The following is a 112,270-nucleotide window of genomic DNA, read 5'->3' as shown; positions in this document are numbered from 1 at the left end:
CTCCCATCGCGTGTCGCGGTTCGATACTGACATACGTTAAAAAAAAGTTAGCGCAGCTTGCGCTAAGTCGCGCAAGGCTGGGTCACGGCACAGATAGTTGGCACCTGGCTGGTCCTGGCTTGGCTAGGCTTTCACCCTCTAATCTCTCTCTTTCCCACCCTTTGCTATACTCTACTATACATGGCTATATGCTTGCTCTCACCAAGAATTTCCCTCTTTCTCTATCTTTATTTATCTTTCTTTCCCTCTCTTCCTTTCTTTCTCCCTGTACCCGTTCTCTCGCCCATTCGAGTTATTGCATCGCACGCCGGAGGAAAGGGCGCACGTGTACTGGGACCGAAGCTGAAGACGACAACGAAGAAGAGATCGCCTGCCAGTTCATGATGATAATTTTCTATCTGCGACGCACGGCCAACCTCGAGCATAACATCTCTGATGTAAAAATGAAAAAGAAAAAGCGAATGGTTTTCGCCTTTCAGTCGTCTTAAGCGAATGCATAAGCGACTGTGTGAGCTTTTCCTTTGTGTGTGTGTGGTTTACGATGAAAAAATAGGTTATGGTGTTTTAGTCAAGTCAGAAACCGAGCTAGCCGTAAATAACCATTCACAGCCAACACGTACAAGGCACCTGGACGTACAAATTAAAAAAAAAGAAGGAAACAGTCTACGGCCGACCTTAACTTAAAAAATACACCTGTACAGCTACCAACAGCCATCCGGATCTCATGAGATCTTGGTAACAACATTTATAACGATTAAATTGACATATTCAAGCCGTCTCGCCCAAGTCCTCCCGAATTTTTTGTATTTTGTATGTGGACGTGTGAACAGGCACACGTACAACCACATGCATGAATATACATAAAAAGAGGCCGAACCCCCCCCCCCCCCCCCCTCCCGGAAAAATTTCTGGCTACACCCCTGAATAATACAAGTAGCTTTAGCATAGTCCGTGTTTGAATGACAATGCAGCGCTGTGTCCTCCCTTTGTGTGCGTCATTGTAGGATTGTAAACCAACCACGACTGCCCTGCGGGCAAAAGATCGTTTTATACTCGTTGAGGAATGATGCACCGCCGCTAATAAATAGGCGATTTAGGGGTGGCGTGCACAGGCGACGCCGGTGCTGCAGAGCGCAAAACTTCGTTGAATTGATTTCAAAAATGAGCCTGGGTCCGCGGACCAACTTCGTTCAAATGAAATATTTAGATGTGAAGCATCTTATGGCGGAGTTCAATCCGGTGGTGGTGGTGGTGCTGGTGGTGTGCGGCCTGACCACCCTTACTGCGCATGCGCAAACCCTCTCCCCTCCCCTCTCCCTGTCCCCCTCTCCACATCAACTCTCCCCTCCCCTCCTACTCTCCTTTCCCCCTCTCCCCTTTCCCCCTCTCCACTCCACCTCTAGAACGCGGGCTCTACATGCCCAAACACTGCTTCGCATCGCCTCATGGTCCCCTTTAGCGGGAGGTGGTGTGATTTTCGCTATTCAGAAATTCGTTTAACTGAAAGATTTTTGCATACAATGCATAAGAAATCCGCTTGGGATTTACTAAAAGTTCCTTATTCTGAAATATTCGTTAAACCGAAGTTCGTACGAAGTTCCCTGTATAGACCTTTCGCGTCCATGTTCCTGGATATAACTATAGCGCTTTCCCAGCTACTTGATTTACGGCGTACATTCCCGAGCGAGGCAGCACCGGTCCTTTAGCCATGCAACCTCCGCCGGGCCCATTCGAATGTGACGGATCAAGTATTGAAGCTGATGTCAGAGACACCGGGTCGTCAAGGTGGCGCGCACCTTCATCCTCCAGACTTGCTCAAGCAATGGAGGGAGAAGGGGGTTCGCCCTTCTCTTGCCGGGCCGCAAAACTTGGCAGCCCTAATCATGGACGCCGGCAGGATTTTGCCTTGGGGAGTGCAAACTCGTTCTGCATCGCGGTGGAGGAGGATGGGGGGGGGGGGGGGGGGGGGGGAGTGCGGCTTAGCGGGGGAAGGGGCCAAGTGCCCCTTTTGCACACCCATGCCGAAGCCCGTGGTCCCAATCATAGCCGTGGGGACTGTATGCCAAATGTATTTTGTAGACTCCTAGTGCACTGTAGGAATGAATCATGCACTTACAAATTTCGACCAAGGCAATGACCATTTCATTTACATTCTGCTTCTCCCTCACTGCACAATTAGCTTGTCATGGAAAGTAAGAACGACGGAAGGTTCAGCTAGGTGGTAAAAAAGGATAGGCATACAGACACGGGCACATGAGAAGAGACCAGGATGACACAAACGCCTACTGTCAACTCGTAGTCGATCCTCAGCGTTTGCATTGTCTTATTCTGTGTTCTTGTATCCTCAGTGGCACGCCTACCTTTTTCTGTCATGACATCAAAATTCACCCCCTCCCCCTTCCCTCCCGCTCCCCCATCCACCCCCTCCCCTACCCTTTATGGGCCGATGAGCAATCTAAGCCTCTGGTAGATTTTATCCCAGTAAACACGACTTTCACCAAGTGTATGTGCGCATGAAAGGCTGCCGTCGAACTTTTCGTTCACTCCGATGCCCAGCGCAGTGACGACTGAGTTGGGAACACTTAATAAAAAAAAAAAGCCGGGGTCGGTATTCACTGAAGCCAAACATATTCCAGCATAACGAATTCCCGGATGCCGTCGCCCGTCCGGGTATGCAAACAGGTGCCGGGTCACCGCGTGTTTAGACTGCCTTTTAAAAGCCATCAAAATTTGTCGCCGCTGCAAAAGCGAAACTGTCAAAAGCGCGAACACAGCGGCGGAAAGGGAAGGAGAACCTTTGACCGGGAAACGCGCGCTCCAAAGAGTTGATGGGATGAAGGGTGAGGAGTTGATGGGGCAGAGTGCTGCTCTTGGGGGATCCAACTGCGTCGTCGCGGGAACACGTGGCGTGACGTCGCGCGGGGCTTTGAATCGATCGATCGCATGGAGTGATGGAGTCAGTGACTGAGCGGCGGAGTACGGGGAGGAGGAGGTCACAGGTGCGGCGTTCAGGACACCCCCGGATGAAGCCCCTGGTTATTTTGACTGAGCCATTTTTCGATTCGCACTGAGATTATTAGATGTGTATAGCGGTTTTACCGGGTTGGCTTTGGCCGGCGCATCATGCTTGTTTCGTTTGCACCGTTGTCACGGGACTCGGCTTGCAACGGAACGCATTGCCAAAGAGAGGATACAATTTAGGAGGGGGCGCTCGCTCGGGACCGGGTTAGCGACTGCAGCGCGCCAAGCGGTCGGTGACGGCGGCGGCCCCCAAGCGGCGAGGGAAGGGATTCATAGGGGAAACAGACGGCGCTCGCTCTCTCCGTTTTTTTTTACGGATTTTTTTTTACCCCACCGGTTTCGGAGTTGGTGTGGGGGGTTTCGGTTAGGCCTAGAGGGCCGCGCGTCATGCCCGACGTCGGCGGCGAGCCACGATGCGCCGCTCGGTCGTCGTTGTCGCCGCGCCGCTAGCGCTGACGCCGAGCGCCGCGCGGGCGCCGCGCTGCCTCCATGAAGCGGCAAAACGTGCGCACGCTCTCGCTGATCGTGTGCACCTTCACGTATCTGCTCGTCGGCGCGGCCATCTTCGACGCACTCGAGTCGGACCACGAGGGCAAGCAGCATGGTGCGCTGACGTACATCGAGGACATGCTGGTGCGCAAGTACAACATCAGCGCCGACGACCGCAAGATCTGGCAGACGGTGGTCATCAAGATGGTGCCCCACAGAGCGGGCACGCAGTGGAAGTTCACCGGGGCCTTCTACTTCGCCACCACGGTGCTCACCACCATCGGTGAGTCCTTGAACCCCGGGTGCGTGTGTGTGTGGGATGCAGGGCCGGAACGCGTGGGCGCATTTCGCCGGTCGGTGCTCGGTACGCCGTGTAGTGTCTTTGGGCGTTTTTGCAGGTGTGCCTGCTAGTTGTTTGCAGGTGTGTGCGTCTTTTTACGTGCGGAGACGGGAATACGAAGGAAATCGCGTTGAAATGGATCTGTTGCAGGGAACGTGATTGACAGGAGCACATTGCGCCTCTTCCATTCATTGCGCTTTTGCGCAATGAATGGAAGAGGCGCAATGTGGCAGCCTTCGCTGTGTGCCGACAATACTCTCTGAATTAAACGCTTGAACCGGCGTCTGTGAAGTGCATTCGTCCACATCGAGTGCACCGAATGCCGCTGATGAGTTCTTAATTTGCATAACTCTGCGTTCAGTCTTACAGCTTTGGCGGTCACTTCGTGCGCAGCATTTGAACAACAGAACACTTCGTAACGACAGTACTGATAAATTTCGCATTGCTGATTTATCGTTTCTAAGCCATACTTCATCTATTCTCAATCGGCGCTCTTCGCAAAAGCCTTCGAAAGTGTGGTTTACTGTCGCCCTGTATGCTGTACACTGTTCGACCATTTTGATTCAACAACTAGTTCGAACGCAGTAGTCCGAATCGTCGCACGAATTGACACTTGTCGTTGTACTACCATCCAAGTTTTCTTTACGTGAAACATGGCCGAATTCGGCAAGCGTTGCTTTTTTTGTCCGTAAACGTATGTTTAACATTATGCGTCAACCTTCGCTAATAACATGCCCTTCCGCATCACAATTTGTTGCGATTTGTTAAGACAATTAAATTTTTTTTTTCTGTGCGTGAATGCAAGCCCAGTCAAACATTTGCTGGAATTTCAGCATTATTCATACCAAACAGCCCATATAAATCGAATTTACTGTAATTTGTGAAAATAATAATAATAATTGCTGGGGGTCAACGTCCCAAAATCACGATATAATTACGAGGGCCGCCGTAGTGGAATGCTTCGGTAATTTCGACCACCTGGGGTTCTTTGATGTGCCTCAAGCGTTTTTGCCTCCATCGAAAATGCGGCCGCCGCGGTAAGTATCCGATCCCACGACCTTTGGGTCAGCAGTTGAGCACCATAATCACTAGACCACATTGGCGGATACCGTAATTATTTAGGCGACGCCGCAACTCAATTAAACAAGTCCTAAACGGCAGCCGGAAATCTTTACGTTTTCCCTCAGCTGTGACAATGCTCCCTTTGCTATATCTTCCATTCGCTGGGCACTTCGGGAAAATGCGGCCCTCGAAGGTGCGCCGGTCGCATGCGTGTTTGTATGCGCCGTTTTCCAATAACTGATGCTATCTCGATTGTGGGCTCGCCGGCGATCAGCCGCTTCTGATGTGGAAACCGGATCCTTTTGGCGAGGCCACTTGTCATTTCACGCTGCCTCGTTTCGTTGTTGCCGGGATACGAACTCATGACCGTCGTTGTTGGCTGTAGCAACTGAAGTATTGCTCTTCTATGCACGTGGATGAAGGTCCAATTCTCGGCATGGAGGAAGCTGTTAGGAGAGCGAAGTGCGCAGTGCGAGAGAAAAAGAAACAAAGAAAGAAAGAGAAATCTAGGTACGTCAGGCACGCACACGCGAAGTTTCGCTAGCCCCCATTTTCGCGATATGACAACAAGTCCTGAATATTTTATATCAATCCAAAATCCTCATTCGTGGCACGGTTCACATGTAGTAACTTTTCTGTAACATGTAGTAAATTTTCTTAACTCACCACGTTTTCCGACAATCCCCCGAAGTGGGTTGAGTTGAGTTTATCTATCACATACAGTTCTACAGTAAGTGGTTGGGACAGGGAAAAAAATGCTGCATGAAAACAGCTTGACAATGCCCCACGTCCCAGATTCACTGCGGCAAAACACGACGGCAAAAGCTAAGTAAATTTAAGCACAATTCAATCCAACAATGCACATGCTGTACATTGAAAATAAGTTCTACAAAAAGGAAATGTTATTGTAGAAATATTTAACAAAGCATATTTAAAATAGAACAATTAGAGAGAATACGTACATTTTCACAAGTAATTTTGAAATCATTTAGAGTATTTGGCAAACAATGACACAGTGCCTCAAAACCGTAGTTAGGGAGGGGCCTCGGAACATACCAATGTTCAGAGTGTCGGTTTAGGCGCATAGAAGGATTTGGTTGCAGATTAGCTACTCTGCGTATATGACCGCGACTTTTATTGGTATCAGACCCGAAGGGGATTAATAAGGAGTATTCGTAGAGCATGTCTAATTTGATTATATTATATTTATCGAAGGTTTGGGAAGTGTGGGCGTTAAAAGGAAGTTGTAAAAGGTGTGTTTCATTGATAGAGGAAAACAACGACACTATCATAACCATTATCATGATTATCATTAGCATCGCATAGCAGGCTGTGCCAGTCATCTGGGGCCGTATTAATCCCACCGTAACATTGCTTTCGGGGTGCGCTGATTTGGAGATTATGGCTAAGACCACTGTGCTATGCCAATTTTGGCTAAGAGTGGCTTTCGCAAAGTCATTTTCGCTTCGTATAGGGACGGCCGACAACGCTCATGGCGACGTCTGCGGTATCGAGGAGACCTTGCAGCGTATCTTCCGCGACTGTCCTCGCTACGCTGTGCGCAGACGATCACTCGCAATCGCTCTCGCCAGACCGATGTCGTTAGCGACTGTCCTCCAAAGTAATCCTGAAAAGACAACGAGAAAATAAATCGACCATGTCATTGCTAAAATTTGACTTGCACTAAAAGAGACTTGCACGTGCGGCTGTAGACTCGTAATGATGCCGCATACCGCACAAGACTGCCGCTCTGTTCTGTGACGTCGTGCGTGTTTGCGTGCTCCCCCTCTCTGCCTTTTTTAGTCTCCCCCGTCCCTTTCTCCTGTGCATGGTAGCATACCGGTTCTGCTAAACTGGTTAACATCCCTGATTTTCCTCACTCTCTTGTTTTCATTCCTTTGAACCCGAATACAACGATGCGTGTTATACGTGCTTTCTATATAACGAAGTTTCAGTGCTGCTCCGGAGGAGGACCGAGGCGATGAATGGAAACTTGTGCTGGGGCTTGCGGTCATAAGGTTGAGTTGCACACGGTTTTGCTAATTGTTGTCCTATATTACGACGGTGCGTTGGACTTGCATGTCTTTCGGTTTAACGCGTGACCTTCGGGCGCTCTGAAGAAGACTTCTTCACCGGCGCAGCGTCCTGCCGCGGTCGCCGGATATCAGGTTCAAGAAAATTGTTGCTTTTTCTGGGTCAGGGAAATTAGTTTATTCTACGACCGTATTATTCGAATATTCTTCCGGAATTTCTACTGCAAGAGAGAGGGCTTTCGCGACCATATCTTTGCTTAGAAGGTCGAATTTCAATTTAACGATGTTTCGATATAACGACGTATATGGCCAATTTTGCTGACTTCATTTTGTTAAGGTTTAACTGTAATCACTTTGTTATGTAATTGGCGTTCGCGCTATTTTAAGCAACGATGAGCAATGTCTGCGCCGTGATGAAAGCCCAGTCGTCAGGGGCGTAGCCAAGGGGGGGGGAGGGGGGTTGGGGGGTTCAACCCCCCCTACGAAATTTTTTTCAGTTTTGCTTGCGTATATAGGCACGCACACCTACAAACGCACGCACGAACATACATAAAGAACGGTTGAACCCCCCCCCCCCGAAACAAATTTCTGGCTACGCCCCTGCCAGTCGTAACTTTCTTTTGTTTAATGCGAAGCAATTTTTAGCGAACCACAGGCACTTACAGCCTATCTATCTATCTATCTATCTATCTATCTATCTATCTATCTATCTATCTATCTATCTATCTATCTATCTATCTATCTATCTATCTATCTATCTATCTATCTATCTATCTATCTATCTATCTATCTATCTATCTATCTATCTATCTATCTATCTATCCGCGGCTTACGTCTGGGTGTTCTCGTGATCACCTCCTTAGCTTTTGCTGTAGACCAAAATTGACATGGGATTGTAAGAAAGGCTGACGAATAGGACTGTCTGGTCATGACATGAATAACGTAAAAATCCTGTCACGTACGTCGTCAAACCCTTTTCTCCAGGCACGTGTGGCACATACCCGTAATTCCACTGGCCGCGGTATGCGGGTATGCGCCACAGGGGATTGACAGCTTATAGCTACCCAAGAATGGCGAGAACAGACATTCATAAATTAAAAAGAGCGTTGAGAAAAACCGACATCGGCAGCGTTGACCCGACGAATGCAAAGGATCAAAGTCAAGATTGCAGCAAGAATCGAACCCAAGCATTCTGCGTGGCAGTCAGGTATTCCACCGCAGATCCACGCCAGGTCTTGAAACTGCTTTGTAAAAAGACTCTATAAAGGTTTAATGTCGGTGCAACGCCAAATATGGTTGCAATGCTGGCTATCTATTTTTATAACGAAGCGAAGCAACAAACATTACATATGTGCTCCTATGATACAGGGGTCATGTTGGGTTAACGTCAATTGTGGTTCCAGAGCTGGCGCCCCTTTTATAGCAGTCTAATGAATATTACATTTGTATTCCTATTGTATTTCTATTCCAAGCTATATTAAAGTGTTTCTCGACCTCTGAGAAATACGCTAACGAAAGTTACCTATCATATTCACATCATCGCACCGTAAAGTGCACTTCGTTTCGATAATATTGACGTCTGCGCTCTAACGTGAGTGCTGACGTGGCGTCAGATCATAAGTTGCCCTTTAAACGCCAGTGTAGTCGACGTGCCTGGTAAGCCCACAATGTGCACACAACTACTACACTTACAAAAACACGTCGGTCCATCCCATAACACTTGGCTCACAGCCAAAAAATGCAGCATCGACAACTACTCGCTGACTGCTTCGCATGAAACCGATTCTCATAAGGCGTGCGACCTGCTGAATGTTTTTGCACCCACCATACGTTTACTGCTTTCCTCCAAGTTCATTGCGTCCATTTCGTAGACGTTACCCTGGAAATGGGGACGGAATGGAACTGTAAAAATCTTGCAAACGTCGAGCCGAACTCGTTCTGAGTGCTAACTTTTTTGAGATGCGAGCGAAACAAAACACCTTTTTCCACAGATTCGAGCTCTGTCAGCTTTCGTCGCGAGCTGCTCGTATTTCACTCTACCCGCGACGTTAATCCTTGAAGCCAGTCGAAACGATGGAAAGCTTCGACGGCTGGAATATACTTGCTAGTTTTTGTATTACCGTCATACGCCCGAACAGCAGGCAAATATTGGGTGAGACATTGCACAGATTGTAGAGCGTGCCTCTGATGTTCTCCTGTGCATTATGTTCTTGTTTAGGCGAAAGCCTTAGATGCCTCATCAAACGCGAGAAATTACCATCGGCGTCGGCGGCGTCCACACCAGTCATGCAAAAAATCATCATCACGCGATGACGTCAACATATGACGTCATCAGGACGTAGCTGATAGCTAAAATTTGTGACGTCACATCATAACGTCAGCCCATGACATAGTTGCTTGGTCAAAGATGGCCGATGACAGAGGCATTGCAGAACCAGGTGAGAAGCGGTAAGCTTACCACGCCTCCGATCTTGGAGGCATTGCAAATCCACGTTAGGTGCAAAAAACTTTCGCAGGGTGGCGGGGGAGGATCAGTGCGACGACTGAGAAGGAAACATCCAACGCTAATGTCGTTCTCGTGAAGTGACTGGCGTAGTTCTAAACTCTGCGCTACATGCAGCTCCACTACTGTGAAACCTGCGGAAGTGCAAAGCACAGGCACCCAGCGATTCCCGTTCGTAGAGATCCCACTGCTACGTTTACCAAACCGTCGATGACGTCAATGTTTGGGGTAAGCATGTAGCGTTTCCTCTGCACGAGTAGAACCTTGTTAGGGAGATTCGCAAACTCGTCGTGCGACATGCGCTCTGTCTTTTGCTGTGCTTTATCGACTTCCCGCTTGTTATGGCAGTTGAGATACGTGTCGTCTAAAGCGAGTTCCGTCAGGTTGGTTCCCCCTTCAGATGTAGCGACGAAGGCGCCGGAGGAGCGCCGGTGGGAGGAGCTATCGCACGCTTTGCGAGGCGGTGGTTAAGTCGTGCACGGCGCGGGTGTCAGCCGCATGTTTCCGGTGCGTTTTTAGTAATTTTAGGTTAACTGTTGCGATTTCTTCGTGGTTATTTTGTTAATTATATTATTTTAGACTTTGTTAGTTGATCTTAACACGGTTTTTAGCGTTGCTAGCCCTGTATTAGGCCTGTACTGATTACTTGATTTTGAGCGTGATCACGCCACATGAGATCTACGGACGGACGACAAGCCAGGCCCCTAAAGTTCTACGCACATAAAAGATGATGACTTTCGCCTTCGAACTGTCTTCGGCGAATGCATAAGGGACCCTGTCAGTTTTTCTAAGCCCCATTATCACTAATGTTATATGACGCTCCTTAAAGGGAGATAAAGAGTTGGCAGCATGTTACACTGTGTATCACTTGAATGCGAAAGCCTGCTGGACACTTGGTAACGCATTAAGGTATACAATCGGGGACATAAGGCATAACGAGCCGCAGTGTAAGAGACGCGCAATAAATTACGTTGATGTTCTCAGTCGTTTCCAATATTCATCCCCCTCCACTGAAGCTTTTTGCACCTCACGAGGTGTTTCACTGGGATCGACCCACCTTTCACCGATCGGCGATGCCAATTGATGTCGTCGTCATGTGACGTCATGTAGTCACGTAGTCATGTGTGACGGCATGATGGCGTATGGCGCCATCATGCCGTCACAAATTTGGCTACCTGTGACGTCGTAATATAATGTTGTCGCTCGCAAAAGGTCACGTGGATTTCTAAACGGGTCACTGCGGGACCTTGCAACTCTCGCGAGGTCTCGCTCGAACCTCGCGGACGGGAGCACCAACACAAACTTCAGATGAAATCCCTTAAGAAGAACGGTTGTAGTGAAAGTCGTTTAAAGCAGGGAGGCTGAAGCATTGTCGTTCTTTGCAATTTATTGCAAGTTCTTTTAGTACTGTACATGAAATACGCAACAGTAGTTCGAGCCATAGCCTTAGGCTGGTAGGGGATCTAAATTAAATTATGTAACTACAAGAACAAATTGTGGTTATGTGCAATGGTTACATACGAGGTCAACTTGGATGAAACTAGGAGAAAGAAAAAAAAGGAAAGAGTGAATAAATAATAAGTAACAGATAAAGAAAAACAGCATAGTCATGATAACAGTTACCACATCATACAGCGCAGACTTAATTGTGTGTGATTTTATTACGTCTTTCTAAGAGTGAACATCCAACAGCACCCAGAACTAACCAGCATTGGAAGCTGCTAGCCAATATTAGACAACAGGGTGCCAAATTTACCCAGCAGTAGCCGACCCAGTTAGAGTTAGCCAACGTAGCCATTTCTAATACCATGCGAGTAAGTACAGCACATGTCGCTGCATGTATGTCAATTTTGTTAAGCCATGCATGAATATTCTGATATCTCAGTTAAGAATGCACTTGCTGTGGCATCTTGTCATTTATGCCATTCATATGATGATACGTATGATGTACTATTCATGTCATGACATGACATTCATATACGTCATGCCTGCACATTGCGGTGTGTGCGTGTTTGGGGAAACGTCTGCGATGCCTTCACAACATACGCATCACGTCATTTACGTCACTCAAATCGGGACGTAGATGATATGCATGCCGCGCCGTTCATGTCACGTTATGGATCTTTGCCATACACGTGTGTCTAGACCGTAACATTTTTATATATGCCGCATAAATGACATGGTTAATAATATGACCACGACGGCGTCATGATGTAGATAGATAGATAGATAGATAGATAGATAGATAGATAGATAGATAGATAGATAGATAGATAGATAGATAGATAGATAGATAGATAGATAGACAGACAGACAGACAGACAGACAGACAGACAGACAGACAGACAGACAGACAGACAGACAGACAGACAGACAGACAGACAGATAGATAGATAGATAGATAGATAGATAGATAGATAGATAGATAGATAGATAGATAGATAGATAGATAGATAGATAGATAGATAGATAGATAGATAGATAGATAGATATTATCAAAGTGTCTGGTTCGCAAAGAAATGCCTAAGTCCGCATTTATGTGTAGCGCTAGAATGTTTCAATTACTTCGCGACCTTCTTATTTCGGCGTGTTATAGGGCAAAATTTAATATGTCACAACAAAATTTAATATGCCACATCGTGCTGCTCGGTTGAACACAGCCTGCATCGTCATGGTTTGTAAAGGACGGAAAAAGAAAACGTAGATATTTAGGACTACGGTTAAACAAAATAGGAGAAGTTCGTGCGACTACCTTGGTCATAGAAAAGCAGGGCATTGTTGCCGAGAAAAGACCTAAAATATTTGTGCAGTAACGTCTCTCAGGCGTAAAACATTAGAAACCAGGCTTCTTGGGCAGCCCACAAAAAATTTTTCTCGTAGCCTGCGTTGAGAGTACTATGAAGTTGATTCGGGTGAATGATGCTATACCGCATCGAAATGCCGAAGGCCGCGGCAACTTGTTCCGTTCATCGGGGCCACGGCTTGCACGCTACAGCGTACCTCAATGCGAAGAAGATAAAGGGGCGCGAGAAAGAAAAGACAGATTGTTCGCGGGGACCGGGACGGACGAGTGAAGACGTGGTGCCGTCGATACAATCGATCCCGCATCAAAGGATTCCCGGGGTGCATAGCTTTTGCTGTGGGGCCTCCGCGGTCTTTGAAAAGCTGCCACCGCATGGAAGGTAACGAATTGCAGTGCAGCGGATGACCCTGCCTCACTGATAGAAAAACCGACGTATACATACGCCATACCCGACCCTCTGGTCGGAACAATGCCGCGATAACAATGCCGTGAAATGCCAGGGGGCCACAAGAGCGAAGTTCGGCCTCCGCGGAGTACGCTAGTCTGAACTATCGGTAAGCGAAGATCGACGTCCGTGTAACCGAAGGTAAAGAAGGTATTCTGAAGTTCGTAGTGTGCTTGCTAAGCATGTTATTTCTGGTGCTATGCTTCAAACGTGAAGAAAGGATAGAAGAGAAAGGGTAGCGCCGACTACTATCAAATGTTCATTGACGTACTTGGGTGGAAAACGAAGTAAACTTTCAAGCATGCGCAGTGGGGTCGAAGCGTGTTTGGCAAGCATGGACATCAACTACAGGAGCAAGTTCGTAGACTGTATTTCGAGGCATCTGACGTTTTTCTTTTCTGTTTTCCTCTTCTTTCTGTCCGCGTCCCTTACCACTGTGTAGGGTAGCATATATCAGGCGTAGTCTGATTGAGCTCCATCCCTTTTGACTTCCACTTCTTTTTATCTCCCTTTCTCAAAGATCGTGGGCCTCACGTGTTGTCCCCTTCCAAACGCCAGCCCCCGGGACTTCATGTAGTCGAAACATAATGGCTTTCAAGTTTTGAAAGGAACACTGAATTGCCTCTCAGGTTCTTGATGGAAAACAGATTTGGCAGGTAGAAAACGGAGCCGCGAGCGTTTCAGCGAATTTTTTGTATTGTCGTGCGATCCGCGAGCAGCTCACCAGCGCAGCGAGAGGTCGACCTCTCATAAATCTGAGGCCTAATACAGGCGATGAGCCAGCCGCGAGCGGCTATACTCTGGCGACATGGAGTATGTTAAGGCAAAAGCCTAAGATGCCTCATCAAACGCGAAAAAACGCGAAAAGCCACCGTAAGCGGCGGCGGTCGCTTTGACACCAACGATGCACGAAAGCGAACGATGCAAAAAGTCACGTGATCACAGATGACGTCACTACATGATATCGTTGCTTGGTCAAAGGTCGGCTGTTTCCAGAGGCAGTGGAACACCACGTGATGTGCACAAAGCTTCAGGGGAGGAGAAGGAGGATCAGTACGACCGACACAGAAGAAGATGGCTGTCGCCTTCGAGTTGTCTTAGGCGACTGCGTAAGGGGCCGGGTCACTTTTGAAATGAAATGAAGTCTTATTCCTCTCTGCGTAAATATTCACTCATAATATTCAATACCATTAGCCTGTAGCTGGCAATAAAGCTTGCATCAGTTCAGAAAGAAACAAAATAACGCTACATACGATGTGGACAAAGGAAGAGGGCTAGAGGACGCACGATGCGGTATATTCACGACTCATTTATTTCTAGAAGGAGCATGCTTTTATGCACAAAGCACGATGTTGCGTGCGCACCCCGTGATGCAGTGTGCCAACCGCGTCGTGCGTCGAGTCTAAACACATGCTCCTTCTAGAAATAAATGAGTCGTGAATATACCGCATCGTATGCCCTGTAGCGCTTTTTCTTTGTCCGCGTCGTATGTAGCGTTGAAATTTTCGCCATGCATAGCCAACTCGCTCGACTTGCCACATTGACTGCGAGGCCCCCAAAGTGACTCGGTGATTACGGCGCCCGATTACTGACCCGAAAGACGCGGGTTCGATCCCGGCCGCGACGGTCACATTTTGATGGAGGCGAAATTCTACAGAGGCCTATGTACGTACTGTGCGATTTAAGGGCACGGTTAAGAAACCCGGGTGGTCTAGATTACCCGGAGCTCTCCATTACGGCATCTCTCATAGCCTGGGTTAGTTTGGGACCTCATAAAACTAACCTAAGCAAACTTTGACTGGATCAGTGCGCTTCTTTCTAGTGTTACTGTGTACTGATAAGCACGATACGCCCATCCCTCCAAGGAATGGCAACCCCATCAGCTGGAAGCGCACTGCAAGCTCTGGATACCTCGGAGCCAGTCCTTGCAAGCGTGCATTAACATGATGCACTGCAGTCGACCTAATCCCAGACAGTCGAAGTCGAACCGTACTCTCTAACAGTTCGCAGTTTGTGAGCTGTGAACGCTGCTGTGTGCGCGCGTATCAGTTGTTCTCTCTTTCTTTCTTCTTTTCCTCTCATTCCCCCTCCCACCGTGTATAACCGGGTGTACGCCGTGAAACAAACCGAGTTAACCTGGTTTATCCTCCCTCTTTCTCTCTAAAGCGAAGCTTTTCTGGGCTACCGACTGCAGATACGGCTTGGGTCTGTCGGTCGGCCGTCGCTCTCTCTCCGAGTAGAAGCTCCCTCAGCGAGAGGAGAGAAATAAAGAAGCGTCCGGTACTAGGATTCGAACGTAAGGGCATCCACTCAGCCAGCCCGACGCTCTATCCGCTTCCACCTCCGTACTTCAGCCGCCACTTCGAAGACGCACATGTAGAGGACGCGCGTTCACGAGTAACCATTTCGGTGGCGTAGCGCAGTTGCTCTACAGAATGACGTCTTGTAGGCTTATCGGTGCTTGCTGTTCATTATAATAGTATGTGTTGTTCGTCTCCGGGTGTCTCTGCTCTACATTATGACGATCGCAATTAGTCGTCGAGCTCCAAGCGATCGTGCCTGCTCGCGCGATAGAAAGCTTCCCGGTAGGACGCCATTTCCCTCGCCGCGAATGGTTCATTATTCATTAATCACTCGCCCTGTTTATAGACCAATTGCCCTAAACGAGACGTAATACGTGAGGCATGGGCTGCAGCTACGGTGATAAATAAATTCACGGATGAGATTGGTTTTCAGCACAGTGTGATAGGGGCATACCGCGTAGTTTTCCAATATTAGTGAAATCTCATGACCTCAGTAGGCGCGCTTATTAACTTCTCTGTCGTGCATTTGCGCCGTGAAACCACAGTCGAAGCATAAATATCCCGACTGCAACAAATACAGGTCTTCTTCCAGAGCGCGAATGAATGAATACGGAAAAGAGGGAGCGTGAAGCGACTCTAGAGGGTAGAGGGAGATGACGTATGCGTGATCGACGCCCGGCTGGTCAAAGTACGCATTTACGGCCGGAGCCATGCAGCCCTCCTTCGGGCACCCTCCATGCGCATTTCGCGCAACGGAGACGGCCGGCTCGTTTCATCTCCGCTGGAGCCGCATTCGCCTACAGCGCTCGCGCGCTTCCACTTGCACAGAAAACACGACGCGGGGGGCGTTGTTATCGATTCGGACTTTATACGGAACATGACGGCAACGGCAGAAATGAGCCTCGAGCGTGCATATAGTTGCGGTCGCATTGGTCAAATGAAATCATGTGAGGACAGTGAAGAAACAGCGCTTACAACAAGAAAATGCCAGAAACAAGGAACGACTCCATGCGAACTCACCTAATTGAAGAACTGCGCGTGAGGTGATAAGCATAGACTAAAAAATGCGTGCACTTATGCAAACGATCAATGAGGCTCATACTACTCTAGGTATCGATTTTCACAATCTTGCTGTTCTACATTCGATGAGCTCCCGATTTGTTCATCCCCCCCCCCTCCATTCGCCGGGTTGCGCGCGCTTCATGCATTTCTCGCGCATGCCATTCACGACATCGATTTAGTCATGACGTCGCTGAAGGCTGGCGTACACATACAGCCGAACATGGCACAATGCATGGCCGTGGATTGTTTTCTGCGCCAGTTTTGGGGGAATCGCCGTCCTCACTGCGACGATCATTAATGCGCCGCCCTGTCGAGCCCACGTACACTGATTAGTGCCATTTCGAGCGCTGTTATCTTTCTACACATTCAAAATATGTGCCAACTAGGCGCCATTATTCCGTCTATTCCGTGTGGAGAAACTTTTCCCCCTCATTCTCTCCCCTTAACCCATCTGCCAGTTCAGAGTAGACAGAAATTGGGTAAATACCACTACTCACCACTGGTCTATTAAAAATGAAGAAGAAAACTATCGTCATCAAACGGGTATGTGCCACTGTATGGCCTATGCGAAAACTATTGTCATCATAAATGGGGATGTGCCACAGAAATTGGGTAAATCGCACTACACACTACTTCCACTAAAAAGGAAGAAGGCAACAGTTAGCCCAGCAACGGCTTCGAAGCAACGGCGGCAAGCGGAAGACCCAGAGTACGTACAAGGAGAGAATACCAGGGAACGGGAAAGGCAACGGTGGCTGCGAGAAGGCCCCGGAGCGATGGAAGGTCTACGCCAACGACGACGTGCAGGTAGATCTATAAGAGGTGCGAACGCTTGGTTTCAGCGCGAGGTTCTGTTTCTGGAGTTTGGACATCCGTGTCGTGTGTGTGACTGTCTGTGGTTTAACTCGAACCGCTCTGCGCTGAGAATCAACGCAGAAACGACCTGGCATCACCTAGCTAAAGCCTATAGCAACGACAGAGAAGCAACGTAGAAATAAGCCTCATCAGCTAGCTAAGGCCTAGGAACAACCTAGAAACAAACCAGATTGTAGTCTTCAAAATCGTCCAGTTTCGCTGTTTCAATCCTTGCGCGGCCTAGTGCAAGCTTTGCCTGCTTTTTAAATGCGAAGCATTTCTTAGCGAGCCTCAGGCACTTTGGGCGTTTCTATCTACGTATCTATCTAGCCACCTACGTCTGGACGCTCTCCTGGTCGTTTCCAGAACTTGTAATATACCAAAATTGGCACAGCAGGGGATCAGTGTATGACGAACACGATACAGTGGTCATGACATGAAAACGCAAAATACCTGTCGCGTACGTCATGAAACCCTTTCTCTCGGTCACGTGTAGCACATACCCGCATACCAGAGTTCATGTTATGCGGGTATGTGCCACAGGTGATACAAAGCCTCAACCAACACAGTAACCGCGAACACACACATTGACACGCAAGGAAAGTGATAATAATAATAATTGTTAGGGTTTTGTGGCCCAAAACCATGATATGATTATGAGAGACGCCGTAGCGAAGGGCTCCGGAAATTTTTGACCGTCTGGTATTCTTTACGTGCACCGAGATCGCACAGTACACGGGCATCTAGCATTTTGCCTCCATCGATATGCGACCACCGCGGCCGGGATCGAACCGACGACCTTCGGGTCAGCAGCCGAGCACCGTAACCGCTACACCACCGCGGCGAACGCAAGAAAAGCGAGGAAGCTGAAGACATAAGACCCCTGGAAGACGCTCAACTACCATGCACTCGTTGACGTGGTCCGCAACGTGGACCACGTTGATCACGCAAAAACCGGGGTCAATGTTTCCTACAATAAATCTGCCGAGAGAACCAGGCCTCTCATCATTACCGGTGACTTCAACATTGATTTATCAAGACCCAACAACGCCTGGACTGCGTGAAAGACGGCTTGAATGTGTACAGGGCATCAAGAAACCTCACTGCCACTTACAGGACAGGAGGCATCATAGATCATTTCATCGTAAGAGGCATCCAGGATTTTCACCAGCTGTGCTATTGGCCGCGAGATCGAGCGGAGTCGCCGCCTAGCGGCTTCTGGCTGAACCGCGCCTAGTGTGGATTGCTCTATGCGTCGTCTGCTAGACCCGTTGTGTTTGCATGTGCGCGTACGTCATGCAGATCACCAAAGAGCGGTTTGTTCCATTGCGTAAGTGCAACTTCAACCGCTCGTACGTATGTCTAACACGATGTAAAGAAGCATTTGGTCTTGATCGGCTGTATGTGTACTGTAATAAGATCAGAGAATGCATTTGTCGAGAGTGCTGCGTGTGGTCGTCATATACCCTCCGTTCACGAGAGTCATATATCAGTGTAGGTGCCTCTCTGTGGTTCAAGCGTATTGCAAAGTGCACGGCGTTGCCCTAAAGATGAGAAATATTAAATCTCATGTGAATATATATCCTTTTAGCGGCGCGGTGGTAAAAAAAAAAGGCTCGCATCTGCTTGAGCGTTGTGGTTAGGTGTTTATACGTTACGCGACGAGCTTTAGTTGTGTACGGTCCTGGTCTCACTAGAGAGAAATATTTCTGTTAGGTCACGTCTGACATTTCGGTACTTAAATTGTCCCCTAAAAAAACAGAAAATGAAATTACACGGAAATCGTAAAACTGAGCTGCCTTGCGCAATTTTAACTTGTGGCGAAATTTATACAAAAACACCCGTGAACTTAGATAAAGGTGCGCGTTAAAGAGCGCTGATGGTCAATATTAATTCAAACGGCGTAGTTTACATTTATGTAGTAGTAATTTCACGCGAAGGCACATCTTCTTTTCTTTACATTATCTTGAGCGTTTGTGTTGCGTTGTTTAGATTGACGGAAGGCAGCGGACATTATTCGTTTGAAAAAACGTACTTTGGTCCCATGAAATAACCGGATCTTTGTTCCATTACTGTCGTGCAAGTAATCAATCGAAGAAATTTCCGTGCTGTAAAGTTGCCTTTGTGTACCGTTACTGGAATAATAACACGCGTGTGCGTGTTAAACGTCTCCGTAGCGCTAAAGCGCTTTCAGCCACGTAGCTTTTCTCAGTAAAACTATAAACTGTCGTACATTTCATGGAGAATTGAATAAGAAATGCGAATGAATATTTGAGCACGCAGTGCACAAAGTGCTATTTCAACTCATCGTGCAGGAATACGGGCTTTCTTTTTGTTGAGGGGCATCCGAATGAACAAGAAGTAAATAGTTATATCAGTCGCGCTATGCAACAGTGCGTAGTAGGTGGAACACAAGCTAAACATGTACAAATAAAACAACAAGAAAACGTCACCCATTGCGAAAACGCCGACTGTCGCCGAAGGCGCGCAACCCGTTCGCTACAAGTAATTGTAACGTTTGGCGCGCTTCGTGCATTAATTCGGGAATGAAGAGCGCATATATTACCACAAAGCTGCAGTCAACGCATTTTGTTTGCCGGAAATCGGGTCACAATGCTCACAACGAAGCGCTGTTGTGCACGTTTGTATACGCGCCGACAACCGCCTATCCACACTAGCGCGGCGACGGTACTGCCACCTGTAGCCCGATCTCGCGGCGAATACCTCGCACTTCACTACACTAAGACCCCTCGTAGCCGCGACCACGACGGATTCGATTAACAAGTCCGGTCCAGCTGCTGGTGCTCACTGATCACGGTGATGATGACCTTGTTCAAGAACTGTCAAGGACCTCTTCTACACATACGCACAGTTCGTAAAACGTCCGTGGCTTCTCCGTCAAAACGGACAAGCATAACGACTCTAACGCAACTGTAACAACTGCAACTGTGACTGTAGCGTACGTGCAGTGCGCCTGCCACTCGGCTGTGTGTATATCCAGGGGAACTTTCCTGAATGAAGCTTAGTTGCGAGTAACGCCTGTCCTGTTCATATGTGTTTCTTCTTTGTGCTGTTCGGATTCGCGCTATCCAGTTATGAAGAATATAAGCACTACATAGCAGCTTACCGAGTCCGGTGTTGGTAACGCCGATGTTGCTGTTGGCATCGTTACGCAACTTTAAACGACTTGTTATATAATTCATATGCGACTCTTCAACATATGAGTGTGTGTATACCACTTGCACATTTCTCTAGCGTCATTCCGTAAAGTTTCGCTCAATGTGAAAAATTACGCCACGGTCACCATTCCACGCATGCTTGGGATCTGCCGAATTTTTATTTAAGTCCGCAATTAGTTAGTTAGTTCTTTAGTTAGTTAGTTAGTTAGTTAGTTAGTTAGTTAGTTAGTTAGTTAGTTAGTTAGTTAGTTAGTTAGTTAGTTAGTTAGTTAGTTAGTTAGTTAGTTAGTTACAGTATGTCTGTGTCGTCTACAAACATTATCGCGGCGTAGACAGCTTGAGAACGGTGTGTTCAATAGTTAGCTTGGCAAAGCTGTCTGTCATTCATTTGTTTTTTTTTTTCTTGTCGGTTTCTCCACTCTCTTTGTTCCTAACCAAAAGCAGCGACACTTCGCGTGAAGCTGGAGGTTGAACACCAGTCTGCATAAAATCTCGTTCGCGGTGCAAGGATTTCGAATTATGCCCATAGCGAGGGTTTCTTTCTTTTTTTTTTCTCGGTAAACGACGAAAGAACATTTCACGCGAAGCGACTAATCGACTTATCGGCGACGGACTAGTCCATACGCCTTATTTTGTTTGTTTCTTTTTTTTTCTTTTTTGACACGCACGCAGCATTTCTCTCGCTTCTTCACCTTCCTTCCTACACGTTTTTCAATCAATCGCCCGCACAACACCGGGTTGCCCAATACCGGGCGGCGCAACCCAGAGAGTCTTGAGTACAGCGTTAATATATCCGGGTAGGGGCAACTCAGCGAAGCGAGATGTCGCGACCGGGCAACGATTTTTCTTCTTTTTCATCTCGATACTTATAACGCCGTCAGCGTGTGTGTGCGTCCGCGCGTGACAGCTGTACTCCCGGCGCTGCTACTGGCATCCCTTGTACGTACCGTATCTACTCGTGTAACTGCCGCATGTTCTTTAAGGCGAAAGCCTTAGATGCCTCATCAAACGCGAAGATTGACCGTCGGTGTCGGCGGCGTCCGGCAGCGTAGGCGTCAACACAAGTGACGCAAAAAATCGTCACATGAGAGAGAGAGAGCAACATTATTGAGGTCCGTTACAGGAGGATCAATACAAGAACTGAGAAGAAAAGGAAGAACCTGTTCAGAAGTTAAGAATGCGGCTAATGCACGGGTAATCTTGACACACACACACACACACACACACACACACACACACACACACACACACACACACACACACACACACACACACACACACACACACACACACACACACACACACACACACACACACACACACACACACACACACACACACACACACACACACATCTATATATGTATATTTTTTTGTGGAAGATGGGGGGAGGGGATCTTCATTAACAAAGTTCTGGACATGGTTTTTACGCGGGTGCGGCTATTTACGCGGGTATATGCGGTAGATACTGCATGGCGGCTTCACCGCATTGCACGAGTGCATTGCGCAGGTGTCTTCGCCGTCGCGGGGCAATATCGAACGTCCGGCTTGATTTGCTCGCTGTTTTTTGCTCAACGACATCGGCTCGAAGGAAGATGTTGCAACGGAGTGGGGAGGGCCAGAGGCGTGGCTTGTCACAGTTGTCGCCTGTCGCGCGCCGGTTGAACGATTGCCCGGGAGAGCTGGGCATCGTTAGAGCGACGACGAAGACGTGTTACCGACTTCCCCCTTCCATGTCACCCTTCACACCCACTGCGTCTTTCAACGAAAGCTCCTCGAACCGACTTACACTTTCCCTCACACTGACCGCTTACTACGATTCCTTGTCTGTTTCGTCGTCACCTCGCAGCAGAGTTCTCTTTCGACGATGTACTACGTAATACCTATGTGGCCGACGTCATCAATAGCCGCTAGACGTAGTACAACTGCTCATACCGTGGCGTGTTACAGATAGCGTGGCGCGTTACCGGCCATCAAGAAGTGCGCTGAGGCACGCGTACCGCGAACACCAAGCTTACACTTTTCTCAGTTTTTCTTATCTTTTTTTTGTGCCCTTAATGCGCGTTGAGTGCACAAAACCGCAAACAGGGCAGAAGAGAAGTGAAGTTGGTTTGTCAGTACTTACTTCGTATTCGTTTATGAAACACGTGAAGGGCACAAAAACGATTAGGCAAACGAGAGGTGAGGATAACGTTGGTTTGTTTATAGGGGCCTGAGTTGTCGCAGTGAAGTGCATATTTGATTGATTGATTGATTGATTGATTGATTGATTGATTTTAGCGCCTCGAAGCTAATCGTCGGTTACGAGAGATACAATAATGGAGAGGTCTCCTGATGAGTTCTTAACGGAGTTCGTAACGTGTGCTCAGAAAACGAGTGCACAAGCATTCTTGTATTGCGCCCCTCCATCATGACGCAGCCGGGATCGAATCCTCTTTCTGCTTACGGTATCTATCTATCTATCTATCTATCTATCTATCTATCTATCTATCTATCTATCTATCTATCTATCTATCTATCTATCTATCTATCTATCTATCTATCTATCTATCTATCTATCTATCTATCTATCTATCTATCTATCTATCTATCTATCTATCTATCTATCTATCTATCTATCTATCTATCTATCTATCTATCTATCTATCTATCTATCTATCTATCTATCTATCTATCTATCTATCTATCTATCTATCTGTCTGTCTGTCTGTCTGTCTGTCTGCCTGCCTGCCTGCAGGCACTATCTATCTATCTATCTATCTATCTATCTATCTATCTATCTATCTATCTATCTATCTATCTATCTATCTATCTATCTATCTATCTATCTATCTATCTATCTATCTATCTATCTATCTATCTATCTATCTATCTATCTATCTATCTATCTATCTATCTATCTATCTATCTATCTATCTATCTATTTCTTTGTCAAGAAATGTCCGCGAGTATAGCGCGTATGTGCCACAGAAATTGGGCAAGAAGCACTACTCACCACACTCACCTAGTGGTTCGTCTTTTTGCGCTGGTGACTCTATCTTACTCACCACATGCTGCGCTAAAAACGAGAAAGCGAACACACGGGCAGCAAACCGCGATGAAGATCTATGGACAGACGTAACCAATAGTAGAGAAAGACTTTGATGGACGGTTGGTATTAAACCAACGATGAACACCGGGGCCGCACGTTTCAACTTCGGAGGTTGCCCATCTGTACGGAGTGCTGGGGCGGTTGATTTTCATTTCTTTCTGCGCAGTGACAAATCTACCCGCATTTCGCAGCGCCTGGTCTTGCCCTTCGACCACGGGCTGCGGCGGAGTAACGACAATAAAATTAGGTTAATTAAAGTGGATTACGCGGTCGTTGCTAAAACGGGAAAAAGGAGTTTGTCTGTCGAGGGCTAGTGAAAAGTCATCTATACGAATTAGGACCAGACAAGCAACTTTTCTGATATTACCCTCGTTCCTTACTGGCAGTCGCGTTTGTCCCAAGAAGCAGTAAAAAGTCCTTCGTTGTAGTAAAATTACCTTTTCCATCGAATCAGCATGTTTTTTTATACTGTTCCCCTGGCCGTAGTTCCTTCCAGCCGCCCGTGGAAAATGCAGTTGACATTTAACGCACTGCTCAGCTTCAGTGGTGCCTTGCTAAGTTTGTCCCCCATCTGACTTTCAGAGAAGGCTCTTTCATCTCTCTAGCCTGCGTATCGTAAGCACAACGTGGTCATCTGTTAACGCGATAGTGTTAAAGAGCTGTTTCGCAGAAATTCTGGTGCCGGCGGTGGTGTCTTTGGTTGTGAGCGAAAAACAAGTGTTTTCCGTGAGCGAAAATTCGAGGTAGATGCAAATAAAGAAATAATAAGATACTCTTCGTTTCGAGTGGGACCGATGATTCGAACCTGCGACCCCTCGCTGCGTGGCGCGATGCATTTAGTCACTCGGCCACCACGCATACATTCTCTCGCATGCTAACGGCGTGCTATATATATACACCATTTAGCGTTGGTGGTACGCACATCTCGGTGGTTCTTCAGCGGCTCGAATAACACCCGCAAGATGGCGCAAAGGGCCCACGGGCGCGCTATTAAACCGCAACGCCCCGCCGTGCGGCCGTGTTTCACCGCGCCAGAAGCACGGATGTTGGAGGCGGAGGGCGTCCGCAGTTTGGCTTGCCTTGCGGCACGGTTTAGGTCTCCACCGAGAAGCGAAGGTAGGCTAGCGATTGGGAAGGCGATACGAACATGGTCCGATTACTCTGCTGCGTTCTACTCTTAAAAGCGAAGCTCGAGCGTCTTCCTAGTCTTTTTCTCGTAGCCACTACGGAAGGCTTGCCGTGTCGAGAATATGGAATTATAGTCGGTTACAACCTAAGCATAAATACAAGCTCCACCGACAGACATCCCTGTTCCACCCAGAGAGAATTAGCGTAGACGTTCGATCCAATCACATTTCCTTATTTCCGTGACGTCAAACACTTGTCCCGGGTTTCAGGTAGTCGGTGTTCCTATACAGATACATGTTCATGTCACTCGTTTTAACGTAGAAAACTTGAACGTCCTAGCAAATTTATTCTGAGATCAATGCTTAGCCAAAGCTCATATTTTAGGCAGAAATGATGAACCTGAAGTTTTCTATATGCGTGGTATTTACACTAGCATAGATAAAGTACTTACGGTTCGAGAGGAAACCAGCTTACACGACTGTCTGTCATTGGTGATTGACAAGCGTGCTTCGGTTGCGGGTGGAGCTTCTATTTATTATTAGGTTGTAACAGAGTATAGTAAAGTACATTTAGTTTAGATTAAAAGAAAACAATGGAAGCATTTCGGAGGAATAACATTATGTACTGTCATCCTTAGCAGAAATTTAATAGAAAAAGCTGTATCAAACACCACACATGCTGATGGGGGTGTGTTTTATTATTACTTTAGAGTAATGGTAGTGATAATCGCTTTGTGGTCGCTGTTACACCGTGACTGGTTCCGCGGCCGTTTTCAGCAAGAGGAATTTGTTCCTTTCGTCGACCACTCTATTCACGCTGTTCTTCTGGTGTCCTTAATATCCGTGGTCTACCCATGGCAGTCTTAGAATGAACTGAATGAGTTGCTAGACGGGTCTCCATTTTATATAAGAAAGCGGAAAACACGCGGGGAGAAAGAAGGGCCGTTTGACTTCATTGGAAGCACTCATGTGAGTGCAATGCAGCTACAACTTAATCTTTACCGGAAACGCGAGGGAGGGTGTTCCCATTGTTCACAGGCGCCTTATAATCGATTTTGATGCTTGTTTTGTGGTTTTCCTTATCAAACCAAATACTGAGCTTTAGGCTGTATGCCTGATTGCAAAGAACGATCTGCCGTTTGCCTTCAATTGTTAAAGGGCCCCTAAACCTCCCAGAGGTCGATATTTAGTTGTGGCGTTGCATGTCTGCACGAGTCTACAGCGAACGCGTTCGTCGGCTCGTCTGTCCACCTCTCCGAATGTCCTTCCTCAACGTCCGAGGTGAAAGTGCAAGGACCGCGCGCACCTGCTAGCAGGGGAGCACGTAAGCGCGAGCGTGTGTTGGTGGTTTAGGGGCCCTTTAATCTGGCGTCTTGTGTTTACGCCACGAAATTTTCCGATCAATGAGAGGTATGCAGCTTCACCGTAATAGTCACACTGTCCCTCATGCATTCACCTGACGCGTTAGCAACACGCCCAAATTGCCACCTGGACAGAGTGTATTCTACGTAATTGCCGAACCATATCAGGCTGAGTGAGTGTAGAAGCCGTAAGCGTCATTTACGAAAGTATGTGTGTGTGTGGGGGGGGGATGGGGGGATGGGGGGATGGGGTAAGTTGGAGAGGAGGGAGTTGGAAAGCGAACAATCTCAAATCAAGAGTTCGACGAAAACTCGTCTGGCCGGGAATGCTCATGGTCAAAGGTAAAAGGAAGACGCCGACCGAATACAAAAAGAACCTTAATATAGAAGACGTTTCCGCTCCCGTACGGGAGCCTTGTTCACAATGAAGCGATGAAAGAACGGGGTGTGACTATTCACCTGGAAATAGATGGCGCAAACAGCGTGCATAACTCACCCCCGTTCTTTCATTGCTTCATTGTTAACAAGGCCCCCGTACGGTAGCCGAAACGTCATTTATTGTAAAGTTACTTTTGTATTTAGTCGGTGTCTTCCATTTACATTTGACCAGCCAACATTCTGCCTCCTCGATACCCCACTTGCCTGTCTGAATTTTGTTGTGCACACGGATACCGATTGAATGGGACACGTGTAAGGAAAGAACATGCCCATCTTCGTACATAATGGCTAGCCGGCCTCTTTCTCTCTCATTATGTGGTGGCTTTCGGTGTTCACAACATGGACAAGACCTCTGCAAGAGCAACAACAATGCACGGTCAATGTGGGATAACACGTTTCCGTTCCTCGGAGTAATTCCATTTGTAGTGTACATGCACAGTAACTCCCTCACGGAGCATATACAGAACGTTGCGCCTCTACCTTTTGCTGGCGGGGGTGGTAATGTCGCAGTAGGCGGGTTTAGGCTGCGGCTTACGACTCTGTGTGCCGAAGCTATTTGGGTCAGTCCCATATATATAGACTGCGATTGAGGTTTGGTTTGGTTCAGCCTCGCTGTGCTGGTGGCGCACGTCCACTATGAGCTTAACGAAATGCGCAGGGCTCATATTGAACACACACACGCACACACACGCACGCACGCACACACACACACACACACACGCACGCACGCACACGCACACATGGCGCACACATTGGTTCTCATTGGAACTTTGTCCAGCCTGATCTTTCTCTTTCATTCCTTCACCGCGCCTGGTCCTGTGTCTGAAGAGCGATAAATTGCCACACCTGTATCCCTCCTGTTGACGGTGGCCGAGCGTCGGGCCTCTCCTAACGGGGTCTCGGGAGCTTGTGCCGCCATATATAGCGCATACGAGCGAGCAGCGCGGTTTGTTCTCCGTTATCTTCCCAAGGTCTCCTCGGCCCGTTAGTCCGTCGACGCGGCCACAGTTCGTCTTCATTTTGGGAACCCCCATAACGCGAGCCACGCGCCGCCGGCACGATGGCCCATATCGAGCATATCGCGCCGGAAATTGCTGCGCTTGATTTGCTACGTGCGCGGCGCGCCAGTCGTCGTTGGCGGCAGCAAGATCGCCGCCGGTCGCACCTGCATTTCGGGCGTTCCTCTTCTTTCTCTGTCGCCAAACTTTCTTCGTCATTCTGTAGCAGCCGTGGTTCTCATCTTGGTTCTGTTCTGTCCTGAGTGATATGGAGGGTTCATCCTGAACTTCGTTACAGCGCAACACTCGACACGGACAAAAGGAAGAAGAACGGACAACACGGTGCTGACTCTCGACTGATCAGCGCCGTGTTGTTCGTTTGCTTCCTTTTGTCCTTGCGTATAGTGTTGCGCTGTAATGAAGTTCAAGATGAATCCTAACCAACTGGCCGGACTTGCCGTCTTGCCGTAGAGAAGTTGAGGTACATAGCAACTCGGCCACTTCATTGCTCTATGTTCTGCTGCAAAATTCGTAAACGGACCACTACATCTGGTCCTGTAAGCGATTTCGCCTTGAAAGGGAGAGACTCATGGACAATATGAAGAAAAGAGGGTTTTCCCACGAATGGTGCGAAGAGATTGCGTTTCCGGAAGGTGCTCGGATGATTCGCATGGAAGTGGCTGGAATTCTTTTAGGTTTTCTATGAGAGACCAACTTAAGTGACAAATGGTGAGACGTACTGCATGCAAAGAATCGCTCAGGTGTAGCAATTGCCGACCAGGTCAGCCTGCCTAACGCCGCCCGTGGTAACACCGCCACCACCATCATCGTGGATTTCTAGGTTTTCTTTGGCTTCTTCTTGTTTTAGGGGCGAAGCACCTTAGGGTCTAGCCTTGTCCGGTGTGTGGTGTTGTCCGTGCTCACGGCACAGCACCGTTTAGAATCTCGTAAAAAGGTTTAACAATAGATTAATATCAATCATGATTGTGGCAGAATATAAAATACCAGAAGCACGAACCCTTCATACTAGTCGGCGATTTCAACGTAGACATTATGGACCTTAGGACCTAGCTTTGTCGTCGACGCTCACTGTCCGCTGTCATGATGGTTAGAAAACAGTTGCTATAGTCGAAACATATGTGTGTATGTGAATAAAAAGAAAAAAAGATGCCTGATCCCTTCACCATAGGAATCGGTATAACACGAAGGTGAAACGTGTCGTCACAGTAGTTGTTGACTGTTTATAGTGGATCGGTATATGAGAGCTTGTACAATGTCTATTATTTGGCAGATATAGCACCGTTTGATGTGGACGCACCCACGTTGACGCCTAGTGGGGCGTCTCCGTACCGACGACTAACGCCCATGATCATGATTTAACCCTTGCGGTAGCTGAAGTTATCAAGATATACCTGGACACCGCATATGGGTGAATCCCGTGCAAAGATGGCATCAACAAGCACATATCAAACACTGATACTGGATATGCACTCCTTCAAAGCGTCGTGAAACGCGAAGAGAAACGCGACGAACGTCGTTCTTCTCTCTAGCCTGGCCGTTAATTCACAAAGGGGAGCGCGGCGAGCGTCGGAGAGCTATTTTTCAATATGGAAGGATGCTATGAGCGAGGCTTGGGCTAAAGCCGCCACCTCGCGGTGTGTTAAAGCCTGAACCCGTCCATCCACCCATCCAAGAGCACTGCGAGAGGAAAGTGTGAAAGATAAAAGGCGCGTTCATGTAGCCTCCATTATGTGTTTGGCGGTAGTTCAGTGGGATAAACGCCCGCCAGCCATCGTCACGGACCGAGAGGACGTGGGTTCGACTCCTGTCAACGGAACTTTTTCTTATAGTTATTTTCCTTTGCCATCTGATGACGTTCATCTTGCTGACGTATTTCCGTGACGGAAATACGTCATGAAAGTCGTGGTGAACCCCGGCATAAAACACTTTCGTGTTAAAAATAACGGTTTACTATAGACGAACAACAATCCTAATTCTGACAGAACAATATAAAACACCTACAAGCACAAACACTTTATACTAGTCGGCAACTTCAGCGTACACATTAAGGACCTTAGGACCGAGCTTTGTCATCGACTGTTTATGTCACTTTATGTCACTCAATTTACGTTATATGGAACAACGCTCGGGTCAGGCACATAGGCAAGGGGGGCCCGGGCCCTCCACGGTAAAACTTTCTTTTGAACAATTAGGCCTAGGCCTCCCCCCCGAAAAAAAATCCTAGCTACGTGCCTGGCTCGGGTAACATATGTGAGACACACACAAAAAAAGGTTGAACAGCACACTAATATCAATTATAATTGTGATAGAACCATATAAAGCTCCTACAAGCACAAACCCTTTTTACTAGTCGGCGACTACAACGTAGACATTATGGACCTTAGGACCTAGCTTCGCCCACTCGTCATCATTAACTTCGTGGAGATGCGTTTCATACCACACATTCTCTTTCTGCCACAAAATCAACAGGTCAGAACACCGTAAAAATACCGACATTACGCGCCCATCAATCAAGCATATGACAGCACAATGCAGGCTGCAGTGAAAATACACGAGACGAGGCTGCGGTGCAAATGCGTATGTAAGCGAATTCCAGACCAGACATTATTTTTCTGCTATGGATGAAAACGAACGTAAGGCGCGGCATGCGGCGGCTCAACGGGAACGCCGACGACAAGCTGCTACTCCGGAGGCGAGGGCGCGGGAAGCGGTAAAAGCGACAAACGGGAGATTCACGGATACTGAACGATCCCCAGTGCTTCGCCCACTCATCATCATTCACTGCGTGGATATGTGTGGATTTTTTTTTTTGTTACGCTCGAACCAGGAAGAGCTAGTGATGGTCGTCATTCCGGAGTGGGCACAGGGTCGTTGGGTGGCGGCCGTCGTCAACAAGCCCCTCCGTACTCGGCAGGGAGGTGTGGAGATCGAAGCGCAAGACCTTTAGGTCTTGATGTGCAACACGTGCTGCGCGCCCTTGGCGTCTTATCTGCGTAGTATATATAGGTGCTATGCGGGAACGACCGTTGCGCCTCGTAAAGGGCCCAGACGTTCGCGCGCCTGTCCGTTCATGTACATACAAGGATAACGCGCCTCTAGATTTATGTCCTTTAGGTGAATGGAAGTATAGGGCCGGAAGCAGCGGATTCCATGGCAGCCTCTGTTTTCCTTTATGGAGTCAGCTGTGAAAGTGAGACTCTGCGTGTATCTGACCTGTCAGTGTAGAGAAGGGCTTTGGCAAGGAACCTGAACAAATGAATTGTTTCGGCATGACTATCGGAAAGAAAGAAGATAAGTAGCTAGGTGGCGTCTGAGCAAGAAAGCTGCCGGTAGTTGTGGCGGTGGTGATAATCGTAATGGTGATGACGATTACTATGACGATGATGAGGAGGAAGGTTATCGTTCAGTCCATGGCACGTTCCCATAGCAGCAGATGGGCCACTGCTTCGTACTGTCCCATCTTCAAAATGTTACCATCTTGTTGTGGGGCAGTCCTGTTGATTGATTGATTGATTGATTGATTGATTGATTGATTGATTGATCAGTGCAACGGTCTTTCAAGGACACTAATATTTGTGATGAGCATTGAGTGAACAACATTGGAAGTGTGTTTCGTGCTTTTGTGTGGCGTGTGTTAAAACGAGGACCTTTGAACTCTCCAAAAACGGGACCACACACACACACACACACACACACACACACACACACACACACACACACACACACACACACACACACACACACACACATATATATATATATATACATATATATATATATATATATATATATATATATAATTTCGCTCTTCTTACGATGTCGTTCAAACTTCTTTGGGCCGCACGTCCGCCGTCACGCATCCCATCGACACTGGCGCCCAACCGCCACTGCGGCAACGTCCATATCGCGTATCGTCCACAGAACGCCGTGTAATCAACAAACAAGTCGATGACATGCTTCGACGCGATATTATTCGACCCTATAACAGTCCCTGGGCGTCTCCTGCCGTTCTTGTTGTGAACAAGGACGATTCTGTGCGGTTCTGTGTGGACTACCGACGACTCACCAAGATCACTCGTAAGGACGTGTATCCACTACCGCGAATAGATGACGCGATTGACAGCCTGCAAGGAACAGAATTCTTTTCATCTCTCGGTTTGCGCTCAGGGTACTGGCAAGTACCTATGGCTGATGACGCTCGACCGAAGACCGCCTTTGTCACGCCCGACGGCTTGTACGAATTCAACGTCATGCCGTTTGGGCTGTGTAATGCTGCCGCCACCTTTGAGCGCATGGTGGATACCGTTCTGCGCAACCTGAAATGGCACACGGGCTTGTGCTACCTCGACGAGGTCATCGCTTTTGCTCCGGACTTCTCCACGTATCTTCAACGCCTGCGGCCTGTTTCGACACGTTTGAGCGACGCCGGTCTGCAACTGAATCTAAAGAAGTGCCGATTTGCAGCACGGCAGCTGACAATACTCGGCTACGTCGTGTCCAAGGACAGAATTCTCCCCAATCCAGCGAAGCTTCAGGCCGTGACCGAGTTCCCCAAACCTACGTCCCTCAAAGAACTGCCTAGTTTCGTAGGACTGTGTTCCTATTTTCGGCACTTCAGTCAAAACTTCGCGACTATCATATCGCCGCTGACCAAGCTACTCGGAAATAAGGGGCCCCTCCATTCGGGGTCGTCAGAGTGTGACGACGCTTTCGCAAAGCTCCGTCATTTGTTGACGTCGCCTGCCATACAACGCAACTACAACCCTACGGCCCCTACGGAGGTGCACACGCGCCAGCGGTGTTGGCCTTGGCGCTGTTCTTGCGCAGCGCAAACCAGGGTTCCCTGAATATGTCGGGGAATATGGAAGTCGTACGCTTAATAAAGCCGAGACGAATTACACCGTCACTGAAAAGGAATGCCTGGCGATCATCTGGGCCCTTACCAAGTTCTGACCTTATTTGTATGGCCGCCCATTTGATTACGTCACCGACCACCATGCACTATGCTGGTTGTCGTCATTGAAGGATTCCTCAGGCCGTCTGGCCCACTGGGCACTTCACTTCCAAGACTACGACATCCGCGTGCTGTACCGTAACGGACGCCAGCATGCTAACGCCGACGCCCTTTCGCCCCCCCCCCTTGCCTGACGACAATACCCAGAGCTCAGTGTCTCACAATGCCGTTTCTTTCATCGACATTCACACCATCGCTACCGAATAGCGCAAGGATCAATGGATAGCTTCGCTGATAGACTTGCTCACTGATCCATCGGAAACCATCCACTCGCGCATTGCTTCGTCAAGTCCACCATTTCGCCATTCGCGACGACCTCCTTCACCGACGCAATTACAACGCCGACGGCCACCAGTGACTACTAGTAAAACGCGCAGTCTGCGTTCTGACCTATGCGAATCGTTCTACGCTGATGTGCAGTGTGCATACACTGGGGTATCCAAAACTTACCACGCCATTCGCCAACGGTACTTTTGGCGAGGGATGTGCCGCTACGTGCAGAAGTTTGTTCGCTCCTGCATTGATTGTCAGCGTCGCAAAACTTCAACGCGCCTGTCACCAGCAGGTCTGCCACCTTTACCTTGCCTTGATCGGCCGTTTAGGCGTGTTGGCATCGATTTGTATGGGCCACTTCCTCTGAAGTCGCCTGGTAACCGCTGGGCCATCGTCGCTGTAGACCACCTCACGCGATACGCTGAAACTGCCGCCCTCCCTGCGGCTACAGCGCGCGATGTGGCCTCCTTCTTGCTCCGCCTATTCATGCTGCGTCACGGTCCAACCCAGGAGCTGCTCAGTGATCGAGGCCGTCTGTTCTTGTCGGAAGTCGTCAAAGTCGTCCTCAAAGAGTGCAATATTGTTCACCGCAAAACTACTGCTTACCACCCGCAGACGAATGGCCTCACCGAACGCTTTAACCGCACGCTCGGCGACTTGCTGTCGATGTACGTCGCTGTGACCACACAAGTTGGGATGCCATTCTGCCCTTCGTCACGTACGCCTACAATACCGCCCCTCAGAGCACCACTGGTTTCTCACCCTGTTTCTTATTGTACGGCAGGCACCCGTCGCACACAATCGACACAGTCCTTCCCTACAAGCCGGATCAATCGTGCGCCTATTTCTGCCACAGCCAGACTTGCTGAGGAGTGTCGCGAGCTCTCCAAGACCTTTACTACGCATGACCAAGAGCAAGCAGAAGAGAATTCGCGGTGACACCAACACCACTGCGCCCACGTTCCTCTCTGGAGCGCTCGTATGGCTCTCGGTCCCTACCACTGCAACTGGCCTCTCTTCCGAATTACTGCCCAAATACGAAGGCCCCTACCAAGTCGTCGAAGGCACATCCCCGGTCAACTACCTGATCGAACACATTGAACCATCTTCGGACATGCTCCGTCGAGGGTGCGACATTGTCAACGTGGAGCGCCTGAAGCCCTACCATGACCCTCTCATAGTGACAAGCTGTTAGGTCACAAGGCGGCTCCATTTTCGTAACCGGGGTAATTGTAGCGAAGCGTTAGAACTCTGTAATGGGTCGTCCTCTCAAGCGCCTTTTAGTGGGTCGTCCTCTCCGGCTTTCCTCTGAGAGCATGCCCCTCGTGCTGAGAGTCCGCACTCCGCTTGACTGTCGCCGTTGTTCATTGTCGCCTAGTGCCGTCAATAAAAGGGCTTTACTATATATATATATATATATATATATATATATATATATATATATATATATATATATATATATATATATATATATATATATATATATATATATATATATATATATATGGCTCACTGATCGTGTTGGTTGAGCACATTTGGAAGTGTAAGGCGCGAGGACCACGAACAGAGGGAAATACATGCACACGGAATTTGCGTATTATTCTCCCTCTGTCCGTTGTTGTCGTTGAGCCTTACACTTGAAAATATGTATATATACATATATTCATTATGTTTTCTTTTTATACTAACAACCAAGTGGAAAGGGACAGCCATCGTCAAGAAATGGTGACAACTCCGTTTATTTTCATTTCAATGAAAAAATACAGTAGAGTGAGGTGAAAAAGAACAACAATGTCCAGAACATGGCTTTCGCCTTTGAATCGTCCTAGGCGAATGCATAAGGGACAGTGTGACTTTATCGTAATAGCATATAGGCCAAAATATTCGAGCCGATCGTCACTCGGTCTAAAACCGAACAGTGCTCTGAAAGGCGAGGCCAAACGCGCAGCGCGGAGCGCGCGAGAACTAATCGAGTTGCCGTCCGGCGCACGCTGCTGTCCTGGTTGTCGCCCCATTCTGCCGGGGAAGGTTCGTAACGTTCGACGAGCGCTTCGAGGGGAGCCGCCGCTCGCGCCCGGTTATCCTCCTTTTTAATGATGGATGCCATTCGCCCGCAGCCCCGCACCTCCGCGTGCGTCGCCAGAATTAGAAGTGCGGCTTCACCGCAGCGCACAACTGCCTAACAAAGCTGCACCGTTTTCACTCCTTGCAATATGTTGTCGATACCCGCAACTTACCCTGTCTGCTCACAATGTTCCAAAGTGGCGAGTTCGACGCATGCGTGAGGTATGCAGCGTTACGCGGCTACCAAGGTGCAGTATTAAATTTGAAGCATTTCTTGGCGACTCAAAGGATTTTGACTATATCTATCTATCTATCTATCTATCTATCTATCTATCTATCTATCTATCTATCTATCTATCTATCTATCTATCTATCTATCTATCTATCTATCTATCTATCTATCTATCTATCTATCTATCTATCTATCTATCTATCTATCTATCTATCTATCTATCTATCTATCTATCTATCTATCTATCTATCTATCTATCTATCTATCTATCTATCTATCTATCTATCTATCTATCTATCTATCTATCTATCTATCTATCTATCTATCTATCTATCTATCTATCTATCTATCTATCTATCTATCTATCTATCTATCTATCTATGCTGTCATTTAGATTTAGATAACGCTGTCGGTATCTAATTTTTCATATATGTGCTCCGATGCTCCCAAAACACTAATATCATTTTGGGGAAACTACGAGTGATGGATCAAAAAACGCTCTACAACTTTCGCCGCGGGGATTTGATGTGACTAGACCACTGTGAACACCATCATTTCAATTGTTAAAGAGCCGTCGCGGGATGTTCCGTTTCTGCTATGCATATCTTGGTGTAGTTGGTAAAGTTAGTTCAAGCTTTTATTTCAGTTTGTAGATACAAACTAGAGATGGCGAGAAAAAAGCGGCGAATTTTACGCCGCTTCACGAGCCTCGCCATCCTCACATGTCAGCGGTAGGCAGTTAGCGTCAGTGTAGCTGTTTGTTCGATTCAGCCGTCGCATAGCATTGAAGTCTCTGCCTTCTGACCTTCATACTAGTGTGTGCGGTCACGTTAGCACTACGTCATCTTATTTTCTTTCTCACATCTCACATTAGGTCACGCGATGATCTGTGTTTCATTCGGCTATCTGCCTCACATCAGCCTGCGACCTGTATTTCGCGTATCTGTCCATCTAAAAGAGAAATAAAAAATGCTTCAGGGCCTTAAACAACAACAAAAAATGCCAGGCCTGCGCTGAAACCGCAGCACAGTCACAGCGAAAGCTGGAAGAGCGGCGTTTCTAGAGCCCGTTAAGCTCTCTTGGGGCTACAATACAAGTACACTAGAAAGGTACCCACTACGCCATAAATCACAATTTTTGTGAAGTTAGGAAGCACCTACTAAGCTATTATTCGTCATTCTGCGGAGAAGCGAGGCACCAGCTACACGTCTGTAAGGTATTATGTGCACTTTGTTGACGCGATGACTGATGACGATGAAGAATTATGGCTCAGCACTTTGTAATGGGTTGGAATGTTTAAACGGCCCACCAGTTGTGTTATTTGCATTGGGTGACGCCCGATCGCTATTTCCCTCTCCCGTCATGCTGTATAACATACGTTGACGTGGGAGAGAGACGGGGGGGGGGGCGTAGAACTTTACTGAGACCCCGAGGAAGTGGATCATGCGCTTATGGGCTTCCTTGGCAACCAATTCAAGTGCACTTGCGAGGAACCCACTACGCTATAAATCATTGTAGTTTTTGAGAAGTAGGGCAGCAGGCACTGTGCCATTTTTCGTCATTCTACGGAGAGCGTTGGTACCTGCTAAACCCATGTGAGGCATTTTGCGCACTTTGTTGATGCTGTGCCTGATGACGATGAAGAATTATGGCAGAGTCCTTTGTAATGGGTTGGAAGCATTCAACAACCTACTCGCTGCGCAATTCGCATTGTGTGACGCGTGGTTACAGAATTCGCATTGTGCGACGCTTGGTGCTTATTTTACTCTTCTACCACGCTATATTACATATGCTAATGTGGTTCCTTCCCGACATGAAGCCCGTATAGGACCTTTTTGCAAAGCAGTATTAAGCACCGGCATGGCTCAGAGGTTGAATACTGGGCTCCCACGCAGAGGGCGCAGGTTCGAACCTCGTTCCATCCTGGCATTTTTTTCTTATTTCGTTTTTTTTTCTTATTTCGAGCGATACTGGTTACGGACACCGGCGGCGGCGGCGGCGGACAACTACGGCGCCAAAAACGGCCGGTGAAATGATCTCATAACAGCTTTCGCTGTAAAAAGGAGACGCATGGACAGGGAAAAAATGGCGCCACCATGTTAGCACGAAAGTATTTTATAGCGTAGTACATCGACTTCACTGATGTCATTTCCGTCATGGAAGTGGCGTTGGTAACATACACACGAACACAGTATAAATAAAAACTGCAGAATACGTGTCATGGATTCTGATGACCTGGGAGTCGAACACACGACGTCCTCGGTCCGCGACGATAGGTGCCGGGCGCTCTACCAACTACGTTACCGGCGCACATGCACGAGGCTTTACAAGCGCGCCTTAAATCTACCACACCTTCTCCCTCTCACTGTGCCCTTGGCTGGCGGGGCGGTGTCGCCGTCTGGGAGCGGAGAAGTGAAGTACTGCATCATTAAAGTAAAAGTTGGACGAGTTGGTATTTGTTCATGATGACTGAGGGGCGCGAGAAAATTTCCTGAATAAAAATATTCCAGTTGCCAGTAGCGCGTCGTCCCGTGTACTTCTTTTCGTTGTGTGCCGTTTTCTCGCGACCCTCAGTCATCATGTACTGCATCATGACACTAACGAGCGCCGACACGGAGCGCTTCGCTAGTTACAGAGCAGCGGAGGCTTTTCGAGGAAATTATACGGACGTCGCAATGCGGCGTACGCGCTGATTCGGTACGGTGACGACGCAGTTGCGTGCTTTGCCTTTCGCGTCGTGTTAGCGTGTGACGCCGCCTCGCCGGGGCGGTGCAGCTTCCACGTGCACCAGCGATGTTCTTCCACCGCCTACTGCTTCGAGTGCGGTAGCACCGGCTAATGACACTGCTGCAATAAGAGCCACAGAAAGGCAACGACGTCGACGGCCGAATGTCGTGCAGTGAGTGCTTTGGCGTAGCGAGAGACACGCAACTGCGATGCGGAGCACCTTCCCGCGTTCACGGCTCAAGCTGCGAACTCTGCCTCTCGCGTTCCTGAAGCGCTGTGTTGTATATGCATGAACACAAGAGTATTTTAGATCCCTATTACTGTGGAGCGAACACCTTGACGTCTCTCACCTCAAATGAGGACGCTTTGAATAAGTCCGTATCGGGTACCAGCATAGGCCGGCAAAAAATGTGGAGCTCACTCGGACTCACTCATGAGATATATTTTGCCCTTAGAGCTCACTCGGACTCAGACTCACCAAAATTTTCCTCAACCGGACTCACTCGGACTCAGACTCACTAAAATTTTTCTCAGTCGGAATCACTCGGACTCTCAGACTCACGGCTCTATCTGAGCCTGAGTGAGTCGACTCATGAGTCTGTTAGTGGCTTTTTCGACCATGGTGTCAATGCTATCCAACACGAATATCTCGCGTAGTCTGTGCTCTAATTGGTGCCTTTTGATCTCGCACCTTTAAATACGAGATATCAGTTAGGACATGTGGAGCTCACTCAGACTCATTCAAAAAATATATTTTGTGCTTAGGGTTCACTTGGACTCAGACTCACTAAAATTGTCCGCACCTGGATTCACTGAGTCTCAGAATCACGGCTCAATCTGAGCCTGAGTGAGTCTGAGCGAGTGTGAGTGAGTCGACTCATCAGTGAGTTTGCCGACCTATGAGTACCAGTGCTTATTATGTGTTTGTTGATGCCACCTTTGCGCTGGATCCACCTTATGCTGCGTCCAGGTTTATGTTTACTATACTTCAGCTACCACAAAGGTTTAATCATGATCATGTACCTTAGTCGTCGGGGTGGAGATGTGCCACTAGGCGTCAACGTAGGTGCATCCACGTCAAACGGTGCTGTAGCTGCCAAACACCAATAGATATTCGACAAGTTGTCATATATCAGTGTACAATAAACAGCTACTTCTGCGAATACATGGTTCACTTTCGTGTTATACCGATTCTTATCACGGATGGATCAACCATGTTATTTTTTTCCCCTGTCCCTTTCTACGTTTACGTTTTGACGTCGTTTCTCACTTGAGCCACGAGTAAGCACCCACTTTCGTTGGTATGCGTGCCTCGGCAAAAAAAAAAAAAAGAAGGGGGGGGGGGGTAAAGGTAGCGCGCCGACGTCAGCGGCTGGCAGAGAGACCCTTGACTTTACATCGTCATTAGTGTGATTTGTTAAGCCTCGGTTTGATAGTCGGTGGTCGTTTTCGCTCGGCTCCGGACAGCTTGATTTCTTTTGCATTGGCCTTCGTTAGGAACGCGCCCACTTCTTCACGTTTTTTATGTCTCGATGTCAGGAATTCGTGGAGAACGAGCAAACCGAGTTGAGCGCGGATCGTCAGCAGCTCTTGCTGATCTCTTCAGTTTCCTATCGCATTATCTTCGCTTTGGCGAAAAGACGAGCGCTAACGGTGCATGCTTGTAGAAAGAAAGACGACGCGTGCCGACAACGCAGACATTCGAGCAAGAGCCGCGGATACGTAGAGATAAAAGAGAAGCGCGTGAGCCTGCTCTAATTACCGCCGAAGCGTGCGTCGCGCCGACAAGAAAGTGCGGTATAACTATTGCCTAACGCGCTCACTCCGACCAGCCACTCGAGATAATTGTGTTTCCTCCGACGACGCGTGCGTAATATCCTCGCATCTACTTTTCTTTGTTCTCATCGTCATTCGCGTACGGAAGACCCGCTAACGAACTTTCCTCTCTCTGCATTTCTTTATCGCAACATTCCTCTTTGCATATCTATACGTCGTTTTCATATCTGTGTCCCTCTTTATCTCTCTACATATCGCTCTCTCTGTTTTTTCCTGCATGTCTTCTCCATTCCTCTTGCCCTTTATATCCCTATCTTCGTTTATCTCTTCAACATATATCTCTGTATCTCGTACTATCTCTGAACCTTTGTCTTTTTCTCTTTATACTATCTATCTATCTATCTATCTATCTATCTATCTATCTATCTATCTATCTATCTATCTATCTATCTATCTATCTATCTATCTATCTATCTATCTATCTATCTATCTATCTATCTATTGTCCGTCCATCCATCCATCCATCCATCCATCCATCCATCCATCCATCCATCCATCAGTAGAGATACTTGGGCTAGTTGGTTAAAATTCATTGTCTGTCTGTCTGTGCCAGACGGATAGATAGATAGATAGATAGATAGATAGATAGATAGATAGATAGATAGATAGATAGATAGATAGATAGATAGATAGATAGATAGATAGATAGATAGATAGATAGATAGATAGATAGATAGATAGATATTACAATAAAAAGCGACAGAGAAGGAAAGCGGCGAAAGGAAAGCACGAACAGGAAATAAAGAGCGAAAGGAAGGAAGAAAGAAATAAGGTAAGAAATGGTGATGGGACTTCTCGAATAAATGGCCGCGAACTTCGTGACGCGTGCGATGGCACCTGTACATCATATGACACTTTCCGCTACACTGTTTCCGTATATATGCCCGGGGGGCATTCCAAGGCCACCCTCGCGCGCCCTTGCGGCTTCTGTTTACTCCAAAACACTAGCGGCAGCACTTTTCAATTTTCGGAGCCTCTGTCGTTTCAACGGCTCCCCTCTCTCCCTCCCCCGAGTGCTTTCCTCAAGCACTCTGGCTCTCTCAACCAACACTTCCTGTTCGGGGGCCGCCCATTTTTCACTGCTTACTCTGCACCGCTTGACGTACCGTAGACGGCGCCCGCTGAGATGAAACAAAACAGAAGCGCCCTCTAGTTTATTTTTCTTACTCTTGACGCCGCGGAGCGGGGTTGCACTGCGCTTGCGTTATTCCTGTCGAGGCCATATATAGGTTCATCCGCTGATTCCGTCGTTTCTCTTTTTTTTAGATAATGCTTTTCATTATTTTAGCGCACTTTCTTCTACATGCTTCCCTTTTCAACACGTGTCTTTCATATATATTTTTAAGGCGAAAGCCTTAGATGCCTCATCAAACGCCAAGAGCGACCGTCGGCGTCAACGCGAGTGATACAGAAAATCATCATGACATGATGACGTCACAGGTCGCAAATATTTGTGACGTCACCATGCAGTCGCTACAAGATCACATAATGTGCCGTCTCGTGATTACGTCATCACATGACATCGTCGCTTGGTCGAAAGCTGGCCGATGCCGGATGCACTGCGAGACCACGTGACGTGAAGCAAGCAAGCTTCCAATGCCTTCGATCCCGGAGGCAATACAAAACGACTTTGGGTGCAGAAAGCTCTCTTGGGGGGGGGGGGGCAGGAGGGATCAATACAATCAACTGAGAAGGAAAATAAATATGGCTTTCGCGTTCGAGTCGTCTTAGGCAAGCGCCAAAGGAACCGTGCGACTTTTTAGGGGCGAAGCTCCTTAAAGGGCCCCTCACCAGATTTGACAATTTCGAACTAACGAGCGCAATGCATACACTGGGAGTTCACGATCACGTCTGCCAAAATTTGCAACGCTACGCGCCGCGGAAATGGGTCAAATTCCAAGGTGAACGCTGCTTGCCCTTCCTCTCACGAGCACGCGCTTTAGAGAATGAGGGGATGACGTACATGAGAAAATGGCCCTACGTAGATGGTAGTGCTGTGACGTCGCTCCTCTACCTAGACGACTGTTCTCTGACTGACGACTCCAACAGTAGCACGTGACGCGGCGATAATTATTTGACACGACATGTGTAGTTTGTGTAATTTTTTGCTTGAATAGATTAATAAAACTTGAGAGAAATAATGAGACACACAAAGGGAATGTGTGCGTCTTTCTCATTTTTTTTTTCGTGAATTGCAGAGAGATGCGGGGCTAATGTGCCTCCCTTTCTCATGCGTTCGTGTCCCCGCGGTTAGCGCATCGAGCAGATGCCAGCCCTGGTAACGAAAGTAATGTTCTGGCGCGTTCGAGAACTGATTATGCTGGTTTATTCTACCGCGTCGAAGTAAACGTTAATGCGGCACTGGCTCATGATACCGCCACTCTAGTGCCCGTACAAATGTCTCAACTTTCATGCTTGTCCCGCAGAAACAGGCAGTACGCCACAGAGAACGCCGACAAAACGCCCATGGCCGCTACATAATAAAAAAAAAATGTAGCGGCCGTGCAACGCCGCTCGCGTGCTCGGGCTGGCTCGGGCACGTCATGCGCACGTGACCATGCATGCGCATGACGTGTTCATGCGTATGTGTCAAGTGAAGAGGGCAGGGAAGGGATTTGGCTTGCGAAGGCTACACGGGGCGAGTGGCAAGGGTTTGAAACTCGCCTCCTCGCATCATGGTTTCGCGCCGCTGCAAATTATTGTTTTTCTCAGCTCGTAATGAACCGATTTGAAAAAATTCTTGCGGTATACTGGTCTTCATTCGGCACACAACAACTTCCAACGTCTAACTAAAATTCGTTATGTGGCCTGGTGAGGGGCCCTTTAAGGCGGCACCCGTTCGTCCCTCGTAGTCGTAGTAGTCGTAGTGCGTAACCAGTTGTAACGCTAGTACTAGATCTTGACCTCCAAGGTCGTGCCTTTGGGAGATTTTTCCTGTGCGTTGTTGAACAATAAAAAATTCGCAGCGCGCGCGTTAACTAAAAGCCGACTTCTTCTGTCTCTCATTCCCATTAGCAGCCATTGTTTACCTCCAAGGTAGTGCCTGGTGAGATTTCTCCTGTGCGTAATTAAACAATAAAAATTTTGTTCAAAACGCCGTTGATTGATGAAATAAACCAACGAAAGACGCCAGATGTTTTCTAAAAGCAAAACGAAAGAACGCCAGATGTTTCTAAAGCAAAACGAAAAGACGCCAGCTGCTTAACGAAAGACGCCAGAAGTTTTCTAAAGCAATGTTTTTCTAAACAATGAAAATTCACAGCGTACATGTAAAATTAAAGTGAGCTGCAAGTCGTCATAACTCTCATCGAACCTTTAGTATAAACGCGCCCGATCTCACGTCGGTGATGATGTACTGGGCAGAATTCACGGAAGATTCACGGTTTACCGATTAACCTCCGCAGCTTCGCGCACTCATCATCATTCACTCCGTGGATATGCTGTGATATTTTTTTTCCCCTAAGCCTTGCTTGTGCTAAGAAAAGTCGCAGTATTTCTTCTGAATGCTGCTGACTTGTTTATCGCTTCTTTTTTTTTTCTTGCAATGTGTGTCATCGACTCGCGACCGGCCGAGAGAGCTCGAGAATTTCGAGAGTCGCCACTCGTCACAAGTAACGCGTTGAGAAAGGTTCTCCCGAAATAGCACCGCAGCGGTTTGACACGACAGCCACACCGACATATCTGAATCTGTCAGGGATCATAAGAAGCTCGCATAAAGATGCAATGTCGTCTCTCGACAGGCACCTTCATACCATAATGTTCTAGCCTCGAAAATACAAACTTAGAGCAAGCACGTTTTTATCTCAGCAGAGGTCCTAAATGGTTGTTAGTCTCTGGTGTCACCTTCGCCGCAGTGCGGTTGTATCATGCAGTGAAGCGTAGGCAGTGTGGTCGTGAAAAATTATGACGACCTCACACGTCTAAAGCCCACGCCTTTAATGGAGAATCTAATCTCCGTCCCAGTCTCCAGCTGTCTGCGTGGCAGCCAGTGCTGGGCTGCTGATCTGATGACGTAGCAGCTGACGGCTAAATTCGCGAAGAGCTAGCATGTTGTCACGCATAGGCTTGCAGTTAACGCAATTTCATTTCTCCATGTTTTCCCGGTACATCGGTCCTCAGCAAAATATGTCTGCCTCCTTATCCTTGTATTATTTTCATAGACATCGCATGCAGTATAACGACCAACCTTTAACTCTCAATATGCATAGTATTTACATCAGCCGAGAAAAAGGGGCTTACGCTATACGAGCAGAAACGAGCTAGCACGACTGTCTTTTGCAGGTGAAATGTAGGTGCGCCACGGTCCTGTGAGCGGAACATACATTTTTTTTTCTTACGTTGTAGCCGACTACAGTACATGTCATGGTGGCCCACCCGAAACCTTCTATAGATTTTAGCCAGATTTGACCGTCGACAAGTCTAGTTAGTGCTTTCGCACAATACTACGTTACCTGGCGGAACCAATCGTCTCTAAATTTTTTCTTTACTTTCGTAAAAAAGTGGTAGATATATATACGTATATGCTGGCGGGATATCGACATCGAAGCTTTCATGGTCACTTTCAAGCTATGGCTATTTCCAGAACCATAATGGACGAACTAAGCAAAAAGAAAGAAAGAAAGAAAGAAAGAAAGAAAGAAAGAAAGAAAGAAAGAAAGAAAGAAAGAAAGAAAGAAAGAAAGAAAGAAAGAAAGAAAGAAAGAAAGAAAGAAAGAAAGAAAGAGATAGAGACGCCCTTGCAATGGGTTTAGAGTTTACTTAGGACATGAATCTTGGGCTATATTCAGAACCTTGAAGAGCGACATCGGAGACTTCTTCGGAGCTTCTATAGTTGAAGGACAACGTCCATCACGTCCCGTTTGCAATCTCTTCTTCCAAGGTTTCTCCCTTTTGGTTTTGTTTTTTTTTTTAGTCCTAGGCGCGCTATAGAAGATACCTCTTCAGGGCTGGAAGGCCTTCTGCGTTTTCGGCGAAAAGTGAGACGATGTTTACCTGCCAAAAACTCCTCCTGAGCTTTTTATACGGAGTGCCAGCTTTTGTTCGGCATTGGCCTACTGGAAAGGGCGCTCGCAGAAGATGGAGACCGAACGGAGATGCCCTCGTCTCTTTTTCTTTTTACTTTTTTTCCTGACTTCGTTCATGTGTTCGGTGGCTGCCATTTTTGTGGAATGTTTATACGAAGCGCTCCGAACGTTTGCGACATATTTTCAGATTTCAGCGAGATATGTTTTTTGCTATTTCAAGGTTCTTCGGAAATGGCAGGATGAGCGGCGAGGGACAACAAAGTACCATTGTTGCGGACGTTTTGTGGGCTGCGAGCTTCTAATAGCATTGTGTCCGATTTTGGCAGAGCCGCAGAACGAAAAACAAGCAAAGCATGGCGGGTGATTCTAGTCGCTCTTGACGTACCGTTCACCCTAAGTGCTTTGAAATGACATTAAGTCTTCGTTTGTTTCGTTTTAGATGGGTGCTTGCAACACCTCTCTGAGAAATCGTGGCATGACCTTGCACTAATGGACTCTGTTGCCTCACGAACCTGCTCTCGCAAAATTTTCTTCGGATCCGTCGAGCATAAACGGAGTTACCGCACGAGGCAACCCTACTTTCGTCGCCACAAGCGCTTTGGAAGCTTCAAAATAGAGATAGTTGTTTGGCTATGTTTCGTTCACCATCTTGCGAAGGGGAGCGCAGAAGTGGTTCAGGCGAAAGTACACAAAGCGTCTTTCCTGTCCTGTACTTTCTTCTGAACCGCTTCTGCGCTACCCATCTCAAGGAGCTCTGGAAGCTACACGAATTAGAGGAGATGCGGGAAGAGGAGGAAGGGAGGAAGTCAGTGGCAAGGAGGTGATTCGCCGCCCAATAGCCGCATCGCTTCGTGTTACGGCCTTGAGCATTTCCTCTTGTTTGCTGCTTGACCGTATCGGCCGCTGCTTCTTGTCCAGACCGGCACGTGGCGACACCCCGTGGATGGCTGCTCTTCCAATAATGCGCGTCGCGTGGCCTCTGAGATCGCCGGCCGGTGCGCCATTCATGGAGTTGGCCAATACTTGTAGGGCCCGCTTGCTATTTAGTTGGTGACGACATTACGATGGAAGCAGCAAGCGGTTTTCGGTTGTTTGTAACACGAAATTTTAGGTTCCCTGCCGTACGCAGCGCAATAATATATTTGGCCCACATGTTCGCAGAAGCCTTGAAACTACATTTAAGGAATGTTTTTTGACTATGTCCGAAAATCGTTGCGGGGCATCCTTAATAACAAACACACATTGCAGAAATGCTGATCCAGCAGTAGTAGACTGCATTGGAACTTCCTTCTGTAAGTTATTCTTTACTTCTTGTGCATAACACCATTTTGAAAAAGTCACAGTTTCGCCGCAAGGGCGAATCAATGCGATAGCAACAAATTGGAGTGTTATACAAGCAAGGCTAGCAGCTAACAGCTGGAGCATTCAACCTGGCGTAACTCAAGAAAACGCTGGCGTAGGCAGACACGACCGCTGCAGCGAGTGAAGCGACCTTCGTGCCCTCTATCACTTCACCGCAAACCGAGTGGTGGGACCAGCACGTACAAATGTATAAGCGGTTTGTTAATCCCTGTAAGAACAAAGGCGCCCGACCGCTGAGAAAATTGCGTATCCATGCAGCCGCCACACTGCCCTCCCGCCTCCATGGGCGTCTCGCGCGACAAAAGACGGCGGTGCGTTTCCTCTTCTTTAGATAAGCGTTCGTCGGCTGCGCTCGCGCGCTTTCACTCGCACATAGAACATACAGTGTGCGGCCCGATGTTATCGATTTGGACTTTATTTGAAACATCACGGCGGCACCGACGCCCATGACAAAGACTTGCCGTGAGTATTCATATAATTGCTATCGCAACAAAAATACGCACGCGTAAAGAGGCAGATACAATTTTAAACAACGTGCGGGAAAGACGCAGATTACTGTACTCAATATTTGTTCCTTTTGATATGTTACTGAAACATGTTAAGTGAGCTCCCTATGTAATAGTGTCTAACAGAGGGCTTTCAGGGTGCAATGAAATAAAATACTATTGATGTCAACTTTAAGTGAAGCCTTGTTAAGCTGTTTCATTTGAATGCTTTAGAATGAAACACACGATGAGTACAAACTATTCTTCAACACGTAGCGAGCCTAACTTATGTAACAATAATGGTCCCTTTCGTCCCGGCGAACCCACTCCGCTTTAAAGATTTGCCCTACAGGAGACACTGTATCGGTCGAGCACATTTAACTTCACTATACCATTCTTCGTGTTCCTCCTGTAAAGCCCTTCCGACACACAAAGAGACCGTCGCCATCTTTTGTGCCGAGGATCCAGATGATTAACCACGTGGTGAAAAGCTCACAAACAGCGAGGAAGGTTTAGTGAACAAACAGAAAGGAACGTCTAAATGTAGCGTTCTGGGAGGTGTTGGGCATTGTTCGGGCAGGGGACAGCGGACATACAGAGGGGGTGCAACAAGATCCGACCGCAGGACGACGTCATCATTGATGGGGGAAATGAATGCCGCCACTAGCGCGAATGGCGAGGGGCTGCTCCCTCTTCTGCACCTTACATCGCCTCCTTTTTGCGGGACCTGGTTTTCGTTCGGAACAATGGAGGAACAGCACTAAGAGCGGGAACGAAAGGTCGGGGAGGATGTCGAGCTGACGGAGGCACGCACACGGACACACGAACACATACAGCCGCACGGGCATGCGCACATGCACGTACCTTCATCCATGAACACACACATTCGGTCTCTCAGACGCGTGCAGACACATACAGGCAAACACACACACACTCACACACTCATTCAGGCACGCAAGAACACCATGCTGCCCAAAACACACACACACACGCGCGCGCACGCACATGCACGTACACACAAGCACACGTACGCACGCGCATAAACGTACACTCACAGACACACACAAACACACATGCATGGACGCACACACAGGCACACACACTTGCAAAGACGCACACAGACAGGCATGTACGACTAACGCACATACAGACATGTACTACACACACATACTTGGCCCACGCAGACACACACACAGGCAAGTACAAATGAACGGGCATATATACGGGAACAAGGACGCAATATTGGGTGTACATATATACGTACAACCGCAGTCGAGAAACAAACGGACACACGAAAGCCATTAGCGCCGCGCCTCGTCCTTTTGATGGCGGCTGGCTCTGGGCAGCGCAGAAGGAAAAGGGGTGCAATGCATTACAGGCGGGAAAAACAGTGCTTTCGACGGAGGCGCTGCCTGCAGTATAAAATGGATAAGGGCAAGAAAAAAAAGGGGATGGGGAACGGTAAAGGAAGCGCACTGTATGGAGGTGCTGCCGGTTGCCGAAATTTAAAAAAAAGAAGGCGTCATTTTCCAGGCGGCGGATGTAACGTGATCTGCGGAACGGATGGCGACCGAGATTGCGTAAATGCCTTTCGTCGCATCTTTTCTCTTTTATCCGCGCAAGCCGCTGTATAGCAGCGTTCTGTGCGCGAGATAAATTGCGTGCGCCATATCGGAAGCCACGGAAGAGATGCTTTGTATCCGCGGTTGTACGTGGACGAAACTTCTGTTTACTTCCGTTTATGTGTGCTCACCGTGGCGACACTTGGACTTTCTTCTTCTTCTCCTCGCTCCCAGTGCAAGATAGAAGAACGGATATTGCAGTCGGCTTAACCTGCTACCTCTTATGCGGTCTTTCCATTTTTGTTTCCTCTTTGCAGAAACAAGGCCTGTAGAGATGTACATACAGGCTATTTCCGCGTATCGTGGACGTGTATCCTGTGCTGGGCGACAACGTAGCCGTTCAATACAAGCGCGGCCGTAGCCATTGCACCACCGAGGCGGACAGTCTTCTCAATCTATGTAAAACGAATTTATTGACACCGTGGGGATGTCGCTGCAAAGGAAAGGTGGTGGGGCTGATGAGCGCGCATTCCTTGTAGCCGTTTCTGCTACGAGCAGTCTGGTCGAAAAAGGGGGCATATCCATGGGATGTAGCTAATCTGTAGCCGGTGCAAAACGAATGCGGATGATCTGTAGCGGGTCCAAAGGGCGTTCGGATAATCTGTAGCGGGTGCAAAGAATCACATGATGCGAGATGGCTGGTCGCTTCGTGCGCGCTGTCTTTCCGCGCGCCTTTCGCTGGAGGTCGCGTTATCTCGATGTTTTGAAGACTCGGCTGAATTTGAGAGGCAACGCGATGCGCTTTTGCTAATTCCTGTCTGCGCTGTTCGCGATTCCAGCGCGTTAGTGGACATCGATCGAAATGTACGCCTGTGGGCACCTGACACCATGCTTATTAATTTATATAATTAGTGAACGAATGTCTGCTACAATATACATGACCTACGTAGCTACATACCTTGTTTTGTGTAGTTGTCAAATCCATCGCAGTTAATCGCTGCCGGTGCTTTGCGTTTCGTTCAAAACTGTGACATTTTTTTTTGTTTAAGTTTTGACTCAAAGTTTTCTCTTGGAGTGGGCAAAACGCGGAAGCGATGAACACGAACGATTCACCGGCAAACCAGTGTTTGGCACCTTTATGTATCTTCTGTTTCTAATACGTATGAACGTAAGCCATTCCATTCAGTTATTCGTTTACTTCTTCGTCTTCTTTAAATTTCTTATTTGCAGTTTAATCATTAATCATTTCATGTTTTGTTTTCTGTATCCACAAAGAAAGAACGAAAACAGCTTTCGAGGACTGCGGGGTGATTAAGAGAGCAATTAATTCAGGCACCGGTGAATCACTCAAGGCGCCAAGAAAACGCGTCCTTCTGTCGTCTTATCTCTGTATCGTTCCAACACCTCGTTTTCAAGGTCACCAATAATCTGAGCGGCACTCGCTGAGTCATTTTAGCGACAGAGAAACCTTTGATGCTCTTTCCCTCCCGGGTCCGAGCCGGCCTTCCACTCCCCGTACTTACGCGAGAAACTCGTCGTTCGCCTGTTTACTACCCTTTACTTTTTTTTCTCTCTTCAGAATACAGCCGAGCGGCAAACAGGCGTCAGCTCCGTTCACATGTAAACACGCTTCCGTCTCGTCGTATAAACGCCGCTTGTTTGTCGACGTCGCAGGATCCCGTCCCCATCTTCCCGCGCTATTACTCCATATAGCCTCCCCTAACCCACCTCCCCCACCCCGGTTATTTGGCTACGTGTCCCTCTCGAGCCATGCATTGCCTCCATCTTCGATCCGTCTGCTCCTATTGCTTGTCGCTTAGGAGCGTGATATCCCACCCGCAGCATGGCTTCCGGTACACTCTGGCTTTGCCTTTAAGCCGTACGCCATCGTGCGATCGACGTCGCGAAGCGCGCATAACCTTTCATGAGCCTGCCCTCTCTTCCTTTCTTTCCTTAAACGCGAGCGAGACGACGGGCGATGATTACGGCTGCCCCTATGTAGGGTCGAACGACAAACGAAATGATTCGTCACTCGAGCAAATTGATCGCAGCCTCGCCACGTCTTCCGGGCGGGCATCAAATATCTCAGCTCTCTCTTCTGCACCCTGTGAACAAATCTCTTTCATTCCGTAGTGTTTTGGTGGACGTTTGTGCGTGCTGCTTGTTGTGTGGTCGCTCTAGTTTCCCATTAGTAGCGTGCGCGCGTGTGTGTTTGTGCGTGTGTTCGCTTGAGCTTGCGGTATGGGTGCGTGCACGTTTTTGCTGCGTCAGCACGCAAACAGGAGACGTAGCGAGCGTTTTCAATGAAAAAAAGTCACAGTTTCGCCACAAGGGCGAAGCAGTGAATGCGATAGCAAGAAAAGCGGCCCGTGATGGACGCGCCGCTACGCTGCATAAACATCTGCCCCCCGGCAGCAACTATACTCGCGCACAACTTTGCTTGGCAATGAAGCGAAGGCTACAGAGCCACAATGCACGTATCCTACCGCTAAGGAATGTAGTCCCACAGTGTCGTCCGTATTTTCTGCTTGAGATTCATTTTCTACATGTAGCTTTTTGAGACGGAACGCAGCGCACACAAGCGAGATATATGTATTTATTTTACTTTATACGTTGTCACTTTGCGTTTTTGCGTGCGTGAAAAAGTCGTGCCTTTTACCCGTACCTTAGCCGCTAAGCAGCGTTTGCGTCGAAATGCAACGCTAGCCATCACTTTCCACGGCGTTACGAGACGCGTGCCAAACCGGAATACTTCGCGTAGCAGTACATGTGCAAACGATCCGCCTCCGTAGCTTTCCCTTCATTGCCAAGAAAAGTTGTCCGCGAGTATACCGCGCGAGCAGACAGCGGAAGGGCAAGGTTCACCCTGCACAAATATTAGAAGAAGCGAGCGAGTTGGCCGACGACCTTTAAATGCGCCCGTTGCGCTGCTCGCGCCATCTCGCTGGTAATGAAGAAACGCTTATAAGCGCCTGCCGTCTCTGAGTCCTGCCAGCGGAAAAGGGTGTGTATATAACGCTCGCCGTTAGCTACATGAACGATCTGCTCTTTGTGGCGTAATGGTTAGCGCCATGCGCTGCGGAGCGAAAGGTTGCTGGTTCGATTCCGCGGTTCGGAAGCGTTTTTCTGAATTATTTTCTTTTGGGCTTTTGCATATATACACATACTTATACATACACGGTGCATGACGGCGGCTACGGGGACGGCAAAAACCAGTCGAGACTGTCCATATAATTGCTATCGCAATAAAAAACCACAGGGTCCCTTATGCATTCAGCTGATACGACTGGAAGGCGAAAGCCATTTTACGAGATTCTTTTTTTTTTTCATCTGAATCGATGCACTAATCCTCCCCCTTGAAAACTTCCTGTACCTAACGTGGTTTTGCACTCCCTCCGGGACCGTAGGGATTGCAAGCTTTCTGAACGCCGCCTGCTTTTGCACAAGTGGTCTTGTCTTCTTCAAGGCAACAGCCGCCTTGAATAAGACAAGACCACATGTTGAAACGTTCGTTCCAGCGATACCCCATGTTCAAGGATCTTCTATCACGGAAGATAACAAGCAGTAGTATTTACAGTAAGAGAGAGAGAGAAACGTCATGCGGAAAGGCCGGGAGGTCAACCAGAAAATAAATATCCGGTTTGCTACCCTGCACTGGTGAAGGGGTAAGGGGAGACAGAAAAGTAAGAAAGGGAAGAATGAGAGATGCAGGGTGCTAAGTAAAAAAATATGTATGGCAGCTCCGCTACTGTGAAACCTGGGGAAGTGCGAATAGCACGGGCACCCAGCGATTCCCGTTCGTAGAGTTCCCACTGCTCTGTTTACCAAAGTGTCCATGACACAAATGCTTGATGCAAGCATGTAGGGATTCCCCAGCACGAGTAGAATCTTGTTAGGGAGATTCGCAAACTCGGTGTGCGACATGTGTGCTACTCTTTGCTGCGCTTTATCGAATTCCTAATTGTTACGGCAGTTGAGATACGCGTCGTCTGCAGCGAGTTCCGTCAAGTTGTGTCCCCCATCAGGTGTGGCGACGCAGTGCCGGGGAAGCGTAAGGGGAGGGGCATTCGCTCGCTCGACTAGAGTGCCTCGATGCGCGCGCCCCCGCTTAGAGTGGTGTCAGCTTTTGAAAGGGCAGGTGCCGCCTCCTCGGCCTTGGCGGCAGCGTGGCCGCCATTTTGAACCCCCCGCCCGGTCACTTGTGCGTGGCGCGCGTGCTGTTTTTAGGTCGGTGCTCGTTTCCCTCCAGTTTTATGCGCTCGCTACCGTCACCATGGCCGGGTGTTGCGTGCCGCAGTGCACCAATCATTCCAGAAACGCTGGGAGCTGCATCGTTTTAGAAGATACGAGGTTTCTTTGGACAGTAAAAATCATGACAAGCGGCATCCGAAGAACACATTATGCACTTGCAGCGTAAGTTTCCGGCCGGTATTTCGAATGCACATGCAAGGATAACTTCTGTCGGTGCTAACCTTGCGTAATATATGGACACACTGATATCAGCTACATGCTTAAAATGCTTTAGTTCACGTGTGCATGAATCCTGCATTTTTCTTCGCAAACATTCTTTACTGCACTTGGTTGGTCCTGTATCTGCCTTTGATTTTTGCTTTCGCAATTTTTGTGATTTGAAATGTATCATGGAATATATTACGCGTGTTTGTCTGCAGATCAGGTCCTTCTTTTTTCCTAATAATAATTATTTGTGAGAATTTACGTCCCAAGGACCCTGATATGATTATACGAGGCGCCGTATATAGTGGAAGGCTCCCGAAATTTTGACCATCTGTTGTTCTTTAACGTGCACCTAAATCTAAGTACCCGGACCTCTATCATTTCGCCTCCATCGAAATGGGGCCGCTGCGACCGGAATTCGATCCCGCAACCTTCGGGTCACCAGTCAAGCACCATAACTAAAACAACGGCGGGTTCTTGCTTTTATATTCCTTTCCGTGTGTCAAGTACGCCTTCTGTGCTGGTCTGATGCCCATGTATGTATGTGTGCAGTTAAATGTTTTTCATCATTCCCTGTTTCTGTGTTTCAAGGTTACATTTTCGTCCTGTCCTAAATAATTACGCAGTTCCTGTTTTTTTTTATCATTTCCGATCACTGTGAATCGACTAGTGGCAGTTGTGTTTTAGTGTGTCATTTCCACTTTATTTGTGTACTTGCTTCTGTCAGCGCAGCATTAATGCGCACAAATAAATGGCATGTACACTGGATATTAACACACGCACACACACACGCACACACACACACATTCAGTATATTATTTTTATGTGAAGCCGGAGCACATGCACGATCGCGGTCCGCTGGTGTTCGTTGGCCATGCTACCGACCTCGGGCATGCTACCGACATCGCGTCGTGTAACGCGAAGAGGAACGCTACGCGCGTCGTGTCTTCCCTCTAGCCTGGCCGTTAATTCTCACAGGGCGAGCGGGGAACGCGGTCGAAAGGCGCCCGAGAGGGAGGGAGCGTAGGAGAGGAGAGAGAGGGGGACGGGACGCGTATGCGTTGATGCTCATCGCGGCGTTGCGCAGGAGAGAATGAGGCGCGCGAGAGGGGGGAGTGGAGAGAATGTGTGTGAAGAGGGTTTGCGCATGCGCAGTAAGGGTGGTCACGCCGCACACCACCACCACCAGATTGAACTCCGCCGTAAGATGCTTCGCATCTAAATTACAAGAAACAAAGAAAAGTTGTACAATGAGTGTGTCATGGAAAACCAGTTAATGAAATAAAAGCTCACAGGCTCCCTTATGCGTTTGCTTAAGACGGCTCGAAAGCGAAAGCCATCTTCTTCTCAGTTTTTTGCGCACAAAGCGCGGTTTTGTATTGCCTCCAAGATCGGAGGCACCTCATCTGGTTTTGCACTGCCTCCGTGATCTGTACACTTTTGATTAAGCTACGATGTCATGTGATAAAGGCATCGTATGACGTCACGCCGAAATTTGTGAAGTCATGATGACGTCATATGGTAACGTCTTTACGTGACGATTTTTTGCATCCCTCGTCCCCGACGTCATGTTACGCTGACGCCGTAGATGCGGGACGCCGACGGTCAAATTTCGCATTTGATGAGGCATTTAAGGCTTTCGCCTTAAAAATACGTCCGCCACGGTGGTATAGTGGTGACGGAGCTCGGCTGCTCACCCGATAGTCACGGGTTCGATCCCGGCCGCGGCGGTCGCATTTAGGTGGAGGCGAAATGCTAGAGGCCCGTGTACTGTGCGATGTCAGTGCAGGTTAAAGAACACCAGATGGTCAAAATGCATGGAGCCCTCCACTACGGCGTGCCTCATAATCATATCATGGTTCTGGCAAGTAAAACCCCAGATATTATTAATACTAAATGAGACAAAAAAACGACGCCGTGCATCTGCCGCACAAAGTGTAGAACAGTATTGGAAACACTGAATAATATGTGCATGCAATCGGGCATGCGAGAAAACCTGCAGAAAAAGAAACTGCAGATACAAAAAGAAGAAGGAAAAACGCACTGATACTGCGCGCATGCAAAGCTTTACGGCATAATACTCAACAACGTATTCGTCGTTTTGATAAGGACTCAAGGTGCAACTCGAGTGCCGATACAGTAGCGGCTACAGATTGTGAGCAAGAAATGTCAGCAATAATAATGATAAAGGAGCTTTCGTTTCATTTAGCAGGATATTCGCACCATACTGCCCTTCGGCCCTTTATTCTGGGTACAATATGTATGATGCCATTTACAATAAACGAGTAAATTGTTTGCAAACTTAGCAAAATGAGCCACCTTAATCGCGCTTAGGTAGCTTCGCAACACTAAATTGTGTGTGTTCAGATACATATACTGCTGCTGCTGCTGACATGTATACAAATACTTTAAACGATTGTTTGTGTATTTGGAATGCAGAGCTTACGAGAAAATTAAGTAAGGCTTTAGACTTTTTCGTTTCCGGCCTAAAAAAGAGGATTGGTTTTCAACATAACAGAGTCTACATCTACCTCTAGCGCATAACACATGCACAGGCCGTCAGCTTACATGAATTACATGCTTCCTTAATAAACGTTTAGGCAGCAACAGCAATAAAAGCTGCCCAAGCTTCAAAAAAGAAAAGAAAAAGAGAAAGCTCACTAGCGTCCACTTATTTCGGGACGTATCCGCGCACCGCAAGCGCTTTGTGTAACGCGTTTCGCATGCTGCCGAGCGGCGACGGGATTCGCAATGGCGGCCGTCGTAGCAGACGACGCGCCTGTCTTCACCCTCAGCGGAGCGCGCGGGCATCAAGGCACCCTACGCTCGACGAGTCGGTGGCGCCCTCCCTGGCACGGTCCTGGAGTCAGCCGCAGGTTTCTGAATAATTTTTGGCGATTTTAGTTATTATTACAATTAGTTCTTGGTTATTTTTCTAAATATATTTAGACCTTGCTCATTCATTTTAACCCTATTTTTATCATTACTAGCCTTGTTATGGCTTGTATTGAGCGACTTATTGTGGGCGTGATCACACCACGAGATGTATGAATGGACGACAAGCCAAGCCCCGGTGTTTGTTCTACACTTAAAAAAACAGCACAGGAGCGTCATCATAAGTGTGCGCAGGGTTCCCCTTCAGGGGGGGCGAAGGTTCGTCGCAGCGCCCCCCTCCCTACTATGTCAATGTATGCGACTGCCTTTGCGCCCCTCTTCTCGCCCCCCCTACAATGTATACGGCTGACTTTGGCCCCCCCCCTTCTTGCCCCATTGCCCCCCCCCCCCCCTGCGCACGCCTATGAGCGTCATAGTTGCTCAACAATCGCTCGAAGAAACTTTAGCAGCGCCTTCGTCGCTTTCTGGCGTGAAGTTCGAGTTTTCCGGCACTCCAAGATTGGTTGCTCAGAAAGCGGCTGGTCGGCGAGACGCGCAAACACTGCTGAGAGTTACTGTGCCTGTGGGCTGTACTGAGGACAATGACACGGAATGGTTTTGTCGTTGCCGCAATGGTCACAGGCAACACTGTCTGCCATTTCGATGCGGCAAGCACAGACGTTTGTAAAGAACACTCCAAGCCGCATGCGGCAGAGAACGGTCGTCTCGGATCGGGGCAGCCCAGATGGAATTTCGAGTCGTAGGCAACAACGCAGTCGACTGAGAGCGTCAAGGAAACTTAATGAGCGTTTAGTGAGTTTAGATCCTTTCGCCTAGGATCTCCTTAGCTAGAGGGACCTGGTGACATTTTTAGATGTGAAGCATCTTATAGCGGAGATGTGAAGATGTGTAGATGTGAAGCATCTTATAGCGGAGTTCAATCCGGTGCTGGTGGTGGTGGTGGTGTGCGGCGTGACCACCCTTCTCCACTCCCCTCTCCACTCCCTATCTCCCCTTTCCCTCTCCACATCACCTCTCCCCTTCCCCTACCCCTTCTCATTTCCCTTTCCCATCCCCCTCTCCACTCCTCTTCTCCCCTCCCATCTCTCCTCCTCCCTCCTTTCCCCCTCTCCCATCCCCCTCTCCACATCACCTCTCCCCTCCCCCCCTCCTTCCCCACCCTCTCCCCCTACCCCCTCTCCACATCCCTCTCCCCTTTTTCCCTCACCACTCCACCTCTGAAACGCGGGCTCTACATGCCGAAACACTGCTTCGCATCGCCTCATGGTCCCCTTTAGCGGTAGATGGTGTGATTTTTTCTTTATTCTTCGTGTCTCGCATGTCCCATCGCGCGTTCTTCGTTTACTCGCCGCAAAAACTAACGCGTCCTCGTTAAATCACGACACTAAAGAGGTTCGGGCCTGTTTAGCACTCGCTCGTCATCTGCTCGACGTCGCTTGCTCAGATCGTTTTCTCAAAAGCAAAAAAAAAAAGAAAAAAAGAGAAGAAAAAAAAAACGTCGTCAGACCGCGCGATTAGTTGCAACACATTTTCTCTCCCTCGCTTGCCTCTCCTCTCGCGGCCGTTTTTTGCGAGGTGTCAGCTATTTTTGTTTGTTCAGTTTAGGTGGGGAGGGGGGGAGGTAACCTTGCGCCATACCGAGCATGTGACAGACGCATATCCTCCGCTCCGTTCTCCGTTGCCCATGGAGACCGTTTCCAGCAGAACGCCCGCGTTGAACGCCTGTTCTACGAACGTCGGTTCTTTCTGTCGTTATGTACTAACTTTTCTTACGTATACGTTATGTACTTTTCTTACGTTATGTACTTACGTACACGTGGCATCAGCTTGAAACGATCACCTCATCACCACAGTCTCTTAAGGGCCACTTAGCTCCCAGACAACGCTTTCACCTATTGCCCCAATTCTTTTTTCGTCCTTGTGCGTTAATAAAGGCTTCGGGAGTAAAGCAGCTGCACTCTCGGTCATTTTTTTTTTTTTTGCATTTGCCTGTACTTCCGAGCTTTGCAAGGATGCCTGCGTTCAGAGGTCCTTGATTATTATGTTGTTTTGTTCTCCTTTTATTTATTTTTAACGCTCAAACGTCTTTCGGCACTCTCTCTCGCCTAATATGCGCAGCGGCTTTCGTTATAGCGGGAGCGTGGCCTATTTACGCAAAGGACATTTTTTTATGGTGTCACCACCGTACTATACCTAGCACCGTCGATGCACGAACCAACCAAATAACGCCCTTAGCTTGGGTCTTTTATGCCCCCAGTGGCAAGGACGAGGTACTTCACGGCTTCACGGTGGATTCGCATGGATATATATATATATATATATATATATATATATATATATTCGCACAAACTATACGCGGATTTTATGCCTCGTTTTACGATATGAAGCTCTTGAAGGCGCGACAGCTCGCTTAGGCCACCCAATCAGAGCCTTGCAGGCTCAAACAAAAGAACAAACAAACCCCGTTTATAGGGCGAGCCGGCGCTGTTATAAGGGCAGGCCACCAGGCGGTGCTGCAGCTGTGTGTTGCGTCGCCTTACAACGCTTAGTTATACATAAAGCGAGATTTAATACTAATGTAGACGCATGTGCTTACTACGGCAGAGCTGTAAGGAAGTAATAGAGCATGTTTTAATTGAATGAGAGGATATCCACCCGGCATTATCGTAGCTGGAGGAAGGTGTGGAGGGGTGTTGTTGGAGGTTTCAACATCCCTCCGAAAAATTTTCAAATATTGCATTTCGCCGAAAAAGCTCCAGGCCTGCGCGAAACACGCCACTGTCACCGGGAAAGCTAAAAGGTCAGCCTTTATAGAGCCCGCTGTAAACTCTCTTGGGGCAACTCATACAAGTACACTTGAAGGATATCCGCTACGCCATAAAACATAATTTTTGTGAAGTGGGGAAGCACCCACTATGTCATTATTCGTCATTCTACGGAGAAGCGAGGTACCCGCTATGCATCTGTATAAGGCATTGTGCAGTTTGTTGGTGATTGTGTCTGATAACGATAAAGTATTAAGGCTGAGCTTTTTGTAATGGGTGGGAAGCTTTAAACCACACACCCGTTACGCAATTTGCATTGTGCGACGCCTCGGTGTTATTTTACTCTTCTACCACGCTATATTACATATGGTAACGCGATTCCTTGCCTGGCATGACACCTCTGTGGGGCAGTTTATGGGCGAAGCACCTTAAGGTCTCGGCTTGAGGCGTGTGATATAGTCGTCACGGTCCATCATAAACGGGTATGCGCCACGAAAGTTGGGTAAGTCCCACTACTCGCCACCGGTCCATACTATGCATATTATGAGTTAAAGGTGCGTCGTTACTGCCTAAAACATCATGTTTTACTTAGCAGCGGTGCCAGAATCCCCGACGAAGCTTACCAAGGCGCTGAAGTTTCTCATCTAAAACCAGAGACACAAACGTGGATCTCTACGGTAGATTCATCTATTTGGAACACGATTTCTTGAAACATATCTGCAAAGTGATGGTGCTTTACTCGCCACCGGTCCGCTAAAAAAAATCACAGCATATCAACGTGGTAAATGATGATGAGTGGGGCGAAGCGAACTCGCGCTGCAGCACGGCGATGGCACTGGCGCGAGCGTGGTCCTTCTTGATGGAAGATATTGGGACCAGATTGTTTGAGAACCACAATTGAAACCACAATTGAAACACACCGCAACTATGGCTGAAACTGTTATCAAGGAAGTCCCGCTGGAAGCGCGCGTCGGCGCCTTCGGGCAGAGCCCGCCTGATGCGTTTTGCAGCCACTTCACGTGCTCGCACAGCCTCAGGCTCTGCCTGCCGGTACGCGCGCTTTCTCGCCGCTTCACGGTCCTTCACATTTTGAAGATCCGATTCGCGCCGCAGCCGTGCAGCTTCGGCCTCGCGGGCTCGAACGGCGGGGTCTTCGCGCCGCAGCCGTGCAGCTTGTCGAGCAGCTTCGGCCTCGCGGGCTCGAACGGCGGGGTATTCGCGCCGCAGCCCTGCAGCTTGTCGAGCAGCTTCGGCCTCGCGGGCTCCAACGGCGGGGTCTTCTCGCCGCAGCCCTGCAGCTTGTCGAGCAGCTTCGGCCTCGCGGGCTCGAACGGCAGGGTCTTCTCGCCGCAGCCGTGGAGCTTGTCGAGCAGCTTCGGCTTCGCGGGCTCGAACGGCGGAATCTGCTTCGCGGCGTCGACGCGCAGCTTCGGCCTCGCGGGCTCTCACCTCAGGATTCTGTCTGCGCGCGCGCGCTGCCGCCGCCTTCCGTGCCCTCCGTTCCGCAGCCTTGTCTTCCATCTGGCGACTCCGAGCTAAAGAGGAGGCGTGCCAAGAGGGAGCCTCATGGCGCGTTACTTCTGAAATGTTGTCTTCAGGTGTCGTTGAAAACACGAGACGTAGTAAAGAAGAAAGAACGCCACACAGGCGAACACGCACGAGAGTGTCACTCGTCAACGTCGTCTTCTTCTTCTACTGCATACCAGAACGCGCGCAGTAAAGAAGAAAGAATGCCACACAGGCGAACAGGCACGAGAGTCTCACTCGTCAACGTCATCTTCTTCTTCTACTGCATACCAGAACGCGCGCTTCTGACGAGCTAGAGGTGGCTACTACAACGCTACAAACAAACGGAGGATGGACAGACCCACGGCATAAGGAGCTTCGCCCCTAAAAAATGAAGACAACAGTTAGCCCACAAAATAGCCGACGACGTTAATGGAGCTCAAACACCCTTTCCTACATGTCGTAGGGAACTGAAACCGGGCACGAAGGGAAGAAGAAGAAGCACCTTAGGGTAAGCTGCATTCCGACGCAGTTTTGCGACGACGTTAGTGGAGCTGAAACAGCGTTCCCCACGTGCCCGCTTTCAGGCTTGGCACGACTAGTGTCTCATCAAAGAAATCTCTCTCAAAACAATGTGGCGAATTACCTCGGTCAGGCCCTTCTTCATCGTCTGTCTCTCATTGCCAATTAGCAGCAATTTTGCTGTGGGAAACACCGGCGCACACTGCATGCTTCGCCCCTCCCCAGGTTTCTTTCACAGTTTAGCTTTGAGACAGACTGGCTTTCGGTAACCTGGCTTCGTAGTGAGGCTAGCTTTGCCCGTTCGTGCCATATGTAGATAGTGGCATCCAGTGGTGTACCAACTTTTTCGACAGTGAGGATTCACGCGTCGCTCACTCCATCGGCCGTATACACACACACACACACACACACACACACATATATATATATATATATATATATATATATATATATATATATATATATATATATATATATATATATATATATATATATATATATATATATATATATATATATATATTGATGGTACGCGTTTAGCGTTGAGTCCGTGAGGCGTTTAATAAATAAATAGCACAGGTTCAGCGACCAGCAGTCCGAAATGGAGCAAGCAGGAGCACCAACAACCGTCCTCGTCTTCGTCTTTCACTGGCGCCCCTGTTTGCGCCCTATCCATTCTACAAATCACTCCCCCGCAGAAAAGGAGCCATCCTGGCGACTTAAGGAACAGGGACGACTGGTGGGTCGTAATGCGGCTTCAGTCGGTCGACGTGAACAATCTCACGGCCACGGCGGCGCCGGTCTGCGGATGGTTGAACGGGCTCGACAACATAGTTGACGGGAGAGGCTTGACTTAGGACGCGGTAGGGGCCTTCATACTTCTGCAGTAGCTTTGTGGAAAGGCCAGGAGCAGAGGAGGGAACGCGAAGCCACACCAATGTTCCAGGTGAATATGACTGGGGAGGCAGGTTTGCGTCATGGAGGTCCTTTTGGCGTGCTTGGTCTTGTGCGGTTAAGGAAAGTGCGAGCTGCCTGCATTCCTCGGCGTAGGTGGCGACTTCAGATAGAGTTGTGGACTCTGAAGCGTCCGGGCGGTACAGAAGAATGGTGTCCATAAATGAGGAAGGTTCGCGGCCGTAAAGAAGAAAGAAGGGAGAAAATCCTGTCGTAGACTGAGTAGCGCTATTGTAAGCGTAAGTAACAAAGGGTAGTATGCGGTCCCAGTTGGTGTGGTCAGCGGAGACGTACATGGACAGCATGTCGCCTAGTGTGCGGTTAAAGCGCTCAGTCATTCCGTTGGTTTGTGAATGGTAGGCGCTGGTTGTCCGGTGCACAACGTTGCATTCACGGAGGAGGGCTTGTACGGCATCAGAGAGGAACGTGCGTCCGCGGTCGCTGAGTAGCTCGCGAGGCGCGCCGTGGCGAAGAACAAGTTGGTGAAGTATGAATAAGCCGACTTCACGTGATGTGGCCTCTGGCAGCGCGGCAGTCTCAGCATAGCGTGTCAGATGACCGATAGCGACGATCACCCAGCGGTTTCCGTCTGGTGTGTACGGAAGGGGGCCGTACAAATCAATTCCGATGCGATCAAAAGGCCGGGAGGGACAAGGCAACGGCTGGAGCGGTCCAGTGACTATACGTGGGGGGCTCTTCCGGCGCTGACACTTGGAGCATGAACGCACGTATTGGCGGACGAAGCGGTACATGCCACGCCAGTAGTACCGCAGCCGGAGGCGTGCATAGGTTTTGATTACACCAGCGTGGCCGCATTGGGGATCCGCGTGAAAGGAGGCACAGATATCGGCACGGAGATGGCGAGGAATCACCAACAACCACTTGCGACCATCAGATAGTTGCGGCGGTATAGGAGCCCATCGCGGATGGTGAAATGTCGAGCTGTGCGCCGCAGCGAGCGAGTGGCGGTACGTGGTGAGGGCTTAGATAGGAACTCCATTAAAGAGACGATCCAAGGGTCCTGACGCTGCTCAGAAGGCATGTCAGCGTGTGTAAGGGCCGCAGAATCGTAGCTGGAAACAGACCCGTTGCCACAGTCATGGGGAAGGGGAGAGCGAGAAAGAGCGTCGGCATCTGAATGTCTACGGCCTGACCTGTAGACGACGCGGATGTCGTATTCTTGGAGACGTAATGCCCATCGAGCTAGACGACCAGATGGATCTTTCAGTGAAGATAACCAGCAGAGGGCGTGGTGATCAGTCACGACATCAAATGGGCGGCCATATACGTAAGGTCTAAATTTTGTAATTGCCCAAACGATGGCTAGACATTCTTTCTCCGTGACCGAATAATTTTCTTCAGCTCTGGTGAGAGTGCGACTTGCGTAAGAAACAACGTACTCGTCGAAGCCAGACTTGCGTTGAGCAAGAATAGCGCCAAGGCCGACTCCACTGGCGTCCGTGTGGATTTCGGTAGGGGCGTCTGGGTCAAAGTGACGGAGAATCGGTGGCGATGTCAGTAGATGACGTAATTTCGCGAATGCGGCGTCGCAAGCGGAAGACCATGCCATGACACCTTGGCTGTCAGCAAGTAGGCGTGTTAAAGGGGCCATTATGGATGCGAAATCACGAACGAATCGTCGAAAATATGAGCATAGGCCTATGAAGCTCCGGAGTTCTTTCAGGGTCGACGGCTTGGGAAACTCGGCGACAGCGCGGAGCTTTGCAGGGTCGGGTAGAATGCCGTCCTTGCTGACAACATGTCCCAAGATGGTGAGCTTCCTGGCGGCGAAGTGACACTTCTTCATATTGAGTTGTAGACCAGCCTGTGTGAGGCATTCCAGGACACTTGCGAGGCGCAGAAGATGGGTGTCGAAGTCCTTTGAAAAAACTACGACGTCGTCCAGATAACAAAGGCACGTGTTTCATTTGAGACCTCGAAGGATGTTGTCCATAAGACGCTCGAAGGTGGCGGGGGCGTTGCAAAGGCCAAATGGCATCACGTTGAACTCGTACAGGCCGTCAGGAGTTACGAACGCAGTTTTTGGGCGGTCAGCTTCATCCATAGGTACCTGCCAGTACCCCGATCGAAGGTCCAGTGAAGAAAAGAACTCCGCGCCTTGCAAACAGTCGAGCGCGTCATCGATTCTGGGGAGCGGATAGACATCTTTGCGTGTGATCTTGTTAAGGCGCCTATAATCAACACAGAATCGGATGCTACCGTCCTTCTTTTTCACAAGTACCACCGGGGAGGCCCAAGGACTGTGGGACGGCTGTATAACGCCACGACTAAGCATATCAGTCACCTGGTCATCAATAACTCGGCGTTCAGCGTGAGAGACCCGGTATGGACGCTGACGCAGGGGTGCATGGCTCCCGGTGTCTATATGATGGACGATGGCAGACGTTCGACCCAAACTGGTTTGCTTGTAGTCGAAAGACGTCCGAAAGCGGTCGAGAAGCTTCAAGAGTTGGGTGCGTTGAACAATAGGGAGGTCCGAATCAATTGATGGAAGGAAAGCGTCTAGGGAAGATGTGTTGGACGTGGTAACGAGGTCAACGCTGGCGACCTGGAGGCTTGTTGTGCGATCGAGCAGTTGGCTAGCGCAAACAGAATCAATCTCCTCAAGACGCCCTATACATTCTCCGCGGAATACTGTGGCTGCGACCGAAAGCAGGTTCGTGACATAAATGCTTGAGCAGGAGTCTTCGATCGTGACAAGAGCAAAGGGGAGAATGAACTTCTTACGAGAAGTGAATGCTCCTCACGGTGTGAACATGGCGCTAGAGAAAGCATAGTCGCAGGAGATCGGTACCCGAACAGAAGACATAGGTGGGATGTCCGTGTCCGCGGCGACGACGACACGAGGAAAAGATGACTTGCCAGAATCGATGTCGGAGATCGCTGATAATTCTAGTTCGGCACGGGCACAGTCAACAATGGCATGATGTGTGGAAAGGAAGTCCCAGCCCAATATAACGTCGTGCGAGCAGTGTGGAAAGACGACGAATTCGACGACATACAAAACGTCCTGAATGAGTAGCCGAGCCGTGCACGTCACGGAAGGTTGTATGGGATGTGCGGTTGCCGTACGGAGAGAAGACCAGAAAGCGGAATCGTAATTTTTTTTTAACTTGCGGCACATTGCCTCGCTCAACACAGACACAGCAGCTCCCGTATCGACTAAGGCCTGCACGGCAACACCTTCAATGAAGACAGTTATTTCGTTAGCAGGTTGAGAACGAGGTCTTGTAAATTTCGACAGCGGCGCAGTTCTTGCCTCCGGAACTGCGGTGGTCAGTTTTCCGTTTGGACGGGCGAGGGGCGACGAATCATTGGCGAAAGCGAACGTCGGCGCGGGGACGGCGATCGACGGGAGTTGAAAGCTCGGCGGTTGGATGAAGAGGTGTCCGAAGTGGCGTGGGAGGGAATCGGCTGTGGTGGCTCTGGACGGACGTAGCTGTAACTTGCGTCAACGGTACCTGGACGGGCAACGCGGCGGCGGCAGAAACGCTCGACATGGCCGGGTAGACAACAGTAGTAACATATTGGTCGGTTGTCCGTTGTGCGCCAAGGATTATGAGGAGGGGTGACAGGACGGCGATAAAGTGGAACGGGCGGGCCTGCCGGCGTATGCGTTGAGTAGAATGCACTTGAGGAGTGAGCAGAGTCCGTGCCGTGTGGCAGCGCATGTGACTGCCTTCTCGCGACGTCAGCGTAGGTCAAGGGCGCGGATACAGGCGGCGGCTGGTGCGTAGGCGGAAGGGCTTCGGATACTCGCTCCTCAATGGTTTGTCGCAGCGACGAGGGGATCCCATGAGCATTGCCTGGGAGAAAGGGTGAAAGAGACAGTTGTCGTGCAACTTCTTCTCGGATGAACTGCTTGATTTGTTGCGTCAATACCGTCGGGTCCGGAGAGATGGCGCCAACGGTGAGTGCTGACGTACTGGTCGTGTCGAAGCTAGGACGGCGTGTGGAGATGCGCTGCTTTCGCAACTCGTCGTAGCTCTGGCAGTGCTGAATGACGTCCGTGACTGTTTGAGGGTTTTTGGCCACAAGCATGTGGAACGCATCGTCCTCGATGCCTTTCATGATATGCTTGACTTTGTCGGCCTCGGACATGGCAGGATTGAAGCGGCGGCAGAGGCCTACGACGTCCTCAATATAGGAAGTGAAACACTCTCCAGACAAGAGTGTCGGAACGGAACGAAAACCGAAAACGAAAAACGAAAAAAACGATATTTTTGACCGGAACGAAAACGTAACCGAAACTTTATCTATTATTTCGTTCCGGAGCGAAACCAAAATTTTTTCAATCGTTTTTCGGTTCACGAGAAAATTTCGTAATTCGGAACTGAGCTCATGCAGTGTGAGCATATCTCAGGGTGTAGTATTAGAACGTACCTCAGACAGGAATTCCAGGGCAAAGATATGTTGAAATTGTGCGAAAAACAAAAACAGTGACAACCAGAGATGTTTATATTAACGCAAGTGGACTTTTGCGCGCCTGTCAAGCAGGCCAGAGTGGAGAGGGCATTGTCGGCGCTGAAGTTTGTTACAGCGAAAGCTGTTATGAGATCACAACAGCCGATTTTGGCGCCATAGTTGTCCGCCGCCGCCGGTGTACGTGATGGCTATCGCGTGATATAAGAAAAAATTAAATGAGAAACAAAATTCTAGGATCGGATGGGATTTTAATCCGCGCCCTCTGCGTGGCAGTCGGGTCTTCCACCACAGTGCCACGCTGCTGCTTGTAACTCCATCGCAAAAATACTCTATACAGGCGTCATGTCGGGCAAGGAATCGCGTTAACATATGTAATATAGCGTGGCAGAAGAGTAAAATAACAACCAGTCATCACACAATGCTAATAGCGCAAAGAGTGTAAAGAGTGTGTGGTTTAATGCTTCCCACCATGTGTTGCGCAGTTGGCCCACCAGAATTAGAATGACTCCGGAATCATTCCACATTTTCGCCACTCCGGAAAGGAATGGGGACACGCCTTGAGGAATGGAATGGGAATGGAATTAAGTACCTTTTGCACCGAATGGAATGGGAATGGAATTACGTCTTTTTCTGAAAATAGAGTACGTTTTTGTCTACGTGCTGGTTTTCAAACTTCAAACGTTAGTAAGTCAGAGCCTCGCAAATTAACAATAAAGCAGTATTTTTAAAATGGCTTGGCTGATTACAAGCACGGTACATTTACAAGCAACGCGCCTACTACGAACTACATGAGTTAGTGTACAAACAAATGCATTATCCAAGCAGATACCGAAGGGAAAAACAAATTACCCCTGCGCGTTGGTTCCCATTGATACCCCCACACGAAAGTGCTCAATACTCTATGCACTCTATACTCTTGATACAAAGCATTGAGCCCACTAAAAAAATTCGTATTTGTCTTGTGAGAAAATAAATACTATGACTTTGAAATGAATACTGGTGTATGCTAGTTGGTAGGAATACGTGGTACAGTTACTTCCGCTCCTCTGAAGAACGTGTTTTACCCTTGTGTCAATTTCTTAAGAGGAGGGCAAGTAACTACATCACAAATCCAATGTTTTTTTAGGATTGCCTTACCTTCATTTTCTTTTTCATACAAAAGAAAAAAAACGTTACGAACCGTTACGGAACGTTTTTTTTTTTCGTTCCGGAACAGAAACGGAACGGAACCTTTTGCGCTGGAACGAAACTAAAACCGAAACGAAAAACATTTCGTTCCGACACCCTGCTCCAGACAGTTGGGCGCGATCACGCAAGCGCTGCTCTGCGCGGAGCTTGCGCACTGTCGGTCGGCCGAATACGTCCGCGAAAGTCGCTTTGAAAGAGGACCAGGTGGTAATCTCGGCCTCATGGTTGTTAAACCAGAGTTCCGCGACTCCTCTCAGGTAGAACTGGACGCGGCCGAGTTTGTCGTTATCGTCCCACTTGTTGTTGACACTCACTCTTTCGTACGAAGAGAGCCAGTCTTCGACGTCCTGCTCATCAGTACCGCTGAAGATGACTGGGTCGCGCTCCCTTAGAATACCGGGACAGCGAGGAGCGGGGGGTGTGGCAGCATTCTGCTGTGCGACGTCGTCGGGCATGGTTGACAGGGAAGGTAGAGTCCGGTTACGGAGTTCCAGGGTGCAAAAGAGAACCAGCACTCTCCACCACTTGATGGTACGCGTTTAGCGTTGAGTCCGTGAGGCGTTTAATAAATAAGCACAGGTTCAGCGACCAGCAGTCCGAAATAGAGTAGAGTAGAGTAGAGCCTGGAAGCTGTGGCTCATACCACGAGCACCAACAACCGTCCTCGTCTTCGTCTTTCACTGGCGCTCCTGTTTGCGCCCTATCCATTCTACAATATATATATATATATATATATATATATATATATATATATATATATATATATATATATATATATATATATATATATATATATATATATATATCATCATCAGCCTGTCTACGCCCACTGCAGGGCAATGGCCTCTCCCATGTTCCGCCAATTAACTCGGTCCTGTGCTTTCTGCTGCCACGTTATACCTGCAAACTTCTTAATCTCATCTACCCACCTAATTTTTTGTCTCCCCCTCACGCGTTTTCCATCTCTTGGAATCCAGTCAGTTACCCTTAATGACCACCGGTTATCCTGCCGACGTGCTACGTGGCCGGCCCATATCCATTTCTTTTTCTTAATTTCAACTATGATATCCTTAACCCCCGTTTGTTCCCTGACCCACTCTGCTCTCTTCCTGTCTCTTAAGGTTACACCTATCATTTTCCTTTCCATCGCTCGCTGCGTCGTCCTCAATTTAAGTTGAACCCTCTTTGTAAGTCTCCAGGTTTCTGCTCCGTAGGTAAGTACCGGTAAGATGCAGCTGTTATATACCTTCCTCTTGAGAGATAGTGGTAGACTACCATTCATGATTTGATAGTGCTTGCCGAATGAGCCCCATCCCATCCTTATTCTCCTAGTTATTTCACTCTCATGGTTCGGCTCCGGGGTTACTACCTGTGCTAAGTAGACGTACTCCTTTACAACTTCCAGCGTCTCGCCACCTATCGCAAAGCGCTGTTCTCTGCCAAGATTGTTCCACATTACTTTAGTTTTATGCATATTAATTTTCAGACCTACTCTTCTACTTTCCGTATCCAGTTCAGTAATCATGAGCTGTAATTCGTCTCCCGCGTTACTCATCAATGCAATGTCATCAGCGAATCGCAGGTTACTCAGATACTCTCCATTAACTCTTATCCCTAATTCTTTCCAATCTAGGGCCCTGAAAACCTCCTGTAAACACGCGGTGAATAGCATTGGAGAGATCGTGTCTCCCTGTCGTACGCCCTTCTTTATTGGGATTCTGTCGCTTTCTTTATGAAGGACTATAGTGGCTGTGGATGCGCTGTAGATGTCTTCCATTATGTTTATATAGGCTTCGTCGATGCCCTGATTCCGTAGTGCTTGCATGACTGCTGATGTCTCCACCGAATCAAATGCCTTCTCGTAATCTATGAAGGCTATGTATAGGGGTTGGTTGTATTCCGCGCATTTCTCTATCACCTGATTGACAGTATGAATATGGTCTATTGTTGAGAAGCCTGTACGAAATCCTGCCTGGTCCCTTGGTTGATTAAACTCTAATGTCCTATTAATTCTGTTAGCAATTACTTTTGTGAATAGCTTGTAGACAACGGACAGTAAGCTGATGGGCCTGTAATTTTTCAGGTCCTTGACGTCCCCTTTCTTATGGATCAAGATGATGTTGGCATTCCTCCAAGATTCTGGTATCCTCCCTGTCGAGAGACACTTCGTATACAGGGTGGCCAGTTTCTCTAACATAATCTCTCCACCGTCTTTCAGCAGGTCTGATGTTACCTGATCCTCACCAGCGGCTTTGCCTCTTTGCATTCCCTTTAGGGCTTTCTTTACTTCTCCTGTTAATACTGGTGGGATGTCAGATTCCTCTGGGATATTACTGCTTCTTACATTATCATCCTGACTGTCTCGGCTGCTGTACAGATCTCTGTAGAACTCTTCCGCTACCTCAACTATTCTATCCATATTGGTTGTGACCTTGCCATCCTTGTCCCTTAATGCATACATCTGATTTTTGCCTATGCACAGTTTTGTCTTCGTAGCTTTGAGGCTTCTTCCGTTCTTTAGAGCATGCTCAATTCTCTCCATATTATACTTTCTTATGTCGGCTACTTTACGCCTATTGATCAACTTCGAAAGCTCCGCCAGCTCTATTTTGTCTGTTGCATTTGAGGCTTTCATAGCTTGACGTTTCTTAATGAGGTTTTTCGTGTCTTGGGATAGCTTACCAGTGTCCTGTCTAACGACTGTACCCCCGACTTCCACTGCACACTCCTTAATGATACTAGTCAGATTATCATTCATTGCGTCAACGCTAAGGTCGGTTTCCTCGGTTAAAGCCGCGTACCTATTCTGAAGTGAAACTCTGAATTCTTGTACTTTCCCTCGCAGAGCTAGTTCATTAATCGGCTTCTTCTTGCGTATCAGTTTCTGCCGTTCCTTCCTCACGTCTAGTTGAATTCTAGATCTTACCATTCTATGGTCACTGCATCGGATCTTGTTAACTACTTCCACATCCTGTATAATGCCCGGGTGGTCGCACATTATGAAGTCTATTTCATTTTTAGTTTCGCCATTAGGACTCCTCCACGTCCACTTAGGAGTAGTCCGTTTTCTGTAGAAGGTATTCAAGATCCGTAAATTATTGCGTTCTGCGAACTCTACTAGTAACTCCCCTCTGGCATTTCTAGAGCCGATGCCATATTCCCCAACTGCATGATCTCCAGCCTGCTTCTTGCCTACTTTTGCATTAAAGTCGCCCATCAGTACAGTATACTGTGTCTTTACCCTACTCATTGCTGATTCTACGTCTTCGTAGAAGCGTTCAACCAGTTGATCATCATGGCTCGATGTAGGCGCGTAGGCCTGTATCACCTTCATCCTGTACCTCTTATTAAACTTAATCACGATACATAAAACCCTCTCATTAATGCTATAATATTCCTCTATATTGCCAGCTGTATTTTTATGAATAAGGAACCCCACTCCTAGTTCTCTTCTGTCAGCTAAGCCACGATAGCATAGGACGTGTCCGTTCTTCAGCACTGTATAAGCCTCCTGTGGTCTCCTAACCTCACTGAACCCTATTACATCCCATTTAACACCCTCTAATTCCTCGATTAGTACAGCTAGACTCGCCTCACTAGGTAAAGTTCTAGCGTTATATGTAGCCAAGTTCAGATTCCAATGGCGGCCTGTCCGGACCCAGAGATTCTTAGCACCCTCTGCTGCGTCGCAGGTCTGACCGCCGCCTTGGTCAGTTGCTTCGCAGCCGCTGGGGACTGAGGGCCGAGGGTTAATTGGTGTATTCATGTGGGAGGTAGTGGCCAAGTACTACACCAGGGTGGCCAATCCTGCTCTGGTGAGGGAGTGCATTGCTGGCTGTGGTCGCCAGTGAGGCTGCACCCCAGGCCTTTTACACAATTCCATCATCACGCGGATTTTTTTTTTTATCCGGTTGGGAATTGTCCGGCACCGGGATTCGAATCACGGACCTCTTGCATGCGAAGCTGATGTTCTACCCATTACGCCATCGCTGCAACTCCGCTTTATAGCAGTCTAATAAACATTACATTTGCATTCCTATGATTCAGCAAGCTATATTGAAGCATCGCTCGACCCTGGAGGAATACATTAACGAAACTTACGTATGATATTCACATCATCGCACCGGAAAGTGCACTTATTCCGCCAGAACGACGAAGTGTCCGCTTCATTTCCTCCGAGGCTGGGCGATGGCCGCATGCTGACCTAAAATGATGCCAGATTCACTACAGCCGCTTTACTAGGCTACGTAGGCCCCATACACCCAGGTAGTCTAATAATGCGACAAGCGTCATCCACTGATGTTCGTTTGCGTAGCACTATCCAGACCTACCAGCCTCGACGGCCTAAAGCTCACCAACGCGAAGGGTGACTTCAGGTTCCGACATGTCGCTGCCACTATCGAAAGACAATTTATCGACGAAATGACCGAGACGTCCACGATTTCCAACAGCTGTACTACACCTCATACTTCACTACACATGGACCCCTCGTCACCGCGATCACTACCGGATCCAATAACAAGTCATGACCAGCTGCTGGTGCTCACTGTCCACGGTGATGATGACCTTGTTCAAGAACTGCCAAGAACCTCTTCCACACGTGCACACGGGTTCGTGAAACGTGCGTGCGTTCTCCATAATAACGGACAAGTGTAAGCACTACGTATCAGGTTACCGCTTCTGGTCATGTAATACCTGCGTTGCCGCTGGCAGCGTTACCCAACTGTAAACAACTGGTTATATAACACATATGCGACTCTTCAACATGTATGTGTGCGTATAAATTTTATACAAATCTTTAGCGTCACTTTGTAACGTTTCGCTCAGTAAAAAGATAAGGCCACAGTCACCTTCCCGCCGCATGCTTCGCATAACGACTCCCACGGTACGTGGCATCTGCCAAATTTTTTTTTCTTATCCTCCTGCCAATCCCCTAATAAAAAAAAAAAGAAATGAGACAGGCTATCCAACAGAGACAGCCAGTGAGCCGGCGCAACAGTGTAGCGCCCACTGGTTGCGCTAACGAGATCCGATTAGGTTGTAGTGAACCGGAACTTAGGAAAGATGGGTCGCTCGCTGTAATCCTGCCTTCCGGGGCGCCTCTCTTCCTGTATCGTTTCCAAGGTGCGCTTGTATATAATGTTTGGTTCAGCGGATTTTCTTCCGGCTGTGTAGGGGCTACGTACGCGTATATATATATATATATATATATATATATATATATATATATATATATATATATATATATATATATATATATATATATATATATATATATATATATATATATATATATATATGGTACGTAGATTATGCAGAGTGTGTCTTCGGTTGCCGTAAAATAATTAGGAAAAAGGTATACGCTTCTAAAAAACTGCTTATTTGTCGACGTTTCGATCGGAGACCGATCTTCGTCAGGATGAAATTTACCAGGCTTCGGAGCGCTTTTATATCATCGTTCTCCGAGCCGAGAGAGAGAAAAAAAGGTTAAGAAAAGCACATACAGAAAAAAAAGAAAAGAAAAAAAAAGAGGAGAGAGCGAACTAAGAAACCTGAGGAAAAAGAGTCACGAATACGCTTGTGCACATACTTTGACTGACATAAGAATAACAAGTGTTTCTTGAAAAATGAAAAAAAGAAAGAAAAGTCGTCAACACCCCACGTGCACATAGTTTGGCCTACGAAACACACGTGTTTCCTGAAAAAAGAAAAAAAGAAAGAAAACAAAAACTACGCTGATATACAAAGATCGTCCAGGTGAGGTACATTCCTGTAGTCACTAGTCGAGTTCAATGCTTTGAAGCCCCAACGCATGTTGTGTATCTGTATCTCATATTTTGTCTTGTTTGCTCTTAGTCGAAACAGTGTTTCTAGTGCATTGTTATTATTACTATTATTATATTACTATTATTCTTATCTTCTCACCCGAATGATTTTAAAGTAAGAATTTGTGGTATTAGGGGCGGAGTACATTCTTTATACTCATTTGTATTTGCAACATTGCTTAGCAGGCCCTCCAGCCCCTCCAAGAAAATACGCCATGCGAATAGTGCACGTGTAAGCACAAATTTTCTTTGAAAAAATGTGGGTGATTATAACGTTAAACTGCCTCGCGTTGTTTCCCTCCGCATTGGTCGTTAGCTGTTTATGATTAGTGGAAATTTTCTGAGTCATGCACAGAGAACCTGCTCGTAACGCGATACAACAATGACCCCAAAATGATCCATCGCGTAATGACCACTCATGCACGACCACATCAAAAATAAGAAAATACACCATTTTCAAGACGGCACATGTCTGGCCGTTTGTTCGAAGCCATTGGTCAAAAATTTTCGGTATGCCATAAAAGTGCATGCTTATTACGCGAAGTCAGAAATCCTTGAAATCTGGCGGTGTTAAAATGACTTGTGCGCACTAAACAACGCATTACTATGCTGAACAATACCTAAATTTTTATGGAATGGCCGGACAGTCTCCTATTCTGAATGTAATTCAAGAAGGCTGTCCGCCGATCACATTGGTAGCGACTGCTTATAGCAACTGGCGAGATGGATTCGTGTGAGTATAACAAATATTTTCGTTTGTAGTATAACGATGTTGAGCTGTTTGTGTACGCGTATTCAACTCTGTGAACTCATCCTTGCTGAGGGAAAGGGAGAGAGCAGGCGAAATAAACAGCGCTGCGCGTGTGTGCTTCTTTGCCGTCCGAGTTGTATTTTGCCCTGTACAAGTCAATTCGAGATGACTGAAGACCGACTAGCCCGGCTGTCGATTCAGTCTTCTCAGTCCTGAAAACCATGGACCTTGACCATTTCCCTAGTCCGGTAGATCAATTTGGGGGACAAGCATGAAAGCTGGGCTTGCCGATGTACTCGAGTCCACTGCCTTATTCCTCGCCTTGTTCCAAGACGCCGCGAACGCTGCAAGCTACCATATGATAAGCAAGGCGAAGCAGATTAGTCGGAAACTAAAGCGGAAACCTCCTTTAGCTCCCCTAGTGCGGCCCAACTAAAACACTCAACACTTCTGCGTGCTCATCGACTTATAGCAAATTAGATATAGAGCAGCGGTGATGCTATTCCTTTCCGATTAAAGAAAATTTCCTGAAACAAGAAGAGCGTTTGATCGGTCCGTAAAATGTTTACTGGTTCCTTCCCGTAGTTGCGTTGTCGATTATGTAAATTTCATGATACCAGGCAGAGCAGAATAAAATTCTGACATAGTGCTCTAACGCAGTGATTTCACTCCTGTGCCAACTGTGTCAAAGTGCGCCAAATTCGATTTACTGCGTTATCCTGATAAAATCGATGTAAATGGCCCCAAACTGCGCCAGTGTCTGGGGTTCAGTGGCGTAGCCAGAGGGGGGGGGGGAGGCACACCGGGCCCGTGCCCCCCACCTCCCCGAATTTTTTTTGCCATGGCATACAGAGCTCAAAATGACACTCGATCACATTTGCCTGTCCGACCCCCACTTCAGATCAAAGAGGTGCTCCCCCACCCCCCCGAAAAAATTTCTGGCTACGCCCCTGCTGGGGTTTGACAGTGTCTACCACCGGAAATCGCACCGCCGGCGCGTAAAAACATGCGCGGCTTGATCTTGAATCCACCGAAGTCACAGGCACGTACCAATGATTCCACAGACGAAACAGCGCTCGCGCGTGCTTTTGTCACGTGCCACGACGTCATGCACGGTGTCAACGCTGCTTCTGTTGTGCAAGTTGACTCGACGGCAAAACTCGCTCTAGGTCAAACGTTGGCGATAAAGTGTTACGGCGATTCATAGGCTGACGTCGGTTCGAGAAACGCTGCTGGTAGCTCGTTTCAAGTGCCGCACGGCTGTTAATTAAGGCAATATTCAGTAATCAATCAGAATGATCAAAACAAGCGACTGAGAAGAAAAAGAGGCTGGCTTTCCAGAACAGTTACTGACTGGACTGGCAGAAGTCGTCCTACGCGAATCTAGGTCGCAAAGCCAAGAAGCTTCACCGCAAGTTGACAAGGCCAAAGTTTCCGTCATCCCCTACCTGCACGGCGCCCGCGTGAGAAAAGCGGCTGCGTGAGCGGGAGCAAGAGTGGCTTACTCGGCTTCCATAAAACCAAGCTTCCTCTGCAAGTGAGTGAATGAGGCAAGTTCTGCGAATCCCACGCGCCAAAAAAAAAAAAAAACAAGAAAAAAAACATGCAACTTGCTTTGTTCCCTGTAAAACAGGAGTGGTGTACGAGATCCCGAAGTCCTGTGGAGGGTTGTTGGAAATTCATCGGTCCGGTGTGTGAATGCCGAGTCGTGCGTGAATGTAAAAGATGGGCCGGTGTGTGAATGACCGCCTACGAGAACACGCCAGCAATCTTGGAGAGAAGACCGGCAGCAACCTGGCGATTCATTGTGCTAGATGCGGGTGTAGCCCCGATTTCCAGCAGATGCGCATCGTTCGCAGACACCGAGATTCCCGAGCCCCAGAAATCTATGAAGCCTTCGCAATGCATAACGTTGGGTCAGCAAGTATCAGTTTACCTTCGACAGCGCTAACCGACAAAGAGATTAGCTATCTGCGCCGTTAATTTGATGCGTTGTATAGGGGAGATCGCATGCGCTTTTTCGATGCTCCTCCCCCTCATCTCATGTGAAAAGCCTATTTATTCGTGTTCGCACAAGTAAAAAGCATTATTGGTAGTTCAGCGCTTGGTTCCGTCTGTTGCTTTCTGTGTCCTCGTTATTTTCGCGCTGTTTCGAACCCATGAAGTCTTACCAACAAGCTCAGACGAATACCCTTAATAAAGAAAAAGAGGCTCGTTTTCACCTTCGGAGCATGCATAAAGGGACCGTGTGAATTTTTAGCATTCAGGTATAGGCGCCAGCACCCACCCCTCCCTCCCCAGAAGAAAAAAAAATGCTGCCGACGTCCATGCACTGAGGCACTGTTGTATTTGCAGTAGTGCAGTATTTTAGTAACATCAAGATTATATATTTCTGGCAGTAGCGTTGTACTTTGATGACCACGAAGTTTTTTTCAGAGTCGTATTTCATAATTCTTAATATACAGCTTTATTGATCCAGTATTCAGTCTTTTTGCTTGCCTCAAAAAAAAAAAAAGCCCAGGAGTTCATTTCACAACATCCAATTGCATGACGTCCTTATTCTTGAATAATCGAGTGAAATAATTACTGCTCTTGAGAGCACTTTCTCCGTAAGATTTGCAACTAATCGAGGTATTTATGTAGCTTATCACAAAAGTTCATAATAATTATTTAAGTGTCCGAATGTAAATGCAACTTGCTTCTCTAACGTACTGCAGAATGAGAAATCAGCGGCTCCAGGGCGCTCCAAGATGCAAAATTGCCTGCTCTAAACTGTTCCAAAATGGAAATTCTTGTTGCTGCAGAATTCGCTCAATCAGAAGTCCTCGGTAGCATCACTGTCTAACGTTATAGAGCCCCTACACAGCGACAGCTTTTTCTGCAATGCTGTAGCACACAGCGCGGAAGACGGCCTGCGCTACGGTCGCATAGGCGTCCTGCACCGCAGGGAAGCTGCAGTGCGTGGTCGTGATACACGGAAGACAATCTCCCCATCAGAAGCGCAGGACAAATTTCATTATATAATTAAGTGATTCCTGTATTGAAGTACAACTTTACGTCAGTTGATGAGTTCCCAGTGCGCAGCCTACAGCGCCCACTGCCGCAAGAGGGGGGGGGGGGCAGTCCGCCCCCTAAACTTCTTGGTGGTGAGGCTTTTGACCCCCCCCCCTCCCCGCCTATGGTGACATCCTACTTTTTATCTTTGGTAAGGATTTCAAAGCACTGACGTGGCTCCGTGGTAGAATACCCAATTGCCACGCAGAGGGCCCGGGTTCAAGTCCCATTCAATCCTGAATGATTATTTTATCATTTCGTTTATTGTGATTTTGCGCGACAGCGGTTACGGACAACGGCAGTGGCGGCGGACAACTACGGCACCAAAAAAAAAAAAATGTCCCGACGATTACGATACTGCCTAATTCGAATTCTGAGCTCAGCTTCCTGTTGGGGCAACGCCAACTGTGCTTGAAGTTTTGGCTATGCGCAGTTGTAGCAATGCAGCATTTGTTACATATTGCCGCTGAAACTGCTAGCGCTTGAGTGCTACGCACACCACTCTGTACATTGCATGCGTCGCGAACCAAGCGAAACGCCGACAGCCCCGCTAGGACAAGCGAAGCCAGCCGCTTGTTGGTTGGTTGATCCTATAGGAATGGCACAACCCACCACGGGGGATCGGCCTCGAATCGTGCGGCAGTAGGATGTGTGAGTGGAAAAAAGGAAAGAAAAAAGGGGGGGGGGGAGAAAAAAAAAGGGTAATTCTCAAGAGATAATTTTAGGTAAGCGAAAATGTTATTTGTGTTCGCGGTTTCCCAATTGAATGCTAAAAAGATAGAAAAAAAAACGAAGAGAAAGAGTTAGTTAAATAAAAGCATTAAATAAATAATGAACGATAAATGAAATAAATAAAATAAGTGTGTACTAGAAATATTAGCATGGCAGTCTTTTTGATTCGTTTATATACTTAATTACTGCCTCACATATGTCCCTGTTGCAGTGACCCAGTGCCGACGCCCCCAGGGAGAGTAATGGCGTTACGGAATGCTCAAGCCCAAGTTTTCGGAAAGGAGGTTCAAGAAATATTTGCCTTAGATGTTGATATCTGCGACATTCTGTGAAAAAATGCTCTATGGTTTCTGCTTGCGAACAATAACAACATTGACGGGAAGGAACAAAACCAGGCCTGTGTAAGTAAAAATTTAAAGAGGGAATTCTGCATCGCAATCTAGTTAACGTAACTTCTAATTGTCTTGTGCCACACGATGAACTATGCCATGGAAACCTAAGGTGCTGAAAGTCTGCCCCGTTTAGAACAGAAGATCGTGTGTGTTCCTCTCGAATACAAAAATAGCGAAATCGTGCGATAGTATTTTGGGAGGAGGGTCTTAGAACCTTCAGGACCGGGCCCTGAATCGATGCCGCCGCCAATGTGTCCGCTGCTTCATTTAGAGTTATTCCAGTATGACCTGGTACCCAAACCAAACGGACAATACGTACATGATTGGGCATATATGTATACAATTCTGACAGGCAGCTCGATGACTCTGGTACTGACAAAGCAGCGCAAACTGACAAAGAGTCGGTCAATATAACCACTGAAGAAATAGATGCTGGGAGTTTGCGTAATGTCATAATAATTGCCATTAATTCTGCCTGGAATATTGGCGTAAAATCGGGCAGTCGAAGAGAAAAGGACCAGTTTAATGCTGTTGAATAAATGCCCACTCCTGCCTTCTAATCTGCAACGGAGGCATCTGTGGCTATGACTGAACTTATCCGTAGACTCTTAAGGTGGTCGTTCAACAACCCGTTGAAATATCTAATAAGCAATAGTTTAGCATTTTTTGGAAATATATCATCAAATTCTATTATTAAATGCGAAGCATTTCTTAGCGAACTTCTGCGACTTTGAGCGTATCTATCTATCTATCTATCTATCTATCTATCTATCTATCTATCTATCTATCTATCTATCTATCTATCTATCTATCTATCTATCTATCTATCTATCTATCTATCTATCTATCTATCTATCTATCTATCTATCTATCTATCTATCTATCTATCTATCTATCTATCTATCTATCTATCTATCTATCTATCTATCTATCTATCTACCCGCCTACGACTTTGTGCTCTCCTGGTCGCTTGGTTAATCGAATGTACACCAAAATTGGTATGGCGTAACATGACTGTATGACGCACATAAATGACAAGTCATAACATGAAAATCATGACACGCATGTCATGTACAGCATGATTTCATGTCATGTACAGCATGTCATGTACAGCATGATGCGTGTCATAACACGCATGTCATACAGCATGCCACGCTCATGGTGCGCTGGCGGCCGTTCGCTAGCTTGATATACACCAAAATTGGTATCTTGCGACGTGACTGTGTGACGAACATAAATAACACGAGTTAACATGAAAATCTTTACACGCATGTCATGTACAGCATGACTAACGTGCCACGCTCATGGGGCGCTGGCGGCCGTTTCGCTAGCTTGATCTACCCCGAAATTGGTATTGTGCGACGTGACCGTGTGACGAACATAAAAACACGAGTTGACATGAAAATCATGACTCATGTCATGTACAGCATGACTTACGTGCCACGCTCATGGGGCGCTGGCGGCCGTTTCGCTAGCTTGATCTATCCCGAAATTGGTATTCTGCGACGTGACTGTGTGACGAGCATAATAACACGAGTTAACATGAAAATCATGACACGCATGTCATGTACAGCATGACTTACGTGCCACGCTCATGGTGCGCTGGCGGCCGTTTCGCTAGCTTGATCTAGCCCGGAATTGGTATTGCGCGACGTGACTGTGTGACGAACATAAAAACACGAGTTAACATGCAAATCATGACATGCATGTCATGTGCAGCATGACTTACGTGCCACGCTCATGGTGCGCTGGCGGCCGTTTCGCTAGCTTGATATACACCAACATTGGTATCTTGTGACGTGACTGTGTGACGAACACATAACACGAGTTAACATGAAAATCATGACACGCATTTCATGTACAGCATGAGTTACGTGCCACGCTTATGGGGCGCTGGTGGCCGTTTCGCTAGCTTGATATACACCAAAATTGGTATCTTGCGACGTGACTATGTGACGAACATAAATAACACAAGTTAACATGAAAGTCATGACACACATTTCATGTCCAGCATGACTTACGTACCACGCTTATGGTGCGCTGGCGGTCGTTTGGCTAGCTTGATCGACCCCGAAGTTGGTATTGCGCGACGTTACTGTGTGACGAACATAAATAATAGGAGTTAACATGAAAACCGTGACACGCATTTTCCTTAGTGACATACAAGACGATGAATGCAGCTATTTGCTGGCTGCTTCGCATTACATCGATTCCCACAATGCGTGGGACCTGCCGGCTTTTGTTTTATGATTGAGTACACTTGGGAAGCTTATTTCGCGCATTGTTACTTGTAACGGCTCCAACAGCTGCTGTACGAAAATTATTTGAGGACGATGTAACCGAGACCACTCACAATCAAAAAACCTGGACGGCTCGCTAAGAAATATTCGCAATGCCCACGAACTATAGGTGGCGCGCCGTGCTTTTCAATATGGCGCCAGGAGGAGGGTCAACCCGTTTGTTAGCATAGGAACAGATAGGACGTGCGGACGTACGGACCGTGCCACTTTCACCGGATGAAGTCATGAGCTGCGCTGAAATGGATATGAGACTAAAATACTTTCCCAAACCATGGAAAGTGCTAAGTACTCGCCACCTAATTATTTGCTGCGAAGTGAAAGGTTATATTTCAGCTCCGTTACCGTGCATAACGATGCTTTGCGAAATCCTGTGCGTGCTACATAAACCTGTATGAACTATAATTGACGTATGAGCTGAACGGCACTCCGAGGTAGTACGTACCGAGCCTGCCTGACGGATTTGCCGCAGTAGTAGGCCGCCAGCGAGTAGCGCCATCGCTGCTGCGCGTGATGATGGCTTGCAAACATAAAAGTGTTCTGTGATAATACCCCGTCGTCATTACTTGCGCAGTCGAAAACGCGGAGTTACGTCTTCAACGGAACACAAGCATTTAACATGCCATTCAGTAGCGCTTGTGTCACAGCCATGCTGAGACTCTAGCCGTGTGTACTTCACTCGCATGTTGCAGGTTCGATCAGCACGATCGAAACATGAATATCGAAAAGAATAAACACGTATGCTTTTCGCAACGTCGAAGAAGTTCGCCGAGAGGCGTGGATTGTGGCCGTGACTGCACGTTCCATCGCTCTAACCATTTCGCTTCGCTGGTCGAGCTCGAGTGTTGGCGGCATGCGGCGCTCCATAATATCCACAATAATTGTGATACATGCAATGCACAAGAGGAACTATGCTTTTATTTTGATCTCGCTCAAGGATATTATACATTAAATACAATCAAAGTGACTTACGAGCGTGAAAAAATATTCACGCACGAGGGGTCGTGAAGTGCAACTCGCTCCTCGGGAGTTAGCAGCTGGTGGTTCATCGTCGCTGTCACTCTCGGTGCTTTCACAGTCTTCTACGTCCAGTGAAAAATCCTCGTCGTCAAGATGGTTTCTTTCAACATCACTGCTGAAAGCAATCTGAAGAATTTCCTCCGCCGAACGACTTCGACCACTCCGCGTCACCACGTTTACAATTAGACAGACGTCTGGGCGCGGAGAACGTTTTGCTCTCAGACCGGTCAACAAGCAAATCGCTTGCAGTGTGCTGCCACCTATCAACAAACGTACAAAAAGAAGCGGCGCAGCGGTGGTAGCCATCCTAGCGGTGGCTATGAAACCAATGAAACCATGAAACCCAACACACTGGCGAAGGACGGCGTGGATGGAAAGCGTTCGCTCTACGAAAGGCGTCGAGCAGAGGCGTCCTCGAATGAGTGAAACGTCGCTCGCACGATTCGTAACAGCGCTTTGCTGACAAAGGATAGAGGCCCTATTTTAACGTATCGCCAACTTGAGATCGCTCAGTTATACATGAGCACATCGCGAGCCCGCGCGACTTCCCTCCCACGTGCAGTGTTATGGGACTCATGCACCACAAGAAACACTGACCAATTATATATGCAAGTAAAACAGGGTGAGCTTCAACTGAATATGTCAGACGATAACATTTAACTTACCTACGTGGCTACAGAAATTCTCGCGAAGCTGATAGTATGTGTACACTGTGGGCTAAAGGCTAGCCTTGAAAGCGCGAGTTGCCACGTATTTTCACGAAAACTTCGCGTCTCGCAAGAACGAATCAGATTTCTCGTGTCACGGAGGGCCCGGTTTGTTCACTGATGCAGGGAACATGCAAAGTCGTAGTGTTCCTTTCTTGCCAACGCGTTAACACTGAGGCTAGCACAGCCGAACAAGGGAGCGACTGCATAGTGCCGCCATTTTGTCGTCTACTAACCCTCCTCGAGAGGACGCTCCTGAATTCCGCTCGGTGGCGCGACAGTCTATGGGCATTGCGAATATGTTGCGAGCGTCTCTGTGGGGAGGCATAGATGTTTAGAAATGTCTGGACTGTTAGAATACGAAACCTAGTTTGCAGAGACGGCAGGTATGTTTCATGGTAAAGAATATTATTAGCGACAAACTTAGGAAGACCTAAACATATGCGTAATGCCTCACGTTCTATAGTTAGGAGAGGGCGTAATTTATAAGCGGGTCCCCCACATAATGACACACATCCAAACTCTAATATTGGTCGGACGTACATGCTATATATCATTAACAATGTTTTTCTACGCATTCCAAAACGAACGCCGCTGATTCGCCTTAACAAACCAAGTGCACGTAATCCTTTGGATGCAATATACTCAATATGTGGGCTCCAATTAAGATTTGTAGTGTATATTATGCCTAAATATTTTAATGAATCTACCACTGGAATAAAATCCTGCCCATACATCAGTGCGATTCGCACAGGAGAGGTCAACGGGAACGCGAGAAGAGCACTCTTTTTAACATTAAGGGACATGTGCAGGTCACTAAGCCATACTTCAATCTCATTCATATATGATTGTAGAATATTATATAGCAAGTGTATATCATTAGAAGCTGAAAAGAATGCAATGTCGTCCGCGTATACATACACTTGCACGTCATTGTGAGAAGGAATAGAGCTTAGTAATATATTAAATAAAATTGGCGAGAGAACCGATCCTTGAGGAACTCCCCTTTTTTGTTTGTAGTGTTTAGAAGATAAGCCGTTCTGCGAGCAATAAAATGTGCGTCCGCTTAAAAAATTTTGTAACCATGCAATTATATACTCAGGAACGTTAAAATTTCGGAGTTTATTAATCAAGATGGCGTGCTCTACACGGTCATACGCCTTAGCAATATCTAAGGTTACTAGTGCGGCGTACTGCTTTTTGTGCCGAGCAAGCTTAATTCTGCTTTCTAGATCAACATGTGCACACCATATAGAGTACCCAGGTCTGAATCCAATTTGGGAATCACTCAATATATGATTTTCTTCCACCCATTCTTCAATATGTCTATATAAAATCCGCTCTATTAGTTTTACAAGGTTTGAAGTGAGCTAAATAGGTCTAATATTGTCGATTGCATAGCCAGCGTCCTGTTTTTTAAGTAGTGGAATTACTTTGGCGACTTTCGACTCGGGATGAATCCATGCGTTTTCTATAGAAAAATTTATAAAGTTAAGAATATCGCTGGGAGACAAATCAAACAAAATTTTTATCATGCCTGTAGTTATATTGTAAGGACCTGGAGATGAAGCTGGCAGTGACTTTACTATTTCTGATATCTCTTATAATGTGGTTGCCTTGTATTCATTAGCTTTTCCTGTAACTGGCAAAGGATAGGGCAATAACGATGCAAAGCGATCTTCCAATCCATTCCCAATTGCTTCCAATGACTGCATCGATTCTGTGGGTGATAAACAAACCGATTCTATATTTACTGGTGCGGAACAATCTTTCTGCATCGCAGAAACCTAAAGAGTGCTTTCTTATTTTTGGTCTCTGACATATAGCTGTAATGTTTGGAGTTCAAATTCAAATCAAATTCAAATCAAATCTTTATTTTGCATATTATGGTTACAGCGTTAACGATATACAGAAGAGGGTCCCAAGGTCAGAAAACCGTACCGGGACCCTCTGTGCATGATCATTAGATAAAAATTACAAAATAAGCACGAAAAATGAACAAATGAAATATCAAGTCAACCTGAAAACAAGAGTACAATAGTTATACAGAAAAAATGCTACGATAATCGGAGACATCATCATTTTTAAGCGCACAGATGAAAACATATAAATGAATACAGAATGAACTGTAACAATGGATTTCACGTAATGTTCACTTATGAATATAGAGGAAAGGGAGAAAAGCAAAAAAAAGCAAAAAAAAGAAAAAAGAAAAACAGTACACGCTATGAATATTTAGTATAATTATTGGTTCAGGAAATGAGCTTTGAGTGTTTTTTTCAATGCAGTAAGAGATGGTGATGTTTTGATGGGGTGAGGAAGAGAATTCCATGCTTTGATAGCACAGAACGATGCTGTCATTTTACCATAATTAGTATAAACTTTAGGCAGCAAGAAGTTATTTTTTTTGAGCAAAACGAGTAGGGTTATTATTCTTCAAGGAATCTAAGGAAATAAACTCGTGGGTGAGATCTTTATTAATTAACCTGAAAAGCAAGGTAATTAAGTTAAATGCAAATAAATCATTAGTGGTGAGCACTTTATTCTCCATGCGTACGATAGTAATGTTATCGCGACTAAAGTTAGAAATAATGCGCAGAGCTTGATTTTGTATATGTTGAATGGATGAGAAATGACACTGATATGTGTTGCCATAGGCAGCGATACCGTAATTGATATGACTATGAATGAATGCGTGATAAAGTGAAAAGAGAGCAGGAGTAGACAGACAATGTCTAGCTTTTATTAATGCTCTTATGCCGAAAGAAGTTTTTTTCTTAACTTGTGAAATGTGATTGTGAAATTTTAGTTGTTCATCGAGATAGACACCGAGAAATGAAACACAGTCGCTAGTCGAAATGAAGTGGGATTCGAGGGTTACCCGAGGTGAAAATTCTAGTCGTCTTTGAGGAGAACGGAAAACCATGAATTTAGTTTTGTTTGGATTTAAAATCAAGTGAATATTCTGGCACCAGGTGGCAATGTTAGCCAATGCACTGTTTAATTTATTAGCTAACGTTGTTAAACATACATCTGAGTCTGAGACAGTAGTGTCATCAGCGTATAACATGCACTGTGAGGGTGAAGCGTGCAGCGGAAGATCATTACGTAGAGAATGAATAATAATGGTCCGAAGATGGAGCCCTGTGGCACCCCCTGATTAATTGTTTTAGTGTGTGAAAACTTGTCAGATAAATAAACTGTTAGCTTTCTGTCACACAAATAGTTTTTCAGAAGGATTAACGCTGGCCCTGTTATTCCATAGGCTTCTAATTTTTTAGTAACATACCGTGATTAATTGTATCAAAAGCCTTGGAAAAATCTAAGAATACGGTACCAACAATAAGTCCTTTATCTATGGAACTCTTAATGTAGTCAGTTAATGTGATTACCGCCAAGTCGGTTGAACTACCAGAACGGAAACCGAATTGGCAGTTGTTCAAGAGATTAAACTTTTTTAGGTAACTATTGCTTTGTCCTTTTGCTTTGTCAACCGTTTGTCTAAACGTGGCAGCGGTATATTTATAGTCTTTCCAATTACGTAGGCACTGGTTGTAGAGTAACTTCTTCCAAGCTGCTTTTCGTCGCCTATAGTCGCGATCACAGTCTGTGTTCCACCATGGTGAATGCTTTCTATTTTTAGTTGATTGCATACTGAATGCGGCTTTTTTTCCTACTGTCACCTAATAGCTGACATAAATGAATTGCCTTTACCTGATCGCTTAATCCTGTCTGTTTATTTAAGCCTGATCGTAGTGAATCTTTAAATTTGCTGTAATTAACATAATTTCGAACATGTTTGGTTAACGAAGTAAGTGGGCACACTATTTCAAATAATATTGGTAGGTGATCACTGTTTGTGGCCGATGTGATGGCAGACCAGGACGAAATAATGCAACTCGAGCTTGAAAAGGTCAGGTCTATCACTGAACGTGATAGCCAGATACAAAAGTTGGAGTTCTGTAATTCGCGCAATGAACGTCATTCAAGCTGGTCCATTCTAACAACCGTTTACCACACGCATCGGATCGGTAACCCCACGAAATGTGGTGTGAATTGAAATCTCCTGCTATGATTATATTCTTTCTACATGCGGCTACTGCGGAATCAAGTAAAGTAGTGTTCAGAACACCTGTAGGGAAATAAACATTCACTATGGAAAATGGCGTATATCCAGGAATAGCTACGTCCAATGCCAAAATTTCACTTTCTGCCGACGTTGACCGATATGAAATTTTCGCTCTATGGCCAAATTTCGTAGAGATGAAAAACGCTAGGCCCCCTCTACCGGAAGGGCGATCCAACCAAAAACAGTGATAATTATTTAGATTAAAACTTTTTTCTGTAGATAACCAGGTTTCTTGCAATAGAATTAAATCAGGAGTAAGTTCTGCACAAAGTTTTAACAGGTCAGTTGCTGCAGCAACAAGTGAGCGGCAATTCCACTGAAGTACTTTTAATGACCCTATGTTGAAGGTAGCCCTGCGGTCTCAACTGCTTTCTGAAGAATGTTGTCTTTCAAGAAATCGTCCTTCGTTAGTGGACTATTATCCTGGCATTTTTTTGTCTTCAATCTATGTAGAAGAACAGATTTCGGTGAGTGGGGGGTAGCCCGACGTTTAGCGGCTCTAGTGTCCAAATCCATACTTTCACTACTTTGTGAAGTGGTCTCGGAGTTATTACCATCCTCCTGTTCTAAACTAAATGTGGGAGAATCAGTGTAGGCAAAACTGCCAGACGCAGCTTCTGTCGTGGTTTTTTCATTTATGCCCTCATGAATACCTGTATCAGCAGATGCTCGCCCTGCAACCTGCAAAATTTGTGACATCTGAGCCGACAAAACTTGTCCGATTGTCTCTGAAAGATTTGAAAAAAAAATTGAGTTCAGTGCTTTCGACATAGCCTTTTCGACAGCAGCTGCCACGACTTTCCCTATAGATGCATCCATGGCTTTAGAATGCCGAGCAGCAGCTTCAGCATATCCACAGGATCTCTCTAATGCGATAGCCTGAGCTTCACGGCGTGAGCATCGCTGCCTGTCTATGATTTCTAAAATTTGAAGCTCTTGAGCTCTCGCCAGGCAGTTTGCATGATCAGCAGGGTGCGAACCTTGACAAAGATAGCATCTTTCGCCTTGGGAATTACATGTTCTAGTGTCATGGTCTTCTCCGCATATGCGGCACCTAGGAGATGATCGGCAGCCCTTAATGGTATGACCATAACGCCAACACTGAACGCATTGCAGTGGACGTGGAGTAAGTGCTTCAACTCTATAAATTAAGGGCCATGCGTTAATCTCTGTGGGCCTATTTAAGCCTGCAAATGTCACAATGACCGACTCTGTGGGGACTCTCTGATTATCAGAGACGCGAGTACACTGATGTTGCCCCCGCCGCTGAAAACATTTCCAAAACCTCTGAAGCGCACAGGCTCGAGTCAACACCGCGGACTAAGCCTTTAATGCAAGCGAGATGAGCAGGAATAAATGGGCTCACCGGATGGGATGCAAACGTTGAGCACTTTAAGAGGTCAGAAACACAGGCCTGGTCCGGAGAGCAACACAGAACTACGCCCCTGCCAAACTGTCGGACATCGGTGATGTTTTGGTAGTGTGGGGTCGCTTTCCGCAACTCCTCCTGAATTACCTTTGGGTTTTTGACACGGATTAATCCCCCGTTGGTCGGCACTAGTGCTACTGGCACGCTGTGAATACCACTGCGCAAAAAAGCCTCTATAGGCATGTCATTATTGGGAAGAGAGGCCGTCCAGAGGAAAGACCTCTGGCCAGGGGAGGAGAGAGACATTAGGTACTCACAGTACGATCAGATCAATAAAAAAGGGGGAAAAAAAGAACGAAAACTCACAAATACACTGCCGCCCGACACGCGACCGACACCCCGACAACAGATCGCTCCAAACCACCAGGTACGCAGAAGAACACGTCAGAAGAAGACCGCTTTTGTGGAGATCCCCAACTGCCAAGCTGGCTGTCAGCTTGACCCGTCAGCGACCTGACAAGCTCCTTCTTCTCTTTGTCCTCGTTTGTTTCCGCGCTATGCTACAAGCCAGCGGCAGTGCACGTGCCAGCCCTGCATGCTCACGAGCTCCGACCGAAGGGCCAGCGCGCGTAACGGAGAAAGAAAGCGAGGTTAGAGGCCAGTGACTCGCGATATCGGCAGACTCAGCGTTGCTTCTCTTTCGTTTTCGTTCGCTCTATCGGTTACATCACCGATGCGAACGGCGACGCCGTTGAACGCAGGAGCGGGCGCCTAAGAGCTGCGCTCGAAAATGGCTGTTGTGGTGATCTCATAACAGCTTTCGCTGTAAAAAATTCTGCCTACGCCCCTGCCACCCGCATGTGTGTCTGGAGGCTATGCGCTTTTGAAGCAAAATCAATATGATCGGTGCGGATGGGTGACATTGTCTACTAAAGGGGCGATATTTCATTGGGCAGGTTGGTGTAATATGCATGAGAAACGTGGTGTTATTAAACAACAAAATGGGTGTCATAGTAAGGAAAACGCGGTCCAGGGCGACAGGTGGGCGCAGGTGTAGAGCACTTGCATGAATAAATAATCTTACGGTTGTTGCTGCTGCTGTTGGTTTTAAGCGAAACCGCTATGATCTACAGATTTCGGTGACGGCGGCATAATTCGCGAAAAACCTGGGGCTGGCGAGCGCACGGAACACAAATGTACCCGTGGACTTGTCGGCGATCAGTTGTTTCTGTTATGGAAATAAGATCTTTTGTCGAGGTCACTTGTAATTTCATGTTGCACATGTCATTGTTGCACTTCATTGTTGAATTTCATTGTTTCACGCATAACCGTCATTGTTGCCTGTAGCAACAGAAGTGTTGCACTGCTAAGCACGCGGGCTAAGATCGAATTCCCGGAATGGAGGAAGGAAAAGGTTATGAAAGAGCATTGTGCAATGCGACAGAAAGAACGAAAGAAAGAAGGAAGGAAGGTCAGTCGCGCATACACAAAGCATCGCTTAGCTCCATTTTCCCGAAAGCGGAAGGGCTCCTAATTTTTACGCTTGGGTTGCCACCCGCGACAATATATCAAGAAAATGAAACATACGCGTGCGGTGACGTTTTATTCAATTTCTTCAGTCGTCCTCGTGGTCGTCTTTCTTTGAATTATAAAAGCGAGGCGTGCGCGCCTTTGAGAGCGGTAATGGAATTTCTACGTTACGGTTGTTTCTAAAAAAGCTATAGTAGTCATACTAAGCTTAGCGATCCATGATGGCGTCTTATTATGCCTTAACGCTTACATTTTCTGTTCCGCATCGCTCGTTGCGCGCTCCATAGCTTCCTCTTAAGCCTACTTCATTAACTACATAATGACCTATATCCTATATTCTGAAGCTTGCACGAAACAAGTATTCAAGAACGTCCTTTCAAAGAAAACGGGTGAACTTCCGATTGAACGTTAACATACAACACAGCACACATACACACACACAAACACACACTTACGGCTTCAATATCCGATAATGCTCGACCGATTCGGTTCAAAACAAATAGGGTATCCTCGGATCCCAACGATGCGTTCGCTGCGCCCCACTTAATTTGCACAAAGATTCGTGCACGAATGGTGCCGGGCACTTCTTTCAGCGTGCGCGTGTCGGCGGCCCCACTGCCGGTACCTTTACGAGGCTATCACGGTGCGAGCGCGCTCCGTGTAGCATACGTGCGAATGACTTCTCTAGGCGAGGTCATAGGAAACGTTATTTCCACTACAGCGAAGTCTTCATCCCCATCCAAGGAAAAGGAGATGTAGATTGTTTTTCTCTATGGAGGAAAACGAAAGCAGAGAGGCTGTGTGCTCGATACTGAGAGATTGTGAAGGAGAGTGAGATGGAGAGCCAGAATGAGGGTGTGTGTGTGTGTGTGTGTGTGTGTGTGTGTGTGTGTGTGTGTGTGTGTGTGTGTGTGTGTGTGTGTGTGTGTGTGTGTGTGTGTGTGTGTGTGTGTGTGTGTGTGTGTGTGTGTGTGTGTGTGTGCGTGTGTGTGTGTGTGTGTGTGTGTGTGTGTGTGTGTGTGTGAAAGAGAGTAAGGTAGCGTGTATGAGGGTGAGTGAGAAAGAGTTTGTGCGAGAAAGTGTTTGTGAGACAGAGTGAGACAGAGCGCGCTTGTGTGATAGGGCTTGGGAGCGAGAGTGCGCGTGAGAAAGTGACTGAGAGAGATTGTGAGACGGAGACGTTTGTGTTTGAAAGCTAGCGAATGCGATTGGGTGAGAGGGTGAATAGGGAAGAGTGACTGAGACAGAACCTGTCTGTGTGTTTGGAAGCGATAGACTGTGCCTTGCAAGCACACACAAATTGGAAAAGAGCCGTAACTAGATGGGAAGTGTATACGATATTCTCCTGGGTGTTAGTTTTATTTTTACGCTTTATCGAAGTACTATAGTACACGCGCGCTATCCTATTTTCCAGTGGAACCGTGGCGCGGGCATGAATAATGTATTCGCTGCAATCTGAGTCGTCTCGAGACGATGTGTTAACGGCGTTCGTCGATAGAAGAAGCTTCCTTCCGGACGCTCTAGCAGCGCACACGCTTTCCGCTGCGCCGCCTCACGAAGCCTCGTAAGGGTTCTTCATGACGTACGAGAAGGACAAACACAGCGTTGCCTGAACTCGATTCCTAGAGAGCGAAGGAGTAGCCGGTGGCTTATTTGTGCGCCAACTTTTCCTCACATCATATCAATAAAAATAATCGATTGAATGATCCCAATCCGACCATTCTTTCCCGCATTGCCGAGGCGAAAATGCTAGAGGCCGTGTACCTAGATTTAGGTGAACGTTAAAGAGCCCTAGGTGGTGGAAACTTCCTGAGCTCTCCACTACAACGTCCCTCATAATCATACCGTAGTTTGGGGACGTAAAAAGCCAACAATTACAATTATTATTCCCCGCACTGCCGCAGGGTACGGCCACTCGACCCCAGCCACGTGGGGCGGCAAGACGTTCTGCATGTTCTACGCACTGGTCGGCATCCCTCTGGGCCTCGTCATGTTCCAGAGCATCGGTGAGCGGCTCAACACGTTCGTCGGCTACCTGCTCAAGCACGGCAAGCGCTGCCTGCGCATGCGCAACACGGACGTCTCGGAGACCAACCTCGTGTGCCTGGTTTCTGTGCTGAGCACCGTGGTGATGACCACGGGCGCGGCCGCCTTCTCGGCGTACGAAGGGTGGGACTACTTCGACTCCTTCTACTACTGCTTCATCACACTCACCACCATCGGGTTCGGCGACTACGTGGCGCTCCAGAAAGAGGGCGCGCTCAAGCAGAAGCCCGAGTACGTGGCTTTCAGCCTGGTGTTCATCCTGTTCGGCCTCTCGGTGGTCTCTGCCGCCATGAACTTGCTCGTGCTGCGCTTCCTCACCATGAACACCGAGGACGAGCGGCGAGACGAGGCGGAGGCCCAGTGCGCGGCCCAGGAGGCCGTGCGGCTGGAGGGCGACGTCATCACGGCCGACGGCAGCGTTGTGTCCGGCCACGGGGGAGGGGACCACTCGGACACGGACGACGTGACGTCGGTGTGCTCGTGCACGTGTTACGCGCACGGGTCGTCCAGGCCGCCCCAGTCGCAGCAGCCTAGGTGACATTTCCTATCTATCTATCTATCTATCTATCTATCTATCTATCTATCTATCTATCTATCTATCTATCTATCTATCTATCTATCTATCTATCTATCTATCTATCTATCTATCTATCTATCTATCTATCTATCTATCTATCTATCTATCTATCTATCTATCTGTCTGTCTGTCTGTCTGTCTGTCTGTCTGTCTGTCTGTCTGTCTGTCTGTCTGTCTGTCTGTCTGTCTGTCTGTCTATCTATCTATCTATCTATCTATCTATCTATCTATCTATCTATCTATCTATCTATCTATCTATCTATCTATCTATCTATCTATCTATCTATCTATCTATCTACCATATCTATGTACTTAAAAGGGAAGTATGGTGGTGGCAGCTGTCTTGGTTCACACTGGCGCATAAAAATGGCCACGTACCCCGGGACAACCGTAAAGAATGGCTAAATCTAAGAATATTTGAGGAATTCGGCAAGGAAACCTTGGCTTGACGAACAATCCTTTTGAATATCAAGCGTAATTCAGGTGTAGCGACGCTAGCTTTCAATGTTTCAGCCAGTTGCGCACTGCATACGCACGGAATTTTCTGCAGCGAACTGTTCCTTATTAGCGTGCGGCTTTAAATCTGCAAGAGGGCGTTCAAAGGCAGATAGTGTAGAACTGGACGAATCTAAGGCGTAATGAAACTGCAGACGCTAGCATTTGTTTCTGCGATCATGACAGTTGGGCTTAAAGTGCGAGCAGGTGCCCAGTGATTCTTGTGCTATCACCTTGATGAACTATTCCGTAAAGCGTGGACCTGTCGCGTGTGTGAACAGTTTTGACGTGTGAACGTTACCTGTTGCGTGGAAAGTTATATTGTAGTACTGTGATTAGGTGTGTGAATGTCCACATATTTGTAAATTTTGTAGTACTGGGATTACGTTTGTGAATTTCCATTCATGTGTGAGTTCCTATTTAGTACTTATTGACGTCTTCACGATGAAAACTACTTTGTAAGAAAAGAAGACTAGCCGGAACTACACCTAGGTACCAGCCTCTCCTTAAACGCATTTAAAAAGAAAAACAAAAAAAGTAATCTACATTCAGCATTACCACGGGCATTAGAACTAGTGAGAAACCAGGAAGCGTCCTTCGGCCAGTTAAACCTTGTAATGCAGCATTGAGAGTTCTGTTCTTAAGCTATATGCGTCGGGCTTCGTTAGCTGCCTTTACGCCGGTCTCCCAGTTATAGCCAACTATAAATACGCGGCTTGGCTGGAAAAAAGATAAAATGAAACGACAACTCCACGTGGCCGGACCAGCGTGCGTGTTTGCGTTGATATACCAGGGAGCAGAGCCGCTTTTGCGCTTAGAAGACTTCAGCGCGTCTGCGACCGTACGATAAGCGGCTGGTCGGCGGCCCAGGGCCTGTGTTTTCCCTTGCCAATTAAGCTGCGCCTTTATTTCTTCAATTCTCTCTTTCTTTATCATGTTTCTTTCTTTCTTTCTTCCTTTCCTTCTTTCTTTCTTCATTTCTTTCAGACGTCGACGATATGCGGAAGTTGGTGAAATGTCCGATCATTATCGTTATGGTTGTCCCGGCCACTGTACAGATCTTTATAGAACTCCTCAGCTACTTTAACGATCGTGTCCATATTGGCAGCGACATTGCCTTCTTTGCCTCTTAGTGCATCCGTCTGGTTTTTACCTGAGCCCAGTTTTCTCTCCACCGCTTTTAGATCTCGTCTGTTCTTTATCATGGTCCATTCTCTGCACATTATACCTTCTTATTGCACATCGGTGCTGCAGAATCCCGCAAGGCGGCGGAAGGGTTAAGACAGGTAAATTGACAATCGCCCGTTTACAGCACGAAGCCACAAGGAAATCCATACGGATTTCTCAGAAAGAAAGCCTCTTAGTTGCCGAAAAATTCGTGCAGGTCCGGGGATCGATCCCGGGATCAATGCCTTTCCAGGGCGGTCGCTCTACCCATTGAGCTAACCAGGAAGCTAGCAAATGGCAGCGCTAGGGCGAATTAATCGGCAACTCTGTAGTCGCATGGGCACAGAATACTGCAGCCCTATAGATTTCCTTGCGGCTTCGTACCGTAAACGGGTGGTTGTCAATTTCCCTTTCTCACACCTTCTTATGTCGGCTACCTTAGGCCTGCTGATTAACTTCGAAGGGTCTGCCAGTTCTACTTTGCTGGGTGTGAGGCTTTCATGCTGTGGCATTTCTTAATGAGGTTTTTGGTGTCCAGGGAGAGCTTGCCAGTGTCGAGTCTAACGACCGTACCTACGACAACTTCTATTGCACACTCCGTAATGATACTTGCCAGATTATCCTTCAATGTGTCAACGCTAGGGGTGTCTTCCTCGGTTAGAGCCGAGTATATGTTCTGGAGCGAGATCCTACATGAATTCCTGTACTTTTTCTGCGGGCGCGCATTGCACCAGTATGCATGGCTGAGCCTTGCTTAGTACAGTTTATTACGGTGCAGTTCGTAACACGCCTGTTGAGAACTGCCGACGATGGTGTTGCTCAGTCACGCACCTTGTGAGAGAAAAAAAAAAGAAAAGAAAATAAAGAGCGGGCGGGTCTCTAACGCCAGACGTAACAAGGCAAATTTACGAAGACGTAAGCGATTGTGCCTCAGTGCCACTTACGTTGCGTCTCGTGTTTTAACAGCGCTGGATATTTTACCGCGTATGTGATTAGCGCCACGGTTATGCGCATCTAGACTTGGAGGCAGCAGCTCTGTTCAGGGAACTCGGTCGGCAACATTGGTTGAGCGTGCGAATAAATGGAGCGTGCTGATCGCGCGCGCAGGCGGGGAGTTGATCGGTGCGTGTCGAAGGTTAACAGCGTAATTGCGGCTCGTTTATCGCCAGGTTAGCCTGTATACGCCTTTAATCATATTAGTATAGCCGTTATAAATAGTTACTGCTCGTTCTTTACGGTACGAAGAGCCATAGTTCGTACAATGTTAGGTTGGGTATATTGCTTAGCCTGTGCGTGCCACCTGGCGGGCTTGCCCGCTTAAGTTTCCGCGTTGTCCCGAAAGTGACGGAATACCTGCGCGGCGTGATGGGACTGAAATTTCTTGTCTCTTTTTTTTTCTTGTTAATGCGGCTACCTTAATGTGATCGTTACACCCCTCTGCGGTATTTGTATGCTTCTGGCCAGGTACAGGACATTGAGGGTGACCTTGACACGTGCATATCTATCTATCTATCTATCTATCTATCTATCTATCTATCTATCTATCTATCTATCTATCTATCTATCTATCTATCTATCTATCTATCTATCTATCTATCTATCTATCTATCTATCTATCTATCTATCTATCTATCTATCTATCTATCTATCTATGGCGTGTTGCCATCTGGCGGCACACTGCGGAACCCCAAGAGATGTCGGTTACCTGCTGCACGTGCAGAATGCCTCGCATAACACCGATTCCCGTAATTTGTAAAAGTTCGTGTAATCTGCGTGTTTTCTTTCAAGGCGACGGCCTTTAGTACGCGGTCCGCCACGGTGGATAAATAGTTACGGTGTTCGGCTGCTGACCCGAAGGTCACGAGATGCAGTCGAGTGAGAACGTCAAATAAATTTAATGCGTGCATCTCACTCTACTGATCGTTATGTCTTGCAAGAAGTATGGTCCACGATTGCTTGCGTTCATGCATCACCATGTGTACAGTAGGCTACCTTCTACTGTATTACAGAGGGCAACATGCTGTCGAACTTCTGCCTGTTCTTTCGCATTGCCGGTGAAGTGGTACGTGTTCATATCCGCGGCCATCTTAAGTGTATCGCGTTGTCCCGCACTTCCGCCACTTCAAACCACACGCATACGATAGAGAGCGCACAGTGTCAAAAGGTTGTGTCGATTAATAACCGTCATCTTTTCATCTTTCTTTCCTGTGCAGGTACTCGCTGCGCTATTCCCCGTCGCCAGTGGAATCATCGCTGGTCCACGACGACGTGTTGCTACCAATGGACGCACTCATGATGAAACGGGCCTCGGTCTGAGTATAGATGTCCGGTGGCCCATCTGCGTGGAAAAGGGTAGTGGACCTTGAGACGGCTCTCGGAACTTTGGTCGCTACACTTCGCCACTGCGATCGCCACGCGCTCCTTGTTCTTTCTTTTCCTCTCTATCCTTATTCTTCCAAGTTTTATCTCTCTATCTATTTACTTCCGAATCGCTCCCATTCTTCCGAACGCGCCACTCCGTCAGCGTCGTAAATCACGTGATCGAACCAGGAACAGCGCGGCACGCCGGCCTGATGAATCGTCCTACGCACTTCGCGTTAACCCCTTTGATGCTAGCGGCTTTGAACGAAGTGCGGCGTACTATCGGAAGATGTATTATCGTTGCCGCGCGACCTTTCCCGCTCACCAACGTCGTGTCATAGAAGCGTATAAAAGAAAAAAAAAGAAAGAAGGGGGCACGCGTGTTTCGTGAGAATCAATCTGTCAATGAGCGCATTCGTGTATTATTGTGCTATATAAAGAGGTGAAAAAAAAAAAATAATCGCCCGGTCAGGCATCTGGTTCTCTCCGCCGTACGTGTGAGCAGCAGCCGTTAACAGCCTACAAATTTTTAACAAGTATTCAATGCGTCCACAGTCACAACCAGCACGCCGGCTTATACAATGTTGAGGAAAAGCACAAGGTTGTGCGGTCCTTAAACTATCTTTAGGAACAAGCTCATTTAAAAGACTTCTACGGGAGCTCAGTTTTCTAATAGCTGGATTACTCCAAAAGTCCGCGTTTGAACAACGAATCCTAGTTCGATGATCCCTGATTATCGAAACACTAGACACTCGCTTAGTGGAACATCTTTCAGTTGTCATTGGTCAGCATTAATCATGTAGCTCCAAACGTATTTAACGAAAGAAAAAAGCCGTCTGACCCTAGGCCACGATGTATAGTACCGACAAGTAGTAAGGATATGTAGCATTATGAAACTAACAACTTTTTAGTACGTTTCCAACAGGTTTCAGCAGCTTATCTAACAAATCGGCCAACACATCTCTCTTCCTAATCTGACGGCAAGGTGTCTGATTCACTCCGCGTGCGTTTATCGTTTTAGTCCTTCGCACCTGGATAGGGGCTTCCCATCCCATTAGTCGTCTTGTCGCTGACTGCGCGTGCGTGCTTCGGACGCGTGGGAGCCGTTCCATCGCCAGTACAAAGGAACAATGCTCGGTATTTTACAAAGTGCTACATATGAATATATAGTCGCGTGGTGAACGACTCCTCATCATCAGGGTAATACTGTACTAGCGTCGTCCTTCGTGCTCAAGGAAGCAGCAGAGACACGACCCGTGCTCTAGGAACTCTCGTCGTTCAACGCTGCCGTCTCGCCCCTGACGAATGGTTCGATGGACGCACAGAGATGTGTGACGTCATACGCTTCGTCGAACACCCACATGGTGCGTGCGTTTTTCTTTTTTTTTTCTTTCTTCCCCCAACTCGTTAGCTACTGTGGTTGAAAGAAGAGGAGGAACACCCGAAAAAAACTGTCCTCGAGATGCGTGGATCCTGTGCGTGTGCGTGTCTCCGAGACCTGTACATAACGTCACAAGCTAGTGACACTGTGTTCGTGAATAACCTATACTGTCTGTTCAGAAGACGCGTAGCCAATGGTCTATCACGCAGCCGAACTGCTGGTGTGAGGATGACGCCCGTAGCTGGGAGTTAGAACTGCATTTCATGGTTGTGCATGCTGGTCTAACCGCAATTACCTCGTGAGTGGGTCTTCCACACTCTGAAACAGTAATGGACTCGTCATTGGTCAATTTATAATTACTGTATAGGCTATGCAGTAACTATATAGTCGAGTGGCAGCAGCACCGCCGCTTCAGACGAGCATACACCGCCATTCTCGGAGGCCATGTCGTACCGCTCATCGGCGATCTTTTGCGATTTTGTCCACTCCTGCAAACACTCCTCTATATACACGTATGCTGAAGAGCGTCACTGCATAGCCTTCGAGACTATGAGAGTGTCGGGATAATTTCGGTGGCTATGGTTACCGAGAACTCGTGCGTGATGCGATCGGGGGTGGCGCTGGCTGCCGGGGAAATAGTTCAGAGTCAAGACTCATTGCTAGGAATATGCAGTCGAGGCTGCCATAGACCTTGCACAGGATCCCTGCTATCTGTTATCTCTGACTGTCTAAGGCTGTCCGAGACGTTTTCGTTAATCAACGTTGATTGGTTGAAAAACAGTACCTCGAGCGCTCAATGCGCAGTCCACAAAGATAAATCTAGGAAACCCATATAGTGACGTCACTTCGGTAGCATGACGTGACGTAACTAGAGTAACGCCCTCAATAGGCCTCACGCTCACACCGGCAACGGCTGTAGTGGTGTATAGATTATTAAAATTATGGTTTAATCTTAGGTATAACGTGTTCATGCCCGCAAGAGTGTCGCACTAACCTTCGTTTGTTGGGCTTTCAAACAGATTAACTTAAGTGTAGTTGTAGAACGAGTGGGTGCAGGGGCGGGACTTATATAGGAAGGCCAGGATCGATGACGTGACCTCTTGAGGTTGATTATTTTTTCACTCTCTCCGTTTTTTGTTCTTGAACGTGAATATGTTGAGCTCGTGAGCTTATGGATTCAGTCGGTAAGTTAGGTAGTGAACGATAAACTCTACGAACATCATATCCTACATTTCTTTCTGATGACGAATGAGTCGGCATGTATTGAAGCTCGTGAAACGTTGCAGTGACGACGATATAATCTTCGCGCTAACACATACAGAACTTCATCGGTGACGAGTTACTGGAGTTTTTAGTAGTTTCTTCACAAATATTCCGAGACGGCTAAACGATTGGAGAACTTTATGTGTTCTCGTGCCTTTTATATTAGCATTAGGAGTTTCCGAACGGCTCGTCAGTATATGTATGACTTCGTCCGCCACGGCGGCACAGTGGTATGCGGTGCTCGGCTGCTGACCCGAAGGTAGTGGCGGTTGCATTGCGATATAGTCCAAATGCTAGAGGCCCGTGTACTGAGCAATGTAAGTGCATGATAAAGAACACCTGGTGGTCAAAATTTCCATAGTCCTCCACTACGGCGTGTCTCATAATCATATCATGGCTTTGGCCTGCAGAACCTGAGATATTATTATTAGTCTATGTATGACTTCGTAACGTTTTCTTGGTAGAGGAGCTAAATGAAAGGAAAAATACTTTTAGTATAACGCAGCTGCGGATCTTGTGTTACTGTGTCTGTGAATTGGAGATCATTGGAAGAGGCCTTCGATTGGATCATTGGAAGTGGACATCAGACAGGCTGATAATGATGAAGTTAACGTTTCACTAATGAAACTTCACCAACGTGAGCACGACACTGATGACGCGTTAGAAAACCGCAGGTCGTCAACGTTATCGGAGCCCTCAGAGCCCGTGCGTTTCGTATGGATGTCCAACCCTCACAAACCATCTCTGACAAGGGACAACAAAAGACAGTTGAAGTCAATAAGTGTCGTCACTGCAGCGGTTTTTGAGCTGACAGGTTGGTTTGCGGATAGCTGGACACGTACGTGTCCTGTGCAGAAAGAAGAACCTCGGACCAAACCGCCGATCAGATTTTGTTGTAACACCTAGTTCCTTTATCCAGTAGACGATGAGACGTCTTCATTCAAGGACCAACCGAAACAGTAATCGCCTCCAGGGCACATTCCCAGAACTCTCTTTCGCTAGCTTCATAGAGGATCATTGTTTAGCTCGGAGATTTGTAGTGTTGATTATGTACTCGTTCGACGTTCGTCACTGGATGTATGAGTGTCCTCTTTTCTCTCTTCTTTACGGAACAGTGTTGTGAACCTCGCCTTACGAAACGCTTCATCCGTTGAAAACCTTTTTTCACATGTTCTGCTGTACGGGAACACAACACTGGGTGAAAAGGAAATCGAGCACTCCCAATTCATCATTCGTAGTGAGACTAAAGCTCTTGTAAGCAAGGAAATTGCCTAAATAGGAAACTGGAGTGGCGCCACCCACCTTGGACTATGATATCCCTCATGTCATTACTGGCTAATCTGAGAGAGGGAAACACGGTCCGTGGCTGACGCTCGCTTCGAGGAGCGCGTTATCTATTCACTTCAGCTGTATAACCCGTCGCACAATCTGACAGTCTTGAAGAAGCTCTGCATCGGATATTTTTAAGTTTCTCGCGCTCGTGTCTGCACTGGAGTTGTGCAGGCTTACACACCGATATGTTAGGAGTCATTCAGATGTCGGAACTGCGACGCCAGTAATGTGCGACGTTGTGCGGGGGCCAGTTTCACCGACATAGTGCGTAGGATGAACATGACAAGGATGAACACGACCTATACGAATTCAGACTAGACACAACAGAAACACATGGGAACTGGATTTTCTAAACCTTTATGCTGAAAGTGTGCATATATATATATATATATATATATATATATATATATATATATATATATATATATATATATATATATATATATATATATATATATATTGTAAAGCAACGACACAGAGAAATAGACACAACGCCTGTTGACTAGGCCGGCTGTTCTATTCTGCTCGCTTCGTCGTTCTCTTTCTTCACCCAGCCGATCTCGCGCCCATGCCCGAGCGCCGCTGTCTTCTTTACACTCGGCCACGCTGCGAAATTACATGGTGAGCTGCAGAAATGGTTTCGGGTGGACGACATTGGCTGTGCAGCGCTGGTAGTCGCAGGCCCACAGACCCTAGACGCTGAAGTGAAAACGTCTCCGGCGGGCAGTACTGGCTGTGCCTGGGTGGTCGCTCTTTTGCACGCCACGACGTGTCTTGCAGAATTGCCGAAGACTCCGGCGGTCGACTTTGGCTGCCTCGTTGTGGCCGCAGGTCTCGGCCACACTGCGATTCGGTTTGGGGTTCTGCCGAAAGGGTATGTGGAGGGCAAGTCTGGTTGCATCGCAGAAGTTGGCCTCGGCCACGAAGCGGCTTTTTGTGGGCAGGTGCCAGCCATACATCGGGCAGTCGACTCAGGCTGTGTCGCGGAGTAAGCGGCGGACGCGGCATGCTCGAAGAAGGTTGCCGGAAGAGCATCCGAGGAGGCACAGTGGGTGGCGTAGCTTCTCGACCCCCCTTTTCCGCTTCTTTGAGGACGTCTGTCACATTCGCATCATTGTCAACTCCGGGAGGACGGTCACGACCTTCGTCAGCAAAACGAAGTTTCAGTGGCAGTGGCTTTGGGAAAACGGAGAAGTCCTTTTCCGCAGATACAACCTCCATGTTAGTATTAGGATGCTCATCGCTCATTTTCCTCTTCTTCATCATCGTCCGGCACTGCTGGCGGTGTCCGGGCGGCACACCGGGTGACCTGGCTGTGGAGTCCATCGCAGGCTTCTTACGAATAGTTGATGGTACATCAACGGGCAGTGGAATTAGCGAGTCGGCAGCTTCCTTAGGATTGCCCGGGAGACCCTTCTCGCTGGGTGGAAGGTGATCGAGTGCGAACGACTGCTGTCGAATCTGTGGAAGCGGCTCCGATGAGTCCGTGAGCGTCTTTATGGTTGACATAGGCTCTCCCAGTTCTGGTGGCGTGTCAGGCACGACAGGAGCTGGCATCTGCACGTGCACCTGCAGCAAAGGCGCAACTGGGGGCCCATTATCTAACTGAGTCGAATGAGGAGTGCCAACGCAGGCCGCTCTACGGTGGTGGTGAGCTTTATCTCTGAAGGAGGGCAGGTTCGTGGACGCCCGAGTGGCACCGTCGTGGTGGTGTGTCGCCGAGTTCCCATCCGCGGTAGAGTCTGGGTCGGCAGAGATAGGGTCGGAGGAATCGAAAAGTGGGCGAAATACATAAGTAAACCTGGCGCACCATTCAGTCCAGGATTGTTGTTTGACGCCTTCGTAGTTGTGCCATGCCTTGGCAGCATCGCGAAGGCGGTCGATGGCCACCAGCCATTTCCGATGATCCGGCCAGGCATGGCGGGTGGCGAGGTCGTTTACTGCTCTGATCCACAGAACGGCATTATCCTGGAATCCTCGGAACTCCGGTAGTTCCGATGCAACCGCTGATGGTAATGTGGACTGCAAGGATCTGGAGGCTCTGGCGGCGAAACGGTCTAGTTCCTGGGCAAGCAAGGATGTCGCCCGCATGACGTCCGTGGGAAGGTTGAGCGAGGAGCCCGAGGAGCCAGGGGCGATGGCCGTGGAGAATACGGGGCCCCCGGTACTCACGGCGGCGGTTGAGAACCCACAGTTTGAAGGCGCCAAGCTGCGAAGCTGTTCGGACAAGCGCGTGGCTGCGCAGATGATCCTCGTAGCATCGTCGGGTGAGCCGCCTGGAGAACCATTGGCTGCGGCTGCGGAATATGTTTTCGTCGCAGCAATCAGCATGGCGATGTCCTCAATCAGGGAAGCGTGGTCAACACGATGAATGGCATCACCGGTAGAATACCGTCGAGTCGCCGAGGAGGCCTGGACGCCTTCCCCGGACGGTGCTTGTAGCGCCGGCAGGTACGCGGGTGTCGAGGAGGCTTGGACGCCGTCCCCGCCGAACTGTGCTTCCTGCGGCGGCAGGCTTGCGGTTTCCATGTCCTAGGAAGCGTGGACGGCGTTCCTTGACTGGCGGCTCCGCAAATCCGAAGACAGACGAGCACAGACGGTTTCTGCCTTAAGGCTCCGTGTTTGACGACTGCGCCATTGTAAAGCAACGACACAGAGAAATAGACACAACGCCTGTTGACTAGGCCGGCTGTTCTGATGATGATGATGATGATGATGTTCCTTGGATGATGGCACCTACCCACTCAGGGGGATCGGCCAAGAGTCGGGCGGATCATAAAGTCTGAAAATTTTAAGAGCTAATAGACGTTACTGTATCAATTAGAATGAAGCTTTTTTTTTCTTTTTTATTTTTTTTAATGAATTCCAGTTTTTGATTGGACCGTGTTACATAACCTCCCAAATGGCCAAATTGTTAATGTCATTATGACAATTTAAAAATGATTAGCGGTTGATGTGTCGAATAAGACGATTTGATTCGCATATGAATTTCTCGATAGCACTGCATATATTCCCGTCCGAGTGCCCCAGCACAGAAGCCCCAAAGGATAACAGTATAGTTGAAGTAACTGGCAGATCAAGGTGCCGCATTACAATTTCGATGGTTCGTTTTCGGAGAGAGGAAAAACGTCGGCATTCCAGCAAGAAATGTTCGATTGTTTCTGCCTCATTGCAAAAGGAACATGTAGGAGAGATCGCAAGACCAGCTCTGTGCATGTATAAATTAAGAGTTGGGATCCTACAGCGCAATCTTGTCATTGCTACTTCTATCTGCCTTGTTTTACACCATTTTCTGCTCCAAGGGAACTGAAGGTGTTGAAAATCTGGTGATGAAGCGAGACTAGGAGTAAGCAATGATAAAGCGCGCGCTCTAAATCTGGCCGCAGCGACGAACGCCGTAACTGGAAGTAGATCAAGGACTGGGCCTGCAAGGGAAGCCTTTGCCAAAGTGTCCGCAACTTCATTCAATACTATTCCTTTATGCCCCGGAACCCAAACTAACCGCAGGTTTCGCAAATGCTGTGGACCAAGTGCGCGCAATAATCTTAGAGTATGTGATTCAGCTGGGGTTGTTAAAGCAGAACACAATGATAATGAATCGGTTACTATAGCCACTGAAGTTATGGAGACGGGAAGTTTACGCAGGGCCAAAATGACAGCTAAGAATTCAGCCAAAAATATTGGTGTATGATCAGGCAGTCTTACAGAAAAGGACCAGTCTAGTTGTGTGGAAAAAATTCCAACACCGGCCTTTTCCTCACACTGCGAAGCATCAGTTGCTATCACAATAGTTGTGCTAATCTGATTTAAGTGATCTTGAAAGAGTCCATTGAGTACATTCCAAGGAAGTAACTTTGCGTTGTTAGGGAATATATCATCATATGTTATCGCCAATGAACTCAATCTGTTATTCATTACCATTACATCTTTAAGGTTTATCTTTAATGGGTCCAATTGCCGCTGTGTAAGAATCACCTGTGGGGTGTGGAACCGAGGCCACGAAACATTAAAAAACAGTTCTGGCTGGCTTATAAATACATAGTGGTCTCGTCTTATCGGCGATTCATAGAGCCTTAAGAATGTTTGAACTGTTAATATTTTGAATCGAGTGTTCAAAGATGGGATTCGGGATTCCTTATATAGAACTGCATTTGCTACAAATTTTGGTAACCCAAGGCACCAGCGAAGTGCTTGGCGTTCAAGCAAAACTAGCGGATTTAACTTCCACGCTGGTGCGCCGGAGAATAAGGCACATCCAAACTCCAGTATAGGGCGTATATACATACGGTAGATCATTATCAATGTGTCTCTGCGCATGCCCCATCGATGATTGCTAATCCTTCTGAGTATTCCCATCGCACGTGATGCTTTAGTCGCCGTATGTTCAATATGCATACGCCAGTTAAGCTTTCCATCATAAATAATTCCGAGGTACTTGACTGTTTGCACTTGGGGAATGTCTGCTTGATGGAATGAAAGGGATATATTTGTGTTGTCTAGCGGAGAGAATGACAGAACTGCACACTTCTGTACATTAATGGTCAAACGAATACTGTCGAGCCAATATTCCAAGGCGGACAAGTATCCTTGTAAAAGGACGTACAGTGACTGAATGTCATCCGCCGAGGCAAAGAATGCTATATCATCAGCATAAACATACGTGTTTACGTTTCGATGACAAGGAATGGAGCTAAGCAATATATTAAACAATAGAGGTGACAACACTGCTCCTTGAGGAACACCGCGTGTTTGTCTGAATTTACCCGTTGAAATACCACTCTGTACGCAGTAAAACTCCCTGTCCAGCAAGAATTCAGTCGTCCACGCAATAAAATAGTCAGGCAAGCCAATCTCTTTCATCCTTTCAAGTAAAATCGGGTACTCTACGCTATCGTACGCTTTAGAGATATCTAAAGTAACTAATGCTGCGTACTGTTTCTGACGCCGTGCCAGCTGGATTCTACTCTCCAGATCAACGTGTGCACACCATATTGACATCCCTGGTCTAAATCCAATTTGACAGGGACTCAATAATCCTTTAGCGGTCACAAATTTGGTTATCCGTGCGTGTAATAATCTCTCAATTAATTTGACAAAATTGGATGTTAACGAAATCGGTCGTATGTTGTCAAGAGCATACCCTTTATTTTTATCTTTAAGCAGGGGAATCACCTTCGCTACTTTCCACACTGAAGGAATCCAAGTGTTTCTAATCGAATAATTTATGGCATCCAATAAAACATTAGGAGCGACATCGAAGAAAATTTTCAACATCTTTGTAGTGATGCCATCAGGACCTGGGGCTGCCGCTGGTAAACCTGATACCACTGAGGATAACTCAGTCAATGACAACTCTTCACCATACTCGAGACTGTCTTGTTGCACAAAAGTTGAAGGAATGCAGGAAGAAAATCTAACCTTCAAACCTCTGGCAATTACATCTAGAGAGTCTTCTATTTCTCGGGTAGTTAGCACAATTGATTCTATGTTTAAAGAACGCGGAATTAATCTGATTGATCTTAAGTACCGGAACAGCGCGCTCTTATTTTTAGACTTTGACAGAAATTCAAAATGGCGAACATTGTACTCGTCCTTTGCTCTCGCTACTGTTCGTTTGAATGTCCCTGCAATAAACTTGTAGTTTTTCCAGTTTCTAGGAGACTGATTGTGCATGAGCTGCTTCCACGCTGCTTTCCGTCGCTTATAATCCCTCGAGCAGTCGTCATTCCACCAATTTCTATAAGTAGGGTCTTTCTTTCCCTGTATTTCGAACTCCGATTTCTTTCGAGAGGAGTCGAGTATAGCGCAAATATTACGCGCGCTGCACGGATTCTCATATAAAGGAATAAAAGATTTCTGCAAATTCATTTTAAATCTTTTATAATCAATAAACGAACGAACGTTAACCTGCGCAGAGTACTGTGAGCAATTGATCTCGAATACCACTGGAATGTGATCGCTGCTGGTCCCAGCCTCAAATGTCTCCCAAGATACTACCGAAAGTCCTGGACCCGAAAACGTAAGATCCAATACCGATCTAAACTGACCCCGCAGAAACGTTAAGGATCCCGTGTTATGGCAACTGAACTGATTGGATGCCGCCCAGTCCCATAGACGCTTTCCACATTGGTCTGTTTTGAATCCCCATGATATATGATGAGAGTTGAAATCTCCAGCTAGTACGATCTTTTTTCCACAACTTAGAAGAATTGAATCTAATGTCCGTGTATCCAGCACACCCAAAGGAAAATAAGCATTAACCAATGAAAATGTGAAACCTCCTGGAAGAGTTAATTCTACCGCCAAAATCTCACTTTCTGCAGACATTAGCTGAAATGATATTTGTGCTCTGTGACAAAATCTGTTCGATACCAAGGTAAGCAAACCACCACCTCTGGATGGACGATCTAATCGAAATGATCGGTAATTACACAAACTGTAGAATTTGTCAGGAGATAACCAAGTTTCTTGTAGTAGGATTACATCCGGATAAATCTGGGAAACTAAAACGTTTAAATCTGTAGAAGCAGCAAATACTGATCGGCAGTTCCACTGCAGCACTTTCATCTACCTTCCGGTGGTGAAAGCACCGCAGAGGCTACTGCCTCTTCCAAAATATTAGATGTTGCCTTGACCTGCGGGAAAACTTTCTTTGATTTCGAGCTGGGAATAGTATCAGTCGCATTTAGGGGAGAAGCCCTTCGTTTCTGTACGCGCGAGTCAACATCCATGCTTGTGTTTTCCTGTGAATCTGCTGGGTAGGCCTGCGAGCCCAGACAGCTACCGCTTGTTGTAGGAAAGCTTGAAATAGGGCCTTCATGAGATGGAGTCGCATTTAAACCATCAACTTGCGAGGGAAGAGCGTTTCGGTTGAGACCTGCTGACTGAATAGTCCCCGCTTGAGCGATTAGTCCCATTTGAGATGCTAATATTCCACTAAGGCATTCCGTCACACTTTCTACTACTCTTTCCATCATTTTGGCCATAGCTTTTTCTACAGCTTCTGCTATCACTTGCGAAATATTTGCATCAGTCATCGCCTGGTGTCGTGCAGTTACGCTAGCATATCCATGTTCTCTTTCCTTTACAGCTGAAATAGCCTCTCTTCGTGAGCACCGCCTTTTATCCATAATCTCTAAGACTTGGATTTCCTGCGCTCTAGCTGGACAGGTGGGTTCATCAGCTTTGTGAGCACCTCCACACAGGCAACACTTGTGCGACTGAGTAGTGCAGTCGTTCGAGGAGTGACTCTCTCCACACATACAGCATCGCATGCCAGATTTGCAACCTCCCAAACTATGTCCATATCGCCAGCAGTTGCGACATTGTAATGGACGCGAGGCAAGCGGATCTACTCTAAAAATCAGCGGCCACACTTTGATTTCCGAAGGGCATGATGTACCTGCAAACGTGGCAATTACCGACTCTGTTGGCACTCGTTTGTTGTCGACCATTCTGTTGCACCGGTAAATTGCTATCGCACCTGCTGCGGAAAGCTTCTCAAGTGTCTCTGCTGGGCTTAACGTAGCTTCTACTCCGCGAACAATTCCCTTGGTGCAGGCAAGGTGCGGCGGGATGAAAGCACTGACTTGCATTGATCCAAATGACGAGCATTTTAGAAGGTCATACACACAAGCCTGGTCCGGCGATCGGCAGACAATCCCACCTTTGCCAAACTGCCGGACATCAGTAATGTGAAGATAGTGGCGCGTGGCCGCCTGTAGTTCCGCCTGCACCGCTTTCGGGTTGGTAAGCCGAATGGATCCTCCGTGCAGGGGCACTAGCGCTACAGGAATACTGCTCACACCACTACGAAAAAACGCTTCAAGCGGCATTTGATCAGGTGAGAGAGTGGCTGACCAAGGCGGAGACCGCCCAGCCGATCTCGCGCCCATGCCCGAGCGCCGCTGTCTTCTTTACAATATATATATATATATATATATATATATATATATATATATATATATATATATATATATATATATATATATATATATATATATATATATATATATATATATATACCACTTTTTTCAAAAAGCTTACATGCTGCGCATTTTTATCCGTTTTATTACTTGCTGCTTCCGCACCAAGCAAATCCTTACGTCACCGCTCCTCGCTTGTTTACAGCTTGCACGTGGTCATCACATCGCTGGCGACTGTAGCGCCGCCATAATGCTGTACTCCCACTGTTGCCAGGGGTTAATTGTTAGCGCGGTAACCTGGCGTTTCTCGAACGTACCTTTTTGGGAGAAATGGCGCGTGAAGCTGCCACTGGCTGTCGGAGCGCACCACGTAAACATTGAGGCTGACATACACAAACACTCCAGCTCAAAGCTGTCGTTTCATATCTCGCTTTTCATATGCGATATCTGTTTTACTTTTCCCTCAGTCTGTGTTCCCGTTCAGCAAGCAGCAAATGAGGTGCGTCCCATTAGCCACCCCTTTTCAAACTCTGGTAAATGTCTTCGTGCAAACACACTGAAACGCTGTTGACGACTTGAGTATACATGCCATGCTGGCGAGAGTGGCAAGAACTCGGTGGACACTTGACTGACAGTGTTCATTAAAGGGCCGGCGACACTAAAGCGAAACGCTCTATGTTGGATTCACAGGTAATGCATCTTGGAATATCAATTAAATCAGCCTCGACACGAGCGGAGGTTCGGTAAGCACGTAACAACTCAAAGCAAAACGAAAAAAAGGATGGCGACGCCTGTTTGAATGTTCCCGCCAAAAACTGTCTGTGACATCGTGGACGTGGGCAAAGCGTTCTTCGAGGCTAAATTCCTGCTCACGAATAAATGTTTAAAATTCAGTTAGCTTCACAGAAGCTTACAAAGCCTCTGCGTGGGAGCTTGTTAGTTTTCCTAAACGCAGACGGTCAGAATATTTTAAATCACGCTCAAGTCGATGACGTTAAGTTGGCGTTACATCAACGCGAAATTTATGAAGAAGGCTTAGCCCTGGAGTATATTTGTCAATAATGTACCGGTCTCCAGCCGGAAAAAATGCCAGAAAGTTGTTTTCAAGAAGCCTCTACTTGCCTAACCTGATTTAGTGTCACTGTCGATTGCCTATCTGAGATCACAATGAGGCTCATGTGTCTGTCTCGTGAATCGTGCGTTTTGAACTGTATGCTTCCTAAACCGGACAGTATGGCTCCTCGCACGCGGTTTTCCTGTCCGTAGAATTTCGTCTCCTTTAGCAAAGCTGCCATTCAAGCGTAGAACATTTTCAAGTCCGGCCATATTTCGTAAAACTCTTAAATCCTTACAGGTTAAACGTACCATAAGAAATGCGCTTCCAAGCTGTACAGCCGTCTTCATGTCACGTTGCATTTTCACCCCTCAGCTCTCTGCCGACATGTGGGTAACACCTTCAACGGGATAGCTGCCACGCGCCGTCATCGTCATAATTTTGAGGGTATTTACGGCGCCTATTTACGATTTCAAGATTTAGAATAGTCATCGATGATACTTGAGAATGGAACTGAGCTGTTGGCCCTGTCTCTGTCATCGTTAGTATAGCGACATCTAGATCGATTGAGCCTAAAGGAGCGTCTTTGTTAACTTCTTCGTATCTCCACTGACATTAGTACGAGAGAGTATTGAACAAATCAAAACTAGAAACACATGCGTACATGTTATCATATATAACGTACACAATATTATGCTTTCTTATGGAGTCCCATCTGCAGTAGCTTACTGATCTTCGCGTTCAAACGGCGTGGCTAATTATCATGAAACTATAGCTGTGAATCTGAAGTGAGCGTTTCTTTACCCACTCATCGCACCTCCAGTGCTCCGTTAAAGGCAGCCTGAAACGGTTTTCATGCTTGTTTTCTCGAATCCGTCGAACCGTTATGACGTAAGTCATTGTGATGATTAACAGACGAATGTGGGCGCTTTGCGTCAAGTCTACATTTCACTGTAAGGATTTAAGCACGCGCATCGCTACAGATCGCAGCGCTACAGCTCCACTGAGTTTCCAGCCGCCTCTGAATTCAAGAAATGGCATATGTTTGGTGACGTCAATTGTGTGACCGGTCTGATTGGCTTCTTAGCGTCCGTAGCCACGGCCGGTCTGGAAGCGCGCGCCTACAGACCGGCCGTGCCGTACCGAAAGGAAAAATGCGAGCGACCAAGCGGCGCTGGCAACGAGGTACTTTTGAGGCACCGGCTTTGTGGCGGCACCTGGTAGCGCAGAGATCAACCAGAGAAACAGGCAGCGCGGCCTTTGAGACCGATCCGCGAAGTTTAAAAGAAATAAAAAGCACGACTAGGGAGAAGGGCAACCTTTAATTCCCGTAGCTCCCTTAATACGGAGGTGGTTCGTTTAGATTGTGGTGAGAAAGGTTTCCTTTGGTCGTAGCCTAACCGCTTACAAAAGGTCAAGAAAACCGTTTCAGGGACCCTTAGAAAATATATGTCTTGTTTAAAAAAGCGTGTTCCACGTATAAGATTGGCATGAATAGGTACTTGAGCATAACGATGAACTTGTAAAACGAACGAGAAGCTTGTCTTATACGAGTTTCTACAATGTCGGAAATGTGTATCCCTCACTCGTCACAGCATCCTGCTGCGTCTGCTGTAATTCACACTGCCGCCTTGAAAGCTGTTTATCGATTGTGTCAGTTGCACATCGCTTCATTGTTCTTCGAGTATTATGCTAGAAAAATTTAAGCAGGATGATGACAATGACAATTGTGCCGATCGTGATACATTTGAGTGCCACGTTGGAATCCCTGCTGCTTCATTTTCCAGTTGTCTTCGAATGGTTGTGTCTAACACAAGAACAGGTTATTGTTACACACAATAGTGTATTGTTTTCATGTAGTATATATAGTGGGTGCTTTGGGGGCGTATACAGTTGGTGTCTTCTCCTTCGTCAGCTTCCTCGCGGGAAACCTACAGCGACGTCGACGGTGTTTCTTCTGAGCCAGCCAGTCCAACGTGTGTCTGTGTGTGCGCGCAGGTGTGTGTCTGATGTGTTTTGTCGTCATCTGCGTCTTCTGGATTCATCCGCGTCAAGTCTGTCGTCTCTTTTCTTCTTCCAGAGACTTTTTTTCTTTTGCTTTCGGTCGTTCACGTGTAAATAAAGCGATCCTCGCTGTACATTAAAGCATGTCATGATCACGCGTCTGCTCTTTTGCGCATGACTCCTCGATTGTCACCCCAACCTTCAAGTCGTCGACGGGCTCTGCCACAATCGCAAGTAACGTGAGTTTTTATTTAGGACCGTTATAGAAGGTTTAAGGACCACGATACCAAAAGATGAAACATCTGTTATTAAGGCGAAAACCTTAGATGCCTCATCAAACGCAAAAATTGACTATCGGCGTCCAGCGGTGTCGGGAACGAGTGATGCAAAAAATCATCACGACCTGATGACGTCACCATATGACGTCATCATGACGTCACAGATCGCCAAAATGTGTGACGCCATTATGACGTAATCATGACTTCACGTGACGCGACCTCACATGATGACGTCATCATATGACACCGTACCTTGTTCAAAGGTGGGATGAGGGTAACTTAGTAATGTAATGAATTACTCAAAACGAGTAATTCCAATAAAACCACTCATATTCATTACTTTCCCAATTACTATTTGTCTGATATACAGCATGGTCACTTTCCTTATGACAAAAACGATAAATGTGAGCGCTTGATATTTCTTGCGCCGAAACGGCAAGCTGGCCGTGCCAATTGCAGTGAACGTGTACTACCCCGATGTGTCCAAAAGGGGTCAGAAAGAATTTGTTAATCGTGGTGTGCACACACAGCATCATTTCTGTAGCGAGTGCGGGAATGCGGAAGTTAAGCCTCCTCCTCACCTTGAGTCAAACAGAAAACAGGCGAATTTAGCAGAAGAACTCGTGCGAGAGCACAGTGCTCAGTTGAGGGAAGTGACTTCGCGTCATTCGTTCCGCGGTGGTCCCATTTTCGACGGAGGCGAAAATACTAGAGGGTCGTGTAGAGAGAGAGAGAGAGAGGAAAGACTTTGCTAGAGGTCAGACTAAGACCTATAGATATTCCTCCGCCAGGAGAACCATGGCCAGCTGGTCGGCGAAGGCCGCTAACGCCAACCACACCCGCCAGAGGGGAGGGGGGGGGGTAGCACAGTCAGGGGATTGTAGGCCTACGGGGCATAAGAAACTAGTAGTGCGAAGATTGAGGAGGTGGCGTTGCCCTCCTCCTCATCTTCACTTCCATTTCCCACCCCTTGCTATACTATACTATACTATACAAGGCAGCTCCACTAAAGTGAAGCCTGGGGAGGTGCGAAGCACCGGTGTTTGCCACAGAGACACGCCAATAGCAATGAGAGAACAGCGTCCTCTCACTGCTACAGACAGCGTCCATCGCAGAAACAGAGCTTTTGCTTGTAAACTCGACTTACTGCGCAACCAGCAGGAAAGAAGAAGGGAGACAGGAAAGAGCGCAGCTTTTGCCGTGCCAACGCGCTGTCTTATTTGCCACTCGGAGAAGCGCACGTGGCGTCGTCTCTGGCGCGCTCGCGCGCGTTCTCGCGAGCTTTTACAGCGAAAGCTGTTATGAGATCATTTCACCGGCCGTTTTTGGCGCCGTAGTTGTCCGCCGCCGCCGCCGGTGTCCGTAACCAGTATCGCTCGAAATAAGAAAAAAAAACGAAATAAGAAAAAATTCCAGGATGGAACGAGGTTCGAACCTGGGCCCTTTGCGTGGGAGCCCAGTATTCAACCTCTGAGCCATGCCGGTGCTTGAAACTGCTTTGCAAAAAGGTTCTATACAGGCTTCATGTCGGGAAGGAACCACATTAGCATATGCAATATAGCGTGGTAGAAGAGTAAGATAAGCACCAAGCGTCGCACAACGCGAATTCTGTAACGAGGCGTCACACAATGCGAATTGCGCAATGAGTAGGTTGTTCAATGCTTCGAACCCATTAGAAAGGGCTCTGCCATAATTCTTCATCTTCATCAGGCACAGCATCAACAAAGTGCGCATAATGCCTTACATGCGTTTAGCAGGTACCAACGCTCTGCGCAGAATGACGAAAAATGGCACAGTGCCTGCTGCCCTACTTCTCAAAAATTACAATGATTTGTAGCGTAGTGGGTTCCTCGCAAGTGCACTTGTATTGGTTGCCAAGGAAGCCCATAAGCGCATGATCCATATCCTCGGGGTCTCAGTAATGTTCTTCGCCCCCCTCCCCCTCCGTCTCTCTTCCACGTCAACGTATGTTATACAGCATGACGGGAGAGGGAAATAGCGACCGGGCGTCACCTAATGCAAATTACATAACTGGTGGGCCGTTTAAAGATTCCAACCCATTACAAAGGGCTGAGCCATAATTCTTCATCGTCATCAGTCGTCGCGTCAACAAAGTGCACATAATGCCTTACAGAGGAGC

At 47.5% G+C, this 112,270-nt stretch overlaps 1 protein-coding gene across 1 annotated transcript; it reads left to right on the top strand.

Annotated features, from left to right (window-relative positions):
* The first annotated feature begins 3,052 nt into the window (after nt 1–3,052).
* LOC119374314 (two pore potassium channel protein sup-9-like) lies at nt 3,053–99,200 on the top strand. The gene is made up of 3 exons (XM_037644390.2): nt 3,053–3,793; nt 90,152–90,827; nt 94,746–99,200. Exons 1-3 carry the CDS (start codon nt 3,511–3,513, stop codon nt 94,846–94,848), a joined length of 1,062 nt encoding a protein of 353 aa, XP_037500318.1. The 5' UTR covers nt 3,053–3,510; the 3' UTR covers nt 94,849–99,200.
* Nucleotides 99,201–112,270: the final 13,070 nt, after the last annotated feature.

This window comes from Rhipicephalus sanguineus, chromosome 11, assembly GCF_013339695.2.
Source record: "Rhipicephalus sanguineus isolate Rsan-2018 chromosome 11, BIME_Rsan_1.4, whole genome shotgun sequence".
Classification (NCBI taxonomy): Eukaryota; Metazoa; Arthropoda; class Arachnida; order Ixodida; family Ixodidae; genus Rhipicephalus; species Rhipicephalus sanguineus.
This window is presented reverse-complemented; position numbering and strand designations above follow the sequence as displayed.

Coding starts and splice junctions, on each gene's coding strand:
- LOC119374314 (XM_037644390.2), top strand. CDS start 3,511: ATGAAGCGGCAAAACGTGCGCACGCTCTCGCTGATCGTGTGCACCTTC. Junction 3,794..90,151: donor CACGGTGCTCACCACCATCG/GTGAGTCCTTGA, acceptor GCACTGCCGCAG/GGTACGGCCACTCGACCCCA. Junction 90,828..94,745: donor CCCCAGTCGCAGCAGCCTAG/GTGACATTTCCT, acceptor TTTCCTGTGCAG/GTACTCGCTGCGCTATTCCC.